This window comes from Daphnia pulicaria, chromosome 8, assembly GCF_021234035.1.
Source record: "Daphnia pulicaria isolate SC F1-1A chromosome 8, SC_F0-13Bv2, whole genome shotgun sequence".
Taxonomy (NCBI): Eukaryota; Metazoa; Arthropoda; class Branchiopoda; order Diplostraca; family Daphniidae; genus Daphnia; species Daphnia pulicaria.
The window spans coordinates 2,824,649-2,965,793 of NC_060920.1; the positions used below are offsets into that span (position 1 = coordinate 2,824,649).

The 141,145-nt window shown below is 38.8% G+C and overlaps 16 protein-coding genes, 2 long non-coding RNA genes and 1 pseudogene across 21 annotated transcripts; 11 read left to right on the forward strand and 8 right to left on the reverse strand.

The window, feature by feature from the left end:
• Positions 1-2,842: 2,842 nt before the first annotated feature.
• Positions 2,843-4,417, forward strand: LOC124312408. The gene is made up of 6 exons (XM_046776914.1): positions 2,843-3,131; positions 3,204-3,451; positions 3,513-3,657; positions 3,713-3,879; positions 3,943-4,156; positions 4,219-4,417. Exons 1-6 carry the CDS (start codon positions 2,927-2,929, stop codon positions 4,335-4,337), a joined length of 1,098 nt encoding a protein of 365 aa, XP_046632870.1. The 5' UTR covers positions 2,843-2,926; the 3' UTR covers positions 4,338-4,417.
• A 5,923-nt stretch (positions 4,418-10,340) lies between these two features.
• LOC124310754 lies at positions 10,341-11,675 on the reverse strand. Its single transcript, XM_046774719.1, has one exon. It carries the CDS (start codon positions 11,673-11,675, stop codon positions 10,341-10,343), a length of 1,335 nt encoding a protein of 444 aa, XP_046630675.1.
• A 5,428-nt stretch (positions 11,676-17,103) lies between these two features.
• LOC124310755 lies at positions 17,104-18,428 on the forward strand. The gene is made up of 6 exons (XM_046774720.1): positions 17,104-17,202; positions 17,260-17,424; positions 17,491-17,667; positions 17,734-17,966; positions 18,031-18,190; positions 18,277-18,428. Exons 2-6 carry the CDS (start codon positions 17,316-17,318, stop codon positions 18,426-18,428), a joined length of 831 nt encoding a protein of 276 aa, XP_046630676.1. The 5' UTR covers positions 17,104-17,202; positions 17,260-17,315.
• Positions 18,429-21,767: 3,339 nt separating this feature from the next.
• On the reverse strand, positions 21,768-22,662 carry LOC124312565. Its single transcript, XR_006910558.1, has 3 exons — positions 22,307-22,662; positions 22,051-22,237; positions 21,768-21,990 (listed from the first exon to the last, which is right to left on the reverse strand). It is a non-coding gene; the product is annotated as an uncharacterized LOC124312565 (long non-coding RNA).
• Positions 22,663-31,755: 9,093 nt separating this feature from the next.
• Positions 31,756-32,081, forward strand: LOC124312540. Its single transcript, XR_006910531.1, has 2 exons — positions 31,756-31,863; positions 31,997-32,081. It is a non-coding gene; the product is annotated as an uncharacterized LOC124312540 (long non-coding RNA).
• Positions 32,082-33,200: 1,119 nt separating this feature from the next.
• On the reverse strand, positions 33,201-34,674 carry LOC124312416. The gene is made up of 4 exons (XM_046776924.1): positions 34,476-34,674; positions 34,269-34,361; positions 33,851-34,184; positions 33,201-33,783 (listed from the first exon to the last, which is right to left on the reverse strand). Exons 1-4 carry the CDS (start codon positions 34,602-34,604, stop codon positions 33,308-33,310), a joined length of 1,032 nt encoding a protein of 343 aa, XP_046632880.1. The 5' UTR covers positions 34,605-34,674; the 3' UTR covers positions 33,201-33,307.
• Positions 33,289-52,094, reverse strand: LOC124312418. Of its 2 annotated transcripts, XM_046776927.1 has the most exons (4): positions 51,835-52,094; positions 51,432-51,762; positions 50,863-51,345; positions 33,289-33,306 (listed from the first exon to the last, which is right to left on the reverse strand). In XM_046776927.1, the coding sequence occupies exons 1-3, from the start codon at positions 52,027-52,029 to the stop codon at positions 50,864-50,866; spliced, it is 1,008 nt and encodes a 335-aa protein (XP_046632883.1). In that variant the 5' UTR covers positions 52,030-52,094; the 3' UTR covers positions 33,289-33,306; position 50,863. The 2 variants fall into 2 exon arrangements, with proteins under 2 accessions (XP_046632883.1, XP_046632882.1); XM_046776926.1 differs by lacking the exon at positions 33,289-33,306 and having other exon boundaries at positions 50,661-51,345.
• Positions 39,199-41,461, forward strand: LOC124312412. The gene is made up of 7 exons (XM_046776918.1): positions 39,199-39,352; positions 39,418-39,576; positions 39,656-39,800; positions 39,920-40,137; positions 40,232-40,360; positions 40,426-40,574; positions 40,658-41,461. The coding sequence occupies exons 2-7, from the start codon at positions 39,427-39,429 to the stop codon at positions 40,926-40,928; spliced, it is 1,062 nt and encodes a 353-aa protein (XP_046632874.1). The 5' UTR covers positions 39,199-39,352; positions 39,418-39,426; the 3' UTR covers positions 40,929-41,461.
• On the forward strand, positions 42,507-43,258 carry LOC124312508 (pro-resilin-like). Its single transcript, XM_046777040.1, has 3 exons — positions 42,507-42,611; positions 42,675-42,776; positions 42,837-43,258. The coding sequence occupies exons 1-3, from the start codon at positions 42,606-42,608 to the stop codon at positions 43,119-43,121; spliced, it is 393 nt and encodes a 130-aa protein (XP_046632996.1). The 5' UTR covers positions 42,507-42,605; the 3' UTR covers positions 43,122-43,258.
• Positions 44,536-47,195, reverse strand: LOC124310756 (annotated as a pseudogene).
• Positions 49,462-60,452, forward strand: LOC124312320 (protein strawberry notch-like). 3 transcript variants are annotated; one of them, XM_046776799.1, is made up of 11 exons: positions 55,892-56,383; positions 56,447-57,547; positions 57,604-58,031; positions 58,093-58,429; positions 58,501-58,635; positions 58,690-58,800; positions 58,858-59,119; positions 59,187-59,611; positions 59,677-59,920; positions 59,986-60,125; positions 60,184-60,452. In XM_046776799.1, the coding sequence occupies exons 3-11, from the start codon at positions 57,967-57,969 to the stop codon at positions 60,325-60,327; spliced, it is 1,863 nt and encodes a 620-aa protein (XP_046632755.1). In that variant the 5' UTR covers positions 55,892-56,383; positions 56,447-57,547; positions 57,604-57,966; the 3' UTR covers positions 60,328-60,452. The 3 variants fall into 3 exon arrangements, 2 of the variants coding, with proteins under 2 accessions (XP_046632755.1, XP_046632754.1); XR_006910468.1 differs by lacking the exons at positions 57,604-58,031; positions 58,093-58,429; positions 58,501-58,635; ... (4 more) ...; positions 59,986-60,125; positions 60,184-60,452 and adding exons at positions 49,462-49,928; positions 54,051-54,145; positions 54,214-54,307; ... (3 more) ...; positions 55,156-55,284; positions 55,349-55,497 and having other exon boundaries at positions 55,573-56,383; positions 56,447-57,140; XM_046776798.1 differs by having other exon boundaries at positions 57,604-58,429.
• Positions 60,453-67,636: 7,184 nt separating this feature from the next.
• On the forward strand, positions 67,637-72,249 carry LOC124312422 (tubulin-specific chaperone D-like). The gene is made up of 14 exons (XM_046776931.1): positions 67,637-67,997; positions 68,057-68,223; positions 68,286-68,424; positions 68,486-68,581; positions 68,720-68,756; positions 69,745-69,754; positions 69,815-69,920; positions 69,989-70,175; positions 70,237-70,767; positions 70,837-70,964; positions 71,032-71,182; positions 71,247-71,433; positions 71,500-71,749; positions 71,815-72,249. Exons 5-11 carry the CDS (start codon positions 68,741-68,743, stop codon positions 71,038-71,040), a joined length of 987 nt encoding a protein of 328 aa, XP_046632887.1. The 5' UTR covers positions 67,637-67,997; positions 68,057-68,223; positions 68,286-68,424; positions 68,486-68,581; positions 68,720-68,740; the 3' UTR covers positions 71,041-71,182; positions 71,247-71,433; positions 71,500-71,749; positions 71,815-72,249.
• Positions 71,102-72,003, forward strand: LOC124310757 (tubulin-specific chaperone D-like). Its single transcript, XM_046774722.1, has 4 exons — positions 71,102-71,106; positions 71,247-71,433; positions 71,500-71,763; positions 71,842-72,003. The coding sequence occupies exons 1-4, from the start codon at positions 71,102-71,104 to the stop codon at positions 72,001-72,003; spliced, it is 618 nt and encodes a 205-aa protein (XP_046630678.1).
• Positions 72,250-72,648: 399 nt separating the features above from the next.
• Positions 72,649-73,502, forward strand: LOC124312499 (histone H3.3-like). Its single transcript, XM_046777029.1, has one exon. The coding sequence runs from the start codon at positions 72,762-72,764 to the stop codon at positions 73,194-73,196; it is 435 nt and encodes a 144-aa protein (XP_046632985.1). The 5' UTR covers positions 72,649-72,761; the 3' UTR covers positions 73,197-73,502.
• A 99-nt stretch (positions 73,503-73,601) lies between these two features.
• LOC124312315 lies at positions 73,602-77,100 on the forward strand. The gene is made up of 7 exons (XM_046776795.1): positions 73,602-74,256; positions 74,441-74,729; positions 74,807-75,521; positions 75,587-76,034; positions 76,113-76,253; positions 76,324-76,576; positions 76,722-77,100. The coding sequence occupies exons 1-7, from the start codon at positions 74,214-74,216 to the stop codon at positions 76,828-76,830; spliced, it is 1,998 nt and encodes a 665-aa protein (XP_046632751.1). The 5' UTR covers positions 73,602-74,213; the 3' UTR covers positions 76,831-77,100.
• Positions 77,101-79,782: 2,682 nt separating this feature from the next.
• LOC124310758 (speckle-type POZ protein-like) lies at positions 79,783-80,571 on the forward strand. Its single transcript, XM_046774723.1, has one exon. It carries the CDS (start codon positions 79,783-79,785, stop codon positions 80,569-80,571), a length of 789 nt encoding a protein of 262 aa, XP_046630679.1.
• Positions 80,572-83,407: 2,836 nt separating this feature from the next.
• On the reverse strand, positions 83,408-88,420 carry LOC124312285. Its single transcript, XM_046776757.1, has 2 exons — positions 84,951-88,420; positions 83,408-83,611 (listed from the first exon to the last, which is right to left on the reverse strand). The coding sequence occupies exons 1-2, from the start codon at positions 88,388-88,390 to the stop codon at positions 83,530-83,532; spliced, it is 3,522 nt and encodes a 1,173-aa protein (XP_046632713.1). The 5' UTR covers positions 88,391-88,420; the 3' UTR covers positions 83,408-83,529.
• A 23,248-nt stretch (positions 88,421-111,668) lies between these two features.
• Positions 111,669-114,257, reverse strand: LOC124310762 (DNA repair protein RAD50-like). Its single transcript, XM_046774732.1, has one exon. It carries the CDS (start codon positions 114,255-114,257, stop codon positions 111,669-111,671), a length of 2,589 nt encoding a protein of 862 aa, XP_046630688.1.
• Positions 114,258-115,643: 1,386 nt separating this feature from the next.
• LOC124310763 (intracellular protein transport protein USO1-like) lies at positions 115,644-118,523 on the reverse strand. Its single transcript, XM_046774733.1, has one exon. The coding sequence runs from the start codon at positions 118,521-118,523 to the stop codon at positions 115,644-115,646; it is 2,880 nt and encodes a 959-aa protein (XP_046630689.1).
• Positions 118,524-141,145: the final 22,622 nt, after the last annotated feature.

A 141,145-nucleotide genomic window follows, 5' to 3' on the forward strand; every position in this document is an offset into this window, starting at 1 on the left:
TATCAAATAGATTTTCCATTTGGATGAGCAGCACACCGCCCTTATTTACTTGCCCAACAATTCTACCCCATTTTTTTTATGTTTGGATCTATTCCCAATTTGTCTATTTCTATGCTTACTTCCTTTTCTTTTTTATTTAGACTAGCTGCTAACGATGTTAACCTTTTCTCGGCAATTGCAGTGAAGCAAAAATATCGCGTAATATTTCCTTGAAGCAGAAACACTAAGGAGAAATATAAGTTTAATCCAGCGGAAAAATGTATACGTTCCAGGCGATTGAGCATGAAGAACTATGCAGCATCCTATAACTTCTGGTCCAGCATCCAGGTATATACTCCTTTTTCATAAAATTTTCCACCTAAGCAAATCGAACATGAATTTTCAACATCTGACAAAAACAAAACGATTGCTGCCTTTTGAAATCTTGGTGATTGAAATATGGCCAAAGCCACTGTTCTTTGGTTTTGGGTGGATTGCACTACTGGATTTGGGTTAAAAGTAAATGTTAATTTGCCGCCTTGAACAGCTTTTCAACTTCTTCATTAACTTAAATGTTTGTTGCATAAATTACGTGAGTGGAAAATACAAAAATTGTGAACATCATATTGTTTAGTCGATATTCCACTCCAGTGTGATAATTAGGAATTGTTAGTTTAAGGGAGCCTGAATTCTGTCACCTAAAAAAAGGAAGATGGTGGAGAATAATTCCAATTTGAGTAAAGTCGATTTGAAATTGTTACAAAATTGTTTGATGCAATAAAAATGTAAAGTTGTTAATCACTTGTCAATAATGAATTTTTTTAGAAACAGAACCAAACTTTTTATTGACATAAAAAATACAAGACTTAAGCTTGGTTAACTGTTTGTGTGCGAATCATCACATTGCTAGGCTGATGTCATACGAATGAATACATTTTTTATTGATGTTTTGTTCTCCTTTTGCATTTATCACAGCCTGAAACCTACGCTGCATTGAATGGACATACTGTTGAAGAACACTTTCGTTATTTATCTCCAAAACTTTGCAAGTTTTTCCCATATGCATCAGTTACACAGACTGGAAAGTGGAGTCCTGCATTTGCTCGTCAAGTGCAATTTTGAATTTTCCGCCAACGTTGTAAACTCGGTTAAAATTGTTGATTTCACTCTACCCCCGTATGCCTTCAGACATATAAGCTACCGTGATATTTGGTTTGATAATTTCAGTCAAATAGTCAGATGATGTGAATGAAAAGGTCACGCGAGTGAACAATAATCGATTGACGGATGGCTTACAGGACGGACTGGGATAGGAAATAAGGTGGAATAGGGGAATAGATGGATGGTGGTTGAGTCTATTTACCTGGAAGAGATAGACATTTCCGAACGCTGTGCTGAGACAAAAGATGAAGTCACGCTGCAGATGCTCAAGTATGGGCTGAATGATGGCCCCGTCGACGATGATGAGATGCTTGGGTGCGGCTTCGACGTGGTGGCCCTCGCGGGAGTCGCACGGGAAGAATGTGAGCGTCGTCCCTTTCAGGCAGACCCAATAGCCGCGCCAGCCGCGCATCCTGGCCAGCTTCACTTGGTGTTTCTTGCGCAGCAGCCATTTCTTCACGCTCAGAAACCTGTTCACAAGGCGGAACGGGATGACTCTAAATCGTAAAAATAAAAAAATAAAATGAGATGATTAGTATGCAAAAGAAAAATGGAAAGGAAAAATTTTCGCCGACATGTCTCTCTCGTCCGTAGTGTACCAATCAAAATGTTTTAGCCGTCGGGGGTTGCCTCGCAATCTATTACTCTCTCCTCTTTCGTCCTTTTGATATGTGGGCCATCATCAATATCTCACGAAACATTTTCTTTTCAAATGGCCGCACACGTTTGTTTTACAGGCTCCCAATTCAATTGCAGAAATATCGACGGCTTCGTAAGGAGCAAAATTTGATGTTGCATGAATACACATGTATTCATTTGACACTTGCACACAGTTGTATCGAAACGGATAATGATTGTAAAAAGATAGCAAAAGGACTGTTGTGATCAGTGGCCGGATATGTAGGACATGAAAAGCAGCTGTCATACAGCAAAATGACTAGAAGTGGAAGAGGGACAACGTAATAGTCTTCATCAATTTATTCAAATACAAATTAGCGCGCCACTACAGTTTCAAAAGATGTTGTGATACAAATAGAGTTAAAAACAAGTCAAGGCAAAATATCAACGTACGGAACTTATGATTAAGGTTAAGCTTACGATTTGTATGTTCTAAAACGCATCATGAACGAGAAAATGGGCCTCCGGAGGCCAAAGAGAACTTTTTTCAGTTGAAAGTCACAAATTAGCATCAAGGCGAAAAAATTGCTATATTACCACAAGCAACGGTGAAATTCATGAATTATTAAGTTTTTATGTGCACCGAAGCACAGTTGCTGCTTTTCCGGAAAAATATTTTATTTTTTCAAGGCGTTTATCTTTTATTAAAAAAATATCTTCCCTTCCCATGCACTTAGTTGAAATTGTCGGTCCTGGCCAGTTAGTTTTGCTATCATTAAATTTAATCAAATGCAAATGTATCGTTATAAAACAAACGCCAATCTTGATTCTAGCCGTTTTGTCCAATTTAATTGACCGGGATTAGTGAATAATTTAATAAATAACTTCAAATGTTAATCTCTCACGTTGTCGATTTCAATACAGGCTATTTATTCACTTTCTTTTGATTATCATCTTACAACTCCATCTATATCAAATTCACAGCTGATTATTGAAAAACCTCGTGATTTATGAGTGCTCAACCCCCCGGTATTAAATTGCACCATGCAATTATTTAATAAAACTTGGCAACCATGCCAATGGCGTTGATCGTTGTCTTGGGTACAGTTGTGGCGTCTTGGCGTCTTTTTTGCGAGTCATTGTCATTGTCACTGATACGCCTCCCACTATGGCTAACAAGCACGCTATCAAATATGTGGCAGTTTTTTGGGAAGTTGAACAAAAGTTTACTGTGCAAAGTGTTTCTTCCGTGAAAAACAAATTGCAGTTGAAAGATGCAAAGCTGGTCGACGACGTTGAACACCAGGGGAAAGAGAAGGATCGTCCAAAAGAAGGCTGGAAAAGCTACCCGGCAAGAGTACTTACCTGTGGAGGTAATTTTTTCTTACTTCTGTGTGCTTATCTTACTGTTGAACTAATTGTTATGTTTTTTTCTTTCTGTACAGCGAAGAAGAAGTCTACCCAGGAACGAGGAAAGACTAAGTTTGAAGAACTAATGAAGTCTTTAACAAAAGAAACCACTCCGGCAAAAAAGAAACCTCCCAAACCTCCTTCTGAGTCACTGGAAAGCGCATCATCTTCATCAGGGTCCTCATGTGAAGAAGACATCCCTCAATCTTTGTTCGATGAAATTAATGGTGAGAGAGGTACAGGTGAACCTCATCAGCAATTCAGGATTCAGCGCATCAATCAGGTTAATTCCCAATGTTAGTCTTAAGTTGTAGTCAGCTAACATTTTTTTTTGTTCGATCCAGAATTCTGATGATTCAGTATCACCTACTTCAATTTCTGAATCCAAACAAGACGTAAAGGATCAACTTGCTCAAGTAATCAGAGAGAGGGACCGCCTCAAATTGGAAAATGAAGAGTTAAAAAGACACAACCTAATCTTACAGAGAGGTAATTTTTTTTAGTATTAGATAGCAAAACACATTTAAATCTAATTCTTTTTTAGACCTTCCATCTATTGTCTCAACTCTGCAAAGGTCTCATCTAATGAGGCAAGCCTTGGATCGACCAGCCAGAACGACTAATTTCAGTGACTCATCTGAAGGGGCATCAAGCCCACCATTAACGAGGCCAGTCACGTTGTCCAGCTCTCCCGATGGATCTAACTCTAAAGTATATTTCTCATACTTTTATCTCTTACAACTGTTCTGTCTAACTATTTTTCTTATTTTGCAGTCTAATGCCGATGATTACAAAACACAAATGCTACAACATATGTCCTCCGAAGATTTAGACTATTGCAACATGATGGCTCGAAATAATTTCACGAAGATGATTTCACTTATGATGGGCAAAGTATTCACAGTAGAAGAATTGACAACAAAATCCCTTACTGGGAAACGAACCACAAAGCCTGCGTTGCCCGTTGACAAAGTGAACGCTGTTGCAAGTAAGGAAATTTAAAGTTTGCATTTCATTCGTTTTTCTGAACATTCCTTATTTCATATTCAGAGTACATCTTAAAACGACATCCTGATAAACACATTGGAGAGTTTAACCAGAAGGTGACGAATTATTTACGCGACCAGGCAGCCAAATCCAAACCCGAAGAACTACCTAAAACTAATTAGACATCACGACATTTTGCGATGTCTTCCTGAAGTTGTGTCATCAACGAAGTTTGATTAGAAATACATGAGATTAACCTTAATTCTCATTCATTTTTTCTTATTGCTTTTGGTGAGATTAACAGCAAAATATCATTTATTTGATGACTTTTGATGAGAATTTGGGACATTTTCAAGTTTAAAATCAGCCGTTAATCATAAATTGTTGTGGTGATTATCAGGTGAAATAGCCATAAATTTAGAGAGATTTACGTGAAAACTGAGCCAGATATCATTATACATTGGTGACTTATAGTTGATATTTAGATGATAATTTTGGGTGAAAAGTGTGAAATTTAGCGAGATTACAGTGAAACCTCAGTCAGAAATCATTATATTTACGCGACTAATCATTTATATTTAGATGAGAAATAACATAATTCTCACTTTGTTCACATGAAATTAATGATTAACGGCTGATTTTAAACTTGAAAATGTCCCAAATTCTCATCAAAAGTCATCAAATAAATGATATTTTGCTGTTAATCTCACCAAAATATCACGACAAAATGAATGAGAATTAAGGTTATTCTCATGTATTTCTTTATGAGTTTTAATGAGATTTTTCCGTAAGGGCCAAACTTTCCCTGGATGAATGCGCCACGACAATGTTGAGTTTTTGAACGACGAGCTCATTAACGAAAGTTCTGGGTTGGAAAAATTGACCGCCGGTATCGAATAAAAACATTCGTAATAGAGAGCCGGAAGAAACAAAAAACTCTCGGGACATATTTCCAACGTAGAAAGCTCGCCGGGTTCGCCAAGAAGCGTGCTGGGGAATCCTTATTGAATTATTATTATATTCGATTTATAAAGCGCCCTTTACATAAATGATCAAAGGCGCTTATTTAGTTTCCAATTTGGAAGATGTGATTAAACACATCACGGTATATTTAACGGGATGATGGCTGGATGAGTCTTTGCGGTGGTTGTTGACGTGCATCTGGACGCAGTTATTCAAGAGAGTGGAGCGGCGCTGGTGTCCATCTTCTGTCAAATGTCCAACTTTTGTACTTTTGGTCGATTTGTCGACGCTGAAGATCTGTGGGTATATGTTTTCCTGCTGTTTGACCGGCTGGACGAGGCGGAATGAGACGGATCAGTTAAACCTAGCGCTCCCACTCGAATCAATTCGCGTCAAAAATCGCAATTCGAGCTGAATTGCTTTTTTGAAAACGAAATTCGAGTTGAATATGAATTGATTCAAATTGCCAAAAACTCAATTCGAATCCATTCGAATGGAATTCGAATCGATTCGAATGAAATCACGAAAAATTCTAAAAATTCATTTTTTTAATTAAACAAGAAATATTACACAAAAACATCCATAATTTTAACTGTTTTAATTAATTGCAGTAGAATACACTTAAATCGACTGGATTTAGTGATAATTCAATAATAATAGAATATTTTTCCATTTGAAAGAACCCTAACAATACCCATCCCCTTCGTTAATCGAAACGAAGAGGTGGCACATCTAGCGGTCGAAATTGAAACTAAAAATATTTTCGAAAATTTTGCCAAATTTGCCACGAATTGACCCAAATATTCGTGAATATTCACAATAAATATTCATGAATCGGGAAATGAATATTTAGGTAAATTTCCATGAATATTTACCCAAAAATATCACAATTCAAATGAATATGAATTTTGATTTTTCCAATTCGAGTTGAACTGAATATTCGAAAAATCTCAAAAAACGCAATTCAAGTTGAATCGATTCGAATCAATTCGAATCGATTCGAATCAAACGCAATTCGGGTGGGAGCGCTAGTTAAACCGTAAGGAGGCGGCCGCCGCCACCTCTGTATACAAATAATGCGTCCAGAAGTTGGACATTTGAACGGCGTCGCCAGCGCCGCTCGACTGAATAACTGTCTGTGATAATCAGCATCTACATAAGCATCTACATTAGCATCTACACAAGTGGATCTTATGAACGGCGTTAACTGACACTCACGGACGGCGTGAACTGATACTCTCATGAACGGCGTGAACAGAGTCAACAGAAGTCTTTCCACAATCCACAATTCCACAGAGTTTCCACCATTTTTCTTGTGGAAACGATTATCAATCGATAATGAATGCAACAATCGGGAAAATCCATTGCGTCGATTGAAACCGCTAGATGGCGCCACGCAGTCGTATATTATTTGAGTGATTTCTAAAATAAATAGCACTAGTCGAGTGCTATTATTTTAGGGAGACATTTGGCGTTCCATAGTTGTTTGGGTTCGGGTTAAACGGGACATAGAAAACGGGATAAAACAGGTATTGCCAGATCAACATTATTTCCAGAAAAACGCCCCCTTGGAACGCCAAATGACTATGGTAATCCACTAGTGTAAATGCTTCTGTATATGCTAATCAAAATATTTATGCCTTAATTTGTTATATTGCAGGTAAAATTAATCCCTCGCCTTTTTATTGGAGAATCCTCACAACCTGTCATGTTTACAGGATGTAAGAACAACCAAAAGGTTAAACGAAGCCAAGTCCTTAAGTTAGTAACTATACAGTAAATGTTTTTACTCTTTTAAGCCATTCAATTCTAAATTGTATTTGTGTTTACAGGAAGCTATGCTGTTACACACATGTGGTGAGTGATGCTCGTCTACTACTTATGCGACAAGTTTCATGCTGGACCAACCATGCCTCATCTGACATGCATGCTGATGTGCATGCACCTTCCTGTTACTTAACATCTCCCCTTTGATTTGCTCAACTTTCCGTCTACATATTTAGGCACAAGTTGTATTTTTTTTAAGGTATGGAACGAAGTATTTCATAATACAGTCTTGATATGCCATCTCAGTTTTTATTTCAATTCTAAGTAGATACAAAAGGGCATTTGCAACTTCAGACAACAATTCAGAAAATATTTGATTTCACATTTTAAAATTAGACTGAGGAATGTTTATTTCTTCACATCTTGGTTAATTTTTCAACGTTTCATAATAAGGATTTTTTTCTTCTCACACGAAAGACAAGGGTCCCAGGGGTCCCACAAGCACTTGGGGTATTAAGTGTGTGGACTTGCGTGTATTATTTGTGTCTTCCGCGCGGGATATAGGAGTCACTCGCATTTGCATAAATCTATTGAATTATTTCGTTTGTGTTTCAACAGCTAACAGGCAACTCTGATCATCTGGATTGAATCTGTGTGTGCCTGAATCCGATATGTAATTTACCGTGATAATGAGCACAATGCATAGCGCAGCTCCAGTCTAGCGCGTGTTTAAGCAATGCGTGCCAGCGGCGTATACAGTGGGTACCGAAAGTATCCGTACGGCTGAGAGGATCAGTAGGGAAAACGCGTTTTTCAAAACGCTCCCAAAAATAGAATTCTCGGTGGAATTCGATAAAAATTTTTTCAAAGGTTAATATTAGGGCGGGGTATCATGTGATTTTTTTTGGGAATTTTTCGACAACGCGATATCTGGTTTTTATCGCGTTGCGTAAGTATCCGTACGGCCGAGAGGCCTAGTAGGGAATGGGCTTACTTTGGAGGCCTGTCATTCGGTATCTACGTAATATTATAGGGTATGAAAGTTCTTAAAAAAAAGAGCTGCATTAGCTCTATGTGTGGTCATAAGATCACATTTTTCAAATTTCATTTATAGTAATGAAATCGAAATTGAAAACACGAATTATAAGTTTTCCGTTTTCTTCCCCTCGATTCCCCATCACCAGTGTTGCCATATCTCAAAATCTCTTTCTTCCCTTGGATGGAAGAGGGAGAAAGAGAAAGGATAAATATTTTTTGATATGGCAACACTGGTGATGGGGAATCGAGGGGAAGAAAACGGAAAACTTATAATTCGTGTTTTCAATTTCGATTTCATTACTATAAATGAAATTTGAAAAATGTGATCTTATGACCACACATAGAGCTAATGCAGCTCTTTTTTTTAAGAACTTTCATACCCTATAATATTACGTAGATACCGAATGACAGGCCTCCAAAGTAAGCCCATTCCCTACTAGGCCTCTCGGCCGTACGGATACTTACGCAACGCGATAAAAACCACATATCGCGTTGTCGAAAAATTCCCAAAAAAAATCACATGATACCCCGCCCTAATATTAACCTTTGAAAAAAATTTTATCGAATTCCACCGAGAATTCTATTTTTGGGAGCGTTTTGAAAAACGCGTTTTCCCTACTGATCCTCTCAGCCGTTCGGATACTTTCGGTACCCACTGTATAGCGCTGGATTGGAGAGAGACAACAAGAAAATTACGGCTGATTCGTTTCGAACACGACAAATCCCACGAAGAACAACAGAATCCAACGGATAAATAATGGACTAGATTGAATAAAATATGATATCTACACCTTATTTATTGTAATTTCTTATTGAAAGAATTTTTTAAAAAGTCAAAAATTCATCCATCAAACGTTGACGGGTCTCTATTCTCTGGATCAGTGGTTGGGCCCCGTTTATAAAGAAACCAATCAAAATTGAAAAATGCTTTTGACGGAATTGCCTTACACACTCGACACACCTGGTAATCTGGCCAAGTTTAATAAGCACCTCAACCCCCGTTCATCCCTCGCACACTCAGGCGGAGTAAAAATGATTGTTTCGTGATGAGTTCCATATCTGCGTTCAACGAACGACACAAAGACAGACATTTTATCTAGCGCGTTATTTACTTTCCTTTCTCTTTTTCACTTTGTTTTCTGTGGTTGTCTTGTTATTCCGTCCTCCTTTGATAACTCGCTCTAAGAGAGGAGGTGTGGGAATTGCCACCTTGTCACAAATTTCATGTGTCGACCACGTCTGAGACTGCACGTCAGAACAATTTGGTCACAATACTCAAAACGCGAATACAAGTAATTATCTGTCAGGGCAAGAGTCACTTCAGTTCAGAAAAATTGGAAAGGACGATATCACAAAGAAGATGACTTTGATTGACAGGGGAAAGGGGGAAATGAGGCTAAACAGTGGTAGGACAAGTGGCGCCATTAAAATTAACGAAAGCTAAACAGCATCCGCCGAACCATTCTCCCCCGAACTGGATCCGGCTTCCGCAGAGAGTGAGCTTGGTTCCAATAAGGCGAGTTGATTAGATTTACGGCGCAATATCCCTGTAGAAAACTCGACGTCTACCGCTCGAACTAGTTAATCTTTTCCCGGATACGTTCTCACAACCTTTCTGGTCCGCCAGCGTCCTCGCGGTGCATCCTTCCAATCGTCGAGCACGAAATCGCCAACCGCTAAGTTCCGGGCTGGTCTTGTCCATTTGCGTCACGAGATCATGGACTGCAGGAATGCTCCATGCCACAGGTCCCAGAAGCGGGCCGCCATCCGTTGAACGTACCGGTAGTGGTCCCGTGGTAAGGCACGAGAGAAATCACCCACCGGTAGATCCGCAATTGGCGCGCGATTCAAAAAATCGTTCGGCGTCAAGGGCCGAATATCGTCCTCATCTGAGCTGACATAAGTCAGTGGGCGGGAATTGAGCAGTCCCGACACCTCAAACAGGAGCGTCAGAAGAATCTCCTCGCTCGGTTTACGCTGACCGTTCAACTCCTTGTCCAGCACGGGGTAGAGCGCTCGCTTGACCGAACGCACCAGTGATTCGTGAGCTCCACCAAAGTGGGGTGTCTGGGCTGGCTGGAACCACCATCGAATCCCGAGAGCTTTGAGCTCCGTCTCCAACGCCGAACTCTACTTTAGTCTCTCCAGCTCTTCACGTAGTAGTCGCTCCACCCCGGTCAAATTAGTTCCGTTGTCGGAGAACATCTCAGCTGGCTTGTGGTAGATAGAAACGAAGTGGCGCAAAACCAGCAAGAAATCGTTGGCTGATAGAGAGATCGCCACGTCGACGTACACGGCACGCGTCACTAAACACGTAAACAGGACGCCCCATCGCTTGGCCGTCCCTCTGTGGTAGGAGATGTCAATGTAGCCAAAATAGTCGACGGAGGTGTAGGTGAACGGAGGCTGGTGAGCACTTAGCCGGCCCTGTGAACGTCCGCCATCATCTGTAGCGCTGCTTTTGGTCGGAAACGCCGACACCCCAGACACTCGTTGCGAGCTCTCTTGACCGCCTTTCTTCTTGCTGTGATCCAGAAATGTTGTCGCACCTGGGCAAGCACCATGTCAGTTTCAGAATGATGAAGCTGCTCATGAAAGGCGCGGATGATTGCTCGCGCTAACAGATGTCGGCCATTCAGAATCGGCGGGTTGAGGACCTCGTACGGTAAATTCGCTCTGCTGAGACGGCCTCCAAGCCGCAACACCTTATCAGCATCCAAAAAGGGGGTCAAGGGCTGCAAGGTTGATGTAGGGCGAATCACTTTTCCACGCTCCAGTCTGCTTATCTCATCGGGATAGGTCTCCCTCTGGCACCGTCGGACGAGATCGAGATAGTCATTCTGTAATCTGATGAGAGTGGGCACGTCGCTGGCAGCTATCTTCACCGTCTTCCAGTCGAATGGCACTATTTTCTCCGACACGACGTCACTCACATGGGCGCGGGCCCCAAACATCTCCGCCTTTTCCAAGGTCCAGGGGAGGTCTTGTGGCCAGGCCGTCTCCTCTTGATACAAAAAGGGTGGTCCGTCCAACCACCACGCTGGGATTGCCCGGTAATCCAGTTGAGAGCGGGTCGCCGCATCCGCTGGGTTTAGGACTCCCGGGACGAAACGCCACTCCGAAGGGTCTGATAGGGTCTGGATTTCGCCGATACGGTTGCTCACATAGACCTGGTAGTCACCAGATAACGCTCGAACCCAATTACGCACCGTACTGCTATCGGTCCAGAAACGACGCGCTGTGATCTTCTGGGTCAATGAAGATTCCACAAAACGGGCCAAACGCGCTCCAAGAAGTCCAGCGTTCAGCTCCAACTTGCACACGGACACTGTTTTCAGCGGAGCCAAATTTGTCACTGCCTTGATGAAGCGCACGATCACTCGGTGGTCACTGTAAACATTGCGGATAAAACATACGGCGGCACAGGCCTCTTCAGAGGCGTCCACGAACGTGTCCAGTTCGGTCCGGCAGCGGGCAAATTCCACCGTCTTTAGCTGCTGCATTGTATCGAAATAGTTCTCCCACCATTCACGGTCTGGTCCAATCACCGCATCCTCCCATTTCAGGCCTTTCACGCCAAGGTGGCAAAGACGTATCTTGGCTTTAACGGTGATTGGGGCTGCGGCGCCGAGGGGATCAAACAATCCGGCAACTTTAGAAAGGAGGCCGGCACGTGTATAGTTGATCTCTGCCAACCGGACACGAAACCCTAAAACATCAGTGGCGGGCCTCCAGGTGACGCCAAGGACCATCTCGGCGTCGTCAGCGCCAAGGTTGACCGTGTTGACGCCACTCTCCTTTGGGTCCGGAATCGAAAGCTGCTCCAGCAGGCGTACATCGTTGGTTCAGGTGGAAGTCGCCACTGCTCAGAGCCTTGTTGACTGCTGTCGCCCGGCGCATCGCCTCGTCAGTGGTCTTGCTGGAATCCAGGTAATCGTCCACGTAGAGATATCTCCGGATGGCGGCTGCCGCCTCACCCTGGTCTACGGCGGCGTCGTCTGCTGATCTTCAGGTCGTTCGGATGGCCGTATAGGGCGAACATGAGACACCAAAGGTCACCCGTGTCATCTCACACGATGCCAATGTTCCGTCTTCTTCCGGCCAGAGGAATCGAAGGTAGCGTCGATCCACGTCGTCTAGTCGGATAGGGCTGAACATGGCTCCTATGTCTGCCGACCACGCCACCTCTCCTTCCCGGAAGTGCAGAATGACCACTGGGGGCGGATTTCGAAGTGCTGGACCAGGTGTGACGTAGTCGTTAAGGCTCCTCCCGTGGTATTTAGCGGCTGCGTCAAAAACCAACCACAGCTCAGGACGGCCGGCAACCTTGGGTACTGTAAAATGGGGTAGCCAATATCGAGTTGGCCGCTCCTCGACCTCTCTGGGAGACAGGTGCCTTGCATAATCTTCGGCAAAGTTCTTGACATCGACTCTCGATAGTGTTTCTCATAGGCTGGATCTCTTGCAAATTTGTTCAAAAGCGGACGAATACGGGAATCAGCTACACTCCGGTTGTCGGGCAGCAATTGAGGCTCTTCATCCTTCCAGAAAATTGGGGCCTGGTAACCCACATCCAGCTTCTTGCCCAGATAGGAATTGGTGTCCCGGGGTAGTTCCAAAGCCGTACCAATGGCACGACTGCGACGGGTTCATCCAAAAGATGTCTAAACCTGAGCCCTTGAAAAAATAATACTTTCCTTTTTACTCCTGTATATCATTGGTGCCCCGTTGATGTCCTTAGCCCGTCCCATTTCTTTTCTTCTGGCTCTCGGTCAAGACTTAGAAAATTTTTTGATCACATGTCTTTGTTTTAACGCGGCGAAATTTTCTTATTCCCTTTTATGACGGTGTTAACGTTCTGCTCACTAGATGGCCAGTTCAATAAATTTTCTATGGAATTTTTTAAAAATAATATATTTTGATTTTCTTTATTTAATGAAAATAATCCTTCAAGCTTTAGATTTCTTATTGTTTATTCATAAATAATGGAACAAACTCTTTTTACTGGAGTGTTCAGTCAGTTTGGCAACGTTCACACTCACGCGGACTTGAAGAACGTCGTCTGTGTTCTGCCTCGTGTGAGAAAACTGGAAAAGACTATCTCTGTGTGTTGCTTCAGTTAATGGATTGTTTTCCTCAACAAGGTATTATTATTACTAAATATCCAAAGCTCTGTTTGTTGATTGAGCTTACAACATTATATTAGAAACAAATTGTGTCTGTATACATGAGTCGCGTGAGTAAAGCAATAACTTAGACTCCAATCTTCAGCGCTAGATGGCGGACGGATGTTTTTAAATTGTGGATGGATGTTTTGACGTTTTACAACTTCAATTTACGCCATAATACGGTATATTACGAAGTAATACGGCCATACGTTTTATTTTGTTCCAATTAATTTTTATTTCTATTTATGAACGGTTTTCGGTAGGGACTTGTAAGATTCAGTGTTGACAATAATGGCTGCCAGTGTTTCTTCAAGACAAAAACGCAGACGCATTCAGCAAATATTGGTTAACGGAAGTGCGTGTTACCAGGAAGATGCCGAGCAATATTCCTCTGCTAACCAAAGTGTGACTGGTGCCAGTGAATCAAACAGTGATCAAAGTGATATATTACATAACAACTCATTACAAGATTATTGCATTGCAGAAGTTGTCGACAGTGACATGAATCATAGTGATACAGAACCTGACAGTGACAGCGATGATGAAATTTATGTAGACTGTGAAGAAGAAACTGAAACGTGTTATGAAGTGGAGGAAGATGACACATTTTTCGACTGTGAGGAACACAATATTAACACATGTGAGTTTCGTGAAAGTCTTGCCTCTTGGGCTGTTCAGTGCCAGATTCCGCAATCGCATGTAGACAAATTACTTGTGCTCCTGAAATCATTCTCAGACTTTGACACATCCAACCTTCCTAAAAGTTGTCGAACACTTCTGAAAACTATTCGTCGCACTGCAACAAAAGTAGTTGGCCCAGGACACTACTATCACTGTGATGTTGAAAAAGGAATCTTGTCAACTCTTCAAAGAATGCAAGTGAAACGCATTCCTTCCAAACGTATCAAATTGCTGATAAATGTTGACGGTGTGCCCATAGCTAAAAGTTCCGGTAGCCAATTTTGGCCGATTCTGGGTAGACTTAGTGGCTTTTCACATTCCAAACCTTTCTTGATAGGTATCTATCATGGGTAGCGCTCCCACTCGAATCAATTCGCGTCAAAAATCGCAATTCGAGCTGAATTGCTTTTTTGAAAACGAAATTCGAGTTGAATATGAATTGATTCAAATTGCCAAAAACTCAATTCGAATCCATTCGAATGGAATTCGAATCGATTCGAATGAAATCACGAAAAATTCTAAAAATTCATTTTTTTAATTAAACAAGAAATATTACACAAAAACATCCATAATTTTAACTGTTTTAATTAATTGCAGTAGAATACACTTAAATCGACTGGATTTAGTGATAATTCAATAATAATAGAATATTTTTCCATTTGAAAGAACCCTAACAATACCCATCCCCTTCGTTAATCGAAACGAAGAGGTGGCACATCTAGCGGTCGAAATTGAAACTAAAAATATTTTCGAAAATTTTGCCAAATTTGCCACGAATTGACCCAAATATTCGTGAATATTCACAATAAATATTCATGAATCGGGAAATGAATATTTAGGTAAATTTCCATGAATATTTACCCAAAAATATCACAATTCAAATGAATATGAATTTTGATTTTTCCAATTCGAGTTGAACTGAATATTCGAAAAATCTCAAAAACGCAATTCAAGTTGAATCGATTCGAATCAAACGCAATTCGGGTGGGAGCGCTAATCATGGGCCTTCCAAGCCATCTGATGCAAATGTTTTCCTTTCTGATTTCACAACAGAAATGTTAGATTTGCTTGAAAAAGGCATATTGTATAACGGTGAGGTCTTGACACTCGTTATATTTGGATTTGTTTGCGATGCGCCGGCAAGGGCTTTCATTGCTTACACAAAAACACACAGCGGTTATTTCAGTTGCTCAAAGTGTACAGAGGAAGGGGATTTTGAAGGTAGAATCGTATTTTTGAACGAGAAAGCCCCATTGCGTACCGATGCAACTTTCCGAAGTCAACGACAAGACGAGCATCACACAGGTCGGTCAATTTTAGAGCAGTTGCCAATTGATATGGTGGCCACCTTTCCCCTAGATTACATGCACCTTTGCTGTTTGGGGGTCATGCGTAAATTGTTGTGGCAATGGATAAAAGGTCCTCTTTCGTGTAGATTAAGCCAAACTCAGAAAAACACAATCTCGAGCTTTTTAATTTTTTTGGCAAGTTACATTCCTTCAGAATTCAGTCGTAAATCGCGGTCGTTAGCGGAATTAGCAAGGTGGAAAGCCACCGAACTAAGAGAATTTTTATTGTATACTGGTCCGATTGTATTGAAAAATGTGCTACCAAAACGCCTTTACGAAGATTTCCTTCTTTTTCATGTTGCGGTCAAACTTTTGGTAGCACAACATTTCTGCAAAGAGTTTAACGACTACGCCAAACAGTTGCTTGTGCTGTTCGTGACGGAGGCAAAAGAAATTTACGGCAAAGAATTTCTCAGCTACAACGTTCATAATTTAATTCACTTGGCAGACGATGTACGTCACTTTGGCAATCTTGATTCTTTCAGCGCTTTTGCTTTCGAAAATTATCTGCAGGACATTAAACATCTTTTGCGAAAACATAATCAACCCTTAGCCCAAGTTATCCGAAGACTTGATGAGATCCAGTTAAATCTAGTACCACGGATAAATTGTGCTGTCTCACCTTTCGTATTGAAAAAGAAACACACTCAAGGGCCGATGATAAATGGCTGTCGTGGCGTTCAGTTCAAGTTTCTCCAATGTCACTCATGGACTTTTCGTACAGATAACGACGCAGATTGTTGCGCAATCCTTCAGGACCAAACGATTGTAAAAATTGCCAATTTATTGAAGAGTAAAGAAGGAATTTTCTTGGTCGGGCATAGTTTTCTTCACAAAACTAGCCACTATTCTTCCCCCTTACCATCTTCCAGACTCGGAATAGTTTGTGCAAGACGACTTTCTCAATTACAACGTTGGCCTATAAAGTCCTTGAAATGCAAAGCAATGCTGCTGCCAACAGCAGTTCATAGTCTTTATGACTTCGCTGTTTTTCCATTACATATGCAAAGCAACGCATAGCTTCAATCTTGCAAGTCGATGTAACTGAAGATTCCATTATTAACATCTCTCGGCTCTTGAAAGGTTATTTACGGATGTTTAAAGTTAATTGGCTTGCAAAAAGAGTATCAAATTTTTTTTTTCAGGATTTCCAAATTTTTTTCCATTAAAAGAAATGCAGCGATTATTTTTTTATTTCCTCTACGATGTTTCCCATTCTCGATTCTTCTTCAAGGGTATTTAAAAGTCATTACATAACGTAATCCTAATATTTATATTTTTTTGGTTAATTCCAGGTGGTCTTTTAAGAAATCTGACAACTCCATTTTGTAGCGTCTGTCTTCTGCTCTGTCGTCTCACCAAGCGTCGTGTCTCGTGTGTCTCGTCTCGTGTGTCCTGGAATTTATTTGCTTTCAATAAAGGGATATTAACATATGCCAGAACGGGGTAAATATTACAACAAAACGTATATAACTTTTAAAAATTTACGATCTTCTTGTTCATGTGAGTTAGTAAAACACTAAAACGTATGCGGTTTCCTTTCACGATGTAGCTACAAATTAGCCTTTTCAATCTTCTAATTGCATTCTTTCGCAGGTGAAATGTTTCTTGTAGTGGAGTATATAATAGGTGAACATGAGACCGAAGTAGAAGTTGTCCCCAGTTCATGGTACTCATCAGGTCAGTGTTGGTGGCCTCCAGGTGCATTTGCTCGTTCAACATTGGAAAAAAAAGTATCGAAGTCAGTGGATTGTGATAAAGCTACATGGGACTGTTATGATGCTCACCTCATTGCTACTTTCAGTAAGTATTTCATGTACTATTCTACCGAGGTTAATTTTTAAAGTAATACTGATTTCTTTCTGCAGAAACGTATGCAGAAGCCAAGGCTAAGTTGCCTCTTGCTATTGCCGGAGAATCAGTTGCTCCCAGCTCGACTGACGTTGATGGACATAAAAAAGGAAAAAGAAAGCGAGAAAAACAGAAAACAAGAAGGTATCTAAGTGAAGATACGAGTGAATCTAGCGACGACGGAAATAGAAAGAACAAGGAGAACTCGTCAAGAAAGAAGAAGAAACGTAGTAAGCACTTTAATTTATTTTTCTCGAAGTTACTTTTTACAGAATTGATGTTTCTAGGTCCAGCAAGACCTTCCCAGAATGCTTCGGTATCAGCAAATTTATCAGACACACATATGACATTGCCACCTGTTCCGAACGGTCTCAACATCAACACGTTTTTTTCTTCTCAATCTTCAAATGAAGTTAGCCACACCAGGCCAAGAATTGAATCTACTGAGAACGGTAAGTACGAGTACAAAAATTAGTGGAAAATTTTGAGTATAACATTTATCTTTTCTATCCATTTAGAAAGATCCAATTCCTTTGACGACAGGAATGGTGTTACGGATGAGATTATGTCCTCTCCTGTTATACCACGACAGCAGCTAGCCGTAGCTAGAAAATCAACTCCATCACCATCAGCTACCATAGCTAGGAAATCAACTCCATCACCATCAGCTCCCACCAACCCGGAAGTGGATGCAAGTAAGATTTTCATGTAGTGTTGATTCCAGGGAATCTATTTTTTTACATGCATTTTCTTTATCTCAGGAAAAATAGGTGTTATCTTGCAACGGGTGGAGGCGTTAGCTAGAGGCATTGAAGTTGTGAAGGCTAATCAGCGGGAGGTGCTAGACCTACTGACGTTGCTGTTGAAAAACAGTGCTCCACCCCAACCAGATTTACCTTCCATTACGGAATTGTTTCAGCTGCCTATGAAGACTATACAGGATGCGAGGAACTTGACAAAGCTACTGAAAGTTCAACATAATGCATCTAAAATGGTAAATTTCAAACATTCCTCTAATAATAATGATCTAAATTTTATATTCATCTTGGTTATTGCAGAAGACGTTCGTCATTGGGATAGGAGGGACTACGAATTCCATGGTTGGAAGGGTCATGAAGTCAATCATGACCTACCGGTGTGGCAGTTGTTTCTGTTATCTAGGCCTGAATGAAGATAAAGTGGCTTTCAAGTCAACCACTATTTGCGAGATTGTAATTGGTGAGTGCTTAGTATTTAGAATACATTTTTATTGTAACATTTCTTCCGTCAATTTTTTAACGTTTTTCATACTTTTACCATTTCAGATGGAGTTCGTGAAGCACACAATTCTTTGACAAGAGATGCAGTTGAAGCGAAGATAAAGAACTGGCTACGTCACTGCCCAAGATATGCGTCGAAACAAACTGACGATGGAAGCCAGAGTGGAGAAGACGAGGAACAAGAAGAAACCTACTAAACTAAAGACTAATTTGTCATTGTCTCTGCGAAGTAATTTGACTATTTTATGTTTCTGTTGTATATGAAGAATTAAAATAAATTTGAGTTTGTTTCCAAAATATTACTGAGTCTCTTGATTTTATAATAAATTGAGCGTGGTTCATTCCTATTCAGCCATGTATGCATCCGCGATGAAATTTAAAAAGAACGAGGATATTATTCGTATAAAAGACGTTTAAAATGCATCTCAATGGTTCCATTTACATCTAAATCCCGTCCAATTCCCGTCCAAGGTCCATCCAATGGGACCGGATAGGAACCGCTATCGGATCTCGTCGAAGCGGACATTGGCCATACGTAAAAGACGTCCAAGGCATGTAAACTTGGGAATCTGCTATGTTCCAAGTACATCTCAGACGTCTCAAAGTGGCGTGTTTGGGACGTCTTTGGGACTGCACTGTGCTATCTGGGTGGTCTCAGCGTCCAGCCTCGCGACTGCCCATCGATCTTCGTTGGATATTCCGGCACCCTGGTACTCGGTACCGAATGATTCGGTGTCGCAGAACCGTCTTAGTTGTTCCACCAGCTCCGCTGTGATGTGTACGTCTGATGAGGCAAAGGCACGGTGGCAGAGGGCTTCCGTCGTCGATCCTGATCCCAGCACACCAAGGATTGTCCATCTTAGCCTAGTCTTGATGGCTGCTGGCTCGTCGTCGGCTCCAAGTCGATAATCTGTCGATGTGATGAGCGTTGTATGGTTTAAACCAATCAGGACATCGATTCTTCCGCCGGAGCTACGTAGCGGCGGCAAGTCGTTAAGGTGGGTCCAACGGTGGCGAAGCTGCTCCCAATTGTACACGGGAACTGGCTGTGTCACGGTCTTTAGGGTCGAGCCCTAAATGGTCACCATGTCGCCGAAGGCCGTCTTCAGCTGAAGGAACAATTCTTCAGAATTAAGATGCGTTGAAGCCGCATCACCTACTCCCTGAACTCGAAGTGTCTGTCGCTCGCCCGAAATCCGAAGAGAACGAACTAATCCCTCGCGGATGAAAGTTGTGTTGCTCCCGGCGTCCAACATGACATTGATGGGCACAAGCTCCCCGTCAGCATTCATGGCGTCGAGGCGGATCACCCTAAAGGCGATGGTACCGGACGTTGTTCTGGCAGAATGTGAGGTGCCCGTTCTCTCTGGAAGTCCCCGGTCAGTGTGGATCAGAGGATGGTGGAACGTCTTGCATCCGTCCTTGCCGCATTCTCTCTTAGAGCTACAGTTGCTTCAAAATTTTTCGAAATTTCTAATGCCTATAGGGGCGACTAGCGCTCCCACTCGAATCAATTCGCGTCAAAAATCGCAATTCGAGCTGAATTGCTTTTTTGAAAACGAAATTCGAGTTGAATATGAATTGATTCAAATTGCCAAAAACTCAATTCGAATCCATTCGAATGGAATTCGAATCGATTCGAATGAAATCACGAAAAATTCTAAAAATTCATTTTTTTAATTAAACAAGAAATATTACACAAAAACATCCATAATTTTAACTGTTTTAATTAATTGCAGTAGAATACACTTAAATCGACTGGATTTAGTGATAATTCAATAATAATAGAATATTTTTCCATTTGAAAGAACCCTAACAATACCCATCCCCTTCGTTAATCGAAACGAAGAGGTGGCACATCTAGCGGTCGAAATTGAAACTAAAAATATTTTCGAAAATTTTGCCAAATTTGCCACGAATTGACCCAAATATTCGTGAATATTCACAATAAATATTCATGAATCGGGAAATGAATATTTAGGTAAATTTCCATGAATATTTACCCAAAAATATCACAATTCAAATGAATATGAATTTTGATTTTTCCAATTCGAGTTGAACTGAATATTCGAAAAATCTCAAAAAACGCAATTCAAGTTGAATCGATTCGAATCAATTCGAATCGATTCGAATCAAACGCAATTCGGGTGGGAGCGCTAGTTAAACCGTAAGGAGGCGGCCGCCGCCACCTCTGTATACAAATAATGCGTCCAGAAGTTGGACATTTGAACGGCGTCGCCAGCGCCGCTCGACTGAATAACTGTCTGTGATAATCAGCATCTACATAAGCATCTACATTAGCATCTACACAAGTGGATCTTATGAACGGCGTTAACTGACACTCACGGACGGCGTGAACTGATACTCTCATGAACGGCGTGAACAGAGTCAACAGAAGTCTTTCCACAATCCACAATTCCACAGAGTTTCCACCATTTTTCTTGTGGAAACGATTATCAATCGATAATGAATGCAACAATCGGGAAAATCCATTGCGTCGATTGAAACCGCTAGATGGCGCCACGCAGTCGTATATTATTTGAGTGATTTCTAAAATAAATAGCACTAGTCGAGTGCTATTATTTTAGGGAGACATTTGGCGTTCCATAGTTGTTTGGGTTCGGGTTAAACGGGACATAGAAAACGGGATAAAACAGGTATTGCCAGATCAACATTATTTCCAGAAAAACGCCCCCTTGGAACGCCAAATGACTATGGTAATCCACTAGTGTAAATGCTTCTGTATATGCTAATCAAAATATTTATGCCTTAATTTGTTATATTGCAGGTAAAATTAATCCCTCGCCTTTTTATTGGAGAATCCTCACAACCTGTCATGTTTACAGGATGTAAGAACAACCAAAAGGTTAAACGAAGCCAAGTCCTTAAGTTAGTAACTATACAGTAAATGTTTTTACTCTTTTAAGCCATTCAATTCTAAATTGTATTTGTGTTTACAGGAAGCTATGCTGTTACACACATGTGGTGAGTGATGCTCGTCTACTACTTATGCGACAAGTTTCATGCTGGACCAACCATGCCTCATCTGACATGCATGCTGATGTGCATGCACCTTCCTGTTACTTAACATCTCCCCTTTGATTTGCTCAACTTTCCGTCTACATATTTAGGCACAAGTTGTATTTTTTTTAAGGTATGGAACGAAGTATTTCATAATACAGTCTTGATATGCCATCTCAGTTTTTATTTCAATTCTAAGTAGATACAAAAGGGCATTTGCAACTTCCAGTTAATCCTACAACAATTTTGTGTGTGTAAAAAATATAGATCATCATTAGATCTACTCAGGAAAAAAAGAAAAAAAATCTAGCCGTTCGGGTAGTATATGCACTTTTTCTAAGACACGTAGTGCCATAAGAATGCACTGAAAAAAGAGGGGTGTACCTAATAGTTTGGTGGGTACTGTATAGATCCGGTTAATAAAATCCCCCCTCCCTTTCTAGTTTATTCGATTTCATTTGTAGCAACGAATGAAGGATGAGATGCGTCTTGAAATGAATCTTGAAATGAAGACGAGTCCGTCTTGAACGACAACAATAGCTTTAGAGGTAACGGCCATCTTTTCCGCTGATCGCATTGCCTTTGTCTTGTTTTTGGCCCCTGGGCCTTGTTACTTCGCTCTTCTTAAACACGAAAGATGAAACCATTCTTTGCAGAGCGCACATTTGATCATGCCTCCTTGGGCTTTGCCTTGGAGAATACAGTAATGAGCAAGGCCTTGATCATCTGGACTTTTTTCTTAAGTTAAAACACAAAAAAATAGTTCACGATAATGGTAAAGTGAATTAGGCTATTTACTTGAATGTTTTGAACTCGGATACGCTTGAAGCTAATAGTTAATGAGTTGTTTTCACTCTCTTTGAAAGCTCCAACGATCAGTCGAGGAACTTCCTTCTTCTCTGCCTCAAATGGGTGATTACCTGAGTCACGTTGATTGGGTTCAAGGGATCTTCTTTGGGTAGACGGCGTCGGAAACGCGATGCAACTAATTTTGAACATTGTCTTAGTAAAACAGAAAAAGTAATCAGGGAATTCTAAATAAAAAAATACATACCTAATACGACGAGTTTCGGGAAAAGGAATTCGATCAGGGATCAATAATATGAGTTCTTTCGTAACAATGTTTTTGCAATTTTCTCGCGCCAAGCGTGGGCTTCTGCGATCTAATTTTCTAGTTCGTCAAGCGGATCCAGTCATATCGCAATCGATTTGGCTTTGGACATCAAGGTTTCAAGCGCCTCAAGATAAGGGCTGTACTCCAACTTCTTTAAAACCTCTAAACAGCTGTTCCAGTCACGAACTTTCTTAGCAGCTCCTTATTTAATAAATAATAAGACGGTGACAGAAGGCAGGTAAGTTGGCAGTAATTCCACTCCTTTAATGATCATGTCAGCAAAAGAAATTGGTAGCCTAGACCTAGATTTATACAGAAAATAATAATTCAAATAATATTGACAGAATATGAAGAGCATCCGCAGATATCAAACTGTAGAACCCCCCTTACAGTAATCTGCAGTCTTGTCATGAATCCCTAAAGACTCTTATAAGTCATGTTCAATTACTCAGCGATTTACCACACCAGGACCCCAAGATCTAAAGAAATGGGCTTTAACGACTTGAAATAATTAAATGTTTCGCTTGAATATACTTAAATATCACATGTTTCGAAGCTAAAGTATATGTTACTTAAAAAATTCTAAAAAATTCAAATATGTCAATTATTACTTGAAACTTGCACAAACGGTAGACGACATAGTCATCTTCATTGAGACAAAGTTTCAAATTTTTTAAAATGAAACGCTGATATTATTGTAAGGTAACAAGAATCAAAAAGGAAAATATGTGTGTTTGGTTGATCAATGGGAACGGTCCAACTCAAAACCTTTTTCACCAATCAGATGGATTGTGAGATTAAAGTGACTCAGAAGACGGGAACGGTCCAACTAAATTCTTCATTCACAGTCCATGACTTCATAATTGTACAAGTACTTTGAATAAGAAATTTATTTGGGCCGTTCCTTTCCATTGAGTTACTTCAACATTCAAACATATTCTCAGATAGAAATTGTCGTTCATATCCGGTCGAATATGCGTGCCAGTGGGATAGCTGAGACGGGCCGTCTCAAATCCATCTTAAAGCTGACCAAGTCCTCAGCACAGCAACCAACTACTTTTATACAGTCCCGTTTTTGCATCTCTGGTCCGTCCTTTTAATAAATTTTGGTTCCAACACGACACTTAGAATATTTCTGAAAAATCGTCTTTGTATTATCGCGAAAAAGTACGATTATGAAATCTAAATATTGCCTTTACTTTCCAATAATAAATCAATACTTCATGGCTTATCCGTATAGAACTGGCTACGCACCAAGAAATTCCGTGTTTGATCCACGGGGATATTGTCCCTTCGCCGTACTTAGGGATGTACAGTATCGTCCAAAAAAATCCGAACGCACCTCTTTTTCAAAAGCCCAGTTTAATGTATCTTTTTTGTTGTTAACTTTCAAGACTTCATATTATGCGTAGAATTAATTTTTTTGCAAAGTTCATTTATTAGAATTAAGAAAAAAATTTCGAAATATTTTAAAAATAAAGAAAGAGACCATGGTGTTCTGATTCTTTTGGACGATACTGAACAGTATCTTCCATAAAAATCCGACAACCCTTTTCAAAAAGAAATGCCGCCTATAGTTTCTGGCGCGGTACTGTGATAAGAAAAGTCAACAAGTGTTTTTACTTTATATCTTCAGAACGGCTTGTCATATATTCTTTAAATTTCCTATATTAGTGCGCATGACAATTATGCACAAATTTTTAAAAGCTAAATTTTTAAAATTGAATACAGAGCTAAATAATTAGAAAAGAGCGACCTGCCCCCAGGCCTTTTAGCCCCATTCTTCCCTACTGGCTCGTTTGAAAAAGGGGTATTACAAAAATAAGATTAAATGAGCCATCAATGGGCTACACGAGACCTTACAACCATTACAAATTTTAAGCTATTTGAATTTCATTATGAAAATTATTTTTCATTTCTTTACGGAAAGGAAAAGGAGTCTGATTGATTTTGAAATTTAACTGACAATTTGATATTAAAACAATTTTGCCGATTGTTTCCTATTTGCGGAATAAGAATGCATCAATAATCAAATTAAACATCCCTAAACCGAGAAAAAAAGTCCATACATTTTTCTTTTAAAATCCTATGATGCAAAGTATCTTCGAAACTTGTAATAATTCGTGTAGCTGAAATATTCAGCGTCAACTAAAAAGAATGAACTAATTAGGTCTCGCAGGTGACACGATCACGCCTAACTGAATAGTTGCTGAGTTAGACGCTGGTTACCGGTGGAAGGGGACAGCGCTATGGCATGACCGTCCAGCTCTCATGAATGGGCTACACGAGACCTTTCAATCATTACAAATTTTAAGCCATTTAAATTTCATTATGAAAATTATTTTTCATTTCTATACGGAAAGGAAAAGGAGTCTGATTGATTTTGAAATTTATAAGACAATTCAAAATTAAAGCAATTCTGTCGATTATTTTCTATTTGCGGAATAAGAATGCTTCAACAAGATTCCTTCGGTAATGCCTTAGGGAATTTTTTTAAACGTTAAAGAGACAGAAAATCAAGATTAAATAGTAGATTAATACAAACTATTATGTTTGGAAAATTCTGTTTCCCTTTATTTTCTTAAATTAATTGATTCTTACCCTGGTAGCACACTCACATCCATCGTCTATCATATAGATGTCTCAATGTCTAAATCAAATCTTATCTAGCTACAACCTAAATTGGATATCACATGGATAATCAATTTAATACGGCCTTATGCTATCTTCGTATAGATGTACTAAAGATGTACGTTTCTCATACGATCATGGACATCCATTTGTACTAGAAAGCAGACGCTTAACAGACAGACGTAACATGACGTCTGTGAGATGTCCAAATTATCTGTCCACAGGATAGATGAGGAAGACAAGAACTTTAAATTTTCATAATTTTAACTGCTAATATTAATATAGAGCCCTTGAACCAAATACAAATAAAATGAATAGAGAGTGGTGAAGTGGGTAGAGCACTGAAGTACCACTCCAAAGAAGGTGGTTTCGCGCCCATGGAGGAACGTTTCTTTATTTCTATTTGCTTAAATTTAAGTCTTTTGAAGACGGCTGTAAGCCGTACCCATTTGGATGTCTTACAGCGCGACATTAGTATAGACATAGGCAATCCTATGGACGTCGGGTTAAGATATCTAACTCGGCTGAAAAGATGGGCGACGTATATCCTATAGATAGAGGCGTGCTACCAGGGTATTAACTAATTAACTAATAATCTGTCAATATTATTAGTGGTGCGACGAGGTGCGACTTACAGTTGCTACCTGAAGTTTGGGAACGCACGCGCGCGAGAGAGAGAAACTTATGGAGTTTTGCTTTTTTTTTCTCTGCGATCCGAAAAATTCAAGGTCCAAAACTGGCACGAAATTCGCCATTTTCTTCAATGAATTCAAACCATTTTTATTTAAGAGTTTTGAATTTTCACTCGTCAACAAGTAATCTCGCAGACGTATGACTCGATGTCTGCATAAACAAATGTCCAAATGCCTTCGGTTGCCAATTCCCCTAGTGAGCGTTGTACGCGACATGGCTCTATTTTCCCCTTCAATGGAAACATAGAAAAAGGCGTGATAATGATGGAGCAACAACTCCGCGTGGGTGGAATTTGGGGGTGAAAAAAAGAGACTAGAAAGAGCCGAAACGAAAAATCTGTTTTCAATTCCCAAATGCGAAGAACTATATGACGCGAAAAATCTGAAAATGAAGTCTTCTGTTGAGCTTGCGAAGCTCATCATTTCAGAGTTTTCTGCGTCTTCTTAGCTCTACCCGTTCTTTACTTCCCTTTAAAGTACCCTACTTTGCATGGAGCACTATAGAGTGTTCCCAAACTTAGGGATCCATTTTAAACCTACCCTCCCCGTTACAGGAAAAATCTGAAAAAAAATCAGCTTAATGCTACCAATAATGGCTACGACCAAAAAAAATTCGTCGTGATGCAACAAAAATTGGATTTTTCGGATGGCAGAGAAAAAAAGCAAAACTCCATAAGTTTCTCTCTCTCGCGCGCGCGCGTTCCCAAACTTCGGGTAGCTACTGTAGTTGTGCCTTCGCCCCGCCACCCCACGTCGCACTTCATGTTTAGATTAAGTTAAAGTAACACTTATTACTATAGTAACAACATAATTATATCATGCGGTCACATGTTGGATTACATGAGTCTTGGCTAATAGATAGCGAGCTACCATCATAACCATTTTTTCCATTCTAATTATATAACATTATAACAATGATGGTCTAATAGTCATCAACCAGGGCTGCCATTCGATGGTTCGAGGTTTGAATCTCGATCAAGTCGCAAAGGAAAACTAAGTTTGTAAATTTTGAAAAATTACTTTTAAAAAGCTTTCGGAGGTAAATGGAAGTGGACGATCGGTGGTAACTCTTCACGACCGCAAGAAGATCTTGATGACCGAGGAGAAGACAGGGGAAGAAGGGAGAGATGACCCAGAGCTTCAAAATGAGTATAATCTAACATTTTTTGTTGTTCCTCAACTTCTTGGTAGATGACTAACTGTTAAAAAAAAATTAGGCATAGAAATTTTACTTGGACAACCAAATTTGTTAAAATCAAGATAAAAAACAGTAAAAAAAAAGGTAATAATAAAACAAAAGAGTTAAAAAAGTAATAGTGGAAAAATACAAAGTAAAAAGAACAATAAAGACAAAATCGAACAAGAACATAAAAACCAAATCAAATCAAATAAAACATACTCTCCACTCCCATAGCAGAAAACTTGTCTTGCTCGGGAAAATAATTTTTTTTTTCTTTTTGTCTACACTGCTGAGCACTCACTGCACTGACAGTTGGAAGGTTACGCAAAAAAAGCAAATTCACTGCCTAGGATTCGGCAACCAGCTAAGTAACAAATACGCAAATTAAATTTTTAAAACAGTAATGAAAACAAATGAAAACCCCACTACGCAATGTATCAAATTTTGACAGAATTATGTACAAAATTTGGTGACGATTTGTCATTCAGGGAAGAAACGTATAAGCAAATACATAATGGACATTAAACCCTCTGAATTTCACTACTAGCTATTACTACCCTACCCCCTATACCCCACACCCTATATTGTTAAGGATCTTCGTATATAAATATACCTCAGGGATAATCAAATTAAACATCCCTTTAAACCAAGAGAAAAAGTCCTTAGGGGAGAGCGGGGCAGTTAGGGTAGTGTGTATGTTGGCACTATCGATATTGAGATATGTTTTAATGAAATCTAAGTGTCGGAAAAATTCATCCTTATGCAACCCGAGAATCTCCATCCTTTAAAAAAATCATTAAAAAGTCCGAAGGGTTCAGTAATAAATGAAACAATAATTTTGGCGCCTTAAAATCGTGTAATCAACTTTGATAGATTTTTTTCAATTTACGGGTTTCAGAAATACAATAAAACTTTCAACAAATAATATTCTTTGAAGAAATTCTTTCCTTTTTCAATCCCATATTTTAGTTTATTATTTCTCCTTAGAGGAGTGACTGAAAAATCAATTTGATTAACGACACCAATTTTTGAGGCAAACTGGCCTGGCAACGGGGGGGGGGCAGATTGCGGGTCTCTGTCGTCAAACGTCAAAATGGTGAGTCTAAAAAATCTGTCAATTTTTGTTAAATGTACGATGGTTAGGCATTATATTAGAAAAACTGAACGTTGTATGTATCCAGATGGTTACATTTTGAAAGCTGTCAAGAAAGTTGTTGCTGAGAAACAAAAAGTATGTGATGTTTCCAAAGAAACCTCCATCCCAAAAATATCTCTACTGAGATATGTTAAAAATTTCTTGGCTGCTGGAATTCAAGATGAAGCTGAAGCAACTACAATCATTGGGGGTTACCAAAAACCTCGTAAGGTATGGGAGAGGGGGGCTAATTGGCAGGGTCACTTTTTGTGAATTTATTCGAATTTTTTGACCACATGTTTTGCAAATTGAATAAATGAATCAGATTCAGATTTCATTCTCTATGAATTGATCGTATTTGTTTACAATGTTCATTTACACGAAATTGTGAAATTGAGAAAAACTGCAAAAAAAAATCTGCCAACTTGCCCCACCTACGGGGTTAGTTGGCAGCTGACGATTCTTCATTGCTCCAAAATTTCTAGGTCGAATTTTGAAAACTTGCAACTCAGCATCTCGTGAGAAATCTGTATGCCAACATGCCCCACCAAATTTCTGCCTACTAACCCCACAGGGTGCTTTTCGAACAAATAAATTGATAACTAAATAACTTTTTAATGTAGAAATGTGGGGTTTCTTTTAAAATCATCTTTTAAACATTAATTCTTTTTTGCTTGGGTTTTCTGACACTCTTAGAGTTTTATACTATGAGAAAAATGAAAAGTGCTAAGAGGCCCAAAAAAACTTTTTGCAGTTTTTTTTTCTTTTTGCTATAACTCCTGTTGGGGAAGTCGGAATCACTACCACAGACATGAGAAGATTGGTTTATCAGTACGCTAACAAAGAAAAATGTATTGTCCCTCCCCGTCTGCCTTGCATAGTATCTGCCACAGGGAAGTCCATTCCACCACTCTTTCCTTCCACGGTAATTTTTTATTCAACTAAAATATGGTCTTTTGCTAAGAAATTTGTCTGTTTCTTTCAGAGTTCATTTTAAGGAATATTTCCTCAATGGTTCCCCTCTCGGTTCGCTGCTGGATCAGCCTACAAGTCTGGCTGGATGTCAGACCAAGATTTTGTTTTGTTCATGAAACACTTACATACAGCTCGTTCGGCCTTCGAAAGAGAACGAAGTTCTTTTGTTACTCGATAACCAGTGCAGTATCTGTGTAAAATGTTGATTATGGCTCATGCAAATTGTGTTGACTTGACAGAGTAGGCGGTTTTGTGTGTTGATTATTCATAGCATGTCTTGATTAATGGCCATTTTTGTTTGTCATTTGTACATTCGTCATGTATCGTCAATATTTACATTTGAATCGTAACGTTCTTTATTCTTTTATAATTTAACTGATGTACCTTCCCTTGACTTTTTACTCCATAAGAATAACATGGGCTTTCATGCCCCCATACATCGAGCGAAGTGCCCCTTCAACGGGGCATCTCGTCTTTTAATTTTTATGTTTTCACATTTACTTGTCGGCCTAATAAAGGGGAGTTTCTGAAAATTAAAAAAAACGAGGCAGATAGCTAATTGTCCCCTCTTTTTTTTAAGATAATCGGGAGTTTCGAAAGTTTATTTTTAAAAGTATGGGGGCCAAAAAACAAAAAATCGCATCAACTAGTACAACTCTCTATCCTTTTAGACTTTACCCGAAATGATTTCTAAATGAGTGTCGTTTCACTTCGGATAATTCTGAAATTGCCAACGTGCCGCCCTTTTAATAACGCATCAGACACCTTGTTCGTACAGTAAATTCTGTTTTACATTTCCACTATAGCAACTGGATTATATCTATCATTCCCTGGTAGCACACTCACATCCATCGTCTATCATATAGATGTCTTAATGTCTAAATCAAATCTTATCTAGCTACAACCTAAATTGGATATCACATGGATAGGGTAGACAGGACCCATATTGGCAGTTCCGGTTTTTTTTTCTATATCTCCAATCCCCTTACCCGAAAGAAAGATTTTTTTGCAAAAACACGCGGAAATAGTTTCCGCACACCCATGATTTTTTTTCAGTTACGTACCTTTAAAATTGTAAAAGTTATAGAGATTTCAATTTTTTGGGTTTTTTTTACCAGACAAGGGTAATATTGGACAGAAGTCTGTACCATGTTAGACAGGTTATTAAAAGAGGGATAGGATAAATAAAAAATTATGAAAAAATCAGGAAATGTAGATGGTAATGTAGTCACACCCCAAACACATTTTGGAAATGATATCTTTAAAACTGAAAAAGTTTTCTGATAGGGAAAGAATTACAACTTTTATATGGGTCATCCACGTCGGCATCTCGAGGCTATTCTGTCCGGTCTACTTGGAACGCAATACGGTTACGGTATATCCTGTTCAACTATTTTGATCGTATTTGGGTTTGGGTTTCTTATTGATTTTTGTTTGTTTTTTTTAAATTAGGGAATCCGTATGATGCGACTGCCGCTTACGGGTATGAAGGATATGGTGCAGAGTACGCTGGATATGGTCCGGGTGAGGAAGGATATTACGGTTAGGGTGGCGGTTACAACGGTGGATATGGCGGAGGCAGTGCGCCCATTTACAATTGAAATCGAAGCCAAATAGAAATTATCATCATTCTCTTGTTGAAAACTTTTTTAAAATTTATTAACTTTAATTTTTTCCCGGTCACGTAACGATATTGATGCAATACACAAAATGCTTAATCATTGACAATTGTTGGAGGAATCGAACATTTTTTCTTGCACAATGAATTCATTTGATTGCAAGTGGATAATTAATGCTCGAGACACCGAATATTTATTATATCCGGTTCGCCAGATTTTGTAAGGGAAAAACTGGAAATATAATACTTGCAGAGAATAAGAAACGATGTTGTTCAATGGTCACCTGTCGTGTCGCGTCAATTAATTTTCTTCCTTTACTGAATTCAATATTCTATTTAGTCAAGTCTTTTACTTTAGACTATTCACGGTCCGTATTAATCAAATTTGAATTTCTAATTTCCCGCTCTTGATGACCGCCCTGAACTTGAACGAAGGCTTTGTAGACACGTACAACCTACATGATTGAAATTTCAAATAGAGTTTAATATAATATAATATTAATTAATATAATAGGCCTATAATATAGCTTTACACTTGAACATCCTTATAGACTTTACCAGAGATGATTTTCAAATGAGTGCCGTTTCACTTTGGATACAATTTCGAAATTGCCAACGTACAGTATCCTGCACGGAAACTGGGACAGCCGCTAGGTGGTTCTTACGAGTATCCTGTGTAAAACCCCTAGCGGCTGTCCCAGTTTCCGTGCAGGATACTGTACCTCGCCATCGATATTTTCGATCAAATACATGTGAGCCAAATACCGTGCCATACGCTAGGCCAATATGGCGCTGTTTTCGTTTACGAGTCTTTTCTTTTTCTTTGCTTGTTTGTTTTCTTTTTCTGTTTCTTTCCCTGTTTGACCAGTCCACAGGGTAACCCCTGCTTCAATAAAGGGAAGATTGTACATAGCCACGTACAAAAACAAATAAAACCATGACATTAAACTGACATTTAAAAATTCTAATCGAACACTTATCTTCTTATTTATAGACACAAAGACCCGTTGTTCTCAATTTATTACTATAACCTTTAAGTTGGACGCAACAACAACAGGTCCAACTGTATAAATTGAAACGCACGTCCAGTTGGAAAACACAGTCTCATTCTAACCAATTCCGAATAACAAAAGAATGGCGCATCTTTCGCCGGTAGTTTCACTCACCCAAGTTGTTTTGCTGTTGGTTTTCATCTGCTGGACGCCGAGTTCGACTGGCGCTGCCTTTTCCTTGGAGGAAGAATTCCTACAACTGAAGGAAAATTATGTAAGAATTTATCAAAATTTATTTTCCACGCGAGGCTTCTGTTGTCAACAGTCATATTCAATCGTATTCAATTTGTTATTTCTATGTCTTATTTTAATCAATATTTTAATCTTATTCAATTTATTGTTAATAGATTCAAATGAAACAAGTCGTGAAAAGCTTGGAAGCCAAAGTTGAACAAGTGAAGAGTTTGGAATCCACAACGATTGAACTGCAGGCCAAAGTTGAACAACAAGATTCGCTTTTGACTTCATTTTTACGAGAGAAAAATGAATGAACACCGGCAGCAGCAACCGACTCGATTCCAATTGGCAATAATCTATCGGCTGTTGCCATCAATGGACTGCCGTCTTCATGCGCGGATCTCAAAATGATTGGCCACATTTGGAGCGGGATTTTATTTCGTTATGGGACTAGCGAAAATGGAATCCGTTTACTGCGATTTCACTAAACTCCCTTAAGATGCGGGTAAATGTTTCACATTTCACGTTAATCAGTTGCAATCAGCAATATTATCTATTTTTTAATTCTATAACTAACGAAAAGGTTTCCAGAAATTGATCGGATACGCCGACGTCAAATCGGCGCCCGTCCATTTCTACGTCAAGAGAGAATCTGATTTAGACACAGAAAACACTCCGATTCCGTTCGATGTGGCGGTGGTGAACGAGGGAAATGCCATGGATTTGACAACGGGGATATTCACGGCACCGTGGCCGGGAATTTATTTTTTCTCATTCGCGGCAGTGGTGCTGCGTCTTTATTCTTCATCTGCTGTTGATTTTTCTTCTCGTATTTATTTGAACGGGAATATAATCGGGTCGAGTCGTGTTTTAGGGAGAAACAACGTTGATCAAGAGAGTCCGTTTAGCTACATAATAATTTATTAAACCGGGTTTTCAATTTTCTTGCCCTTATTTTTACAGATAGAAAAACGAATTTGTGTTCAGTGATTAGAGCACATCAACTCTAATGGACGTGTAACCGTTGAATAATTTTGGAAAAATTCTGATTCTTTTACGAATTAGAAGCGATTGAATTTTCTCCCTTTTCTAGTCCGACGCGCATTCTGTAAATTTCACAATCAAATCGGTTTTTCAATTGTAGCGTTCACAGTTTTACAGTTAGAAACTTAAGAATTTGTTTGTACATTCAAAATGATAATTTTCATCTACTGTTTAATTTTCTTAAAGGAATTCCTAGCCATTATTGAATTAGACTCGAATTTTCTCCCCTCCCCTATTTTTTTCTTCCCTTTCCATCCTGCGTCCGTGAGAAGAAAATAATTAATTTAAAATGTAATTGAATCAAATTGAAATAGTCGAATTTTCTTTAGAGATGTGTGTATTCGCTATTCAGTAAGAGTTATTGCATCCACAGTCAAATTTAGGTAAAAAACCTCAAATTGTCGAAAATGAACGCCGTTCTCCGATGAAGTTGAACCTCAAAGTGACGCCGCAATTTCCTCCTCCAACATGAAACCCGTGAAATGGGTCAAGTGGCGACTGTCGTCATGCAAATACGAAGATGAACCATAATAAGCAATATCCACCCAGAGTTGATCGCCTATTTTCAAGTTTAGAGTCGACTGGAGGGTCACCACACTATATTGTTCAACGGGGCCGTTATTCTCTTTAACAAAACTCGCCCCGATTCGATTCCCGTTCAAATAAAGAGAAGGAAAAAGATAAACAGAAGATGAATATGAAAGATACGCCACTCCCGTGAAAGAGAAAAAATAAATTCCCGGCCGCGGTGCCGTGAATATCCCCGATGTCAAATCCATGGCATTTCCCTCGTTCACCACCGCCACATCGAACGGAATCGGAGTGCCAAGTGTGTCAAAATAAGAATTTCTCTGGACGTAGAAATAGACGGGTGCTGATTTGACGTCGGCGAATCCGATCCATTTCTGAAAACCTATAGAATTAAAAAAAATATTTAGATAATTGTAACTGAATAATTCGTGAGAATTTGAAACATTTACCCGCATCGCCAGGGAGTTTAGTGAAATCGCAGTAAACGGATTCCATTTTCGAAAATCCCATGACGGAATAAAATCCGCTCAGGGTGTGGCCAATCGTGTTTAGATCCTCGCATGAAGACGGTAGTCCGTTGATGGCAACAGCCGATTGATTATTGCCAATTGAAACAGAATAAGTTGCTGCTGCTGTGCGTTCATTTTTCTCTCGTAAAAGGGAAGTTAAAAGCGAATCTTGTTGTTCAACTTTGGCCTCCAGTTTTCCAATTTTGACTTCCAGCTGGACATTTTTGGACTCTAATTGAATTACTTTCAATGCCAAATCTTGTCTTAGTTCATTCTGTCATCGAAAAGGCAAAAGTGTCTTTACCCACACTGAAACTTTGAATTAAACTTGGAATTAAATTAAAAAGTATAGACTTACATTAAGTTCCAGTTGCGCCTCCAGTTGTGTCACTTTTGCCTGCTGTTCAATCGCTGTCGATTCCAAACTTTTCACGACTTGTATCATTTGAATCTATTGGCAAATGGAATAAAATTACAATGAGACATCAAAAATTAACAAATTGAATTGGACGGTCGACAATACAGAAGCATATCGGGTGAAAAAGAAATTTTGATAAATTCTTACATAATTTTCCTTCAGTCGTAGGAATTCTTCCTCCAAGGAAAAGGCAGTGCCAGTCGAACTCGGCGTCCAACAAATCAAAACCAACAACAAAACAACTTGGGCGAGTGAGGCGACAGAAAAATGCGCCATTTTTTTGCTATTCGAAATTGGTTAGAATGAGACAGTGTTTTCGAACTGATGGACGAGTGTTTCAATTTATATAGCTAGATCCGTTCGGATCCGTTAAATGTTAATAGTGATAAATTGAGATACACGAGTTTGAGTGTGTTTATACATGTAATCCCTGTAAATAAGAGGATAAGTTTTCGATTAGAATTTTGAACGTCAGTCTGCATAATCATGGTCTGGTATTATTTGCTTAGTACGTTGCTATGGACAATCTTCTATTTATTCAACAAGGGAATTAACCTGTGGACTGGTCAAACAGGGAGAGAAACAGAAAACCAAAAACAAATGCATATCAATTATTGACACAAATGACCTTCAAGGCTCTAATTAGTTTAGGTACAGTATTTATTTTAAAGAAAATAATAAATGATTCATAGACTAAAACAGCGCCATAGAGTCCTATAGCGTTCATATATAATATGATATGCAGAAGAAATAGCATAATTATAGCTATATAATATAATTTTACTTTTATTTAATTATTATATATAACATAATTTTTGTTAAAAGAGGGGGGAAAAGAACCATCACATGTAGCCTATACAATTTTGTTTACAAAAATTATGTAGGCTACTGGTAATCTCTTACTTTGATCCACAAGGTCGGCATTGATGGGAATTCGTTACATCCACTTCACAATTCAAGGACGCCAGAGTGACACCAACCAATTTAGTTTGAATAATTTTATTCATTTTTCAAGTGGTTACTATAATTTTTTGAGATAAACATTTACAGTGTCTATAGTTATGTTATAGCATAGCAGATACAGTCAATACTTGCCTTGACGTTGATCACGATACTATCTTCGCAGCGGGGAGGGACTTTGGCCGTGAGTCCCGGCTTTGTCTTTGTCCCGGCCTTGTTTTTCTCCTTCCAGCATTGGGTGGAATTAATTGCGCATGTGGCAAATTGCTAATCAGTTAACAATTTCGTTTTCCCAACAGGTCGACATTGGGAAACTGTCCAGCAGCGTCTAAAAATCAACCAAAAATTGTATGCAGTTCCTCCCGCCATTCGATTGTTATTAAAATTCGGCAAAGAACATGTCGAAAAATATGATCTCAGTTCTCTCCTCGCGCACTCTATATATGTGTTCTGATGTGGTATGGTTGCTAATTAAGTGTCTAAATTAAACATAATCATGTTTCAACGGTATGTTGCGCTCTTAGGGTGAACCTATAAACGTGGTGGAGGCTTGGCACTAGTTGGTATAATACCGAAATTGGAAAAGTTGGGTGTCGCGTCCAGAGTTTTAGTTACAGATTGAAACTTGAAAATTTTTTATTGTAGGCTATTCCGCGTAAGTCTATAGTTGCGTACATTGATATACATTTTCGTAAGGAATTTCTTACCTCTACGTGAATAAGAATCGAACGAATTTTCTTCCCTTCCCCCTTAAAATTCCCTATGACGCCGCTTGTTGACGTCAATTTGTGTTTATTCGTTTTTATTATAATATCCCTGTCGAAAGAAAGATAAATTCAGCGATTAGAATTTGAAGGTCAGTCTAATATTATGATCTGATATTTATTGTATAATATTTTTTATTTATCTGTTTTTTTTTTTCTTTCTAGGTGGCTATGGAAATTCTACCATTTATCGAACTGGGGATTAACCTGCGGATTAGTCAAACATATGGGGTGCGGAATGAACACTTTTTCCAAAAAAAATGTTCAATAATCGATTACCATATTTGATGTGAAAACAAATTGATAATCGATTTGAATATTGAAATCAAGTTGAAAATATATTCAAAAATTGAAAATCTTTTGAAAACGATTTCATAAATTGAAAATGATTTTGAAAAATGAAAATGATTTCGAAAAACTAAAATGAATTTGAAAAACTAAAATGATTTCGAAAAATGAAAACGAATTTGAAAAATGAAAATGAACTTGAAAAATGAAAATGAACTTGAATATCCATACAATTTCGGGAGTGCGATATGACACCACCCTACTCTATCCCCAGCTCTCTCCGGATGCTATAGCCACCCCGAGACAACCGACTAGCCATTGATGGCTATGTCGCTGATTCCAGCCAGCTAGGCCGTCAGCGATACTGTCAGCCCTTGCCGGGCGGTGCTGGCCACCGCTGCCGCCACAACGGCAGCCGCTAAAGTCTCTCTCGACCGCAGGCCGAGTATTACCCTACACAAAAATAGATTACACGATCCAACGTGAAAAGTTTCATGTTCCTATACGACTACTTTTATTTGAGGCCGGCCATGAAAAAAAAGCTTTTCTGTTGAAACGGACATGGGCAACATGACCATTTGGATCCTCTTCTTTGGCCTCCACCGCCATGTCCGCTGCCTCCATGATGGTAGAAAAGATAGACGTTGCGCCAATTTTTGGTGTTCAATCCGTCGCTGCAGCTGAGACAGAGCCATCCTTCCAATGAACTCTTCCTTGGAATGGCCCAATTTTATATAAATGCCGTGGAGTATCGGGTAGGTAACACTTCCGGCGCAAGTGGACCACATGGCAAAGACGTAGAGACAATAGAGAAGTCCAGCTCCCCAATCCGCTTAGATAGCGGATAATTTCCAGCAGGGCCAGCACCAACATGAGGATCCACGTCAGCAAGAAGGCGTGTCCGCCTTCTTCTTCTCGTCGGATTGAACGGCAGAGTATCGCAGCAGTACAGGACGCATAGGCCTATCCAGCGAAACGTACCAGAACACTTCTTTCCGGGCAGTTGGCAGTTAGTGGAATGACGAGAACTTCGCGAGAACGTCATACCGAGGCGTGACTGGAACTTTTCTCAGGTGAAAGCCACCCATTCGGCCGTTCCGTTTTCATCGTTGCTGGGTAGGCTGTGTGTCATTTACTGCAGGAACATGAAACTTTTCACGTTGGATCGTGTAATCTATTTTTGTGTAGGGTAATACTCGGCCTGCGGTCGAGAGAGACTTCAGCGGCGGCCGTTATGGCGGTAGCGGTGGCCAGCACCGCCCGGCAAGGGCTGACAGTATCGCGCGCTGACGGCCTAGCTGGCTGGAATCAGCGACATAGCCATCAATGGCTAGTCGGTTGTCTCGGGGTGGCTATAGGAGATGGCTATGGAGAGAGCTGGGGATAGAGTAGGGTGGTGTCATATCGCACTCCCGAAATTGTATGGATATTCAAGTTCATTTTCATTTTTCAAGTTCATTTTCATTTTTCAAATTCGTTTTCATTTTTCGAAATCATTTTAGTTTTTCAAATTCATTTTAGTTTTTCGAAATCATTTTCATTTTTCAAAATCATTTTCAATTTATGAAATCGTTTTCAAAAGATTTTCAATTTTTGAATATATTTTCAACTTGATTTCAATATTCAAATCGATTATCAATTTGTTTTCACATCAAATATGGTAATCGATTATTGAACATTTTTTTTGGAAAAAGTGTTCATTCCGCACCCCATACAAACATCAAGGAAAGGAAAACAAAAACAAATATCGATATAAATTATTGATTGATTTTATTAATCATAGGCTATAAAGCGATTTTCGGGTTGCGTTACTCAGCGTTACTTATTTCATTTTTATTTTTCGTTTCACATAACTTCCAAATTAAAATTTATTTTAAATCCTTCAGCCTTTATTGCACAGTATAAGAATCGTGATTTAAATTTAAATTTCTTATTTCCCGCTGCTCTGACTTGACAAGCTCTGAACTTGAACGAAAGTTTTGTAGAAACGTAATACAACCTAAATGAGATTATTGAACTTTCAAAAGATTGGCCACATTTTACCTTAATATACTTGAACATATGTACAGTATATATACCTTATAGACTTTACCAGAAATGACTTTCAAATGAGTTCCGTTCCGGTTAGAATCATTTTGAAATTGCCAACGTACCGCCCTTTAAATAATGCTTCAGACACATGGTTCGTAGCTACAGTAAATTCTGTTTTACATTTCCACTATACTGTATATACATCACCAACTACAGCACCACCACCAACTACACCAACTACATTATATCTAATATAATTAATACTGAGTGGTTCTCGAATTGTTTAATTCTCCCCCACTGGAACGATCAGCTCGGCGCCCAGCATTGGAATCTCCAAACAGTCAGCCGGATAAAACAGCTGGAGCGTCACCCAATATCCCAGTAAGTACTATATAAATCTATTGTTTCCACTGAGAAGCGGTTCAGTATACGATGCGAGATACTATCTTGCAAAGAGTAGCCTACATACGGCAATTGAACTCTGCAATGTTTTCCATCAAAAGACTGTTTGAATACCCGTCGCTTTGTTACGTAATCATTTTTGGGTTGTCATGTTTTCTGATTATTCCTGTAAGTCTGGAAGAAGAGCACCAAGCGCATTCTAATCACACTCTCTTCAAGCACATTTTAATATCCTCTACAAGGGTAACTTAAATTTTGTGACGAAATAATAACAAATTCAAATTAATATTCATATTTCGTCGATAATTTTCTGATATATGAAAAGAGACCGTTGCTAAATAATCCCGAATTTTCGATCGTCAGCGCCGGAATAATGGAGAAAATTATCCTCGATATTTTGTCGAATCACATGCGCTTTACGTAATCTTGAACTATAATGAACTCCTAAACGATTCAGCTGTAATTATTTCGATCCTATAAATTAGATATGAGATTATTCCTCCGTCGGACATTTTGTCATTCGGTTACCTTCAAAGAAACGGTTCATGGACCGGTACAACCGGGCAGCTCCAACGCCGGGTAAATTTTGATGAATTATTTTTTCTTTTTAATTAAATTAACTTTTTTTTTTTTTTTTATTTAAGGAAGTTGATATGTGCGTGACTTGGGGTGCACCATCGTTAGCCAAAGCTTCGGTTATGGACGTGTCTTACCCAGTGGTCTTTACCGATTCTTCTTTAATGATTCCGTTTCCTCGGCAAAGAAGTAAAATTTGGGTTCAAGAAACAACTTTCGAGGGCTTGGTATGTCAACGATCCGTATTGTCTAAAAATAGATTTTCAACTTCTGTGTATAATGACCGAGTCAAATTCATTTTTAAAGTCGGGGATAATGATCGGAGCGGCTTTTACTTTCATGATCATTGCAACTTGGATCACCCACCGAATTACTTATTCAAGACTGGGACGCACCAGTCCCAGTGTATTTCACTGGGCATTTATCTTTGTCAGCATATGGGCATCTCAAGGTAATAATTATATGATTTGATAATTATTAAATAATAATTATTTTATTTCATATAATTATTTTTTTTTTAATCGACGCAAAAATGCCAGTTTTATTTAGCATTCTCTTCTTTATTTGAAGGACTCACGCTGAGAAATCAAGCCTCGTCATTTCGAATGACTTTCTTCGTTTCCGTCTTCGGAGTTTTCATCATCTCAAATTATTTTACGGCGTCCTACACTTCGGTCATATCCATTCCTATTTTCAAGCCGATCGTCACCTCCATCGAAGATTTGGCAACCAGCGATACAGTCAAGACTCTTCTCATCAAAGGATCTAGCACAGATGAGTACATTATGGTCAGTCCGTTATTATTAGAATTATATACTTATAGGGTCTACTGTCCCTGTGGAATAATAATTGTTTAATACTTTATGACATTCAAAAAAATAGTCTTCAACCGATCCGGCATTAAAGAAGATTGGTGACCAAATGCGACGTTATCCTGAGAGAAGAATCCTCGACGCGTTCACCGTTGAAGACATTTCGACAGTCGTCAAAGAAGATTCTGCTCTCATAATCGTGAATAGATTGGATAAATTTGAGCAGAATAACGCCTTCAGTAGTCTAATTAATTGTTTTAACAGGTCAAATCCAACGGAGAATCCCTGATAGAACAGAGTTATAAAATCAATAAGAAATGTCGAGTAACTTTTGCCGAGAAAACCTTCTTCAGTCGCCAGCAGACATTTTCCTATCCGAAAAACAGTCCCATAGCCAAAGAAATCGATTACGAGTAATATCATTTAGATCAAATTAATACTTATCTTGCCGCATCCAAATTTTATAAATTTGATTTTTCGTTGAATTAATTGATAGGCTTCTGCTGTTACACCAAGCTGGCTTGATTCAATACGCCGAGAAACGAGCTCAGATGGGCCATCACGATCGCTGCCGAATATCCGATATGAAAAAGGCCCAGTCCGAAAAAATTGCTCCGCTCAAACTCAGAAATCAAATGAGCGGAGCCTTCGTCTTCTTGTCCATTGGCTTCGGTTTAGGCGTTTTGGCTTTTATCAGCGAGTTGATTGCGGCGAAAATCAAGAAAAAATCAAGAGTAATTTCAGGTTCAGTAACAGTTATAAACTAGGACGTGAAAGTCGATCTTGAGAATAATTCTATTAAAAAAGACGGAGTGTATCAATGTAATAACGATTTTATTTATTTTTCGGAGAAAATTAATTTGGTTATTTAATGTGATAGAATTTAGCTTTAACTATGTATTGGCCACTAAAAGTACAGCTCGAGGTAATATTCAAAATAACCGTTTCTTATATGATGGTCACCCACCAAATATCTAACTATGGAACGCGATAATGATTGGTAATTATGCGCACTTTTCGTTGTAAAATTGTACACATTACCTTGTAAAGAAGGTGGGATAATATAATCGTCCGTTTGTCAACGCCCAAACCAAACTATCCCCCAATCGACCCGTATTAAATTTGAACCCAAAATAGGATTGGCTTATTTGCATCATTTGTATTTCTTCACGCCCGAAAAGATTTGCAGTTAATACAAATCGATACCCAACCAAAATAATGTAGTACTCCAAAAGTTTAGCTGTGCTCAATGAACCATGTCGAATGTGAAATGAGCTTCTCGGAATTGAATTCTCGTCGCTTTGGGGCTTGGCCAAATTGATTCTAATCAGAATTGATTTCCATTCGACTCTGAAAAGCCAAATCCAGACAATAAATTGAAACGTAAAGCAATTTAACTTGAATAATGAATCTCCCCTTTCCCCATGAACTTAATACACGTCTGGCGCTATACTTTCAAAGTGTTACATAACCAAAGTTAAGGCAAGTTTCACAAACGACAGCGACAGTGTTCGAATTGATGTCGAGGCTTGTGCGACCTTCAATTGCATTTAAACACTTGCAGTCATTATCTGAATTGCTTTTCGTCACGATTCACCGGTGGTTCACAGACAATCAATACCAAATTGATTTCCCGACGGCGACACGTCAAGCGTTTTGCACGAATATTATATTAGCGTAAATTATAGAAGAGAGTCCGCTGCAATTTGCAAATCAATTTATTTATATCGATCGCTTGATTGATTTGATTTGAATCTCTAATTTAAGGGAACTCAATTGGCATTGCTGGAGGTTGGCTAATACGCTCCGCCATCTCTAATTTGTAGGTTTGGATGATTTTTCGCTATATAAGAAACTATAACGAAAAGAAATCTCCGTTTACGTCATAAGGAGTTACACGTAATAAAGAAATTGACAAATGTCCAGAGAGAGTCTTCGTTTTAGTGATAAACTGACCGTTTCACGTCAAACCCCGGCGACGGCAATCAGTTTGTTTCAGGGCTAGTGGACATAAAATTCACGTTGGTCTGAATTTTTGCACAAATGGAGAAGTAACACTCGGCCATTATGCAAAATTATGGGAAAATAAAGATGTGGAACAAGCCCAACAAAGAGTGGAAAAAGGCAAGTACGTTAACATGCAATTCTCTATATGGTTGCCAACACTACCAGGATGAAAGTCTGCTGGTCGTGATAGTAACCGCAAAAGTGAACGTGCAAGAATAATCATCTTCTTTTATCCGCCTCAAGTTTCCCTTTTTTTCCTTTTCTCACAGGGCAGCACAAAATCGTAATAATAACTCACTCATTACTGCCAATCTAACCATAACGGAAATCGCTTTTGTCACCGTGGAAAAAGTGTACCACTATAAAAACGGCCGTGTCGACTGGGTAAAGTCATCAGTCGATTCTCGATTCTCCTACCAAAAGCTTCACCAACAAACATGCAGGTCTTGTTCATTTCATTATTCAAATGATTGCGTCTTTTATTTTAGTTTAATGCTCGTAAACAGGTCCAAACTATCGTCGCCCTTGTTTCGTTGGCTGTCGTTATGACAGTCGGACAGGAACAGTACGCCGGCAATGCCGCCAAGTCATCCTACGAACAACAACAGGTAAATTAAAAATAACGTTCAAGTGTTTAAATCAAAATTTTAACTTAGAATTTTCCATAGTACGCTCCTATGCCGCACTCGTTTGCCTGGGAAGTGAAGGACGAGCCGAGCAAGAACGACTACTCGCACCAACAGGAAAGCGACGGCAAAGTCACGACCGGATCCTACCGCGTTGCCTTGCCCGATGGTCGCATCCAAATCGTCACCTACAGAGCCGACCAAAACGGATACGTCGCTGAAGTCAAATACGAAGGAGAGGCCCAATATCCCGCACCTTCTTCAAACAACAACAAACCATCAGCGAGTTATCCGACCGAACAGGCCAAACCATACCCAAGTGCTTAAATAATCCGAACACTCGACAATCTGCACAGGAACATAATGAACCTATGCGTTTTCTCCGATCCCTAAATGCCTCATTGGTTGTATAAGTTTGTAACTAAATGTTTTGTAATATATGAAAGTAATGTAAAACGTTAAAACATCATTTCACGATTTCAAATTTATCTAAATCTTCAATGGCATCTTGACGGTAACTTGTTTTCGCGGAGCTATTTATAGCTTTTTATAACTTTTGGCGGTTGTTAATGCTGACTGTTATGGGCCATTGGCCATCCAAACTAAACATCAGCTGCAGCAGATAGGAAATAGATTGGAAATCTGCAAAGGGGGAGGAGTTGAAAGGCAATGATGTAACAGAGTGCCTTTATTGTGCTTGAAAAAGCCTTGGCCTGGAAGCAGTTTCCATTTTTTATTAGGTCTAAAGAAGTTGCTTCAGAAAGAGACTATATGCAAATGAATTCCACTTTTAAATTTGGGTCTTGTTTTAACAATAACAAGATATGCTGCTGTTAATTATTTAGAAAAAGGTACAAATTTTATCTTAAGAAAATACTATTGATTAATCCTTTTAGGCCAGCTATACATCATATAGGATACAGGTGATAAATATAATTTCAGAGATTTCATTATTTCAATCGGTGTCTCAATTACTCTTTGGCACTATTTTATGAAAGAGGAAAAATCTAGAGCCAATTTATAAAAGGGAGGCCGAAAAATAAGTCGCCTTCTAGCTGAAAGATAAATAATTAATTTGCAACCATTTAATTATTTTACTTTTTTTTATTAGGCTACTTGGCTATTTTTGGCCGCAAGCCCGCAAGGTTTGTCTTTGTCATGTTTTGTTGCTTAAACAAATAATTTACAAGTTAGTAAAAATGGGTTCCGGACATCTCGTACCCAAAAATTCTCGTACTCATTTTTTCAACCATCTCGTACCAGTACGAGATGGTGGTACGAGGTGGCATCTGGCGGTAGAGAACAGTACCGGCTGGTACGAGGTGGCTGGCATAATCTTCCGGCTGGTACGAGTTGGCTGGCAGAAGTTTCCGGCTGGTACGAGATGACTGGCAGAAATTTCCGGCTGGTACGAGATGGCCGGCAGAAATCTCCATTCTAGAGGGAGCCAAAGGGGAGCGCCGAGCTGGATGTCCGGATGAAGTCCGCCTTGAAGAGCGCCTAGCCGGTGACTGATAACTTAGTACGGCCGCGGCGACCTTATATACTGCGGCTCGAGCATGCGCCACCTTGTGGTCAGTACGAGATGGCAGTACGAGATGGCCGATATAGATATAGATAGCTGATCGTATTCAGTGTACTGCGCGCGTTTCTTTATCGATAAGTATTTCAAACAGAATGCCACCCACAACTTACGTTCTGTGTGTTTGGCTTCAGTTGCCGAATATTTTTGTCTCTTCGACGGGAATTTTGCAAAATTTAACAATCTTATTCATTAGGATATTTTTTCCACCTTTTCTTCCTACCCTCTCGAAAATATGAGATAGTTCACTAGTGTCGTCAAATGTAACAGTGCCCGGATTATTAAGTGTCCACTTCTTAATTCAACATAAATTTTGGTTAGATAAAAAAGGATACCTCGTCCTGCGCGATTGCGAGGCTTATTTAACTGTTTTGTGAGGGGTGTAATATGTGTGATAGAGAAATTTTGTATGTATGTATATGTGAGTGTTTGACTTGAGCAATCATACGGCCTACAGAACGAACAATACACAAGATCAGATATAACAAGGTTGTCAAGAATTTTTATTATTCGTTCAATTTATAGGGTCAGTGGGAGTCCATATACTGAATGCCGGATAAAAGCAATCGGGTTCGAGGTAGTGGTCGAGGCTGAGGTGACAACACCGTAAGCATTTGCCGTTCTAAATCCACGTTATTCCTGTTGTAAATGCATCCTGTTGTAAACACGAAATGTCATAAATAAAATAACATCTGATCTAGGACGTCAAAACTTACACACAAATAAACCCAGTAACGTTGGTCTGAATAATATCATCTTCCCCGGATTCAGCCATACTAATTGAAATCAAATGATGCAATAATTGCTGGCCTGCAATAGAGGGAACGTCAAAAATAAAATTTGTCAGTCTCTAAATTAAATAAAAAATCTATACTTGGCTGAACAGTGACTAATTTCGTAAGTTGATCTTCTGCTTTCATTCCGAGAGGCATTAATGAATCTGGTAAGGCCGGCGCACCAATTTTAAATATTTTAACATCTGAAAATCTCACTTCAAATGAGTGTGGATAAAACTGGGCTGCTAATCCGTAGAAATATTCGCGAATTTTCTGATCTCGAGATTCTACTCTTGCCTGCCGACTCCGTTCCACAACCTAACACAAAAAATAATTCCAGAATTAAGAGTTGTAGCTATGACACAAATAACTAACAAGCATGAAAACATACTCCGCCACTTTTGGGTTGAAATATAACTTTCACGGTTTCAGGTAAATCACGCACTAGTTCGTTGTAAAGTCGCTCTTGGTCAAGGACGATTATTAGATCAACTTCAAACGCTCTGGCTGCGTGAATAAGCATTTGATACCCTTGGCCCTTTACCCAGCCACAGGTGTTGATTATTACTCCACTAACAGCATCTACACAGAAATTTAAATAATTTGAATAATTGAATGAATATTACTTTCTCTCCTACTCTGTCGATTTGCTTCCATTCTCTCTGCAACTGTTTGGGCTAATTTGGTGACAAGTAAATTGTACAGCATTACATTACTCCCAGTTCTTTGTACCCATAGTGGTATATTAGTGGGCATACTTGGGAAAATCCTTCTTCAACATCAGCAGGACGTTCAATTGCCATTGCACCAATAGTGCATGGAATGGAAAGTTGTCCCTGGTCAACATCTAAATCAACATATATAGGCCTATTTAAACATAAACAAATTTGATTCTATTTCTTTAGATATAAAATGTTTTATTGTGTTTTCTTAATTTGTCTACCTTCTACCCATTCTCACTGCATAGTTCAAAAGCAACTTGCCAACTGTTGATTTTCCAACATCTGTTGGACCAATGATTATGGCTATAGGGCCTCTTTTAGTCTTGTCAGCATCAGCTTTCTTCCTTATCTAAGGAAGAAATAAATTAAGAACATACACACAAAACAAAATATTGGAAAACTTTTAAGTAATACAATTCAATCTGCATGTAACTTTACCTGTTCTAATCCAGCATGTGTATTGAGATAAATAATCATTGGAGTTTCTCTTGCCACATAAGCCGCTTCTGTTTTCCCTCTCAGTTCTAAAAGACAACCTTGCCATGTGAAAACAGCGATCTTGGAACCACCACCAAAACTGTACACTTTTCCTTTGACAATTTCTGTTCCAAATACTTCTGCCAGTCCAGATTTCAACTATGAAAGAAATTAGTTAGCTAGTTAGGTTGAATGGAATTCTGACAAATAAAAACAATTTAACACACTTGACACTTCTAATGGTGCCAAAACTAAATTGACAACGAGACCAAATTTTTAGACTGGAGGCAGCCAACGGGGTGTCCCTAAACTATGGACTTGGACAGTCCATTTTGGACTACTAAACTATGGACTTCGATCGAAAACTATGGACTTCACCAGATGGCGCTGCCTGTCCGAAACTATGGACTTAGGGACCTAAAATATGGACTTTAACCTGCAGAAACTATGGACTCCATCAGATGGCGTTATATCCGAAACACTGGACTTGGCGTCTAAAGTATGGACTTTAAATGTATAAACTTGGCTTAGATCCGAATATTTTCGCTTAAGTTTTAAACGGTTAAATGAATATATCTTTTAATTAAATTTAAGCAAACCACAAATTCATTCTGAATGGTGTATTGCGAATATTAATACACGATTTACAAGTTACATTTTGAACATTTCAAAAAAGGTTTTATTATTCTTGATTTTACATTTGAGAAAAGAAATAAAACAAAGTCATTTAACTTTAAATGCAAGATGAGCAATACCAGAGCACTTTTTTGCACTTGATGGCAGATTCGGGTATGTTCTCGCATTCCGGATGGAAATATTCTTTGCAAATGTTGCACTGTACCATAACGTGAAATTTTTTAGGAAGGAGTTTATGAAATCCAAAGTCGGGCATCCGACACACACAGAAGAGGGGAATGGAAATTTGTTTCTTTGGTCTCCAATTTGAACGCGTTCGGAGTCCTTCGGTTGGAAAAGGAATGATTGCGCCGTCGGAAATGCATTTATTCATTAGATGGGAGCGCATTTGTGACCCATCAAACCTCAATTCAGATGGATTAAATGAAAATGCCAAGGCTGTCGCAAATGCGATGGCATATAATCCGCAACTTCCGCTTTCTTTTTGGCTTTCGCATTACCCATTATACCCATTATATTTATCCCTTTATTTTTTTAAGATATGGTAGTGGTTTTGTTAATAATGGAGCTATTGATCTTTTAGGTACACAGTATGAACACATTTCTCAAAAGAGGGAATTAATTTAAAATGTGCTGCAGAACCGCTTATGTCTCTAAAGACTGTTCTTGCCCTATACGTTGTTTTATATAAAAGCAAAAGTCAATTTAAAAAAAATGAGATCTTAAGTATGAATCGAAGATATAAAAAGCATAGCTCATCATCTGATAGAAAGCTTAAACCTATTAATTAAGCAAAAAAGATATGTAGCTCATGCTTCTCTTGCAGTTGGTGCTTTACTTGGACAACCCGAATTTTCAATTTTATCTTTAGAACCGGGTAAACTTAGTGAGAGTAATGTGGATATAGGAGGAAGGAATATTAGTTAAATTCGCAAATAGAAGCTTAAAAATATATAAGAGATTTTGCCTTTAATTAACACGGAAAAACATCTTGTATTTAAACCGTTTTATAGATCGGATAAAGCAAGACAGCGAATAAAAAATAATACTTTAGAAGAAATTAACACAAAAATAGAATATTTTACAAAAATATATCCTACCGCTGACGGAATTCTACCAAGCAGTGTTCTGGCATTTGATACTATTATTATAATAAAAAAACTATGAACCAAACAAATTTTGGCTTTAAAAAAGTAAGTGTCCCGCCAGCTCTAGAAAGCTCGTGGCTTCTTGTAGTTTATTGAACGGACGTTAAATATATAAAACAAAAAAATGATAGAACGATTCGTAGTTTATGTTTTATGTTGAATTTGGATAAAGTCCATACTTTTCAGGAAAAGTCCATAGTTTAGTATGGCCATTGGTGGAGCGTTCAGGTTCTAAAATATGGACTTTGACAGGCAGCGCCATCTGGTGAAGTCCATAGTTTTCGATCGAAGTCCATAGTTTAGTAGTCCAAAATGGACTGTCCAAGTCCATAGTTTAGGGACACCCCAGCCAACGAGTTAACTAATGAAAACCAACAATCCAAGAAAGAGCATGTAGTACAATCAAGGGCAATAATGCCTTTTCTGCTTCTGGCTAGCATTTTCTCAGTCTTTATCTAAACAAAGTAAAAATGAAATGTTAAGAATGCCATAATAAGCTGAAAAATGAGCTTACGTACAATGATTAGGTATTGGAGGAATACCTCCTGGTCTGGTATATACAAGCTTTGAGGCCGTATAACATGAAGCTGATGGATTGGGATGTTGCCTGCTCTGTGAAAAATGTATTGCATTAATGAAAATATTGGTATTCAAATTAAGACCAATCTTTACCTGTTCTATGCAGCACACGAAATGTTTACAAAGCTTCTTAAAACACTTCTTAACGAAACACTTCAAACATTTCTTAACGAAATGTTTACCGATCTTTTTTAGTCTGCTGTGTGGTTCACCCATACAGCAACCATAATTCCTGCATTAAAATAAGTTTGAGGAAAAATATGAAATACACTGCTAACATAATAAAAAAATTTTTAAAAAGTTTATTGAAGGGTGAATAATTACAAGCATAATCATCCTATACCATGGCATAATTGCTGGGATACTTAGCCGGTTGCCTTTCTATCGGCCATCTCGTACTGCCATCTCGTACTGGCCACCAGGTGGCGCATGCTCGAGCCGCAGTATATAAGGTCGCCGCGGCCGTACTAAGTTATCAGTCACCGGCTAGGCGTTCTTCAAGGCGGACTTCATCCGGACATCCAGCTCGGCGCTCCCCTTTGGCTCCCTCTTGAATGGAGATTTCTGCCGGCCATCTCGTACCAGCCGGAAATTTCAACCAGTCATCTCGTACCAGCCGGAAACTTCTGCCAGCCAACTCGTACCAGCCGGAAGATTATGCCAGCCACCTCGTACCAGCCGGTACTGTTCTCTACCGCCAGATGCCACCTCGTACCACCATCTCGGTGGTACGAGGTGGTTGAAAAAATGAGTACGAGAATTTTTGGGTACGAGATGTCCGGAACCCGTAAAAATCGTCATATTGATGTGGTTTTAAAAAAAATATTCATTTTTCGTTCAACTCTAACAACAATCGTTTGAGATATGATTTATGCAACTGAAATCCTAAAAACATTATTGGCTATTATTATATTAATCACCGCCAGGTTAGGTTACTGTTTACAGTTTACTCCATCAATTGGTTTCGTCTGCAGTGCAAACTAGAAGTTCTACGCGTTTAGACTTTATAGAGACTGTGAGATGTGAGGCTGTCAACTCAGTTCACATCTTTAATAAGTGTAAACCATTCAACTGATTGATTATACCAGTGAGATGGACATTGACGTCAACGTAATCAGTGAAATCATCAAGCCCTCAAAAGACCTTGAATGACCGACCCTGGAGATTCATCTCCTGGCAATCTGACATTAAAGACCAACGAGAACGTCATCAAAGTAAGTCGGCATTCGTTTAATTAGCTAACGACATGGTTCAATTCAAATGTTGGTCTCTCAACATTTTGGTCATTCAAAACTGAACGTTTTTGTCATGTTTTGAACCCGGTGGCGTGGCCGTCCATTTCTTGCGAGATTTATCGTGAAATTAACATTTTTCTTATGAATTAAAAACCAAACATTTCGTTGTTTAGTTTTTTTAGGGAATAAAAGTGTTAATTTTTTTGATTTTTTGTTTTCAATCTGCGATTGGCAATCAAATTGAATTTGTTTGTTTGTTTGTTTTTTGAGGGGGAAGGGGTAATCAAATCCAGTACTCTGCCCATGATTTTGCAGATAGACGCGTGAATTTTAGTTCAGCCATGCACAACTATAATGAGCAAGGAACTGGGGAAAAATTTTGAAAAAATTCCATTCTGTTATCGAATTATAGAAGCGAATGAAATTTCTCCCAAGTTTCTAGTCCTGTATTTAGTAAATCTGGCAATCAAAATTGGTTTTAAATTAAAAATTTATTTTTAAAGATAGAAACGTGAAAATTTGTCTGTGCATTAAAAATGCATAGTTGCATACACTGTTCAATTTCGCCGAGAAATTCCCACCTCTTCACGAATTGTAAAGGGGTGATTCCGTGAGAATAGAAAATAATTAAAATTTAGTTGAATCGAATTCGATCGAATTAAAATAATTAAACATATTTTTTAAATAAGATATTTTAGACGGCTAGACGCATCATTTTGCAGATAAAAACGAAAATTGGTGTTTGTATTCAGTAAGTTAAGTTGCATACACAGTTTGATTTTAGTAAAGAAATGCCCGCTCCTTAATGAATTGGAACATGAATGAATTATCTTCCCTTCCCCCTTGAAATTCCCTTCCTAAATGTTCGTGTCGACGATCATTTTGCGCATTTTTGGTTCGTGTAACCCTGAACCTCAAAGGGACGCCCCAATTTCCTCCTCCAACATGAAACCCGTGAAATGGGTGTAGTGGTTGTAACCGCCGTACAAATACGAGGATGAACCAGAATAAGAAATCTGCATCCAGACTTGATCGCCTGTTTTCAAGTTCAGCGTCGACTGGAGGGTCAACGGACTATTTTGATAAACGGGGCCGTTTTCCTCTCCAATTAAACTCGACCCGATTATTTCAAACCCGTTCAAATAAAGAGAAGAAGAAAAATCAGCGATAGATGAAGAAGAAAAAAGACGCGCCACTCCCGCGAAAGAGAAAAAATAAATTCCCGGCCGTGGTGCCGTGAATATCCCCGACGTCAAATCCATGGCGTTTCCCTCGTTCACAGGCGCCACATCGAACGGAATCGGAGTGTTTTCTGTGTCAAAATGAGAATTTCTCTGAACGTAGAAATGGACGGGCGCCGATTTGACGTCGACGTATCCGATCCATTTTTGGAAACCTTTTTTTAAATCATAGAATAATTAAAAAAATAGAAAAAAAATAGATAATTGCTACTGAATAATTCGTGAAATGCCAAACATTTACCCGCATCGTCAGGAAGTTTAGTGAAATCGCAGTAAACAGATTCCATCATCGCCGATCCCATGACGGAATAAAATCCGCTCAGGGTGTGGCCAATCGTGTTTAGATCCGCGCATGAAGACGGCAGTCCGTTGATGGCAACAGCCGATTGATTATTGCCAATTGGAACAAAGTCGGTTGCTGTGCGTTCATTTTTCTCACGTGAAAAATAATTTTGATAAAGTGAATCTTGTTGTTCAACTTTGGCCTCCAGTTTTTCAATTTTGACTTCCAGCTGGACAATTTTGGACTCTAATTGAATTACTTTCAATGCCAAATCTTGTCTTAGTTCATTCTGTCATCGAAAAGGCAAAAGTGTCTTTACCCACACTGAAACTTTGAATTAAATTAAAAAGTATAGACTTACATTTAGTTCCAGTTGCACCTCCAGTTGTGTCACCTTTTCTTCAAGTTGAGCATTTTTAGCCTCAATTTTGGCTTCTAGTCTCACTTCCAATTCTTGCAGTTTACCTTCCAAGGAAAATGGGGTAAGAGCAGATGAACAAATTGTCCCCCAACTTAAAATTAACAGTAAACTCCAAATGACTGTCAAACGAGCCATTTTTACTCGATTTTCTTTGTTACAACAGCGACACGTAACAATCGACAAAATAAAACTTTATAGTTTAAATACCTTTAGTGCGGTTTTATCAATCGCTTGGAATGAGTCCATAACAGATAAACTGTCGACACTTTTGTTTCGAAATTTTTGTTTTTGTTCTTGAACAACATATTTGTTTTGCGATAACTCAAATAGTTACGTCACTATTATAATCCAATTATTCCATTAAGTTTAGTTGAATCTATATGGATCTTTTGAGATAAATTAATTTTTGTTTTGTTTAACGACTATTATTCCGCTTTATCTTCGATGCGTGATGGCTCCTCACTGATTGATTGGTTGTCATGAAGCCGCTTTTCATGACTCACCTGATTAGAACTGCCCATTTTTCGTCAATTTTTAGTCCAACAGATGAAAACCAACAGCAAAACAACTTAAGTGAGTGCGAATATATTATGCCATTATTTAGTTGTTCGGAATTTGTTATATAATGATGTTTCCAATTTTGGACGTGCGTTTCAATTTATGAAGTTTGACTCGTTGTTGCGTTCAACTTAAAGGTTACGCTTGATAGATTGAGAAATTATTGCGGATGTAAATGACGAGTCTTTTTGTGTTTATATAATATATCCCTGTCGAAAGAAGATAAATTTCGTGATGAGAATTTTTAAATGTCATGCAGTCTAATGTCAGCATGACGGTCTGATATTATATCGTATTATTTGTTTTCTACGTGGCTATTATGGACATTGGACAATAATCTACCGTTTATTGAAATGGAGCTTACCCTGCGGACTGGTCTGATTTGGTTTATTACTCATTGCGTTTTACTGGACGTGAAGGAAAATTGAAATTTAATTGAAATTATTCACATTAGCAATCGTTTATTCACTGTTAATTACCTCAATAACAAGTCGACCGGACCATTTTGATTGCCATTAAAGTAGCAGAAAATCATTTATTTTTAATTCTTTATTAACTAGCGATGAATCATAAAACGCTAGCCAAGCATTGCCTTTCACTATCGAAAGACATTAGCGACTAGATATGGTAAAACATGTGCGTCAGCAATTGTGAAATTAAGTAGACTGTTACTCTCGTGGTGTCAGCTGATTGCTTGGTGGAGTTCATTAAATCTATTCACGCGACCGTCGTAAGTTGTTTGAAATTTTCATGCAGACATTTTTGTTGTCGAGTTACACCTTGCCACTTTTATCGTAATCATGGGCTTAGATAGATTCGTCTACAAACTTGATGCGCGTATTCAGTAAGTGTAATTGATGCATCCATTGTCAAATTTTCGTAAAGAAATGATGCACACCCCTCTTAACCAATTAAAGTCGAACCAATTTTATCCCCTTACATTATTTTTTCTCCCATCCCATCCTGCGACCACGAGAAGGAAATAATTAAAATTTAATGAAATCAAATTGAAATAGATCCATCACGATTGTAAATGAGACTATAACTGTTTAAACAACTTTGTAATTCAATGGAGAATGTGAAATGAACCAGCAGTCGAACTCTCCGCATGGATGAATTCAATTTACATGTTATCCCGTTAAATTTAGGTTTCGTCGCTACAAGTCAACAAATGGTAACCAAGAGAGAAAAGCGTAGGTGCTGTCGTCATTTTGGTCTATATATTATGGGTCAATCGGCTCTCTCCATCCGGAGTTGAAGGCGATTCCTTCAGGAGTCAAGTTGCTCTGCACGAAGACTACGCTAGGCTAATTTCCTTAAACTTGATTTCATTACAAAGGCAATTTTCCAACACCATTTTGTCAGAAAGACATAGAATAATAATGTTGAATAAGGCTTCGAATTTTGTCTGTTGGCTTGTCGCTTTGTTACTGGTAAATTCCTTCACGAAGGTCGTCAGTAAAGTTAACAAACATCAACTTGAAAATCATCACCTTCGTTTGAGCTCTTCAAGGGTTTGTCTCTTATCCATCGTCAAATATGAGCATAAAAGTCTTTCCTATAATAATCCTTATAAATTTTTACTTGTCATTTTTCAGAGCCCCTTAGTTAAAGATAAGGAATTAACGACTGTCAGTATGGGCATTTTTGAAGAAATTATTCTCAACATTTTAGCAGATAAAATGAAATTCACGTATCAACTAATTTATATTTCAAATTAATTTTCACGAATTTTCGTAACAAAATTTCGTTGTCGTCTAGGTATGAAATTATTCCTCCAACTGACATTTTAACACTTGGTTTTCTTCAAGCAAACGGATCGTGGACTGGAACAACCGGACAGTTGCAACGCAAGGTAGAGGCTAACTGGATAAAACAAAATAATAATAATTAAAAGGCTAGTTAAGTTGAAGGAGGTAAAAAATAATTTATTTTCATTTAAGGAAGTTGATATGTGTGTCACTACTAGTGCTCCGGCTTCTTCTAAGACACCGGTTCAAGACATATCATATCCGGTGGTGTACGTCGATTCCGCTATTGTAATTCCATTTCCTAAAGAGAAAACTAAGTGGATAGTTACTTCAACCTTTAAGAATAATGAGGTAAAAAAGAAAGAAGAGCGATATTACCCCACATGATTCCATAATTCTATTTTAATTATAAAATACTCTTTAAAAAAAAAGGTTTGGTTAGCCACCGGATCGTTTTTCATATTCATGATCCTGTCTGGATGGATTATCCATCGCATTACCATCTCCAAATCGGATCAAAATAGCCAGAATACATTACCGTTTTGGATATTTTATTTTATGTCCATATGGACATTGTCTCAAGGTTTTCTAATGGTACCTATTTCTTCCGTTGATAAAATTATCCGAAATGTTTTTTTCTTGTATTAGGGGATACACTGAGAAATCGATCGACACCCATTCGACTAGTCTGTATCGTTTCCTTTTTCGGGATTTTCATCATCACGAATTATTTTACGGCCTCGTACACTTCGATTTTGTCCATCCCCAGCTTTAAAACGACTGTCTCTTCCATCGAGGATTTAGCAAACAACAGAGGAGTCATTCCACTTTTTGTTAAAGGCTCCAGTTCGGACGAGTTCATTATGGTAAATTTGTTATTCAAGTAATTTTCCCTTTTCACGTAAAAGTGAAACTTCAAGTAAAAAGTGAAATTAAGAACTTATTGCGCTAGGCTTCAACAAATCCGACCCTGAAGAAAATTGGGGACAGGATGAGAAAACATCCGGAACGAAGAATCCTTAATGCCTTTACTGTTGACGATATTTCGACTATTGTAAAAGAACAAGCCGCCCTAATTTTGGTAAATCCATTGCAAATACTAAACGTACATTTTTATTGAAATAATCTATTTTTTAATTGCACAGGTAAAGTCTACAGCAGAATCCTTCATAGAAGATAGCTATAAAATCAACAAGGAGTGTAAAGTAACTCTGGCCGAAAAGACCTTCTTCAGTCGCCCACAAACTTTCTCCTATCCGAAAAACAGCCCCATAGTCAAATCCGTTGATTACAAGTAGTACAACGTGTTAAGACAAATAATTTCAACAAAATCCCAGTTTTAATGTTCTGTCTTGTGTTTCTACAATAGTCTCCTGTTGATGCAACAAGCGGGATTGATCCAATACGCCGAAAAAAGATCTGCCGTTCCCTACAACCGCTGCTCTATCTCAGAAGCGAAGAAGATTGCAGCTAATAAAGCAGTTCCACTTAAACTTAAAGACGTGGCCGGGGCGTTTGCTATTCTCGCCTTCGGATCCGCATTGAGCTTCATTGTTCTGTTTGTCGAATGTATCTTTAAGAAGATGAACACAAAATGATGTTATATATATATTTTTTTGATTGATTCTTTATTAACCGTTACATCACAATGAGATCGAATGTATCTTTAAGAAGATGAACACAAAATGATGTTGTATATATATTTTTTTGATTGATTCTTTATTAACCGTTACATCACAATGAGTTTCTTGGGAACTAGGGGTAACGTATATAACACACACATGACCTTGGTTTGCAATGACATTTTTACTTAGATTAACTACGTTAAACAAAGCAAATGCAAATCCAAGAAGAAGTGACACATTTTCCCTCCTCTTTTTACTTGTCGTTCGAATTTCGTCGCTCATTTGTTTTTCAATAAATTTACCCGGGGGAAATGTTTCATCACTCAGTTTCACAGAATCCTTCAGCTTGTAAACATGTGTGCACGTCTCTGAATATCTTACGAATTGGCAGCTGTAATAACTTGTTTTATCTTGTATTTGATGTTATCACGTATTATTACTCATTAGCTTATGTAGCAGACGTAGTGCTTGAAATTCTAAATTTGAGAGAATAAAAGAAAATACAGAACTGTAATCGCCTCGTGTCCAAAAAGTGAACGATAATATTTTTTTCTGGTAAGTTTCCCAAGTAAATTATTTAAAACGAAATGCATTCAAGTAAAGTTGTTTTCTCATTAGGCCAAGTGGTTCACTTGTCAACTAGAGTTATTGTCTGGACATGTCTGACTAGCTATCGGAAGCATCTCAGAAAATGGAAAGGCATGTAATTGTCAAAAAAGAAAAGGTGGACTCGTCAAATTCAGTCTCATCAACTACAACCAAATTTGCACCTAAACTCCATAAGTAGTTTGGATAAAACAGGAAATAGTCATATTATTCATTTATTCCTCTGATGAAAGTGATGTCTATGATGGACACCAAAATGTTGGTGGCAGCAAAACTGTACAGTTAGAAAGACAAGTGATTGTTAAACAAGAAAAGGCAGAAATTCCAGCTGTAGAAACTAAATCGAACGAAATGCCTTAGTTCAAAGTTCAACGCGTTCAGAAACATCCAGACCAGATAGTCGAAAACGCTTCACTGGCCAGTGTTTCACTTCCTGATGCCTGGTATAAACTCGTCTTACCTGAAGAAATCATCGACAGTGGAGCTCTATAAGCCGTTCAACTGGAACCCATCATCCATGCCTGTCAAAGGCATAAACATAGGCTACCGGATGGATCTCGAGCTGGATTTCTTGTCGGAGATGGAGCCGGAGTGGGCAAAGGCCGGATTGCAGCCGGAATTGTCGTGGAAAACTACAGTGAGGGACGTAAGAAATCTGTTTGGATCTCCGATTCAAACGATCTCAAATACGACGTGGAACGAGATTTTCACGACATTGGAGCCGAGTTCATCCCCGTCTGTTCCTTGAACCAATTAGACCCCAGTTCCAGGATGTTGGATTGCGAGCAAGGTATTCTATTCACCCTTATTCGGCATTAGTCGAACAAGTCCGATCGTCAATCGGAATATACCAGACGGGTCTGAAACAATTGTTGAAGTGGTGCGGAGTACATTTCGATGGCGTCATCATCCTGGACGAATGCCACCAAGTCAAGGACCTGTTTTACAGAGGTTCCAAGAGTGAATCTTTAATAGAATTGCCAATTTGCGATTTACAGAACGAGTTGCCAAACGCCAGGATCGTTTACATTTGCGCCACTGGAGTTTCAGAGCCCCGGATTATGAGCTACATGAACCGCCTGGGACTTTGGGGTCGAGGGACTTCATTCAAAGGTAATTTTATTGTCCATTTGATGCAGTATATTAAAATTAATGTTTCGTCCTTGCAGTATCTAGAACTTTCATCGATACAGTTGAGTCTTCAGGTGTCATGGAAATCGTTGGAATGGAGATGACGCAAATCGGAATGTAATGGTCAGACAAATGTCTTTCAAAGACGTATCCTTCGAAGCTGTCGAGGCCTCTCTCACCTTGAAATTCATCAAAGTTTTCGACAATTCCGTCAAACTGTGGGATCAGTTACGTCAATCGCTTACCAAAGCGACAGAAATTGTGAATTCCGCTCAAAATATGCGAAGACCTTTGTGGTGTCAATACTGGTCGTCCCATAACAAATATTTCAAGGACCTGTCCATCTCTGCCAAAGTAATGCACACCGTCAGGATAGCTAAAGAGGCGGTGAAAAACGGAAAATGTGTCGTGATTGGAGTTCAATCGACGGGCGAAGCCTAAACCTTGGAGCAGATGGAAAAAGAAGGTGGTGGACTGTCGGATTTTGTTTCGCCCACCAAAAACATTCTGCTATCTCTTGTCAACAGGCACTTTTCTGTTTCCGGTTATTACGACGGAACCGTCGGAGGGAAACGGAAGCCTTACTACGAAGTTGATGGCAAATTCAAAAGGAAGAAATCCGAGTCAACTGAATATTACGACGCATCCGATTTGGAGTCGGAAGAATGGAATGAAGATGCGAAAAATGACCGTGAAAGTTTGCCATCGATAAGAAATCAACTCTTTATTGCGCTAATCGAGAAGCTCGGGGCTTTACTTCCACGTAATTGGATGGATTTTTTAATTAACGAATTGGGAGGCCCTCAAAATGTGGCCGAAATTTCGAATCGGGAAGGCCGTGTCGTCCAGAAAGACAACGGGCAGGTGAGTTCTACCTTAAAATTTAGTCTTTGTAAATTATCTAATGACTGATGACACTTTTTAAATTATGATAGATCTTATACGAATCTCGTTCAGAGTCGAATGTTCCTCTGGAGATGATCAATGTCCGTGAAAGGGAACGGTTTGTGGATGGAGAGAAAAATATTGCCATCGTCTCTCGAGCTGCTACCAACGGAATTTCACTTCACGTATATAGCTCATGTTAATTATGTGTGAATTAGGTTTAATTTTTAATTTTATAGGCTGATCGGCGTGTGATAAATCAACGCCGTCGTGTTTACATTTTACTGCAGTGTCCGTCAAGTGCTGATTTAGCCATTCATCAGTTTGGATGTGTCCATAGGAGCAATCAAGTATAAGCTATTTCAATCAAGTTATAAATTGATCGAATTTCATTTCTTCTGTCATAGGTTACGGCACCTGAATTCATCATCTTGTTCTCGGAATTAGCGGGTGAAAGGAGATTCGCTTCGATTGTTGCCAAACATCTTGAACATTTTGGGGCAACTAACTCTGGTGATCGCCATGTCATCGAACCAGTTGATCCCAGCGAATTCAGCATAGACGACCAGCACGGATGGCTGGCCCTCGAGTCTACGATGCGATCCATTTTAGGGTACAAAGAACCAGTTGTCCCACCACCAGCTGACTACCTAGGAGACTTTTGCAAAGGTTTGCACTACAATAGTTTATTGAGACTAACCTTAATATTCTAACTGAATTTTGTTTAAATTATTAGACATAAGTGAAGCTCTATTTTCAGTTGGACTAATTAAGAATTGTGCATTTGGCTCGGATTGGGCTCCTAACGCGTTTCCACCGCCTTACAACACTCATCTTCCTAAATTTCTTAATCGGATCCTGGGCGTTCCGGTGGAGCTCCAAACAAGGCTGTACAAATACTTCACCGACACTCTGTCAATGACCATCCACTACGCCAAAACGAGGTCCGATTTCAGCGCTATGGGAATTGTTGACATTGGCGAAGGTATATATATCCACCGGACTAAACTGCAAACATTCACCACCGACATCGCAACGGGGTCAGCGGCCAAAATCGAACTGCATCGATTTGAATTCGACTGGGGAATGAGCTGGGAAACGGCTCAAGAGAAATGGAATTCTATTACTGGAGCCAACGAAGGATTTTATCTTTCAAATGAAGTAAAAATGTTGAAAATTTTGGTTTAATTTTCTTATTTTTAATTATTCCATTTATTATTCTCCAGTTTCTTAATGGGAAATGCGGAGTCTCGCTCATTGAGAAAAGTGACATCCCCGTCAGTGCTGACAGATGCGACCAAAAGGAATTCTTGTACAAGGTCTTCCGACCCAACACGGGTCTGCAAATGATGTCACAGTCTTTAGCTGACAGGAAAAAGAAATTACGTAAAGTCACTCCTGTTGAAGCTCGACAGTATTGGGATGATTTATATTTCGCTTCTCAAACCGATTGCATCATCATTCCTACTGGTTCGTTATTTTATTATTTAATTCCGTTTAAAAATGCTAACCAATGTTATTTCCTGAAATGTTAGGTATGGACGATGTGCTAAAAAGGCAATGGTACTCGAATGTCGGAAAGGATTGCGGTTGCAGACACACAACATTTTGTGTGGGCCTTTCTATCTGGAAAGATGTCGAAACGATTGTACTCAATGCCAATGGGACTATGCAGGTAACTAGTTTCTGTCGATTGAGATCTCCTTTTAATGCAAGTCAAATATATTTATTAGGTTGCCTGTGTACACGTCGGGGGCAAAAGGACTGTTGGTTTAATTATCCCGACGATCTGTGAGTCCAGCATTTCTAACCTTCTTACCAAGCATTGCGGAAGAGGAAAATTCCAAACTGTGACTTCCGTTTCGCTGCTAAGGTAGATTGTCTTATGGAAAACGAAGCGCATGACATAGACATTTTCTAAAATGCTTAAGCTTTTTTGTTCCAAAATTTCTGTAATCCAATTCAATCCTGTCGTTTTCATACAAGAATTTGTTACATTGTATTTGTTTAGGATAAGGTAGGACCACTTCATAAGTCGGTAAAAACTTTAATGTTGCTAACAAAATCACAAATTCTTGTGATATTTTTCTCGTTTGAATTTGAAAAGTAGCACTGTGGCTGTTGAAAGTCGTCTATTTCATGAACTTGAATTGACAAAGACTTGTCAGGTTCGATGTGTACTAAAACTAGCGCTGTGTTTTAAGCATTGTTAAATAGGTTCTTTTCAACAAAGCATGGTGTATAGCAATAATGAATTAAAGGGGGTGTTCATATTAAAGCAAAACAGAACTTTTCTGGTGTGTTAGAAGAAAACAAAGCTCTTCAAGACAAACAGTGGCTGTATGGTACCTTAAGGCTATGATTGGAATCAATCAAATGTCAGTGATTTCCCAAAGTGGTCTCCTCATGGACATGCCAGCCGATTCCTGTAAGTATCACATTCTCTTTGTTGTTTTCGTTTAATTTTCCAATTAATTTGACTTCTACAAATTTCAAATCAATCTCGTGTCTTCATTTCGTTAAAGTTTAAAACTTAGTAGGTAATAATTAGAAAATGTTATTTTTTCCGGGTGTGGGTACGATTAATTGGAGTTTTCTTATGAGGGCAACGTACACAAGATTTATATTAATCTCTGTCTTTGTCTCTTTAAATTATTAAAAAGTTTGCGATTTGATGTGGGTGGACTCTGGTTGGACGTGGCGATCCGGCTGTAAAAGAACCAACACACACATGCATGCACACACGCAAAGTTTCAGCCCGCAGACAAAGGGACAGAGCTATAGAAGAGCGGACGAGAACAAATGTTCCAGTTTTGTTCTGTTGCCAGTAGGGTTATTACTTATTATCGAGCTTCCGTGTGTTGACAGGCGACAGGGTAGAGTATCGCGGATGTATGTAGATGTAGACTAGGGCGGATGAGTCAAAAGCGGTAAAGGTTAGAATGTCATAATCCACTGAGAATTTTCTATTCTGTCTACATCACAGCTTGATTTTATTCGACAATATTTACCGAGAAATCGAACCGGAGAGCGAGTATGCAAAACTTCTCGTTTTATTTTGGTAAATTAATTCGTAAAATATTAAGAGATTTTGATGCTTTTGAAATATTTATATTTCCCGAAAAAGTTTTGTTCATTAATATGAACAAAGTTCACGGCTTCACGCATCATTTCTTCGTCCAATTAGACATTGTTTTCTTTTTTTTTTACAACTAGTCGAGGTTAATTTCCCGAAGGGATTTAGGGTGAGGCATTTTGGGGTTGGTGGGGTTGGAGGAAAAAATTCATGAAATTCGCCTGCTAAGCTCAATAGATGGCTTTGGAGATGAATGAAATTCGCCTGCCAAGCGCAATAGATGAATTTTGAGTTTTCTTAAGTTACAAAGAACTAATTCGGGAAAGAATTTTAAGGATTAAAATTACGGATAAAAATGTTCTGTTAACGTTTTCATGCCATAGCATTCCATTTTTCGTAATTATTAAATTATTTAAAAAATGAAAAAGAAATAAACGGCAGCCACAATTCCAACTTGGTAAATAAAAACAAAGCAGACGACTTAATCTCGTACCTTCTTCTTCTTTGACAACTTTTTTGAGCGAGTCCTGTCGCGACCACGGTAGAAGCTAGACGTGCCTTATTCTCTCTCCGAGTTTTCTTTGTGCTATCTCCAACAGTCCGGCGCGAAATTTCATCTCCGCTCCTCTATTATTTCAAAAGCTAAGTCCATCGTAACCCTTTCCCCCAGCTCACTCCCCCAGAAATGAATCAAGTTTTCTCTTTCGGGTCCAGCCCACCAAACAAAAGACCTTTTGTAAAGTCAACACCTGATTTCCCAGTTCTAGGTTCCCGCTCTCCTCCTCCCAGTACTCCGCCTATCCCCCCAGTCATTATTTCGATCTCTGGTAACTCCCCCAATTTTAAAAATATGAAAACCGCGGAACGTGATGCTTTCCATCTCGCCCTCAAATCCCTCGTTGGTGAGGTAGCCCATTCCAACGTTATGTATGGTGGCGACCTTTGCGTCTTCCCAAACTCAATGGATCAACAAAAAATCCTCCTTTCCACCTCCCAGCTAGCAGACAGAAACTTTACTTGCTCCCTCCCTTCGTCTTCCTCCTCCATGAGCAAAGGAGTCATTTTTGATGTCCCAGTTGATGACAAGGAAGAAGACATTCTCGCAGCGCTCTCCAACCAAAACGTCATCGCAGTTAAAAGGCTACCCATGAAAGGCCACCCTGAAATACACTCCAAAACCGTCCTCCTCTCTTTCTCGTCCACCCTCCCAGATAAAGTCAACATGGCCGCACTCATGTACAAGGTCCACTTGTCCATCCCGAACCCATTTCGTTGCAAAAAATGTTGGCGTCTCGGCCACACCTCCTCAAAATGCAGCTCTAATCTTACTAAATGCAAAAAATGTGGGTCCCTTCACGCACCAGATTTTCTCTGCGTCACCAAATGCGTCAATTGCAGTAGTCCTTCCCATGAGTCCGACAGTGAAAACTGTCCCGAATTCCTCGAGCTCAAAGCCATCCTAAAATTCGCCGCATTAAACGGGATCTCTGTTCAGGAAGCGCGTTCTAAACATAAGAGCTTATACAGCCAAACCATCCTCAGAGCTAAACGTAGCTCGCCTCACTCGGACCCAAGTAACTCGAATCCCACCATCCCTGATCTTTTGAGCTCCCAAATATCCTCTCTTCAAGACGAAATCAAACAAGTGAGAGAGATCACTCTCCCCGGCCTAAATGCATCCATTGCCGCCTTAACTAAAGACCTCGATAACACCAAAAAGAAAGTAGCTAATTTTGACCAGCGCTTTGACAATTTCGCCCAAAAACAAGACTCTCGATTCGACTCTATCGAATCATTATTGAAACAACTCACCGCTGCCATCTCTCCACTGACTTCTTGCCAGTCCCCTTCCGTCATTACGGGCAAAGACGTTAACCTCAACCCTGCTCTCCCCACCTCCTCTTTTAACAATAGCCCAATTGAGCCTATGACCAATCCCCCCCTAAGCAGTGTCAATGAATACTTTTCAGAAAACCACCTCGCTTTCTCAAATAACTTGTCTAATGATTAAGAACCTTTCTTGCCTCCAATGGAACGCCCGTGGTTTAACCAAATCCAAGCTCGAGGAGTTCCGTATCCTCCTTAATCAATTTAATCCCGACCTCGTTTTTTTGAGTGAAACTCACTGGTCCCACCATTTTTGCGTTAAATTTAAAAATTATCATACCCTTAAGAAGGATCGCCATATGCGACGAGGAGGTGGCGTAGCCCTCCTTATTAAGAAATCTCTACAATATTCAGTTGCCAACCCCCCGATTCAAAGCTCCCTAGAAATCATCAGCGCGAGCATTTTCACTCAATCAGGAGAAATCGAATGTTTTTCAGTTTATTGTCCCAAAGGTAACTGCTCCCAAGAAGAAATTAACCTTCTCATTTCAAGACCAAACCACTTTATCCTGGCAGGCGACTTTAACGCCCACCATCAACTTTGGGAATCCTCTCCCACTGTCAACATAGCTGGTCACTCAATCAGTAACGCCATCATCGATCACCCCAACGCTTCTCTCATTACCCCCCTCGACTTAGGCACCCGAATCGACCCTAGCTCTGGTAAACCCTCCACTATCGACCTCTTTATCACGTCATCTCAATTCGTCTTAAATTCTAACATCAGCCTTGGCCCCTTCTGCGGGAGCGATCATCTACCGATCTTTACTACACTGAACGCGGACCCCATCCGCCTATCCTCCAAACCTCCTTCATGGATTTTCTTAAAAGATAAATGGCCCAAATGGAACGCTGATCTCGAGAACTGTCTTACTTCATCCTCCTTTCACGCTCTATCTGACCCCAATCAAATGTACGACTCTTTCAAAAACTCCATCCTATCAGCTAGTCACATGAACTTCTCTATAACAAAACCCTCCCCAGAGTCTCTTAGGGAACCCCGTCGGCCATGGTGGTCAAACGAATGTCAAGCCGCCGTCGCATCAACTAAAAGAGCCGAAAAGGCCTGGCGTAAATCCCCACTCTCATCCGAGAAAAGACTAGATTGGAAGAAAGCAGAAGCAATCAAGAAACGAATTATTATCTCAGCCAAAAAATCAGCCTGGTCAACATTTATCAATAACCTCAACCCCCAATCCAACAACAACCATGTATGGCCCTTTATGAGAGCCATGATCGGCCAAGGAAATAACTGTATACCCATAGCTCCTGTAATTAAGAAACCAAACGGCGTCTCTCTTACTTCTCCAATAGATATTGCAGAATCCTTCCTCGATTTTTTCAGCAACCCTCCTGACTCCCTATCCGACTACTCGATCGATGAAGCCACCCTCTCTCCTATCATCAATTCACGTATAGCTGACAACTCCCCTAATCAACTAAATCTTCTCTTCACATCTTATGAATTAGAATCCGCCCTAGTTAAAATCAAAAGTAGATCTACCGGCCCAGACAACATACATAATGAAATGCTAGCCAACTTATCAACCAACAATAAACGCAGCTTACTCCTCTTGTTCAACTCCCTTTATCAACTCTCATTCGTCCCAGAAGACTGGAAGAAGGCAACTGTAATTCCCCTCCCCAAACCAAACAAACCACCAGATGTAGCCAGCTCCTATCGCCCAATTAGCCTAACCTCCTGCTTATGCAAACTTTTCGAACGTATCATCACAAACCGCATCTCCTGGTATGTTGAAAGCAAAAATTTGATCTGTCCAAACCAGGCCGGCTTTAGAAAACGGCGTTGTACCACTGACCACCTTGTCCAGCTAGACCTCGACATTAAAAGGAGCTTTAAAGAAAAACAGTCTACGGTGGCTGTCTTTCTCGACATTGACAAAGCATACGATTCGGTATGGATAATTGGCCTCCTCTATAAACTGTCGAAAATCGGCATTCACGGCTCTTGTCTCGCTTGGCTATCCAATTTTCTCCAAAATCGTTCCATTTGTATCCGCCTTGGTAGTCACTCTTCAGCTTTCAAACTCTTAAAAAATGGTGTTCCCCAAGGCGCCGTAATCAGTCCTCTACTGTTCAATATCATGCTCTTTGATTTCCCTCTCCCTCCTATTAACTCCAAGCTCCTACTCTTCGCCGACGACGTCACCGTCTACTCAAAAGTTAAACGCCCCATCGATGCCGAAGTTACTCTCCAACCCTACTTAGATAAAGTCGCAAAATGGGGAAAAAAATGGAAGTTTAAATTCTCAGCCGCCAAATCGTCCGCCGTATCCTTCACCCGTTCATATAAACCCGGGGACGACCCGCTTTTATTCATCAATGGCCGCCGCATCCCAAACGTATCAAAAGTGAAATTTCTAGGCCTTACGCTCGACTCAAAGCTCCTATGGATAGACCACATAGCCCAAGTAGTAAACAAATGCATCAAAATTAAAAACGCCTTTTCGATCATCTGCAAAGCCTCCTATGCCCCCTCCCTCCGTTCCTTGTCATCGTTATTCAAGAGCCTAGTGCGTAGCCGCATTGACTACGGCTTAATTGTATACGGCTCAGCCAGCAAGTCCCATCTTAATAAAATCGACGTCGCCGCTAGATCTATCCTCCGCATCATCCTCGGTTCAAAACCCTCTTCTCCTACGGAAGTCATTTACGCCGAATCAAATACTGAGCCCGTCGCCTACAGAAGAGAATGGCTCGCCTCCAAATATGTGATTAACCTCAGCTCAAACCCCAGAAATTTAACGTTCAACTCAATAAAAGCTTTGTTCTCATCCTCCGACCAATGGCCAACTAGATGCACCCCATGTCTGCTCTCAATCTGCTCCAATCTTAAATTAAAGAATCACAACCTGTTTAGCCTCTCCTCTGACATCATCTACCCGTCTTCCATCCCCCCTCCCCCTTGGTCTCCCCCTCTCTTCGAATCCAAATGGTTCCCTCTCAAAAAATCAGCCGCCTCAATTAATCCACAGCTCACCTCTATCATCTTCAACTCCCTCGTGGAAAATATACCCCAGCCCGACATCATCATCTTCACCGACGGCTCTGTTAAATCAAGCCCTCCTCGCTCTACATGCGCCATCTTCATTCCCGCTCTTAACTGCTCTAAATCCTGGCTCCTCTCCCAAGGCTCAGGTATATTCACCGCCGAACTCTACGGAATTCTAAAAGCACTCGAAACAATCTACGCTCTAGACCAACTTCCCCCCTGCATTCACATTTTTTCAGATTCCAGCTCCGCCATCAAGGCCCTCTCGTCCCCCATACCCCCAATTCATTGTTGCATCTCGGAGATCAAAAATCTCCTAAATTGTCTCCTCTCTTGTGGCACCAAAACAATTATCTACTGGATTCCCAGTCACTCCGGTATTACCGGTAATGAAATAGCGGATAACCTCGCTTCCGACGACAGCGACCCCCCCTCCAGAAGCCTAATCGAAAATTCCCTATCAACAGGGGAACTCATCTCGTCATCGAAACATTCTTGGGAAAAATCGCTTCTAGCTCACCTTCTCAAATGCAAAAAGCCCTGCGTCCAAATGAAAACCAAGCCTGGCTTCATCCCATGGCACCACTCCAAAGACAGAGCAACATCAACTTGCCTTCACCGCCTGAGAAACGACCACAATCATCTAAACGCTTTCGCTCACCGCATTGACAAAGATGCTGACCCGAGCTGCCGATTTGGCTGCCCAGCCATCGAATCTACAAAACATGTCTTAATCGATTGTCCCACCCACCACGCTCATCGCCTTAATATCGTCCGTTTCCTCAACTTAAATTGTCTCCCCTTGAATCCTCAAACGCTCCTGGGCCTCGACCCCTCAATCAGCCCAAAAACTCAATTTAAACTCAACAATCTCCTGTCAGCTTACCTAAGCAAAACGGGCCTCCGATTTATCGCATAATTCTCAAACCTACCTCATCTCCTCCCCCTCCCTCTTCATCTCCTTTTAAAATCAAATCCAAAAGCTCCGAAACACAGTATTCATCCCCGCCGGTGCATGAGGGTCCTCCAATAATTTATTCGGAAGACCAGATGTCAGCCTTAAATCTGGCTCCCCTGGATCCTAGATGCCAAGGCAGACGCACCTAAATTCTCACCAACCAACCAACAACTTTTTTGAGAAATCAAAAGGTTAAATCTATTGCCACGAAATCCTTTTCGCAAAATGACTCTTGAAGTTGCAGAAGAGTGCACCGAAAAAGAAATCGATGTCATTTGACTTGGGTGCTCAAAAGAATCATTTACTGAGCACTCGGAGGTTGAAAAACTCATTGACGAACTGAGGACGTCAGCCGTCAGCCCAACATCAGACAAACCAAACGGATATTCGTTTAGTGGAGAGAAACTGGCAAAGGTTTTCGTTCATTCTAGATCAATACCAAGAGCAACTACATTTGATCGATTCACACCTCGATGGACTACTCACTAAAATCATCAACATCATTCGAGAGGAAGTGCTGGATTATGAGGTGAAACATGTGGCCTTCCGATGCCTCTACTTTATATCGAAAGTCAGGGGCTACAAAGTTGTAGCAAGACATCTTCCTCATGAGGTAATGTACTATATAGATTTTCCCTGTGATCTAATCGTCTAAATCAAAATTCTTTCTAGACTGCCGATCTGGAGCCTTTGCTACATTACTTGGAAAACCAAGACCATGGTGTGCAACTAAAATGGGAGACTCATTACAGCTTGTTTCTCTGGCTCAGCATTGTAGTTAAAATCCCATTCCACCTTCAGCGATTTGACACCAGCACTTCAGAGCCAATCATGGAAAGGTAAGAACAAAATTAAACAATATTGATGTCTTTTGAATTAAGATGATTAAAATTTCTTTCAGAATTCTGAATGTCTGTAAGAAATACCTGGCTGGGACAACAAAAGCTCAGGACATGGCCTTTTATGTATCGGCAATCTATCTTACAAGGCCTGATGTCAAAGATTCCTATCTACCAGGATTCATCAATTGCGCTCATGAGGTTTGCCCTTTTTTTTTAACTTGAAAATAACTGTCAAGCTTACTGTTTTCATTTCCATCAGGTTCTTACCAAAGATAGTGCTCAGTTCAAAAAAGGAGTTCTTTCAACGTTGGCCGGCGTATTCAAACATGGGCAAAGAGAACAAATGATGGAGCATGCACATGCTGTGCTGCGTACAATCCTGACGATTAAATTCCAACCGTCAGAATTGCTTATACAGTTAAGAAACCGTTGGTGAAGCTGACGCAGCGAATAGGTGAGCCCCTTTTTCGATTCATTTAGCTGGAAGTAATTAAAACGTTTCATGTATTTCTGAATGGCAGGTTTGATATTCTTGAAACCTCGAGTTGCCTCTTGGAGATACCAGCGGGGCAGCAGATCATTAGCTGCCAATCTGCAACAGAGCCAACCCGTTGAGACTAAAGCAGCTATTTCGGTGAATGATGAAGATGACCACGATTACGACGTGCCGGAAGAAATCGAAGAAGTACTTAACGAGATCCTGCAAGCCCTCCGAGACAAGAACCGTGAAGTCCAGTACTGAATTTAAATCGATTTCATTTTTTAAAGCATTCCTTTGTCATGAAAATCTTATTTTTTACAGGTACTCTGCAGCAAAAGGCATTGGGCGGCTGACCAGTCGCTTATCAAAGAACTTTGCCGACCAGGTTAGCTTAATATTAATATGAAGACGTAATAATAATCAGCCTTATTCATTGTTGTTGTGTGGCTTACATTCAGTAATTCATGTATCTCTATAGAAAACACTGAACAATACTATTATTATTACAACGAATTAATTATTAATCGGGTAATTGAATCGATCATGGAACTTTTTTCGTCTTTTTTAGTCGGATATGGCCTGGCACGGAGGATGTTTGGCTTTGGCCGAATTAGGTTAAAATTGTCTTGAATGTTCAAGCTTATATCTGATTGTTAAAAAACAAATTGTCTCCCTCTTCTTCATTTTTAGCCCGTCATGGATTGCTGTTGCCCCAGCGATTGTCTTCTGTCTTGCCTTTTATGGAGCAGGCCATGCTGTACGATGAGTTACGCGGTAACTTTTCCGTTGGCTCGGCTGTACGTGATGCCGCTTGTTACCTCTGCTGGGCCCGATCCTACGACCCGTCTCTGCTCCAGCCATTCGTCCATCAGTTGGCTAAAGCCCTAGTCATCACCACCGTGTTCGATCGTGAGGTCAACTGCTGACGGGCTGCCGCTTCTGCCTTCCAGGAACACGTCGGTCGACAGGGCACTTTTCCTCACGGCATCGACATTCTGACCACCTGCGATTAGTTCGCTTACGTAAAAATGCCTATCTCCAACTCAGGTGAGTTTCATTCTGTTTCAAATTCATTTCATTCTGAAAACAATTCTCTTCTCTCTCCAGTCTTTTCGTGGCGCAATACGAAGAGTACCGGCCGCATCTCATCCAGCATTTAGTGGATCGTAAAGTCATCCATTGGGACACGGTTATTCGACAGCTAACATCTCAGGTATGGCATGGTGGTGCAATTGAACTTTGCTCATTTAACTTCAGTTGTTAATCAGAATTTTTGTTCAGGCCTTGCATCAAATGACGTTCCTCGATCCGGAGAGTATGAAACTGATTCTTTCTACTCAGATCCTTCCTCGCTGCACAAATCCTGAACTTTATTTACGGCACGGAAGCATTTTGGCCAGTGGCAAAGTCATCAGCGCTCTTTGTCAAGTGGCAAAAGACCATCAACGTCGTCTGCCAGATGAACTTGGTCAGTTACCGCTGGTCATTTCTTACTGAATTATTTCTACAATGTTTTCACGATCCTTTAGGTGATGCCGCGATGGAATCCATTACCCAAACTTGTATCGACATCCTGGAGGAGCGTTTCTGGCGGAGTTACGGCGGCGATCCAATGCGCATAGCCGTTTGCCATTTCATCCAAGATCTAATTTCGGGGGGTTTCCCGTTGCCAGACGCTGTAGTCGACCGTTGGTTGAAGGCGTTACGAGAGTGTCTCGCTTCAGCCGATTCAAATGTCCAGCAATCGGCCATCAGCGCCGTCACCGCTTTGATTGGCGAATACTTCCGGCATCAGCCAGTGGAGAAACTCACTGCCTTGTTGAACCATTTCCTACCCGAGGTGACGAGCAACAACCAACAGGCGAGAGTAGGAAACGCACTAGCCCTGGGCTCAATGCCTCGCTTCCTCCTCACCGTTTCCTTGCAGAAAGTCATCCAACTTTTGTGCACCTGCGCTCTCATCACCGACAAGACTCTCCAATGGGCCGAATCTCGAAAAAATGCTCTGACAGCTCTTTCGCTCGTCTGCACAACCGTTGGGATCGCCCCATCCAGCCCAGGTAAAATGACAGACGGCCTCATTTTCATTTATTTTGAGATAAGTCTCAATTTTATTTATTATTACACAGGTGGGGTTGATCAAGTGACACTGGCCGGAATATTCCGCACATTCATCGATGGCTTTGAAGATTACACGGTGGATAGCCGTGGAGATATTGGAGCTATCGTCCGTGAATCGGCAATGTATTCTATTCAGGTTCGGTTTAGAATTCTTTTATTTCAAATAAAATAAATCGAAAGAAAACATTTGAATATTTCTACAGGTTGTTTAGGTATTGACCAACACCTCGCAACCAGACCTACTTGAAGCTGACCTGATCCGCTCCGTATTGCATGCGGTGGCTAAACAATCGACGGAACAAATCCGTCGTAACCGGTTGTTGGCCCCCAACGTTTTTCTTCTCTCGTCTACTGGTACTTACAGAAAACAACTTAATTCTTAACTATAATACCTTTAACGAATTGATGTTTGTTTTAGTGATCCCACCATTCCTCACATTGAGCAGTTGGAAGAATTGCGTTCCATCATTCCACCGCCTCCGCTGGACATTTCGACCGAGAAGGAATGTTTCGATTTGTGGATGAAGGTGATGCGACTCGACACTTACCGCAAAGCCGTCATCACCGGACTTGTTTCCAGCATCGGCAGTCTCACGGATAGTTTGGTATGCATTTGCATTTATTAAGCAACACCTCGAGTATTGCTTATAACCTAACTTGTTGTCTCGCAGGTTAAAAGTTACAGCGCTCCATTCATGAGTTACCTCCGCCAGTTGGTGGCCGAGAACAAATTGGATGAACTGAATTTGGTCACCCGGGATATTCTAAACGTGTTTCAAGAGAATTTGAATAGTGTCCGACTGATGCCGTACATTTTCAACTTCCTGGACCATCTCTTGTCGTCCGGATGTTTGGATTCCGTTTTCAAATCCATGTCACGGTCGCTGTTGACCTTGATTCGTACTGAGATGACCAATGGCGGTAAACCGTTAAAAGTATTCATTTAAATTAAATTACGAATTTAAATATTTAGAAATCTTATTTAGACTGTTGATTATCATCTTTTTTTACAGTTGTTGATATCGTCGGTGGATTTGTACTGTCACCTACTCAGAGGTGATCAAGTGACGTTCGATAAATCAATCATTCACCTGTTAAATCTGCTAGTGAATCGGTTCCCTCGCGTTCGTAAAATCACGGCCGTACGAGACGCTGCTGACTCTGACAGATATTAGCCCGTCGTTGGCCAATCACCAAGACGACATCTTGGCCATTCCCAGCGACACTGACTGGGACGAAGACGTCGAAGCTTTGAAGCCCGTCAAGACTCAGCTTCGCTCACTTTTCATTCCACCGACTTTGAATCCTTGAAATTCTTAGCCTTTCATTCAAATTATTTGCTTATTTAAAATTAAATAACCACCTAAAATTGTGTCATTCATTTATGGGAAATACAATTTCGATTGTTTGGCTGCACTAAAGCTGCCTTTTTTGGTGAATCGCAAGTCTTGCCGAGCGGGGCTTTGGGCTTACTGATCAAGCGTGATAGCGGTTTCCTCCGAACACCCAGCAATTAAACATTTCAGGTTTTGAAACCAAGGACAGCAACTCCCGATGAAATTATGCGACCTCTATCGGGAAACTCGCGCGCACAGCAAGAGATCGGAATTACTAACACAACCATACAACAATATATACAAATGACATTTTACTTCAAATCCACAATGAATGAAAATATCTGCCCTTCGGGAACCTCTCCAAGGAGACTAGGCGCATTGGTAGCAGTTATTGTTTTCTTTTTTTTTACAACTAGTCGAGGGTAATTATTGCCGCATCTTCAAACGCCATCTAGCGATAGCATTTTAAAGCCTTTAGCCAAAAATAAGTAAATAAATAAAGAGAAAACGTTGAGGTGACTGCTCGCCCTTTAAGAAAGGAAAACAACTGTCAGCAACTCAGAAACTTTTTGCAAATAAGAACTCATTCGATTAAAATGGTACGAGAAAAGCAAACTGCTCGTAAATCTACTGGTGGTGCTGGCCAACTTGCTGCCCTTGCCGCACAGAAGAAAATCAAAGGAAGGCACTCCCAACGTATCGCCAATCAAAGTGGCTTGAAAGCTGAACTTTTGAAGAAAAAGAAGCATCACTATCGTCCTGGTGCCCTGGCTCTCAAGGAGATTCGTCGCTACCAAAACTCGACCAATCTTCTCATACCGAGAGTGCGTTTCCAACGACTTGTTCGCGAAATCTCGAAGGACTTCAAACTGAACTTGAGATTCCAGAGTGGAGCCATTGGCACCTTGCAGGAGGCCAGCGAGGCATTTTTGGTGGGCCTATTTGAAGACACCAATCTGTGTGCTCTTCATGCCAGTCGTGTCACCATCATGCCCAAGGATATTCAGCTAGCACGTCGCATACGAGGATAGAAATTCAAAAGCTTGTCCAATTACAAATTCAAGAAGATGATTCAAGAAAAGCAGACTATCCCCAACATTTTATTAACCAAGAAGTAAATTCATCTGATTCACCCTAGTTTGTATTATAATTTTAACTCCCATTTTTGTTTATCAATGGAAGCACATTTCTGACATTAGAAAGCACTGTTATGGCTGTTTGATAGCAGACAAACCTTTTATTGTGTTGAACTTGTTCCTCAATTTTGTATGCGACTGAAACAAATGAATTGAACAATCCAATGTTTTGGTAGGCAATAAATAAGTTCAGTAAAATAATATGTAGTCAAAATCTAGTCTATTATAGTCTATTGTAACTAAAACTTCTAATAATTCATTTTCTTCTTTTCTCAAACATTCTTGCTTTGCACTCATCAGAGCGTATTATTAAATCACAAAGATAAGCTGGAACATCCACAAAAATGGCATTCAATCCCCCATGAACTCCTTTTGTGAAAGAATCATTTAGATTTATAATTCTACTCATATTTAACGATAGTTTCTCATCGTTGTCTGCGTCGTCTTTTACCATTTAGTATTGTCAACTTCACGTTCCTTAAATCATCGTCAACATAATAGATTGAAAAAAAAGTGTAGTAGATTTCGTGACTGCTGAGTGCTGACGACGACAAAATTGTCTAGGGGTATCAAATATCATTTAGTTATTATGAGCCGTTCTGTCGTTCCCTTTCGTTAGTGTCGCCGGGACTCTGAAACCGCTTAGTTTTATTTCCTTATCTCGTGAACTCGACTAATGCAATGCAGCCATAGGTCGAGAAGAATCTGATGGTCAACGGATATTTATCGAGATAGCGGTTCTCATATCGTTGGATTTTTCAAAATTTTATTGCGTCGTTATCAGTCGTTATGTTCCCTCCTTCTTTTGGCCGAACATCCGTCTAGTAGGCGTCTACACATTGAACTAGTTCTAGTCATCATAAGTTAAGTTTCTGTTTCAGTGCTCCTTAAACAGCTATCAAACGAAACTAAATGGCCGAGGAAACTGAGAATGAACGAAGGCAACCACCAGCAGGTATAACAATTACAAATGTTCTAATCTAATCTAAACTCGTGGCGTATTCAAATGTATACATTTGAATACGTGTCGTCAACCACATTCGACACGTGTGTGGAATGTGGTTGCCACTCACACACACACACATAAGTAAGCATTTCCCCAGTATAGTTTCTTAATCTGATTTTCTTTTTTGTTTAAGGGTGCACGCTGAAAGAAATCGAACCGAATCATCGAGTCAAACTTAAATGTTGCCCATATCATATGCAAAGTAATAAAAACGGCGAAAATGATTCGACCAAATTTAGTAGCATTTCACATGGCACTTTTGAAAGTGAGACGCTGAAGGTCTTTATCCGAAAATCTGAAAGAGCAAGGATGAGGGATGGAGATCTTGAAGTCATTCGGGATCTCGCGGCTCTTCGACAGCGACCGAATTTGCAAGAAAATTTCATCCGCTACTTCGCAATGGAAGAAGACAGAGACTTTATGTAATATGTCGCAATACGTCCCATTAATATATTCAAAGAGTAATCTAAAATTCAAATTAATTTTCAATGCTATACAGTTACGTCATCACAGAATGGTGCATTTGTTCCGTGGAAGATCTGTACGGTACCAGAAGTAATGAGGGAACCAATTGGATTGGAGAACAGATTTTTGTGGAAAAAATCAAGAAATCACTAGGACCAAAACAGATCTTATGGCAAGCCACAAAAGGACTGGAATATCTGCATCATTTGAAATATGTCCACCGAAACCTGAAGCCGAGTAACTTTTTGATCGCTAAAATTAGCGACACGGATCAGCCCGACGAGTACAAGGTGAAGCTGTCGGATTTCTCTTATAGTAAACAACCAAAGGAGAGTCCAATAGTTTCTGGCCCAAGAGGATCGAACGGATGGATCGCTCCCATTTCGGAAACAGGAACGATAAAAGCGCCAGAGGATTATGTTGCAGATGACGTGTTTGTCCTCGGATGTTTTTTTTACTACGTTTTGACCAACGGACTTCATCCTTTCGGTAACAACTCGCAAAGAATCAACAGTAATTCTGATCCGGTGTATTGTGCTGCGTGGAATCCATCTCTGCAAAAGCAAAACGAACAAGCAAACTTTCTTTTGAAGCAAATGATCAAGTTCGATCCCAATGAAAGGTGCAGCCTCATCCATGTCTTGAATTCCCATTATTTTCTGCCGGATAATTATTACAAACTTTACGACATACCCGGCGGAGTCAAACCGGGAATCTGCGTCATCTTTAACCAAGAAATTTTTGATGATGTAAATAATTTTAGTGGTTACACTATAAGTAAAATTTATAATAATTAATTTTTTTTTTATTTCAGCCAACAAGCAATCGAGACGGAACTGAACGTGATAAAACAAGATTGACAAGGGTATTCAAGGCTTTGGGATTTGACGTGGAAATTTTCGAAAACTTGAAGAAACAAGATCTGTTATATTATATTGAAGGTTTAAGATCACGGGATTTCTCCGCATACGCCAGTCTCATTGTTTGCATGCTCTCCCATGGAGATGAGAATGTCGTGGAAGGAACCGATAGAAAAAGTTTGAATATCAACGAACTTAAATATAAGTTCAACAGTAACGATTGTCCTTCATTGAACGGAAAACCCAAAATTTGGATCATACAAGCTTGCCAGGGAACTGAAAATCAACCACCTTTGAGGCAGTCTTCTCACAGAAGGTCCGCATCACGATCGAATTTTAGTACCGACGATAATCACCCATCAGGACCGATTCTAGGATTTCAGATTAGCTACGAGCAAAAAAGTATTTGATTCATGACTACATTTTAAACTTAATTGCTCAAGATTTCACTCGATAACTTCTAAAATCCTTATTACATAGTAACCTTTGAAAGAACATCCACAACAAAGACAGAGGGAAATGGATCAGCACAAGAGAATTTGAACAATCGAGCGCCTTTTATGGATTTCCTTGACATCAGAGCCTCTATTCCTGGTTTCCATGCTTACCGATCTGAAGATGGTTGGTCTGAATATCTTATTTTATTTTTATTATAAAAAATTAACAGATATTTATGGATATGATGTAAAAGGATCTATTCTGATTAAATACCTTTGCGATGAAATGAAGAAGGAATATTTATGCGAGAAAACGTCGCCGAATAAAGAATCCAAGGACTTAGAAGGCATCCTGAATAGTGTGCAAGATATTATAAGTAAGGAAACATTGACATCCAAGACAGAATTTGTAAAACAAACTATTGTGAGAAATGTTTCTCTAAATCGCCGGATAAAATTTAAAAAGAGCCATTTACCAGGAAAAGTGACTTTACGTCAAAATGACAGGTATGAATGCCCATTCGACAACTTCTAACAATAATAATAGGCTTTTAAGCGTCCTTGATATTTTCTAATTTTACTATTATTTTTTCCTTGGTCATGCATATTTATACTTACGGTACGGCTCCCGCACATCGTTGCCTAACCGCAGTCGGGACGAAGTACTCGACAGAGAAGTCCATCAATATCGTCATTGGCCAAACATTTTTGATTTACTTACTATTTGGTGGGATTACGTTGCCCGCATTGTCTACCGATAACTATATTTTATCTGTTTATAACCGTATGCCAGTGATTCAGTTTATTTACTTTTTCTTGTTATTTCAGTTCAGTTTAATTTTACTAAAAACTTTTAAAAATTTGTGCGTTTTACTCGATGATGGATGGCTTGAGAAAAAAAATTCCTTAGCTATGACATTATGTTGAAGTAGCTAATATTTACGTTTATAGCACATAATCCATGTAATTCCGTCGTAAACGCAAACGTGCGGGAAATCTAATCGATCTAATTAAACTCTATGTATGTTCAAGTTTTACAGTGTGTACATCTCAATGGTAGAGCTTCCGACTGCAGATGTGGTTGTCCCTGGTTCAAACCTGTGTGCCCCCACTGCCCCCTATCTGTTGATTCGAACCTGTCACGACAATCTTAAACCATTCATTTTAATTGCACTATGCGCTGCGGTGCTCTGACACTATACGTTACAAGTAATAACTTGGTCGATGACCGGAGATGGGAAACTATCTCTCCTCACACACATTTCTCATCTAACCTCACAGAATCCCAAAGGCCTTTATTTCAAACAGCCGGTATTCAGGTTTAGGCGTACATAAGGAATAGGTTACACATTTACCCACATTTTTAATCCTTAACATAGCTATATTTTCCGTAGCCTGCAATACCGAAGACAAAACGAGACCGTTTATTCCATGTTGCATCACGACAATCCTATAAGCTGCTTGTCTCGACAACCATTCTGGCTATTAAAAATATTGTCGCCAGGCTGAATAAAACACCCCCTCGATCTATAATCTATAATGTTCGTGATATTCAGGTCGAATATAACAATATAAATTCTAAGGAAAGAGGAAGGTTTATCAACACGCAGGGACTATCCAATTGAATAGGGGTAATAGTCTACAATGATTGTTTTAATTTGTTTTTGTTTTGTTTTTCTAAAAGAAATAAAATAGCGGACGTCTGTGAGTCTGCAATGCTGTAGTCTCACAGACGCCTATGGAATAAATGAGCGAAGCTGTAGCCAATAATATAGTATAAAAAGTGTTCAAAATACACTTTGCTCTTCGACAAATATAATCGACAAGCTATGTAGGTGCCGGTAACCCGACCAACAGGCCCCATGCATGCAGTCGACTTATGCAAGAGGGACGACAGAACAACTACAGTGCAAAAATTATTATACCATGCGAGCCTTTATTTGCTTTCATTCGTGAGATCTGAGATGTAATAGTGCTGGGAATCGTCCCTGACAGTCCACAAAAACACGACCACTTAGATTTTTACAAAAGATATATTTGACCAGTATTTGACACTAGAATTGGGAAATGTAAGCAGCCAATTAGGCATGCAGGTTGCAGAAACCAAATGTTTGCTTTCGGAATAAAAATATTGTGCCCTACTTCCATTTTCCACAGCCTGACTGAACTGCCCGTGCCCTTATACTCTTTTTTTTTTTCCTTTTTCATCGCTTGCCCTTCTCCGCCCCTTTTATTTCCGTTTACACATTATATCTATTATGTAATAGTATGCCAGCCTATGTTAACCAATTAATTTTGGTAACCGAGAAGCTCCCATTATTCTTTTTATTTTCTTCTTAACCGAAATCCAACACATAGAAGCTCTTGTTGAGCTTCAGATATAGACTCGGATCAGCGTCAAAAGCGTGTTGCAATTAACCTACCATGGGGTGTCGATCCTTCAAAAAACAATAAAAAAAAAAAAAAAAAAAAAAACACGAACATTTTAGGAGGATAGTTTCGGATAGTTTCCATCTGCGAGTGTCAATCTTGGTGTCAATGCCCGGAATAAATCGTCGATCAAGTTCCAGGAATCATCAAGGGGCAGCATATCATCAAGGGACTGAGATCTGGCCGGCCGGTTGCAAATCAAGCCTATATCTACCGGAAATAATTTCAATTGCCATATTCTCGAGATAAAATCTAAATTAATATTTATTTTTAAAATTATTATTGTCGATTATTGTTGCCCAAATTATTACTTAAGAGTTCGGACTGTAGAGTGTAAGTGTAACCGGGTGTAAGAGAAAAGGCAACCCCATTTTCTGGCCGTACATCCAGTTTTATCTGCTTATAAATTAAATTCGTACGTAAGTACCCAACTTAACAATTTTTTTAACTCGTTTTAACTCGAAAGTATTGAACAGTTTTAATTTACAGTATGGCGTAAGTAAAAACCGCTCTTGAAACGCAATGAGTAGGCTAATTATAGTCATCAGCCTACAATTGGGATTACATTTCCAAAAATAAAAACTGTTTAATGGTTTTTAATAACTTGACAGACGTTTCAAATCTCGGTGCAGCTCATCACCCCTTTATGGTGAAATAAAGCGAGATTATTATTTTCCCGTCTAAATTAGGTTAAAAAAATGCAGCTTAAGTATTCCCCCCCCCTCCCAGATGTCATAAATATCAATAGGTGACGATTTCTTACCCCTCAAAACGTCATCAGCCATGACTTGCACAGCACTAGACTTCTATCTTCCTATCCCTCGCGCTCTAGGCTTCCAATCAAAATATTGCCCAAAACAATCTCTGAAACGTTAGGGCTACGTAATGTCATGATCGTTTGGACTACGTTAAGATTTGCTTTCTTTCTTCATTATTCAACGGAAATCAGTCAGTCTTTTCCACTCGTTAATACAAACGTGACGTGTATCGACGTATCCTGTTTGTGTAATATTCTACTTTATTAGACTAGTTCTACTCAATAAGTAATCGTAATATACGATAACGTATCATGTCATTCACATGTTTTTCTCCGCACGTGGCACAAACTGGAAAGGCATCGTTTATAATATCCTGGATTGACGAAAACCCCGCAAATCAAGATTCCCATCGCGAGAAATACGGCACTTCTACCTCAATCAAAACTTATTTTGGACAAGTAAACCTAAATTTTTTTTTTTTTAAATTTCGTGAATGAGTGCTGCGTTCTTGTAATGGAAATGAAAATGGATGTAAGAGATAAAACGTCTAACCTTAACAAGCTGTTAGTGAGCGTTATGGCCACAAATGACGGCGTTGAAAAGAAAATGAAATTCCAAGAAGGAAAGTGGACAGTGTCTTGGGACACTCCATTACCTGCTAAGTGCAGAAAGTGCGATGAGTGGCCAATGTATAGAAAGCTCGATGGGGTGCTTTTTGATATTTGTATTGATTTCAACCCTTTACGTCATTTACAAACATCAACGAAAACAAGATCAACGCAGCATCTTTTGAATCTTTTAAAAAACCCGGAAGGCGCTGATGTCACTTTCAATTTCGGAAATCAAACTCCTCATCAAACTTTGAAGGGACATTCACTAGTTCTCGCTGCCGGTAGCCCCGTACTGGCAGCTATGTTCCAGCATAATTTTAAAGAGATGAATGCGGGAAAAGTCGTGGAAATTGCGGATATCAATTCGGAAGTATTTGCGGTTGTTCTCCAATTCTTATACACTGGAGAGGTTGACTTGAAGAATGCGGATGCAGCTGAAGTGATGGTGGCAGCGGACAAGTACGCCATCGATCCGTTGAAGGAAGAATGCGCTTCCTGTATGTCGGAGAATTTAACGCTGGAAAATGTTACTTCCCATCTGGTGTTGGCCCATCTCCACAATGTACCGACGCTCCAAGAAGCCACCTCGGATTTAATTGCACGAAACGCGAAATCTATTTGTTCAACAGAAGATTGGATGGGAGTAATCAAGGATTATCCTGAACTGGCCTTTGCTGTCGTTCAGCGCATAGCAAATTTCTAAACGAACATCGTTGAATCGATTTGACACGAATAATGTGAGATTTAAATTCTAAACATTTGATGTATCACTATCATTTATTATTGACCTAGATATTTTGTTTTCCTTTTTCCATTTTGATTATTTTTTGATTCAGTATCATTCATATCGTAAAATTTGTGTTATAATAAACCAAGCTGTTATATGCTGTATCTATATTCTCATTCACGTTTACTTTGTCTTCTGAACGCACATTTATTTCCTCTTCATTTCGATTCGAAATACGGTGAGACCAGCGACCTGTTTTTCGTTTTGGGTAAAAAAAAGGACCATTTACTTACTTACGCTAGCACTATCTTGCTTTAGCCACACGCAGTAATTAATTCAATACCGGATTTCTTATACTCCTTAAAGACCTATCGTTCCTAATATTACCGTACGAGGACTCATGCGACTTGTGCACATTTGACGGTAAGGTGATTTTCCTCCAGTAAAGTAGCCCCACAAACTTTACGCTGTTATCATTCTGTTCAGTATTGAAGATGGTGTAAACCAAAATGAAGTTGGATAATTCAAAATGGAAAGTTTCCTTCAGTATAACGTAAAACACCAGTGTTACAAAACATCTCATTCTACGATTGTGGTGAAAAGAGAATCGAAGCATGTCCTCGATAACCTTCGGAATCTTTTTATTGAAAAGACACTGGCTGACGTTACATTTAAGTTTAAAGAACACGAAAGAACAAGTATACCCCGTATTAGACCTAATCAAAGCTCGCACATTGCTCGTCGCATTCGGAAGCCTCGTCCTTGCACCATGTTCTAAAAAAATGATTTTAGAGATAAGTTGGAAAAAATTTGGAAAAAATATGGAGATCAAAATATCCAGCCCAAACGTTTTCGAACATCTTATTCGCCACTTTTATAACATAGATGATGGCTAAACTGCTAGCCGCTCCGAGAATGGATTCTTTGAAAGAGGAGTGCTCGTTGCGTCTCTCACGAACTCTCAACGTTGGAAATGTCGTACAAAATCTCGTCTTGGCTCACCTTCACAAAGCTCCTCGATGCTACACCATCTAGCTAGTACTTCGCATTTCACGTCGAAGACTGCAAAGCCTCGGATTTTTGGTTGGGCGATGGAGTGAGGTACTATCTTTCGCTCTATGAAATTGGTTCCTTTACGGTCCCTTCTTTACATCGTTAAATGTAATGCGAAAAAGTTAAACGGAAATCGGATGCCAGAAGAAATACAGAAATTTTATTCTTTTAGCTTAAAATTTTGAATTTTCGTCACAGAATTTAAATTTTATCGAAAGAAAAGTTTTCTTATATGTACAATATACTCAGCTAAACTGTAAAAATTACACAGGCTGTTTCTGTCTCTGTTTCTTAAATTAAATATGCACGTAAATAGTAGGTACCCACCTAAGAGTATAATCGAGCGAAAATATTGAACAGTTTTAATGTCCTAAATGGCGTAAGTAAATGGCTAAGTAATTAGTCAAATGATAAATCCGAGTGAAATGTTTGTATTTTCCGTTTAAAAAAAAGTTAGCTAATAAGGAAAAAAGTAAACATTGCGAGAGAAAATTTCTTTTTTTCAGTTTTGAATTTCCCTTTGCAGTTGTCTCTTGATGGTCGGTAAATCACGAAAATAATTTGGGGGAATTTCAGGACAGGGTTTGAGGCCGTATTTTTGTGCGATATATTCGTTGTACTTGGCCAGAATGTACTCGCGCAAGGGCAATTCTTCGTTGATCCGAGGATCTTTCCATCCGTTAACCACTTTGGCATAGTCTCTGAATTTATGAATGACGTTTTCGTCTTCGTTGGGAAGACGAAACGTCTCGTTTTGTTCATAAGATTGACTACACGTTGTTGATGACAGTTCAAGGCTTTTCGAACAATGAACGCCAGCAATACCTGCTGGTTGATGGATCGCATCGTGGGGCGTAAGTTTGGTGTCGTGATTGGCCGCTTCGATGCACAAGCTATTACACATTGTGCAATAGGCATCACATCGTGGAAGGGCTGCCGGATCGTTCAAGTCTTTCATGTACTGGACGACTTTTGGGCCCAATCTCTTGGCGAATTCTCTCTGTTTTGGAGGAAACTTTTGCTTTTCGATAACTTGTATCAATTTGGAAGTGCATGCTTCCAGAAATTCCTTCTTTTCTTCTTTGTCACAGTCTTGATATTCATCTCTGCAATCAATCAAAAATGCCGAAGCTAATAGTTCACTCTGCAAGTAACCATGTAGAAACTCGGTTCGCAGTTGACCGACAAAATCCTGTGCCCTTCCGCTGTCGACTTCCAGAGTTGCTAGGGCCGCTTTCTCGATGGCTTGTGTCACGTGACTTGCGAAACTTCTCCATTCTTCATCGGATCTGGGGACCTTTTCAGCGATCAGTCTCTGGAGCACGGTTTGGTACAGCCGCTTAGGTTGATCTATGTAATCAAGCACTTTATCAACTTCCTTCTTCTGGAGCAAGTCAATCAAATAGAGGTCCATGTGCTTTTGCATAAATCGGGCGTCGTACAACCAACGCTCATTGCGGATTGCTCTGAACGTTTTCAGCACCATTTCCTCTCTGAATGCTAAAGATTGAAACAGATATGAATTGATAATTATAAAACTAATTTCTTTATTTTAAAAATCGAAATCAATAATATCACTAATATCGTCGCTATTAAAATATAAAAAATGATTACCTGAAACAGCGACCTTCTCCAAGGTTCTTTCCATGGTGGCGACAAAAAGCTTCGAATTTTCCAAACCTTGTGAAACCATCACGAAGTATTCACGCATGCATTCTTTGTCAGCTTTGAGTTTAGCGAACACGGAATTTTCAGCTTCCCACTCTTTTTCAATATATTGCATCAATTCGACTATGAGCGTTTGGCCGTAATTGTGCATCGCTAGTACCTCGGAATAGGAGGAAATGTTTTTTGAAGTAATTACCGCGTCCACATCGCTGATTACGTTGTAGACGATGCTGTCGTCATAGCACATTTTGCCAGCCGCAATTCTGTTAACATTGCGTAGACAGATTCGTAACACTCTCTAAGAAACGCTGTGTTCTAAAAGGAAACTAATGTTTTGCTATATCTAAACATGACTTGTTTGTCACCTCCTCCGACACACGATGTTTAGAAATTTTTTTCGAAACAAAAATGATTCCCCCCAACCAAACACATTTGTTTTCTTTTTGTTTTTAACCTAACCGCCCCGAAAGAACCCCAGGCTATGCTGGAAGCCATGGCCTTGTTATCCCTCCTCTTATTTGCATATTTCTCGAAATTCTTAAAAAATTTTATTTACATAAAGAAATGAATTAACTTCAAAGTTGAATACCTTAATTTGCAGCTAATGCATTTATACCTAATTTGGTAAAAATCTAATCTTCTGCATCCTCTATATATTCATTTTATTAGAAAAACAAAATCATTGAGGGGACAATTCCAAACATAGTTTCAAGAAAGCCATAAATAACTTTTTCAAATAACTACGATTCAAGAGATTAAGTACTTAAAGTCCCAAAAGTACTATCAGTCAACATACTTTAATACAATTTGTTTAAAAAAGCTTTTCATTACATACTGTTTCTTTCTTATGCTATATGTATGCGTATTGCCTAAACATACGTAACGTGCATAGGCACGGTGCGTGAAATGGCCTATACATCTAGTTTGTCCGTCGATATAGTTGACTAAGCATATCTATGCATCGAGTGTGTCGCCAAATGGCTCACATAATGTTTTTTAATTCATTTGTGTGGTGTGTGTGATGGGTGCTACAAATCGAATTGGAAGTGATGTTTGGATATTCGGAAAAATTTTCAAAGGTCCCAACGCCCATCGTCTAATATGCCATGATTGTGAACGATTTAAATATATCTAGAATGGCACAGTGGATCAGCATCGAACTGGGACCCAGAAGTCCCGAGTTCAATACCCATCGCAGTCATATTTTTTATTTCATAAATTGTGTGAAATTTGGACGAAACAAGCCGTTGATAATTGTCTGCTAGGATCGCTAGGATGTATACAAACTAAAGATAAGGTTTGCAATAAACTTGATTATCAAACCAATTCACGCGATATATACTTATTTCATTTGTTGATGTTTCAAAATGTTTGTTTTTTACCTCCCGCCAAAGAGATGCAAAAAGTTAACATTTTTACCTTTTCTTAACGCAATGTTTAGTTAAATCATGTGTCGTTTAATGAGGGGCGTTTATTAGGTTTAATGTCAAAAGTGGCGCGAAGGTAAAAATGAGAAAAAGAAATTTACTCCATTTTTTAAACTTTGTGTTTCCGTTTTGAAAACATAGAATTTAGAATATTTTCAAAGCATGGTCATGTTTCCCTTTTTCAACACAGCGTTTCTTAGAGAGCATGAATCAATGGCGTTTCTCGTTATTTTTTTTTCTGTTGGTTTTAAATTAAGTAACTGGGAAAATTTCATTCCCATTTTTTCCAAAAGTGTTGGATTACCATCGCAAGTCCGACCATCTACGTGGGATTGTCCATCACCAGCAACCGCCATCATTTCAATTTGCCTCGTTTTGATCACGTTGCTGTTTTGATAGACCTTCTTGATTTCTTCTGGTATGTCTTTTGGAGGGAAATGTTGCTGAACCTCAAGCAAAATTCGAGCGAACATCTCATCGAATTTTTTATTTTTGTCCTTTTCTGTCCATTCGGAAACGTTTAAATTCGTCGACTTGAAGAGCTCGTTGATTTCCTCGCGCATTTTCTTCTTGTAGCTTTCCACGTGATGCTCGTAATTAAACAGCGTATTGAAACTCGTTTTCAAACTAAATTTCCAATTCCGCTCCTGGCCTAATTTATTCATTTTCCACAATTCTTTAAATTGAAGACTCCACTTTTCACGGCCTTTTCCTTTCAGAATCTCTTTCACTTCAACGTCCAAACGTTGTTCGGTTGGCATCACTTGGTCACGCAGTTTGGCCTCGAACGACGCTAAACGAATTGCGTTGCTCATTTCGTCTACCGGCGCTGAGCGGATAGTTTTACCTTTTTCTTCGATCATGCTCCTCTTGATACTTGCGAACGATTCAAGATAGGCTTCTGCTAATTTTTGCTCAGCTTTCTTGTACTCGGATTCCAATTTATCGAACGTGATGCGCTCGACCACCGTGGCGAAATTGAAATTGAAATTGGCAGAGCCGATGCACTTCCAAACTTCTTCGATGTAGCCGGAAAACTCTTCAATTGACCTGCTTTTCCAGGATTGTCCACTCTCGTTGTTGACGACTCGCCGATGGATGTGTTCCCGGAACTGGATGAGAGCCTCACCATACGCAGCATCTGGGACGTCTCCGGGGGGTTCGTATTCTTTCTTGACGTTTCCAAGAATGCAAACGTCACTGCAACCAGATGAACTGGACGTGTCAAGATTGAAATTTCCGAACGGACTCTCTGATTTCAGATTAGTCAAATTTCCAGTCAATTTCTGGACTTGACTAAAGGCCTCGTGAAGGGAAGTTCCCAATGTTTGAATGATATTGTTCAATTTGTTCTTCTGCTTTGTGTCGATCCTGTTGTAAACGAAGCACATCCTAGAACTGAGTCGACCGCCATTATCTTCTGCCAGCTTCGAACCCTGGTAGGCCAGCAGAACAATCGGCAGTATTTCTTTGATGGCCGCATCGTTCTCACCCGGCGTGACTACGATGGTGGCGTCAGCTAGTAAAATACTCAAAGTGGCCATTTGATTGTCACGTTTTTCGCTACCGGGCAGGCCGTGATACTCTGGTGCCCGAGTCCCCTCCGTGTCCAGCAACAAGATGTAGTCGTACTCCGGACGACCGTCGACGGCCAGCAGCTGCATGTTGACGCCTCGGGTGCATTGGCCGACGCTTGTTCTCATCTGGATGCCGAACATGGTGTTGAGAAGGGTCGACTTGCCGCTGCTCTGGACGCCCATAACGGACAAGACAAAGATGCGCTTCCGACTAGCCTCTCCGATTAACGAGCTCAATTCGTATAAAACCTCCGTCACCCATTCCATGTGGATCATGTTGGAATCACCGTCGAGCAGCTCAAGGCAGAATCCGTCCAGTAAATGTTGAGCGGCTAGACGGGGTATGTCCTGGATCGTCTCCGATCGCCTTTCTGGTTCCATGGCCGTGTAAAGGTGACTCAGTTCACGCCACAAATGCTCGATATTGAGAATGCTCTCAATTAAATCGATTTTAGCAGAATATAGTTCGCGTTTTAATGACTCTAGAGCATTTTCGTTGTTTTCGCGAGCCAATTCCTCGGCGGATCGATTCAAATTAGAAACTTTGTTCGAAAGAGGAACGAGTTCCCGCTCACCGCGTTCGGCCAGTTCCTTCTCCAAGACACGCAGGGACAAAACCCTAGAGCATGAATCTTTGTTGCTAAGAAGACCAAGAAAAAGTTGCAGTAACGAATTATTTTGAACGTGATAAGTGTCGGCACGGCGCTTGTCAATGCAATTTTTGATCTTGGCATCTTCGCGTAACTTTTCTTTGGTCGTGTGGTGCTCCATTTTTGCCTCTTCGTGTTTTGCCTGTTGCCGGAAGTTTTTCTGAAGCACAAATTCCGTCATCTTAATTTGTCCAAGGTTTTGAACGGCGATACTCGATTGGATTTCTAAAGGAGAAACGCATTCCAGTGCGCTGAATCCATTATCTTTTAAAATGGGAATTTCGTGCAACGTTGGTCGGTTTTCGTCGGTGCATTGATCTTTTACTGCTTTGATCACACTCGCTCTTAACATGTTAAGGGTTTTGCCTGGCAGCTGGCCGTCGATGCGCAAGTGATGATGGGATCCATTTACTTTTTGCATTTTGTAGCGCATCTCTCCGACCGACGGTTTCCAAACGCAGACGAAAGGGACCGCATCCAGTCCAGGGACAGAATTTTCGGCTCCGGTGGTCGTCTCTGCGTTATTTGCCGTTAAAAACTCTTGTAAAAACGTTTCGCAAAAGCTTCCCTGCTTTACGGTGGAATCTTCAATCAACAAGTAATCGGCAAAACGTTGCAGGAATGGCCAAAGCGCAAGGAAATCTCCGATGACGTGAATGACTATGACGTGCTGTATTTTTCCAGAGTTGGCACCTTCCACCAACAGGCATCCGTAGCCGATCTCGGCTAACATTAAGTTTTGGGAGACACTGCCGTTCGACAAATCGTGGCGATGGAAACTTTCAATGTTGAAAAGATTTTTGAGGATCTCGCTGGTCTGGCTTTCGCATCGCTGCCGGCAGGAAATGACAGCAACACGCAACAAGGTCTTATCCTCACCCAGACGGACGTTATCGACACCGGGAAGGGAGACGTGCCTCAGTAAATTTAAATGGTGCTGCTTGGAATCGGGGATGAACAAAGGGATGGCCGTCCTCCTCTCCAGTAAAAGTCGGAAAATCTCGACGGCACCAGTTGCGTCGAATTCGTCAATCAGCTGCAATAGAGTATCGTACATGCTCCGACAAGAATCCATTTCTGAAATTTGATTGGGCATTGCGAAGTCTTCTTCTTCCAACATGCTATCAAAAATATTTTCATTGTTCAGTTCGGTATCGTTCAAATTCAGTGCAAAATGAAGGCGATAACGCAAACAGTTCATTAAGGCGACCGTAGCTTCCTCTTCCTCCTGCGCTTGGTTACTGTCAAAAGGCCTGTCGATCAGGAAGGTGGCGTAAGGTTTTTTCTTCTCGGGCGTAATAATTACGACCTGCTGTTGTTCGTTAGGCTCAACCGCTACTTCTTTTTTTATCTTTCTTCGTCCTCCTCTACGTCTCGTTCTCCTTTTCTTTTGTCTCTCCGGGTTGGAAGCTTCTTCCATTTCCACAAGTCGATTCTCTGCCGGCAGAAATTCTGGACCTCCAATAAGTGCCAGATTCCGATGCTGAAAAATCAAAAATGAGAGATTTCCAAATGTAAGTTTTGAACTACAGAACTACAGCAAAAAATGAGGCGTTACATAGTTGAACGTTGGACACTTAAAAACCTCACTAAAAAAAGAAATTGATAATGCACATACCTTTTTACAATTGACGAGTATTCACTCTTTATTTTACTGTATAGAACCGATTATTGAACGACGAGTCTCAATTAAACGTGAAAAAACCAAAGTGGCTCTGAGAGAGAATCAAAGAAATGCACTTCCACTGTAATGGTGTAGCGCAACCGAGAGGAAATGAAGCAGATGTCCGATCCGTAAGAGAATCAAAAATCGACTGCTGGCCTTCCGATGACCATCTTTTGTTTTTTTTTAGCAATGAAAGAGAAAGTTTGGATTCTGGGAATAAATACGTATTAAAACGTATAGTATTGGCAGAATCCGTTGAAAAATCAAGGACACATCAATACACAGAACTAATCAATTAAGAACCCCATTAAGCGACAAACAACTGCGTAGAATGACCACTAATACGTAGAAACAATTAGGAGTGATCACTGATGTGCCAATGTGTTCTGGGGTTCATTTGCGTCATAATTACTGTTTATTCGGGCCGTCCATAATTCTCGCAATTTTGGCATCGTCTTAGAATTTTTAGGTTCGGCTTCCGCATATCGCTGGACGAATTCTTCGACAGAGAATTCCATCGAAGTCCATCAATGATACCACTTACCAAACCTTTTTACAGTTTTGTGAGGGTTACGTTGTCGGTTGTCCACGTTTTTTTTTTGTTTTTTTACCGAGAATTGCTGTTCTCTCAAATGTTTGTTATCCAGACTTTTCAGAGTTGTTATCCCACGCCAGTCATTTGCTATTTTTATTTCTCCTGTTATTTGAATTTAAAAGTCGACGTCAATTACTCAAGAAATAAATTTTTGTTTATTAACACGACCAACACGATAGCACACCTAACATCACCTACTATTCCGTCGCAATCTGTTACCAACTAGGAAGCTCGTTATACAACCTCATTATAAAACAGTAGCTCTGAAACGTGTTGCTGGGCGATTTAAATGAAATAGCCTAAGATAGGCCTACTTCCATATATAACTTCTCCATTAATTTATTTCCAATTTTCCCCCCAAGAAGCAAAGAGGAAAAAAAAGTACCAATTCGGCACTGAAAAAGTGTGTAAAATGGTTTTCAATTTCACATCTGTTTTATATAAATCAGTGGGTATAGCTCAGTGGTAGAGCTTCCGACTGAAGATCGGGTTGTCTCCGGTTCAAACCGGTGCCGAATGATAAACAAACTAAGTATTTTGACAAATATTCCCGTAAAGATTCAAATCCGCATTTCCACATTTCTCTTATACGCACTGTGACCGGCCTACGTGCTGCGATGCCCTCACACTCTTACATATAAAAGAATCTGGGGAGGATGAAACCAACTACAATAGCAGCCAAGGGTAAATTTTTGATAGCCAAGTAAACGTTTAAGTAGATAATGGGTTAACACGGCATAGCAAACACACGCACCCGCCGTTTGCCCAGTCAGCAATGATGGAAGTAAGATGCATGCATCAACACATATATATATTCTATAGGCTGAAGTTCAACCGATATACTGCTGCTTCACAACTCTCTTCGTATATGCTAGATCAAACTCCAAAGTTGAGAAAGTATAGGAGCTATAATCAAACAGATCTTTGCGATTCAGTGCGTATATTTTTTAGTTTTATTCTGACAATAAAATTTGAACTGGTACTATCTGACACAGGTGGAGCGCCGATAGCAAAAAGCTGAACGTAACCCATAGGCCTACACTTTTCTTTTGTTTGCGTGACTGTGTCGGAATGCGATATTTGCGATGGAAGAAAACAAAATAGCTTTGTACGCAATCGTCAGTCAGTTTCGCTTCTTCCCTGTCCGTGAAACACCAGTATTTAATTTAACCAAAGGGAAAAAGAAATGATCAGTATTTTTATGACAAAAATGTCTTCCTAAAATCAGAAAACTGAATTTGAACGACGACGACAAATTTTTCTAGAAATTTCAAATAATATAATTAGAATGAGTCATTATTTTTTTCATTCAATTTCCTATCTTCAGTTTTGTCGGGGCCCTGAAATCCCATAGGTATTTACAATTTTTTTTCTCTGCTGTACTTACACCTTTTCAGTTGGCGAGGACCATAAATTCGTGGATTGTTTTGGCTTTATTTCCTTATTTATTTCCTTATCTCGTTAACTCGACTGATGCAGCCATTTGTCGATAAGAAATAAAATATTTGGTGGTCAGCGGACATTGATCAAGATAGTGGTTCGGATATCGTTTGAATTTTAAAAATTTAAGTGCGTCATTTTCTTCCCTACTTATTTTGGCCGAACATCCGTCTATTATAGTCTACAGTACACATTAAACAAGTCTGCTCGTTTCTATTCCACTCCACTATCCCAGTTGTTTTTTCGCATATGTTCCATTTGACTGAAAATGGAGCATTACCGGGTCCCAAAAAATGGGAACTATTTACTTCCAATAATATGCAAACTTACCGCGTAATGCAGAAGTATCTGTTTTTTTTTTCACGTCAAATTTTCTAAAACATTGCAGTTCAATGGAATTAAATCACGTGTTAAGTACCGGACTATTTACTTCAGCAGTCGTTTGGGGTCTGCTATATATGGCGTAGGTTATTATAAATTACTTTATTTGACACAACTAAAAAAATATAACAAAATTAGCCGTTGATGAAAATGTTGGTCAGGCGATATTGACAATCGAGACAGAACTGCGTACCTAATAGAAATAGGAAATTAAATCGCACCCGATCGCACCATGATGATAGTCTGGTATATTTACACTTTTATATCGACACACAGAAAAATATTCGAATAAAAATTTCATATGAAATCCTCCGTATGTTGTGAAAATAATACGTGGCCCTTGGTGATCTACATCATTCAGTTGACGTGCTTGATAAATATAGGCGCGCATGTGTACGGTAGTACAAGTGAAGACTAACCATCAATACCAGCGAAGCAAATTTTATATTTTACCAAAACATTCACGGTATATTCTCTTTCATGCTTTTTGTTGTGCTTTTTATTCTGTTTCGATATTTCCATAATGATGCACGAACGTGGATAAATCGATCGATTTTCCTTCACTTTACTAGTTTTTTTAAGAAGAGGAATAAATATTTTTTTAAGGGAAAATAGAAAATGCCATACATTATAGATGCTGTTTCAAGTTCAGTTGGCGTGGCAGGGATTGAAGACGGTCTTGGTCAAAGTGCTGCGACTTCTCGGACGGGCACCAGCAGGGGCGACGACGCCGGGACGAAAATTAATTGAAAACACCGGAACTGAAATTAAAATGTTCGGGACATTTTAATTACATAATTTTGAGTGTCAAATTCAGAAAAGAAGAATTTGTCCCCGATGATTTTGAAAAAGTACTGCGCACTTAATTAAGTTTATCTTCTTCTAAACCTCATGGAAAATGTATGTGGAATTTTTCAAAGGGAAACCAAGTGTTGTTCCAACAAAGAGCTGTGACTAAAAAACTAAACTAATAAAAAAAGTAAATAATAATAACGCAAACCCCCTTTAAAAAGACATTTTTTAATTTACAGCTAATTGATTGGTCCATATCTAATTGTTGTTAACATTTTCCATTGTTGGGAATGTCTGGAGTTTACAAATAAAGTTTGATAATTATTTTATGGTTTAGGAAATAATTTTAACGAATTTAATCGAGAGTTGACAAAAGACAAATGCAGTCTATTTTTAGGCAAGTTATTCCACGTTTTTTTTTCTTTAAACCTTTCTCTCACACACGCTCTCCTGTCTCCTCACATCATATCACAGGGTCAAGGCGACCTTTATTACTGACGACCGGTACTCAGGTATACATCATAGTATCAGCTTTGCTACGAAAAAGTATATGCCTATTTGCTGTAGGATTAAAAATTTTTATAAATGTGGAACCAACCTATTCCCTATTTAGTATGCATGCCTATAAAAGCCGTCGTGATTCTGCGAGTTGAGTGAGCATGCTGTGTGTCAGAAGAGTGTAAATAAATTTACATGAAAAAAAAAAATCTAGATGCCCTGAATTAAAACGAATCCGAACGAATCGGTTTGTTTGTTTCTCCAAAAAGATTTTTTAAAGTTACGAGTTTCGGCGATATGGTTGATGTATGCATGCGTTGCACGCATTAAATTATGATGAAATCCGATTAAAACCCTTGTATTGAACTGACAGCCACCGAAAAAATTATCATAGAATCTGATTCAAAATTTTCTTCTATTCAATACCTTTTGTACTGCTGTAAAGCTGATACGTGATAGGCATTTTTCTTGCTTACTGCATCATTTTTCTTGTTGTATATAAGAAAGCGATCGATCGCTATTGAATGTTTCCAGCCTAACCGTGACCGTGGCAACGAATATATTATATGTAGCCTATGTGGCTATATGCTTCTATTTCTTTTTTCTCCCGTCTCAGAATAAGCTGTGAAATAATTTAACAAGACTGATTTCAAATTCTCTAGAGCCATAATTTCCCGCTCAATCTTGCGGACATAGCTGAGAATTCTAGGGGAAAAAAATTGGATACATCAGCAGGAAACATGATATTGTGTGTTTCTCCAAATTTTGTGTTTAGTTCAATTGATTCTATTTTATGAATGGTTATGCTCGTACATCTGGGCAGTTTAAATAACTTGGCTACTTTTTTTATACACCGCTAGTGTTCAAATCTGAACTCAAACTCGGCACAGCCAGACTCTATGATTGCTACAGCAGTGACTTCCTTTAGGACGACATGAAATGATGGCAATGAAAAAAGAATGACAAACGACAAATAAAGTCAATTTCAAAATTGTGCAACTGCAGTTGGCCAAAGGATGACTTTATTTTTTCAAGAGTGCATCCTCCTGCTGAATAAAGAGAATAGGTGGGCGAAAAAAATAAATTCGTATTTCCATGGCGACTAATAATAAGCTCTAAAATAAATAAAAATTTCATATTGTAAATTTTTGTTGCTGTGCCTTTTTTAAAAGTACAAATCAATGCAGTATAAGGTATATAGGACCTATACAATAAAAAGACTTGCTGAACGCAACATCAGTCACAAAGCAACGATACGATGGGGCGATTATCGTTCGTCTGTTTTACTTTCATTTGCTGTGCTGCCAATGCAGAACAGGTCGCCATACTCGCCAAGGTTCGTCCGCGTGAAGCGTTGCAACAACAGGAGTCAAATTCCCTAAAGGGAAACATTTTCGCTTAATCGCTTCACCGGTAAAATTTTTTCAATATTACAAATGCTTGCTGTTTGATGACTTATTTTAGCGAGTATTTTAGTATTTTGGAACACATGAAGCTCCCAGGAATTTATAACGTGAAAAGAAATTCGACCGGTTATGTCGTCCAGTCTGCGGGACCCGTTCCTCTTGCACTCGAGTGGCTTTCTCTTCGCTACAATTTCACGTAATCATAGCGAATGTGTTCTTCATAAGGAAGAAATTAGCGGAAATTAGACTAGGTTTTGAATTTGTTTTCGTTTTAAATTATTCCTTATAGATACTCATACATTCCTATGACTGAACCTAATATGGTCGTAGATGACTTGCCAAATCAACAAGGAGGGATGACATTCTTACGTCAAAAGGTTAACTCCATACTTTAACATAAAAAAAACATGAGTTTTTATTAATAGCGAAAGCAATATCACGGCTGAGTTGTACCTCGGGGCTTTGGTGGTAACATCAGAACGATTTAAAGATGCAGATTTTCCATCTCCGTGGATGTCTAGTTCTTTTAGTATCCTCATACCCATCCCCAATTCTTCTACTAACATTGGCGCTTTGATTCAGCCCATGAGCACCGAAGTAGCAGATAAAAATATATAAAATAATAGCCAATTCAATTCACAATGCAATATTTGTGCTATATTTTAACCACATTTTTTCAGGTGTGGATTTGGATTTGTCTATCAGTACCGGCAGTCATGGCAAGTCTGTTTGGTTTGGGCAAATGTATTGTCGCCCTGAACAAACGAATGATGCAGGGATCAAAGCCATCAGATGTAAATGTAAGAGACAGCAGTTTTCAAATAACTAACTACGTCATCTGCGTTCTTCTGTCCCAAGGTGCATAATTTATCTTACGATTCAGACCACAATAAAACATAACGACACTTATTGTAATAAGGTGCATATTGCGTTAAAAGACAATTAGCGATTCGTTTAGCAGCGGCTGCCTGGTGTCTGGCTTGCTTCGTTCTTGTTCAAGCTTGCTTACAGTTCAACGCTGATCGCTTTCATTACGTTACCCAATAACCAGTCTGCCAATAACAAACCCATAATCAATTCAGTGTACGACATTCCAAATGTTCCTGGTCTAAAAATCACAGTCAATAGAAACTTCGCAGTGGATGTAATGCTAAGGGCAAGTTGCTTTCTGAAATTAAACAACATTCAACATTCAATTTACAACATTCATTATCTTCTGGTGAATAGCAAACTAATTTCAGTATTTTCAAGAAACTTGGTGATTCATTGAGAGAAGCCTTCGTTGCAACAAAACGGAACTTTGCCTTGATAAAATGCAATCTGGAAACTATGTTTACATTCACGTAAGTTGGCAAAATTATTGTTTTATGTTCGCGCTATTGCAAATTATTTTCAGTTCCCCACATTACGAAAGTGAATTTTGTTTCATTTCTGTTTCGTCCAACAGAGAAAACCGGTCATCCAGAAAATTATTGCCATGGATCGAGAGCAGACAGGATCGTGTCACTTAACTATGGCTTCAAAATCCTTTTGGTCGGGCCATCTTTATTTCTTTTTGCCAAAGAAAAGTCCCTATACGGAAACTATTAATCGAGGGTATAAAATAGTAGGCCTACCGTAGCAATATAATACAAACTCTAAATAATTAACTGTATAAATTTTATTGTATTTTTACCTTCCATCAGCATATTAAGGATGCAGGAAAATGGTCTATTTGGAAAATGGGTGACAGCATTCCACCCTGAAGCGACGGAATGCTTGAAGAACAACATAAAAAAAAACGGAAAACCTCAAATTAGTCTAAAAAATCTGACAAGCGCTTTTACTCTTTTGATATTTGGAATATGTGTTTCGTTACTTGTCTTTTTGGTCGAATTGATTTATCGCGTTCGTCGCTTCAATTCTTCTCTTTAGATATTATCGCGCGCGTGTATAGCCTCTGATGCGTGTCGTACGTGCCTATAAGTTATAGGTATTAGTTAGTTATAGGCTATAACTGATGATTATGGGGGAGGGGGACTGGCGGTTTGCTTTCGTCTTATTATCTCATTAATTTTATCTCAATTAAAGAGTACAGAAGAGTGGGGTCAAATGGGACATTTTGTTTTTAGGCTCTAATAAGTAATAACTCACACATAAATTAACCGATTTGATTTCTTTTCTGGTTTTATGTTTTTTTTTGCCTTTCTCCATTCCCAGTAACTTTTTGGTAATTTAGTAGAAACGGTTTACCCTGTACCAATTTTCAAAGTTTTGAAAAAATTGGGGGAGGAGCCTATGATATTGGGTGAATTGGGACACTAGGTTGGGTGATGTGGGACCAGGACAGCTCTGTTTAGTCTACTAAAACACCGGAATAATAAAACAAAAAATAATATCTGCATTAATGAATTCTACGTGTTAGAAAAGTTTTCATTTGAATAAATCTATATAAAAAAAAGTTGTCTTATAGCAAAAGAAATTGCTTATTTCAGATAGGGGAAAAAATCGAAAAATCAAGGGGGCTTGGTTTCGGGTTATCGATTACTTTAAAAATCGGTTATCGGTTAATAAAAGTCCCACAAGAAATATTAATGGCATGGAAATCTACCTCCCCAAGCCCCGCCCACTGCTCTCCAATGTTGGACACATCAGCTGTCCCAACCCACTCAAAACAACCGTCTTTCAAAATGCAGTTTTAGAACTTTTTCCTTAAATAGGAACTATCCATATCCATTTGAGGTAACTTTTTGATAATTATTAAATTACATTTACTATTTTTCCTCCCGCTGTTCCGTTTGACACGTGTCCCATTTGATCCCACTCTCCCCTATATCTATACGCTATAGTTACAGTACCTATCTAACTAAAGTTTGGGAACGCGCTAGAGAACCTGTTATGGAAAAAAGGCGTTTTTCTCGGCGTTCCCAAAAATCCAATTTTCGTCGAATTGCGACGATTTTTTTTGCCGTAGCCATTATGGGTAGCATTAAGCTGATTTTTGTTTTCAGATTTTTCCTATCAAGAGAACGGTAGATTTTTAATCGAACCCTAAGTTTGGGAACGCTCCATAGAGCTGTATGTATGAGGAGGATAGGGAATCAAGGGCCATCAGCGACGCGAGCGACTGGATGTTGGATCGCGCAATATTCAGGAAATTACAGATCGTATGGCCGACCGAGATCGACTTATTCAGCTCATTTTGGAACGCCCAGTTGCCCGCTTACGTTTCGTGGCGACCACAACCCAAATCAACGGCGATAAATGCTTTCTCTATTAATTGGTCGGGAAGGATGGGGTACGCGTTCCCCCCATTTGCCTTGCTTTCTAAATGTCTTGAAAAAATTAGAAAGGAAGCAGCTAATATCGTTATGGTTTGTCCAGTCTGGCCAGCGCAACCTTGGTTCCCGGTTCTACTAGAACTAGCGTGCGACGTCCCAGTCCTCCTACAACCAGCCCCCAGTCTTTTGACGTCAGCGAAGGGAGAGCCACACCCCCTATTGGAGACAGGCGCACTTCAGTTAGCCGCCTGGATGTTATCTGGCGAGAGTTCCGCCGGAAGGGATTTTCGGAACCACTGGTCGATTTACTCGTGGCCGGCAACCGAGCTACAACACATTCGACATACGAGTCGGCATGGCGAGGTTGGAATAATTGGTGTGTTTGACGGGGTGAGAATTCCTTGTCGAACTCTTTAAATTCCGTATTAGAATATTTGGCCGGATTGCATAGAGCGGGTAAATCTTTTAGTTCCATCTGTAGAGAGCTTACGCCATGTATTCTTCCGGTGAACATATAGCACACATAGCACACATACAAGTACACAATAGAAAGTATGAGAAGGGTGATCTTACTTCTGGAGCTGGAGCTTGAAGGAGAGCTGAGAGAACTCTGCCTTACTGCTACAGATTGGGGAGTATTTATACGGATTGTGCACGGCATGATCATGGGTCTGATGAGTGACAAGCGCGGGTGTGTAACATAATTATAATCGTGAATGACAGATAACTAATGAGCTCGGCTCTTGCTGTCAATCTTCCCGCTGTCAGTTCGCGCTCCGTCCCCGGGCTATTTTGGCTCATTACATTCCTTCCCCTTTTCTGAGGGAAAGAATTAGTCCTCTAATTGTTGATTAAGGCATATTCCATCACCAAAGGATAATTGTATAAATTGAAAGCATAACTTTATGGATAAATATAAATGTCTTTTTATCCATTAATTCGTCATTCTTTTCCAAAGGGCTGATAAAATCAGAGATCGGAAATAAAGAAAGAACATTGGATCAGATCATTGAAATAGAGTGTCCAACAAGCAGCTACGATCAATAACAATAATAGAGAAAAAAAAAAAAAAAAAAAAAACAGCCAAAGGGCTGAGGGAACTAAAATAAAACAAAGCAAGCCTAAAAGGCTATATTGTATCGAAGAAAAGATTAAAATCCTAGAATGCGAGACACAACTAAAAGCCTGAATGCTTTTAGACTCAAGAAATTAGAATGGGAATGAGAATTGCGAAGAATGTTGAAGATCAACATGTAATAATTAAGTGCTCCAAGATTAGAGATTTACTTAGGCCCAGTGACGGTGCCAACAACTCGGAATATGTACCAGGTATTCAACGAGGTCTTTTGGGTTGATACTTGGAGGGAGTGAGAGTTTTTACCGACCTAAAAGTCCATCTGAGCTGGAAGACAAGCATGGATTGAATATTGTCGATACTTGTAGTTTTGCCCAAAAAAAAATTTTTTTTAGTGTCTCCACTTCCTTCGGCAAGATGAGTCACCAATTAAAATTTGAAGCCGTTGTTCAAAATTTAGACAGAGTAATAAAAACTCTGCGTCTTATTCTAACTGCGTTTGCCGCTCCGTCGATGGCTGAGGTGGTAACCCAGTGGCTCCCTTTGTGTCCCCATCAACGTGCATTTTTCCTCTACTTGTTTTTCGTTTAGGCGATTTTACTTGATGTTGACGTGGGGCATCTTCCTGATTGTGTTTTTCAATGTGTCGATTTATTCGCCTTTTATTACGAGTAAGCCAAAAAAAAAATTTATGATTGTTGATTTTTTCTTAAGTAGTCTTTAAGTAGACATCGTGATTTTTCCAAATTTTTTTTTTAAATATTTGTTGTTTTGTTCAGCCATTATCCCGGCTACGCGAAGTATCGTGATCTCCTTTCCTTCCATCAGGCCCGATTCCTGTGGAATGCGGAATCCGGCACTGACTTTTGCTATCCTGTGCCGGGCCTAGGCAACTAAGATATTCGCTGCACCATCTAAAGTCCGCTTGTCGATCCGCGACGTCCGGTGGCAGATGAAAGAGTTGATGAATTTATGCGGGTTGAATTTAGCCGCGTCGTCTTTTGAGGGCACAGCTTATCCGTTATTATTTAATGAGGGACGAATCATCCCGGAGTCGCCACCGGGCGATATGAGCTGTCATGATGGTATTTCATTAACCAATCAAATTGCGGAGACTGAAGCGGTCTTCATGGCTTTGTAAATACTTTTATTTTATTTTTTTTTGTATATGTATTTTTTTCTCTGACGAATTTTTTCGTGGATTAATAAAAAGGTTATGCATATTTTCTTTACTACGTTATGTTATTACTATATTTTTTTTTGTTTTGTTTTGTCTTATTTCTCTTGTGCCTTTACTTCTTTGACGCGAGGTTTAAGGCCGCGGGTAGTGTAAAACGTAACGTAACGGTATCATTTTGTAACTCCGTGATTGTTACAATTTCTTCTTCGATTTGCTGTGATTTGCAAGCCGTTTGGGCTGCGTATGCTTTTAGCATACAGTTTAAGCAAGATTTTTGAGTTGGTTCTGTACATACATTATTTGATGTCTCGGCTGCTGTTTTCTTCGGGCAATTTACGGTGAAAGGTTGATGATGTTTGGCCGTCCTGGGCGTCTCGGGTGTGTCAGCGCTATCCTTTGGTAGCGCATCGTCGTCATCTCTCACGCTTTCGTCGATTATTAGGGTACTGCTTTCATACTGGTCTGGTGAACTAATTTCTTCTGGGTTGATTTGCACAAATAACTGTGCTGTCGTAGCACTACTTGATCTTGATTCCGATAAATCGGGATTTAAACTTGGTGGAGTTGGTACTGGGTCCATCGCGCACTTTTTGAGATGTGTGTCTGGTGAATCGTAATACTGTACTGATTATTCTCCGCGGTGTTTGCTGCTTTCTAAGTTGGTACGTTACGTTTCTTGATTTCGATTCTTTTTTGTTGAAGACACTCCCCCCTCCCATTTGATTTGCCCCTAGCTACAAAGTTAAGTAGCTGTAGTAGTAAATAAAAAAAATTTTGTACCGTAAATAGAAAATATATAGGGATCCTTCAGCCCTTTGATTTGATTTGCATTTTAAGAACACTGAAAGTGATTGACGTGTCTAATTTATTTTTCGTAAGGTGAGTTGTTTTTTACATGTGCTGTCAACTTAACTGGGTTCGGAGGCTTATTATAATTTGTTCGTTTCGCTAAAATTTTTTTTTTTAGATTTTTTCCATTTTAAAATGTTTCCCGTGCTATAATTTTATTTTACTTTTTTTTTTTAAAATTTAAGTGCGTTTAAGTGCGCCCTTTTTTTTTAAGTGGGAGTTTTTTCAAATTTTAAGTGCGTTTTTTTTTCTCTACGGTTTTTTGTAGTGTTCTTTGTTTCTGTTTTAAATGGGGTATTTTTTAATTTAAGTGGGTTATTCTTTTTAAGTGGGTTATTTTTTTTAAGTGTGTTGTTGTCTTTTAAATTTTTTATGGGTTTTTACTTTTTAGGTGTTTTTTTTTTAAGTTGGTATTTTCTTTTTAAGGGTTTTTTTTTTTTTTTTTTTTTGGTAGGTTTTAGAAAGTTAGTAAAATTATTATTTTTTTTTTTGTTAGTATAATGTGTTGTTAGTTTTTTTATTGAAAATTTTTTTTTGTTAATTGTTTTCCTAAATGCAATGTTAATTATTATTATTATTATTTGTTGTGTTATTTTAATACTTGGTTGCCATTGCTCCGTGTTTTACTCTAATTTACATTTGCATAAATCCTCTCATGCCATGCTATAGCCAGCTACTTAGCTATATGTGGTGTGGGATCCAGTGCATTCTGGCTTCCCCGTATTTATTAATTTTGATTAAATGTCAGGTGAGGGGTGAAGTTTGCAATTTTTGTGGTTAGTGAGGGATAGATTTCTTTGTTTTTACTTATTACTCGTTTTTTTTTTGTTTGTTTGTTGGGTACTTGCTTTTTCCCTTGATTCCAATTGCAGTGGGGTGTATTTTCGTACCGCCGTGGGCTCCATGAATGATTGACGTTGGTTGTAGAAAGGCTCTTGGTTGCTAGGTGGATGTAATATTGGAGCTAATTTCTTCCGCTTATTCTTTTATCTGGGAATCCCGTTTTTACATTTTTCGTCTTGCGCATTTTACGGCGCAATTGAGTTTGTAGTGTTGTAGTGCAAAATCTAAATTTTTTGTTTTAAAGAAGTATTGATGGATCGTCTCTCTGCTAAGGTATGGCTATACCTAAATTTCCGTAACCTGTGATCGTGGTTTTCCTCTTAAAAATTTCCTTCACTTTAACAAGTGGTACTGTCGTATTATGTCAATTATTTCTCCGTTTTCGTTATATCTATATCGCTTATTTCTCGTTTGAACCTCTCCTATCGTCGGCCTCTTATCAAATTTCTTATATCATTATTTCCGTCTTCTACGTTTTTCGACTTGTATCTATTCTTTCTTTCCTCTTTATTTATCTCGGTTTGTAGCTATTGTGATGATGTGTCACAGGAGTCAAACACGAGAGGTGCGGTTAAAGGTGTATTGAGAACCAACCAAGACAACTGTAACACGATTACAAGCACAAGCGAGTGACCGTACAAGCGAGACTCCAAATGAATCGAATGTCCGGTTTATATACGGGACGACGGGCGATGGCTTGTCTGATGGTAGCCATGCCTGTTAAAGTAATTAAGAAGATGCGTATGGTAAACGCATCAACAAGTGTGAGAACTTGTCAATGGCTTTGCCATATGCTGTGAATTAACATTACACTCCTCCCCCGCTTGGAGATGTTCCAAACTGGGAAGGGGCGTGATCTTTAAACATTGGCAAAGCACAGCATCACTACATGTAAGATTAAAAGCACAACATTGCTACATAATAGGTCACTGAACAGGCAAAAATGGTAAAAATCACTAAACAGGCAAGAGTGGCAAAAATCTGCATAAAGGCAACTGTCAAAGACATTGATAATATATTTTTTTTTCAAGTAGCTAAGATGAATAAATTCTTTTTCGTGCTCGCTTCAGTTGCTGGGCCTGGGAGTAAAAACGTCGATATAGTTCACGGCTGTCGCGGTTGTATTGGTTGATGAGGTCCTTCCTGTTTTGCTGATACTCCTCCTCGCTTCGGAGAAGAATTGGGGGAGCGTACATCTGCTCAGCTTCCCAGCTGCATTCGTTGTTGGGGAGTCCTGGTGGAAGGGGGGAAACTGCTTTTTCGTCCGAGGCGAAGTTTAGTGGTAGATCAGGGTTCGGCTCCGTCGATCCGCTATCGATTGAACTTATGTCATCGTAGTAAAGATCGTCGCTGTGTAGTGGATCTTCATCTTCCGGATCCGCTTCGTGAAGTGTTATTAGTGAATCTGCTTCAAGGTCGATTTGTTCTTTGTTGTTAATAAATCTCCTTTCTGTTTGAAACACTACTGTTTCGCTGCTGCTGATAATCACTTTCGCTGGTATTCTCCTTACTCTTGCTTCTACGTCCAGGAGTACCACGGTCTTTTCTTTTCTATCAGCTACTAACGCGAACGTTCTCTTTAGCACCTTTGCGTTGGCGTCCATGTAAGCTGCTTGGGTAAAATCGATTCATTAGTGACGCTATGTCAAGGCAATGACTAAAAAATCGGTAACTACGATTTATTGGCTAATTAACATCTTTCTTTCTTTATTTTTTTTTTTAGCATTAAATGTTATTGGCTTCTTTTTTTTTTTTTTTCTTTTTTTTTTAGGTTTTTCTTTTTGTTGTTTGTAAACAACTATTAGCTGCTACTGGTGATTACTACAACGCTTTGCTACCATTGTATCTTTTTATTATTATTATTATTATTTTTAATTCCTTTATTCTAATTCGTTTAGATCGTCGTCATCTTCATTCTCGGAAGGCGTTATTTTGTTGTCGGCAATAATGTTTTTCTCGATGTCGCTATCTGATTCGCTTGTTATCAAAGAATAGTCCCGTCGGTATCCAGGTGGTGGGGGTAGTTTCGATTTGGCTTTGTCTATTAGGCGTTTAAAATTCCGTAATTTGAGACTTGGTGCACCGTCGTCTAGGCGTGACATTTCGGTTCTTGCAGGGTAGATGTTCTCGTTGACCTTTCGTGGCGGAATAGGGATGTGCTTATTTGCCGGTATTTCTTCCAAGTCTGGCATATCCTCGTAGTTTCCTTTTTGGGAGGTCTCGTCCGACATTATGTTCATGGCTGCTATCGCTTTCTCGATTCTGTCAGAATTATTGTAATAAAATCTAGTGTCGAGTGTTTTATAAACCTTTTTCCTATTTTCATGGTTGTAGAGGCGTAAATATTGATAGACGGCATTCCTGCCATCTTTTTCTGCGGCCATGATTGGAGTTTCGTTGTTACGATTTCCAAGTTCCAGGCGGGCTCCGTGAGAAATCAATACCCTTAACGTAGGTATATCGTTCACGAAGTGTGCGGGCGTGTTTCCATTATTGTCCTGTAGATTTACGTGTGCTCCGTGGTATAGTAGAATGTCGGCAATTTCATGGCGGTTTTTTTTCACTGCTAGATGGATATAAGAAAGAGATTTATGCACTTTTGTGTTGACAATGTGCTGGAATCTGTCTAGCTCTACTAGAGCCCTTATGGTTTCGATGTCGTTTCTTCTTATAGCCACTGAAATGGGGCAGCTGAATTTTCTGTTGATTAGAAATGACTCGACTTTTGGGTTTTGGCTGAGGATGTAATCGATACAATTCCTAGCCTGATGGCTTATTGCCAAAGTCAAAGGAAATTCCTGATTAACCAGATCGTGCTCAAAAAGGTTTTTCTTGTAAATATGGACGAACCGTATACTATTTACGTCATCCCGTGAGATGAGTATTTCCGTGATTGTTCTAGCCATTCGATCTCCGCTGTAGATTGTGGCGCCCTTGTAGATCAAGTCTTCGATCATGTTAATTCGGTGTAATCGTACCGCGGTCACTAGCGCCGTTTCATTCTTCGAGTTACTTTTTTCGACGTCTGCATCGTGCTCTAGGAGAATCTTGAAACATTTATACGAATTATGTTTGATAGCTACCAGGAGAGGCGTTTTTTGTCGATAGCTGTTCTCAATGTCCTCTGGGTGTCGCGTTAGCCAATATTTCAACTCGGTGTGACTGTCCATCAAAACCAATTCGTGAATCTTCGGGGTGGTTTTTTCAATTCCATGTTTCTGGTTGGGAGGAAAAGCATTTCTCCTACTCATGTGGGTAGTGCTAAAGGTCCAAATCCGTTGACGTTCCGATGGGGTCGTTGCAAAATCCTCTTGGTTCATTTTTTCTTTTCTTTTCTATGATGATATGGTGTTTTGGATATTAGAAGGTGGTTTTTTTTTTTTAAACATATTTTTGTATATAGTTATTCAAAGCATTTCTACTCTACTCCATGCGGTGATAAGTATGTTGTCAATTGTCAGCAGTTACAGATGAATTTGATTAAGGAAACTATTTGCTCGGCTTATTGATTCGATAGGCGCACTTGGTGGCATAACATATGGATACATATTTCCTGGCATTATAACTGGATGGTTTGTGGCATATGCCATGTGATGACTCTGCTCTATTGGTATTTCTACTGCTGCACGGCGATTTCGGCGTTGTTGAAACGAATCTATCATGGCTGGTATAGGGTTGACTCGTGCAAAAATATACGCGACTAGGATAAACATTATAAATCCTATCGTAGTAAAAACGATAATTTTTAGATAATCTGTCCAAGAATACATGTCTCCAATTTTCGTATCCTGTTTCTCTGACATTATCATTCCAGCTAACGAATTGTCGTGCGTTTCCTCTATCCTACCTATTAATTCGTTTAAAACGTTGAGTCGTTCTAAGTCTGTTACGGAATGAGCTGGGTGTCCTTTTAAAGCGTAGTTAAAATCGTTAAGGGAGAGCTCTTCAAACTGCGATACAAGATTCAAATTTGGTGTGTGTATATTCGGCGTTTGCTCCGTCCAATCGGCGTGGGTTGTATTGTGTTCCCAGTGAAATGTTTTTCCGTTTAGATTGACAAGGTTTGTTTTCCAAAAACAATTGGAAAACGGGTGGATTGACCATCCATCTGTTCCAATTGTATAGTTGTTATTTTTGTAAACCGTGTATGGCTGGAATCCACATTTCGTTTCTATTGCTCCGACTGTAACTTGTTTCTTCTCGCATTCCTGTAGAAGTAGAGATTGTCCGAGTCCTTGAAGTCGTGAACAAGTTGGTAGTTCCAATGCTGCTGCGGCTAGAATTCCATTTGTTTGAGACAGTGTCATGGCTTGCAATCTTCTCAACACAGACACCTGGCAGTATATTTGTCGTATCTCTCTTGCCAGCTCATTTTCGTGTTGAATCTCGATGTTCTGCTTATATTGCTCGTGGAAGGATTGGATGATGGGCTTGATGATCTCGCTGAGTTCTTCTTTGTTTGCTGTTGCTGGTTTATTTTGTGTGGTGTTTTTGCTTTTGTCGGTTGAGTCGTTCAGGTAAGGTAATGTGGCTTTTGTTGGTATAGGTATAGTTTTGGAATCGTTTTGGTGAGGTATGATGGTTCTGGTGGGATGAGGTAAGGGTAAGGGTTGTTTTGTAACTTTTTGGTTGGGACCTGTTGTTTTTGTTTGGGGTGGGATGTTGCTATGTGTAGAATTACGTGGGCGTGGTACAGGTGGTTTTGTTGGTTCGGTTAAAGGTATGGGTTTTGAAGTTGAAGTTGTTGTCGATGTCGTTGTTGTTGTGGTTGTTGTTGTTGATGTCACTTTTGGTGCAGGTTTTGTCGGTGCAGGTACTGGAGGATCTGTAGGTCTTGTTGGGTTCATTGTTGGCGGGTTGCTTGAATTATTATTGATTCCTGCATCTGGTCTCGCTATTTCGCCTGCGAAAACTGTTGTTAGATTTTTCTGTTGATTATTCCCTAGAATTTGTTGTTTGATTTGTGACGCTGCTGCAACTTTAGTTTCATTTATGATCGGTGTTTCTACGGCTTTTATCTCCAATATTTCAGGGTACTCTTCTTTGTTGGTCTCTGTTTTTGTATCTGGAACTGGCGTTGTTTCTTCTTTGTTGGTCTCCGTTGTTGTATCTGGAACTGGCGTTTTTTCTGGTAACGTTTCATCTTCAATGAGGCTCATGTTATTTCGATTCTGGAAGATTGGCGGCATCGTCGGGAATGGCATATCATGAATGGAAAAGTTTTTATGCCACTCAAGAATCCTGGAAGGTATTAAGCTGGGATGCTCTTCGGAATTTATTAGATTAGGGTTGTATGCTTCGAATTTCCATTTCTGATGTCTGGGTTTCTGGTCATCGTTGCATAATCCTAATCTTAACTTTCCTTGGTGAAATTCAATGCATTTGATTGAGTTCACATCCATTAATTGTCCAGTTATCTCGTTGGCTCCCCATCTCATACTATCTGGGTTGCATTGCTCGAGAACTGCGTTCTTTTCGTTTATTCTTAAACAATGATTGGTATCGAACTTCCTGATGGTATAGTCGATGTCGTATTCAAACAGTTGATCTGGAAACTGCATCGGATCTCCTGGTGATTGACATGGCTCCATAGAGATGTTTAATTTTCCGTGTATATTGTTCATACACATCGGCGTTTTTCCATTTTTGTTTTTGTTCATAAGTTGTCCCCAATTAAATATATGGTCTATATTTAATAGGTTTTCTGCAGGGCTGCTTCTGAATTCTTCGTGGACGAATTCCCATTCTTCTATTGTGATGTTTGGATATGCTTGACGTAGGTTGTAGTCCGTATTACGTTGATCAAATCTCCACATCTGCTTGATTGAATGGGGCTCCATTTCACAAGGTTCAAGTGACACCTGGTCCTTGACTGCTGTAAGACATCCTTTCGATTGCGTTTCCATGATGTACATTCGGTAGTCATCATAGATCCAAGTCGAGTGGGGGATTGAACAATCTTTGAAAAGCAGGTGGTTTGGGTTGTTTACTGTCAGACAGTAACTGGTTCCATTTGTTGTAAAACGAATGGAATAGTCCGTGGAAAATTCGAAGAGCTGCTGCGTTTTCGGCCAAATTCCTAGCTCGCTCCATGTAGTTTTGTTGATTGGAACTCGAGGCATCAGGAACAGATGATTTTCGATGTCGGAAGTTGTTACCACGTAACTTTTGTCTTCATATTTCTCGTCGAACTCGGTGGGTGGAAATGATGCAAGGGGGTTGAGGTGTCCCCATGCAAACACGTGGCTATTTTCGTTGTTAATTTGTTGAAGCTGTCTTGTGTGTCGAGTTTTTGACGTTGGGTTTGTTAAGAAGAATTTTTCGATCTCATCTTCAAAAACTATGTGGGTATCCGGTATGCCAATTATTTTGTAAGAATTAGACATACCGGCGCAAAGGTTGACTTTTTCGGGACCAAATAAAATTTCAACTTGTTTTTCTGTATCTAATATTCTACCTGTTTTTATCTGTTTTAATCTTGGATTTCTGTCTATTTTAATGAGAGATATTTTACCTGTTCCCTTAAATTGTTTCTTTTCTTGACATTTTACCTCCTCTGCTGTAGGAACGTTTGGTATGCGCCACACGATAGTATTGTGGTTAACGATAAGGTGTTCGTTTTTCAACGATACGTTATGCGATCCAAATGGTGATAGAAGTGGTCCATCGGTGGACTCTTGTCTAATCTCAATGTCTTGGGCTAAACAATTCACTACTGAATATTCTTTTATTGACATCCATTTTCCTTCACCTACTGGTTTTTGTCTATAACTATATGTTTTGCCGTTAACTATATTCTTATTTCCTGCGCAGTTTAATAGCGATTTCATTTCCCAACATTCTTGGGGACTGACCTCTTTCGTCGTGTGAAAATGCTCTGTGTCATATGATCCTACCCAAAATGATCCTGTGATCTTTTTCGTTTCTATCCATTGCGAGCATACGAGTCCTTCTACTCGCAGGTCTGTTTGTATTTTAGTAGCCACATAATAGGTTACTAATTTGCTCATAACTTTCTGTTCATCCTCTTTATCAGTGTGATTTTTGAAACAATAATCTGGGTCTGTAAGGTCAAGCAGACCTCTCGTGACTGGTTTCGAGCAGTCGCAAATTTGTATATTAAGCGTCAAAATAGGCGTAAAGACAATCGACAAGTAGCATGCTGTGATAAGAACAGCGTTGTTTCCCATCTAATTTGGAAAAACAAAATACGATTACTGTTTGTTAAGCGTTAATTTCTATTTCTAAGTGGGTATCTATGTGACACACGTATTTGTGTCGGTGGAATTACCGGGTTGTTATTAGGTAAATTCTGATCTGTAAATCTTGGTTGTTTTGGGGGTCTACCTCCACGTTTTGGTTGCGGGGGAATTACAACCCCTGTTATCTTCGGAGGTCTACCTCTTCTTTTTATCGCTGTTACGGTTTCTTTTACTTTTGGAGGCCTACCTCTTTTCTTTCCTACTTTAGTTTGCATTTTCTTAATTGTTTTACGTCTTTTCTTAATAATTATTGGGTTAGGGCTAGTTATATTATTGGGAGTGCTGGTTACTAATTTTAACCTATTTACATGTACTATATATTTCCCTTCGTCCTCAGTGTTATTTATTTCGTCTGTTATTTTGATAATTTCATAGTTAAGGTCCGATATTTTTCTATTTATTTTATACGGTCCTAACCATCTATTATTAAATTTTCCTGGGGTAGAATGGGCTTTTAAGAGTACGTGATCATTTACGTTATACTTAACTAATTTACTACCTTTGTCATATAGCCGTTTTTGCTTTGATTGAACTTTCTCTAATCGCTCTTTCGAACGTTTTAGAGCTCTTTTCCATTGTTTATCGTATTCATCTGCATCATCTTCAAAAACGTCTATATCATCATTGACAGAAATATCGCTTGGCACTACTGCTTCGCGTTTAAAAAATAGATAGAAAGGGCAACAGTCTGTACTAGTTTGCTTTGCAGTGTTATATGCGAAAGTTACAAAGTCGAGATATTTATCCCATGACTCTGGTTCATCGTTCACATAACATGCGAGCATATCGCACAGAGTCCTGTTGAATCTTTCCACTAGTCCATCCGTTTGCGGGTGGTAACTTGTAGTTTTAATTTGCTTAATTTTAAAAAGAATGCATATTTTTGAAATGAGTTTTGAAAGAAAATTAGTTCCTTTATCTGTCAATACTCTTGCTGGGGGACCGAATTTTGTATAGACTTTTTTGACTAAATGTTCTGCTATCGTATGCGCTTTCTGGTCTTTCATTGGTATGGTCATTACATATCTACTTGCGTAATCAGACAAAACTAAAATATATTTGTTTCCTTCACTACTTTCCGTAACCGGCCCTACTATGTCCATTGCGACTTGTTCCCAAATGTTTGCTACTAAAGGCAATGGTTTAAGTGGGGCTTTAGTCGACCCATAGGCCTTACGTTTTGCACATGCAATACAATTGTTTACATATTCAGTAACGTCTTTGCCTAGTCCGGGCCAAACGAATTGGCGTTTTACTCTCGCTAGCGTCTTTGCTATCCCTAAATGCCCTGCTAAAATATGATCATGATTCAATTCTAAAATTTCATTAATTTTCTCTTTTGGCACAACTATTTTTCCTTCATTTGTTATTAAAATGCCTTCATTATTGAAACGGAATTCATTATATTCTTTCTTATTGCTTTCTTCTAGTTTCTGTATTATTTCTTTACAATAATTATCATTTCTCTGTGCTAATATTATATCATTTTGAACCTTTTCTTCTTTTACTAATATTATCGATCCTATTGATGGTAATGGAGTCCTACTTAATGCATCGGCATTTTGATTTTCCTGGCCAGGACGATGTAGGACTATCATATCGTATGATTGCATTTCATACGACCAACGAGCTAATCTGCCATGCGGATCTTTCTTCTTCATTAATGTCTCCAATGGTTTGTGATCTGTGTATACTTTAAAACTTCTTCCGTATAAGTATGGTCTAAACTGCTCTAATGCATAAACAATCGCTAAACATTCTTTTTCTGATACATTCCAATTTCGTTCTCTTTCATTTAAATGTCTTGACGCATAAGCTATAACTACTTCCTGTTCTCCGTGGGCCTGTGTTGGATCTGATTCTGAGGGGGGTATGTTCTGTATCTGTGCTAACACAGCTCCAATCCCGTATCCTGAGGCATCTGTGTATACTAAAAATTCCCTGGTGAAATCTGGATACCTTAAGAGTGGATTGTTGGTTAGCGAATTCTTGATACGTCGAAAGGCGTCCCTTTCGTTTTCTTCCCAAATCCAAGTCGATGATTTCTTTGTCAGTTCTGTTAAATAATGCGCTATCTCTGCGTAACTTCGAACGAATTTCCGATAATAATTAACTAATCCTAAAAACGAGAGTAGTTGCTTTACGTTTTGTGGTTCGGGGTAGTTTAGAATTGAAGTAATCTTCTTATTGTCTGGATGAAAACCATTTACTGTAATCACGTGACCTAAGTATTTAATTTTTGTTTTGAAAAAATCGCACTTACTTAATTTTAATTTTAATCCTTCATTTGCCAGAAGCTTAAAAATAATTTTCAAATGTTTTATGTGGTCATCAAGCGTTTTACTGAAAACGATGATGTCGTCAAGGTAAACAAGTGTAAATTCGTACAGCACGTCCTTTAATACATTGTTCATCTCCCTTTGGAATGTGCCTGGTGCATTGCACAAACCAAATGGCATACAGTTAAATTCATACAAGCCATACTCACAAATAAAAGCTGTTTTATATTTATGTTTTTCTTCGATCTCGATTTGCCAGTATCCACTGAGCAAATCCAGAGTCGAGAAATACCTGGCACCGTGTAGACTATCAATAATTAGCTGAATGTTTGGTATGGGGTACCTGTCTTTTATGGTTACACTGTTTAACTCACGATAATCCACGCAAAATCTCATCTGTCCTTCTTCTTTTTTAGCTACTAAAAGAATAGGTGATGCAAAAGGGCTTGTACTGGGCCTAATTATATTATGTTTTAACATGTCTTCTATTTGTTTTTTTACAACAAGTCGTAGCCTTTCAGGCGTTCTCCTCATAGGCATAACGTTCGGAAGCTTGGTTGTACGTATAAGGTGCTTGACTGATTTTGCTTTTCCTAGCTCATTTAAATTCTCAGTAAAAAGCGAAAAATTTGAAATTAAAAGGTTCTTTAAATTTTCTCTGTGTGTTGTTGGTATGCCTTCTAAATTAAATTGGGGTGGATCAACTATGCTAATTGAGTTAATCTGTAATGGCGGTATTATAAGTTTCTTTAACTCGTTGTCTTGTTTATAGCTAATCGATCGTTCGCTAGGGTTTATTATTATTTCGTTAGCTGCTAAAAAATCGTAACCTAAAATACATCCTTCTTCTAACTCTGACATTACATAAAATGGATGTTTAAACGAGTGTCTACGAGCTAGTCTAATATTTAGCTCGTAGCATCCTCGTGGTTTTACTAACTCTCCTGATACTGTTCTAAAAAGCTGTGTGCTATCGTTGGCGGTATTTATTTCTTTAACTTCTCCATAGGGTACATTTATAAGTAGTCGATGTGCAAGGAAACTAGCTGAGGCACCTGTATCTACTAAAGCTTGTGTCTTTAGACCAGAAAAACTCACTGGTATACGCATTAACTGCGTAACGCTACATATTACGGGTATATTTATATTTACAACACTGTTACTCGATAAACCTACTGCTGTTCTGTTGACGGGGGCGGGGGCACGCTGCGACATTCTCGCGCGTAGTGGCCTCGCTTTCCACAAGCATAACACTCTATATGTCTCTTATTTCTAAATCCTTGGGCTGGGTTATACCAAGCGTTATGCTGTGGCCTAGCTCCAGGGGGACCTGAGGTAACGAAGTTATTCTGGCGCGGTACCTGATGGGCACGAAACGTTTGGTTTCGAAAATGCTGGGGATATTCACTTAAATTCTGAAATCTACGACGAGGATTAAACATAGGATTAAAATTTTGGGGACGCTGAAATTGTCCTTGTGATCTGTTTGAATAATTTTGTGGTGGTGGAGTTGGCTCTCTTCTCGGACGGTTATCTAGTGTATCATTATATCTGTTACCACTAGAACTACGTGATCTATGGTGTTGATTATTCGTACCTCTAGATCGAGGAATATTTCTATCCGCGCTGTGTTGGCGGCTTGGGGGGTGCTGAAAACGGATCCGATTTTCCGAATTGGACCGTCTACGATCGCCGGAAGGTGATCTGTGTCTGTTAAAGGCGTCGGCAACTGCTATTGAGGGAAAATCAATCTCGTTGTTTTCCTGTGGAGCATTTTTACCGATAGTTAGACCGGCTAACTGTTTCTCTAAATGAACAATCTTTGTTTTCTGCCGCAAGATCTCTATATCTTGCTCGTTATCGTGTGCAGAGATACCTGCTATAGTGGCCTTTAAACTCTTATCTTCATTCTGTTCCATTCTATTAACTAAAGTTTCTGCGGCGTAGGCGATTTCGCATACGTCTTCGTAAGCACTATCAACATCCATGCGGCTCCAAACTACTTTCAATATTTTAGGCAAGAGACCCTTTAAAAGAATTTTTTGTTTAGCTTCGCCTCTCATTTGACTCAGAGATATTGCTAATGCCCTAGCTTCGTTCGTCGCTTTGTCACCTAATGTAATTTCTTTTCCGTGAATGATGTCATATAACTGATTAATTCTACTAACTAAAGTCTGTGTGCTTTGATCGGGGGTCTGCCGAAGCTCGTTTAATTGTTTCCTTAAATTTTCTAACTCTGTTTCTGTAAGAAATCTATTTATTAAAGCTTTTTCCCATGCATCGTAATCTTCCTCATCTTGTGCTCTTTCCATATAATCACTATGCCAATCCGCAGCATCTCCTCTTAGTCTATCTGAAAAATATTTAATTTTATCTTTCTTCTCCCACCCTGCGCTTTGTGCGACTCTTTCCGCATCTTTTAACCAATTATTAACTAACTGCTCTCCTCTTTTGCCTTTAAAAATCGGGATAGATTTACGTTCGTCCTGTGAATATAATTCACGTAAATGGCTCTTAGTTATTGGTGCATCTTCGTTTCCATTGCCTAATGTCATGGTTATAATATTAGTTCTTTGGGTGGGCTTTGAATGGGTTTGCGTATCTGCTACTAGAGTTGAGTTCAAATGTTTTTGAATGTATAAATCTTTAGCTTTAAGTTCTTGTTCGAGGTCAGAGATTTTATTGGACAAGTCTCGTTTGGTTGTTTTCAAAAGTTTTATGCTTGCTTCTTTGGAGTTGGCTTCAATTTGCAATGTGTCTAGCTTCTGAGATAGTTCTTGGTTTTTATTTGTAAGTGCTGTTACGTCGTCTTCTGTTAATTTACTTGCGTTCTTCAAAGCTTCGTGTGCGTTGTCTAATAGATTGTAGCTATGGTTTAGTTGTTTTATTTTATCTTCAGTATCTTCCTTAAGTTGTGATAGAGAATCCTTTAAATCATTTATGCAGTCGTTTTGTCCTATGATTTCGCTCTTAGCTTTTTCTAGATCGGTTTTAGCTGTCTCGTATTCTGTCAAAAATGTTTTACTCTCATCGCTTGCCTGACTTTCTTTGGGTCTATTATTAAAATCTGCTATTAGAATTGCTTGTTTAAAATTTGTTCGGGTTAATGTTTCTACTTCTGCTGTTAAACGGGTGTTTTCTAGATAAGAATCGGCTACTTTCTTTGAAAATTCTCTCCTTACTTTATCTACCTCTTTTTCAGTCTTTTTCGTTTCGTTCGCTACGTCTTGTTCAAGATTCTTTGCATACTCATCTAATGCTAATTGTTTGAAAAGAAGTTCCCTCTTAAATATTTTAAATGCTTTATTCCGAAAATCTACTTCTCGATTATGAGCTTCTCTAACATTTTGTAACAAAGGGTTAAATTTATTGGGGTCTGCTTTTAATTCTACGAAATATGTCCCTAATTTTTCTAAAACTTTTTCTTTAGCCTCACCGGTAAGATAAACTGAAGTTCCAAACTCCTTCTTATGCAATTCAAATGTATACTGTTTCAAAAAATGATAAACTTGACCTGTGACTTCCTTTCTTTTTGCAATATAACTACTACGTGTTAAGCGTTTATCTGAGGTTTCATCTATATTACTTTTACAAAGACTTATTAAATTTGACCAATGGGTAACAAAATTGTTTCTAACTTTTAGTACACTATCAGCTAAGGAATTTACGTACGCGTCTTCTTCAAGGTCTATCTCATCAATTAAAGACTCATTAATAGCAGTAAACGAAGTGTCGCTAATTGTTGTTTGAGGATTCGTCATTCACTTACAGTTTAGAGAAAATTGATGTTGCCTTCCTCGATGTAGATGATCTCGTTGTGGGTTGTCTGGTCGTCTGGTCGTTCTGTCGTCTGGTCCTAGGTGGTGTGGCAGCTGGGGGCGATGTTCCTTCTCGTTGACTCACGGCAGGTCTTGAAGTCCAAACTGGCACGTTCACCAATTTGTGATGATGTGTCACAGGAGTCAAACACGAGAGGTGCGGTTAAAGGTGTATTGAGAACCAACCAAGACAACTGTAACACGATTACAAGCACAAGCGAGTGACCGTACAAGCGAGACTCCAAATGAATCGAATGTCCGGTTTATATACGGGACGACGGGCGATGGCTTGTCTGATGGTAGCCATGCCTGTTAAAGTAATTAAGAAGATGCGTATGGTAAACGCATCAACAAGTGTGAGAACTTGTCAATGGCTTTGCCATATGCTGTGAATTAACATTACACTATTTTCTTCTTTCTTTGTTTCATCTTTCTATTTCTTTTACGTTATCTTGGCTTGTATCTTATATGTATCCGTATCTATTTTTCCTAATATTGTTTTACAATATTTATCTGCTCTTTGTAACCTAGCCCATTCACCATTCACAGTGTATGGCTTGTTTTTTATCTGATTCTTTTATTAATTACTTGTCTTTCTTTAACTACTTGTCGATCGTTCTGCTTCTTTTTTTTCGAGTTATACGCTATTATGAATTATTTTCTTGTCTATCTCTTGGGTGCTCGCTTCGTCGGTCCCATCTGTATTCTCTGAGGGGGAAAAGGTTGTATTTGTGCCGACACCGTCTCCATGCCATATCCTGATGCATCAGTTTAGATGATAAATTCGCGCGTGAAATCTGGATAGCTCAGGACAGGCCTAGACACGTTGTTTAATACAATGAAGGGGCCCCTTGCCTCTTCCTCTCATTTCTATTTTGCTGTCTTTTTCTGGAGTGCCGTTAGGGGTTGTTATTTCTGTAAATGTACGGACGAATTTTCGGTAGTAGCCTGCGAAGCCTAAAATGATCATATTCTTTTTGGTTAAAACGGTTCCGGATAATTTTTTTTTTTTTTTTTTTTTTTACGCAATTGATTTTATTATTATTTTGGGTTATGCCCTCTCTTGTGCAAGTGTATGTTAAACGCCCTTTTTGTTTTTGTTTTTGCTTACTGGAGTTTTTTAAGTAAAATTTTTTTTTTCTCGGAGTCGAAATAAGACTTCCGAAGAAAAATAGACTGGCGGCAGCGCCAGGTGACTATAAATCATTTTGCTGGAATATAAAATATTAAAATGGGGATTTTAAGGAGTGGGGTTTATGGTTGGGACAGGCGGGGTCAGATTATGGAGGGCTAAAAAAAAAGAGTTTATTGCTATATTTTCCTAATTAACTAATTGTGACGTGACGGGTCGTTGACACGAGCCATATCCGTCCAACATTCTCGAGCGATATGCCCTCTTTTATTACAGTTATAGCACACAATATCCCTCGGGGCTGATTGCTGGTTAGGGGGTGCTGATCTATTATTATATGCGTTATTGTTTTGTACTGTGGGCCAGGGTTGTGGTGCGTTGTTGTACCTATTTCGTTGGTTGCCGTAATTAGGGTTTGGTCGATTGAATCTCGGGTTATAATTATTAGGTCTGCGGGGGTCAATGTAGCTGTTATCTTGGTATCTCTGTTCGTATCTTCCCGAGCCGGCTGGACTCTGTTCCCTGCTACGGTAGTAGTTTTTTTCTCTATCTCGGGTATATTCTTGATTTTGATTTTCTTGGTTTCCCTGTGGGGGTCTATTGAAGTGTACTTGAGAGTCACCCTGTCTCGGACGTCGTTCCGCGGATTCTGCTCGTCTAGCACCGTAGTGGTCCACTGCGCCAATAGTGGCAATATTTTCTTGTGAGGATTGTCGTCTTTTAGTTATATTTCCTAACTCTGTCAATTCTTTCTTAATTATTTCGAGATCCAATTTTTGTTGTGTTATTTCGTCGTCCTGTTGTTTTTCGTGATGCGTAATACCAGCGATAACTGCCGTTATTTCTTTATCCTCGTTAGTTTCTTTATTTTGTAAAATTTGTTCCGAAATAAATAATTGTTTACATAACTGGTCAAAATCATTAAAATCTTCTGGCATTCGCAAATACAATTCGGCTTTTACTTTGGGCAATATTCCTTGGAGTAAAGTTTTGATTTTAATATTGTCTCGCATTTTCTTAACTGTACTGAGGAGTGCATCTTCTACCTCTGTTTTGTTCTTCTCATCCAGTTTATCTAATTTTCCTTCTAAGCTGTCGTAAAGGCTAGTTAGCCTGGAAACAAATGTCCTACAATTCTCTTCAGGTTTCTGCTTCATTCTATTGAATTTCTTTCTAAGGGCTGCTAGGTCGTATGAATCTTGAAATCTTTCGATTATTTCGCATTTCCAATCGATATAATTAATTAGGTCGCCTTGCTCTTCCGCATAATTATCGTGCCATTCTAAAGCCTCTCCTTTTAGACGATCTGAAAAGAAACGTATCTTTTGGTCGTCGTCCCAGTCATTATTTCTCGCTACGTGTTCTGCTGTTTTTAACCATTCGGTGATTAATTTGTCGGTACTTTTTCCTTTAAAAGTTGGAATTGATTTTTTGTCTTCTCGTGAGAAGAGTTCGCCTAATACTTTTACTATAGGTTTTGTTACATTATCTAATATAGTGGTATCCTGTGGGGGTGTAGGTGTTGTTTTGTTTGCATCATCGTCTCCATTTTGACTTGCTCCTGCACCTGCTCCCATGTTTGAAATACTGACTCTGCGGTTCTTTTTTAGTATCGTGTTACGTTTCTGCAGTTTAAAGATTGCTGTCGCCTGGCTATTATTTTGTGCTGTAAGGTTATCTATGATTTCTTGTAGATTCTTAATTATGTCTGCTTTCTCTGTATCGAGTTCGGCGAATAATGATTTATCTACTGAGTCTCGTCCTGTGAAACTTTGTAATTCGTCTATAAATTTTGTTGTTTCGAAGGTTTTTTCTACGATCTCCTGAAAATTTCTTTCGTACTGATCTTCGGCCTCGTGATAAGCTTTTTCCCTGTCTTTTAAATCCTTATTGCGTTCTTCGAGATTGGATATCCTATTTTCTAGATGCTTTTTATCGTCCTTTAGGTCTAATATTTCTTCTTCGTATTTTCTAATTTTTGATGTGGCGGTAACGTAGTTACTATGGGTTTTATCTTTTGTTTGCGTAATCTGAATAATTAGTGGTTTTCCTAATTCGTTTTCAAGTTTGAGTGCGGTGATTTGACTGTTGAGGGTTTCTATCTGTTTTTGACCTGCAGTCAAATTGTTTCTTAACTCTTCCTTTTCGGATTCGAGTGTATTATTTGCTTCTAAGCTATTTGCTTCTACTAAAGAAATGTGTTTCTCTTTTATATCTAATGCTTTCTTAAGTTGAGATTCGTTATCTTTTGCAGTCGTGCTTTCTAATACTAATATTTTTAATTTTTCCTCGAGGTCTTTTACTATTTGATTGCCGTCGGCGTTATAATTTTCCGCTTCTCTAAGTTGCTGTTGTAACGTCTCTACGTGATTTTGGGAATCGTCTAAAAGTTTTAAATTAGTTACGTTATCTTTTTTAAGTTGGTCTAATTTATTGATATCCTCTCGTTGCTCTTTAAGTTTTTCTTCAGCGGCTTTCCACTTTTTATCTACTTTCTCTTTTTCTTTAATTAATTCAGTATGGGTTTTTCGGAGTCCTGCTTGTTGTAAGAGGGCTTCTTTGGTCAGTACCGTAATTAATTCTGTGTTGAATTCGCGCTGTTTTCCGTGAACGATTTGTAATTGTTGCACCAGGGGGTTTACACTGTTACTGTCTCCTTTCAAGAAGACTATGTAGTTTCTTAATTTTCTAGTGGTTTCTCTTATGGTGTCTGGAGTTACTGTGGATTCAAGTTTGTCCCTAACGATAATATAGACGTATTGATTTAAAATGTTATTAGTAGCCTTGTGTGTTTTCTTTTTCTCTTCTTCCAACTGTAAAATTAGCTTGCGTACGGATGATGTGTGGTGGGGTCTACTTATTTCGGTTAAGTACGAAGATTCGATTTCTACTGATGCCTTCCAATTTGTTAGGAAATTGTCTCGGGCTGTATTAACCGCAGGGTCTGATATTGGAGTACTTGGGGAATGTTCTAATGGAGAATATGTGGAAGGTAGGTTTTCGTCTGACAGATTAGGGTATAGGGTGGTAAAGAAAGAGTTGAGAGAAGTCTCAGGATTGCTCAAAGAATCAGGCATCCGCTTACCTTAAAGATGTTTAGGCGTTCCACTCGTTGAACACAAGTTCACAAATGCACTGAAAAAAAAATACAGGCGAAAGTCTCTACGGTTAGCTTCAGAGTCTCGTTGGGACCTCCAATTGTAGAGAGCTTACGCCATGTATTCTTCCGGTGAACATATAGCACACATAGCACACATACAAGTACACAATAGAAAGTATGAGAAGGGTGATCTTACTTCTGGAGCTGGAGCTTGAAGGAGAGCTGAGAGAACTCTGCCTTACTGCTACAGATTGGGGAGTATTTATACGGATTGTGCACGGCATGATCATGGGTCTGATGAGTGACAAGCGCGGGTGTGTAACATAATTATAATCGTGAATGACAGATAACTAATGAGCTCGGCTCTTGCTGTCAATCTTCCCGCTGTCAGTTCGCGCTCCGTCCCCGGGCTATTTTGGCTCATTACACATCCAAAACCCTCCCGTCTGTCGACGGTCATCCAGTAGGAACCCATCCTTTAGTAAAAAAGCTCCTCAATGGTTGCTACAACCTCAATCCCCCGCGTCCTAAGTACAATAGCGTTTGGGATCCGGATGTCGTAATTAAATATGTCTCAACTTTAAGCGAAAATCGCTATATCCCACTCCAGGCTCTAGCTCGCAAGACAGCGGTTTTGTTGGCACTAGCTTCTCTCCTAAGGGTTTCGGAACTATCGTCAATTGATATGCAGTCAGTAGCATTTTCAAGCAACGGAATTAAATTCACGTTGCTTAAACCCAAGAAAGCGCAGCATAGTGGACCTTTGAAATCCATCGTTATTCCCAGCATTCTGGACGCCGCATGTTGCTCTGTGGAAGCGATCAGAACGTATATCGACCGTACATCTACCCTTCGAAAAAACACAAACATTAACTCTCTTTTTATCTCCCTTATCGCGCCGTATAGAAGCATCACGGCCAACACAATGAGCGGTTGGATCCGTTCGTCTCTTAAAGCGGCCGGAATCGACACAGCGGTGTTTAAAGCTCACTCTACTAGAGGAGCAGTGGCCTCAAAAGCCCTAGCGTCCGGTTTATCGTTAGATAGCATTCTGAAAGCGGGGCAGTGGAGTAGGGAGTCTACATTTAGTAAATTCTACCAAAGGGACATATTGCCGTCGGTAGCATCGATCCTACCTCCAAATAGCGCTCGATCAGCTTTGAAGTCACCCTTAGGGTCGAAAGAGTTACTTTCGTAGGTATAATTGAAAATTACCAGAGGGATCGCTCAGCGATCCCGAAAGGTAATTATGATTATACAAGAAATAACGAAAGAAGACCCTAAGGGTCCTTATTCCCTCCCGCACCACCCTATTTCGTTATTTTGGGATCGCGCCTTCAATGTTCTTTCATAATTTTTTGAACTCTGTTCCATCCAGGCGAGGAGCAAGCAACAAACAAGAATGATGGCATCCCCCTTTTTTCCTCCAACTCAACTTATAGTCGTGAACGGATTGGGAGCCTTTTTTTCCGGTACCGCCGGTTTTTTTGCCCAAACAGCAGTGTTCCAATTTTTTCAGTTTCTGTACACCGTTCAAGCTATGTTGTAGCCCACTTGTTAAATGTCACGCTTGTTTCATTGATTATTTTGTTTTCTCACCCCAATATGCATTGCAACATTCATTTGCCCAACTTTATTTTATTCTTCGAATCAGCCACCAAAAAAGTCTGATCGGAAAGGGGCGTTGCAAGGGGTGAAGTAACCTCAAAACTTTAAAGAGCTTAAATAAATATCGTCTACACCCTTAGGGTCTTCTTTCGTTATTTCTTGTATAATCATAATTACCTTTGGTAATTTTCAATTTTTTTTGCCGTAGCCATTATGGGTAGCATTAAGCTGATTTTTGTTTTCAGATTTTTCCTATCAAGAGAAGGGTAGATTTTTAATCGAACCCTAAGTTTGGGAACGCTCCATAGAGCTGTATGTAAATTAGGGTACTTTGAAGGGGGATAACTACAGAACGGGTTAAGGTAGGAAGACGCGGAAAACTCTGAAATGAAGAGCTTCACAAGCTGAAAAAAGTCTTAATTTTCAGATTTTTCGCGTCATATTTAATGTTGTCAAGTGTAAATTGAAAACAGTTTTTTTGGCCCGTTCTAGTCCCTTTCTCCCCCCATTTCCACCCCGCGCGCCTTTTTCTCTGTTAAAAAGAGAAAACGCACTCTTATGAGGGGGCGACAACCCGACGTGGTTTCATCTAGCGCTAGATGCTCGTTTTCGCCAAGTGCAGTGTTGTGATCGCGATTGTTCAATCGCGCGATCACGACCGTGGTCATTTTTTAGCGATAGCAACCGCGATCAAAATTGAAAAAAAAGCACGACCTGGATCAGGTCCACAGGCTGAAAATTGCGCGATCAGATTTGCAATCAGTGCTTTCTTTAATTAATATTTTTTTTTAAATTAGCACCACTGCCAATACATTAAAGTTTATATTTTATTTTTTCAAAGTGATTATTATAAATTGAAGTTTCCAAAGTTTCTGTGATAAAATGCATTTTCTTGTTTGTTTTGAAAACGGTAGTACTCCACCCCCTTTGCCATCTAGCGGCGATCGCATAAGAGATCGCAATAACGATCTTCAAGGGAAATCATGATTGCGACAGTGATTGTTTTTTGTTGTTGATCGGGACCCATGAGCATGCTGGGTATTCATGGACACTGGCCGAATGATGCAATGTAAGTAAAGACTTGATTAGTAACCCAGATGCTGCCATAGGCCTTCTTTGATCGCAGAGGGTTCAAATGGTAGCATCACTTTAGAAGTTTATACTTTATAGTGACCAATGGATGTTCTACTGCGAATTCCTCGATTTAAGCTAATGTTTTTGATAACCCTGTTTTCCGCTCTTTTCAAATATCGGAGTCCGTGTGTTTAAAGGAGCTTGTCCCAACATTAGATTCAACCCAGATTTCCAATATTTTTCCACAACATCTACAGGGGAGAACTCATGATGGACACGGGTCATATTGGGCAAATGTAATTATTCCCTCAGTTCAGAAGATAAAATTATTTAAACTTTTTTGTGTGGAATTTGGTGTTTTACATCACGGATCAATCTTTTATTGAGATCGCGTGATTATTTTTGATGTTACCGCAAATTAAAAATAATAGGGGCGTTTGATTCAATTTTTTTTCCATTTCAGTAGCTATAAAATAACTAAAAACGTGATACCTTAATAAACAAATAAATGATGTAACTGGAGTATTAATTCCTTTATGTTTACCGTAAAAATTACATTTTAATGTCAAGTACCTTAAAAGATATTTAAGCAAAATACAAAAAAGTGTAGGGTTCGGTCAGATTATACAGCAGTATTGGGGATGTTTTTGTACAACGCTAACTATAGCAGTCTGAGGAGCTTAGTAGCCTTAGGGCCCAAATTTTCGTAAAATGTCCAATCTACCCCCTTTTTACAGAAACACTCGTAACTCTTAAGTTTTTAACACGACTTTATCCATTTTAACGTGGATGACTAAAGAATGGATGGAGAATTCGAAAATATATATTTTTTTAAATTTTAATCATGGATCATTGTGCCTTTAACTAGCACTGTACAATCTCATTCATAACCTGTCCAGTCTTGACCCACGTTTTTTCGCGAAGGTACAACAAATTTACATAAAAACCGTTACAACTCCTTTATTTTCAAACGGAAAATAAATAAAAAATATGGTAGGTAGAGAAGAGGATACTTTACAATTTAAGTAAAATATTACATAAAAAGTAAATACAGAAAGAAATAATTGAAAAACAAAGATTTTGTCCAAGATGACTCCGTTCCCCCCTAACTTCGAATCCAGGCTGATCTTTATCACGTCCCAATATTGGTTTCAATCCTGTTTTTCTTCATTTTTACGACAATCTTAAACTTGTAATCTGGGCTGTTGCTGTATCATGCCCCAATAATGGATTTAATCCGGTTTTCGGATGTTTTAACAAAATTACAAGTTTGGAATCCGGGAAGTGCGGTATCACGCCCTGATGTTGCATTCAACCTTTATTTTAAGTTTATAGGGTGTTTTTCTCAAAACCTGAAATTTGGAATCCGTTTTGGGTCGTATCATTCCAAATTAGATTTACCCCGATTTTGATATATTGTCAGGCTTGGCCAAGTCATTGCTCGGTGATCAACCCGACACCGGTAGTATCGTCTAGTCGGTTGTGTGAGACGTAGCTGAATCCCATCGTTCCGATGTTATTTATTCATTCTCTTTAAGCCAAGTTTAAGAACATACAGAGGTCGGTACACAAGTCAATATATATCGAGAGAGATCGGAGGCATACACACGGAGCTGCTCCGGACCAAGACAGCTTCCGTATAGCCAGCGTCAACCTCTACTTGGACGCAGCAAGATAAGTTTACAAGAGAATGAGCTCTTTACCACTGAGCTGCAGAATGCAAGTTCGCAATAGGTATTATACCAGATTCGAAGGCCAAATGGGGTCGTACAGCTTTTTCAAAGATAGAGTGGGCTATTCCTTACAGCAACATCCTGCCATTCATGTGAGACAAGTTTTCCTGTACAATGTTCCCATTGTGTGGCTACATAAGGGGGAGCCAACAGTATTCTCAGGGAGTCAGTCTTGAGTAATTTTGTCTAAGATCTAGTTGCCAATACACTTATTTAATCCAAATCCTCAACTTGGAATCCAGGCTGTACCGTATCACGGCTTGACATTGCATTAACCCGATTTTATAAAATTATTAAAAAAATTCCAAACTTGGAATGCGGGCTGTGCTGTATCTCATGCCCCAATATTGGCGTTTAATCTAAATACACTTTAGCTTTGATAAATAGCTGTTGTATACTAGAGACGTGGCCATAGTTCTTTTTTATGCCAATGGATAGTTTATTTTTATTTCATTATCATATTTTTGGATCACTACTACTTAAGACCCTGAGACGAGAAGTCTACTGTAAAATACTACGGATTCAAATATGTGTCTTCCACCAGTCTTATAGTCCATTCAACTGGAATACACGTAACTAATAACGACGACTCGAACGATGAAACAACAGACGTCAGAAATGAAAAATGAGTTAGGAGAAAGCTGTTCATGTTCAAGGACACCTGGACACCTAGTTCTTGAAAATGGGGAAATTTAACGTAAATGAAAGCAGTCCTGTCCCGCATACCAAAGAGGAAATATGCAACGAATGGCTATTCACAAGAGGGCCTGTCAATAAGTGCTCTTGGTGGAGTTACGAAACTCCTTAAAGGTTTGGGCCACAACGTCCCAACCAATCCAAGAACAATACTGAAAACCACAAAAATAAAAGTCGGTGACAAGTCTATTCATCATTTTTCACTGTCTGTTGAAATCATAAGAAAATTCAAAAATCAAATCATAAGAAAAAGGGAATTAAAGACCCAGGCGAAAATGTGGTTGCTATTCATATCGACATTGACGGTATTCCCGTTTTCCCGAAACTAACACGATCGAGATGTGGCCAATCTGAGGTCTTAATTGTGCTGGTTAGTGCGGTCGACAGCGAGTCCTTTGTTGTCAGCATTTCTGCTGGAAAGGGAAAACCGAACAATATTGAAAACTTCTGGGTCTGTTTCTGGAAGACATGATACAGCTGAAAAAAGAAGGTTACATAACAGACTCCGGTACACAATCAAGATTGGAGCGATAATTGGCGATGCCCCTGCTAGGCAATTTGTTAAGGTCACCAAGGGCCATAACGGATATGGTGGCTGTGAGAGACTTACTCAAAAGGAAATGCACATTACAATGCATAAATGTATGGTACCTTCTTAGTAATGTCCATAATTTTTTTTCCTCCTTACCGACATCTCCTTCCGTAACAAAACCTCTAAAAACCATCTCGTTGGAACCATTCTTAAAATTATATTTCGATATGATTTCCTCATTCCCGTTGCATTATATGCACCTAGTCTTTCTCGGTGTTTTCAAAATACTAATATTAATTTGCACTGGCCAATGGCATAAAATAATTGAAACATAAGCTTAGAATTCGAGAAAGAGCGTGCATCGATTGAAGACTTCGTAATATTTAGACATCGTACCCGAGTGATTTTCACAGAATACCAACATCAATTGAGCACTTAAAGAAATGAAAAACATTTGAACTGAGATCATTCCTTCTCTATTCTGGCCCAGAAATTTTATAAGGCATCTTGCCATTAGAAAAGTACGAACACTTTCTTTACCTTCATTTTGTTATACGCATTATAGTATCACCAACTTTATGCAGCAAGTATTCAGCTATGGGCGGCGACTTCTTGAATTACTTTATATTCTAATTCAGGAAAATTTATGGTGTGCGTAATTTGATCTACAATATTCATTCATTGATACATTTGAGCAATGAATGCGTGAATAATGGTCCTCTTGATCGATTTTATGCCTTCCCGTTCGAAAACTACCTCGTAAAATTTAAAAAGTTAACAAAGTTAACAAAAAAACCTTTGGCACAAATCATTAAAAGAATTTCGGAGCTGGATTGCATATTAACATTCGACAAAGACGTTTCATCGTCGGTTTTCAACACTTAAGGCAATCAACACTATATCTGAAAGGGATGAGGGCAAAAACAATTTTGGATTCTTTTTATTTATGCAACAACGGCTCAGTAATTCAATTGAATGGGATTTACAAAACGCACATCACTGGTAGAGTTTGCCTGGCTCTCAAGAGGTTTTACAAGAAGCCAATGCCATTAAATTACATCAATATTTTGCAATCAACGGGAATTGCGCGTACTTGAAACATATGTGAAACCAGCAAATTGCGGCTTTCTACGAAATGCTGGGATATGCCATACGCCATATGGGTTGCATAATCTTCCCAATAATACATCATACTATAGGTACGAATATGTTTACCTAAATGTTTTATATGGACAGATAGAAACATGTTAAGTTAAATTTTTTCTCGAATTAGGCGAGCAGACTCATTTTACCTGTAGGGTATTAATTAAAAAGAACCATCGAAGGCAATTTCAATCACTCTAACCAAATAGACAGACAATTTGTCTACACAGACCTATGATATCTGCGTTGTCTAGTATTTTTCTTTCTTATATTTGGTTCAATGTTTGACTCATCTTTCAAAATAAAAATGGCAATGAAATCGACGTTTGGCTTGTGCCTTTGTTAACGTCTGCTTTTTCCTTGTGAGTAAAATTCGAACAGAAATATTGGATAAGAAAATTAATATTTTTTTTCATGGTTTATTTGTTAATGGTTCGCCAATTTCTTCAATCTTATTTAAAGCATTTTAAATGATATTTGATTATGTTGTATTAACTTATAATTATTTTCATTCTGTTGGCTAAGGCAGCATCATGAGTAAAGAGGAACTTGCCGTTGATATAAGAGAAAGTGAAAAATCAGTATTGAAAAACCGGAAAAAACAACACAAGAAGTTCAAACGGCTAGGGTTCAACGGTTTGACTTCTGATTCGCAGCAAAAGGAAAGAGCTGATCCAATTCCAATTCTTCAGCACATGAACCTTCCTGCAACAGCCAAAGGTAACTTATACTCTGTTTCCAAGTTGGCTGGGACGTGACCCACGTACGCATTCAATATTGGGATAATATTGGGCTGGAACTGGCCATCCAATAACATTAACACAAAATTGACATATCTAAATCAGAATAAAAGAATCGGGTTGTAAATTCAATTATCAAAGCGATGAATTTGTAACAAAGAATTTATTGACTTTTTTCTGTGTCCGGTTCCACCCCACTAAGAAGCAGGTTATGTTTATAAGCAGAAGAATAAGATTTATAAGGCAAATACAGGGATTGTTTAACTATCCAATTTTCAGCTACAGTATGCAACTAACTCCCTTTTAATGGTGGGTTCTCAGGAATTCTATGAGTAAATGGGATATTTGCAAGGAAGTGTCATCAACTTTTACTTTAGTCTATAACTTTACAACAGTTAGAACTGCCTTAGGGTCCAGCCTTACTATTAGCGTCCAATATAGAGACACAGATTTCTGTCAATAACTTCAGTTGCCAGTTTTCTGGGATAAATTTATTTTTGAATGGTTAATAACTATTACGCAAATTAAAAGAAATGACAAAAATGAATATAATCTGGCCAAATATTACTGATCAATTAAATATAACGTCTGACGAAGACGGGAAAAATACGTCTGAACAAGTAAATATAATGTCTGACAAAGTTGAGGGAGAATATTTTACGAACTGAGCCTGTTCATTTCGTGGAAATATTCATAGCGTAGCCAGTGAAAAAATTCTGACGATTTGGTCATATTTTAGTGATGTTGTTGGGGTTTGTAATGCATCTAACGGGGATAACAACAGCATTTGAATTGCAGATCCAGTAGAGAAAGCTGACGAGGAATCAGATACTTTAAACACGTACGATCGGAAATATTTTACTGGTTGGGATTTTAACCTTAAATGTGTGGATGAGGAACTCAGTGTTGAAGAAAGGCAACGAATTTTCAGAAAAAATATTGCTCAATGAGCCACGTGGACCTTTTTGAGCGCTCGAAAAAAACAGGTGAAGCTACTTTTCGCGAAAATTCGTTCCAGTGGGTGCTAAAGTGTCGCCCAAAATTCTCGAGCGTCCAGTCGCGCCATTCCACTGGGACGGAATTCGCTCAAACTTGGAGCAAAAATCACAATCTGGATTCACTTTTCGACTCCGGGGTCAAGGGCCGGAGTCAATAAGCATATAAAGATTCGAAATTTTTTGCAGCAAGTAGAAGCAGGCGATGTTGTTTTTTCTTTACAGACGTTTGGATCATCTGACATTCTGTTCCACTGGTCGAGCAAAATAATTGTTCTTTTCCAGATTTCGAGGCGCTCCAAGTGGGATTTTCAGGAATCCAGCTCCGAGCTTGATCATTTTTCAGAGCGCCACACGTGAAACGCCATAAGAAGTGTATTTTACCTTTGTAGCGAGGAAGACGCGAGACCAGACCGATTCCCCGTCGTCTGCTCCTCGCTACTAGCGCTTCTGGTCGCGAAGTTAACATAAGTAGATAAAAAAGACCTGACCCTTAAATATGACTTTGTCAAAAGTTTGTTTCCTGTAGGGATCGGTGTTTTTACCATTCAAGGTATAGGAAAGTTAACGTGACGGTTGACTAAAGGAATAATATATAGTTTTACCTATTTACCCTTAGTAAAGTCGGTGATACTGGACATGGCCATTGAAAATAAAATTGTTTTTCGAATTTTATTTCGGGTTTCACATTTCGATGTTTGATTTGACGTTAGGATAATTTTCATCAGTTGCTAACTTCGCCAAACCTTACATGGGACTATAGAAACTTTAGCTTAAAAATATCCTAAATCCAGCTTATTCGATTTCATTGATTCTTATTGGTAGGGAAAAATCCCATTAAAGGTTTTTGGGTGCCTACTGTATAAGTTGTGCTGCATTAAAGATCCCTAAACCTTGTGTCACATCAGCTCTTTCGCCGGAAGCCTCTGAATTTTCCCATTCATCATAAACGAAAATTGATTTCGCTAAATTGTCGGTTGTTGCAACATTTGCCTCTTGTAAAAGGATCGAGAACAAGAAGTTAATTTGCCCAATAAGTGGCGCGCTTTATAACGGCATCGGCGTTGTGAATTTCCAACAGTTGGTCTCGCAGGAAATAACACAATTCACTATAAAACAAAATAAGAAATTATGTAATAATATGTAAAATAATAACTACACAATACAACAAATAAAAGCATACTTACTGGAATATTCCCCGTAATAAAATCTTCTACTCCAGTAGCTTTTAGAATAGACCAATTACTTTGTTCAAAGCACTTCAATTTTTCTTTCCTGTCCTTTGACTTATTAGCTAGAAATAATAGCTTCGAAAATAAGCAATTACAATACGTTGCCGATTTCTAAACTTGATTAAAAACTCACACCATATGGGCATGAGCCGTGACACCGCCGTTTGAGACCGAACGTCCATTGCGAGCATAGAAATTTTTTTCCAAAGAATTGGTAATTTGGAGGTTATTTTTTTTTAGCAGTCAAGGAAGGGAAGAATACAGGGAAGGAAAGGGTTAATCCACATTTTTTCACTCTCCTTTTTCTTGATATTCGTACCCCTTTCTTCCCTTTGCTTACGGAAAAAAACAAAATATGTTTTGGCTGCACCAAAAATGAGAAAATGCCAATCCAAAATGGCAACCACAACCACTCTATATTTTTGTGAGGTCGTGGAGGACTTGTATTTATATGTCCCTCCGACATTCCCCTTCACCCAAACGGAGTGGATCCTAAAAGCGAATATAGCCTTTCGAATGCCAATGAATAACTAAATCAATGTGTAACGAAGAAAAATTTGATGATTCATCATATAATGGAAGAGGAGAAACACGAATCATTGCACAATGAGAAGAAGTGTCTGTTTCAGCTTTCTGTCTGATATCTAAATAACTTTTTTAAGAACCATTGTGTGATAAGTTAAAATTTCGATCACTGACCATTTTGCTATTAAAGAAGCTCCTTTTGCCTATTTTTACTCCACATTTCATGTGCATTGTTGGATAAAAACAAAGGAAATTTTTGCTACCTATTGCAAACCATATGTATTTATCATCTGCATCTCTACCAAGTAATAAATAATTGAAACACAATTCTTTCTTGGGGTTTCTAACATAATAAGGCCATCCCATCATTTGGAAAGTAATTGTTTCTTCACAGAATGATCTTGCATAAATTCATATAATCTATCGCCATTAGAATTTGTACCATCAACTGAATTCTTACCAGTTACTAATTTGATAAATTGAGGGAAATTTCTTCTTAATGAATTGGTTTTCTAAGCACTTTGAGCTTGGCCAACACAAACTTTCTGTTTTTTTTTATCGGTTTCTGATAAGAATGAGATTACAGTTAAAGCTTCTGAATCCATTCCAATGCCTTGATCTAAAAATGTAGCTCAATTATGTGCATAACAAATCCAGTTGTTGTAATATCTTTCCTTGTCGCACATTTTCCACATAAATTTACTATCAAAGTTGTTTAAGCCCGGACCACCGTCACAAGTCGAGATCCTGCGTCTAAAAGTGTAATTTTTATAAATTATTTCTTATGTGTTTAAATACAATTAATGAAAAATTAAATTACCTTCTGACATTCCTGTAACATAACCCTCCACTGTAGGTTCAGTGGTAAAGGGGAAATCCAAGAATCGTTTTCCAGATGTGGTTTCGTTGTCTCGATTAGACCCGTGAACCTTGTAAAATCCATCACGACACCTTTCCCTTGTACAACATTTACTCCATTAGCCATAAAAACTACCGACGACGGTTTAATTCCTCCTTTTTCTAGATATTTCAGATTGTGATACTGTAAGAAAAAAATTAGTTAAATTTTAAATGTCGTAAAATATAATGGCCAAAAAAATAATTTATTTGATGTTACATGATTTGCAATCTTCCCAGTTAGATCTCCGGGAGAATTTGTCATGTTACACACCATCGAGGTGGAAGTCGACGTATCTTAGGTCAGGAATATGACTCGCCGGAATGCGTTCTTCTTCGTTCTTTTTGCGCACATGTGTGTCGCCATCATTTAGTAGAGAAAAGATGGATCCATTATGGCCAACTTTCGCGATAATATGAATGTCAAAATTCTGTCCGGTTTTCAGTTTGGGGAAATAACAAATTTGTCTACAAAACACAAATTAGGAAACATTTAAAATTTCAATCATTTATTCGAATTAGTTGTAGATCTCATAAAAAAATCTTCTTTTCCTTCTGGTAGGTTGCTGGGCTACTAAGTTAAATGCTTGGCTATTAAAATTTAATTCCCCATGTTTTTCGACATTCGGAAAGAGAAGTTGGAAAAAAAGTTGACGACGTTTCATCTATTTATTATTCGATTGACGCTTGTCCTCTTGCAAAATGGCGTGGCGAATGACCTCACTCTGTGTCATGATAGCCGCGCCATCAATAAACACGACATTATAGCTCTGTTCTTACTACAATTTTTATTAATTTCCCTGATTGATTCCATGGGGTTTATTGAGCTGGACTAGCTTTTTAGAGAGAGGATTTCTTACCCAAATTTTATTGGACTTGCTGTTTACTAGTTTCCTCCATTTTTTTCTCGATTCAAGATTCATAGCGTATCCACTTAATATTAGGGAACAGACGACCTCTACGGTATTACCAGTGGATACTGTAAAGCACGTAAAATCCATGTCATCGTCACCATGGCGACAGGGAGCTCAGTAGCGATTCCCTTTCTCTCTCTCTGCGCTACTCAGTCTTGTATTTCTTAGGGTTATTGATCCCGTGAATGTCTGCATGTTCCAGCACACGCTCCCGTCTTGTTTTCTCTCTTTTAGCATTTCAATGGGACACAACATCAAGAAAAGAGATGCCAGATATGGGTCTATTGTTGAAACTGACCTGATGCCGCATGCCAACAATGCTGACGTGCCGCACATCACGACCAAATCTGATCCATTCGATTACACAGTTGTCAGCAAATAAGCGCAGCGGCTCCTCTATTTTTTAAAATTGTTTACAAGGGGTAACGCAAAAAAGAAAAGAGAATGCAAAAAGAATGCCATCGTTTCCCACAACACTGTCTTATCCCCGTTTCACTGGATATTTGTAGATAAAAAGAAAAATGAAATTACAGCGATAATTTATCCCAATCAAATTTTTTGTTCGCGTGTTTTGCGGTAGGCTATATTAATTTATATTCATTAGCCCCTTATCCATCTCTACCCTGGTCTGATGAATTACATTTTCTGCGTGCAATGACCAAAATATTCTGTCATCATTTTATCTTTAATGTACAATGAAAACGATTGGGGGAATTTCTGTCGCTACCACGTTAATGACATAATAAAATGCTATTCTATTGTCGTAATAGTAGCACATATCACATATATTTAAAAAATTAAGGAAACATACCTTAGCTGAGTAACAATTGTCTGCCTCAGGTTGTTATAAAGCGACCGTGGAATTTTTGTCCGCTTGATGATCGAGACCCAAGAACAACCATGAAGATCGGTCTGGTAAAAATAATGGGTAATAATGGCGGAAGACTCCATTGATTTTTCCCTTATGTTGTTGGTGGGCCAGAGCGATGACAGATGTCACAGAAATGGGTTTCCATTCTTAGACTGGAAGCAGATCACAGTTCATGCAAACCAATCCATGATTTTCTGCATTGACGTTAACTTGTTTCATGAAACAGCCCTTAATTGTTTTGAAATAACTTTTCTTCGGAGGTAAACGGTTGCGTTGTCGCCTTGGACTGTTAATTAAAAATTTTTTAATAAGCCAAACGAGTCTGAATTATAGTTTGATTTTCTTTATTTCTTGGAGCATGCATGGCTATAATACGCCCCCCCCCCAAAAAAAATTTACATTTATTCCGGGGCATATTGTCTTTATCATAACTTGCTTTGTTATCTTAACACACAGATGGAATATCTAGTGGAATACACTGTGCTGCATCTCTTTTCTCATATAAAAATCTATGTAATTGATTTTACGTTGCATTTGCCGTAGTGTCTGCTATCCCTAGTCGTTTTTCCCATTGACTTTCACATACAGAATCACCATATGAAAAATCAAGTAAATGGAAGTCACGAATAATCACATCACAAGTAAACTGTTGTTTCAAAAAAGAAATTAGTGATGGTGGTGGTCCAATATCAAGGGAAACTCCACCAATAAGTTGCATTTCTTTACTTGCTTTTAATGTAGATTTGGCTTCTTGAATTGCTGAATTGGTCCCAAAAGAAGAACTAGAAGAATTATTTTGATTGATTTTGGGTGACATATTGATTTTTTATCTCGGAGAATTCCTTGCTCCTGCAAGAGCATGCTTTCCAACACTTTTGGCTATGTCAGTACTTTGCAGGACGAATAACATCATCCTCTTCAGGAGTGCACATTACTCCATCTGGATCTTAAATTTCCACATATTCAAACTTTTGATTTTGATTTTCATATTCTTCTTCAGTACCGTCTGTCATGGAACGCTTTTTTGCCAGGTTGTTTTTCAGGTTGTCTTGTTATTAATTGTTTGGCTGGGACATCCGCTTCTTATTTTTAAAATTCTCATAAATTTTTCTATGCTCTAGTGTGGGATTATCTAACTGTCTTGATGGATCTTCCAGGGTAGACCAGAAAGAATGAATAGGTTCTCATGTTATGCCCTATATTTTGTGATATTCTCGTGATTCGTAACTTTAATGTATAGCATAGGGAACATCAGCTTGGGCTAAATCAGAGCACATAAAAGTGTTTGGGTTTAGACTCCATGACCATAATAAACATATCAGATACTCTTGCGTCATGTACGAAATAAATTGGCCAAACTTTTTTTTACTTCTCTGTCATAGATCGTTCATTATAAAGGTATCTGCTGATTATATGTTGACTTTTCAACTCCTTCATATTTTGTAAATTCTGAAAACGCTAAATGTCTAACATCTTCGTGTTTTGTAGATTGTTCATCCATCACATTTTAACATATTAAATTTCTAAATTACATTATTTAGGGCCAGGTTTCGTCTAAAGTCATTACGATTTTATTGAACTTGCGCAAACGAATTATCTGTCATGGTTTTAAGATATTAATGGCCATTGAGCACATTTTAAGTTTTCAGTTAAAAAAAAAATATGGATCTTGAATAAAATCATTATAATCTATAAATAAATCTCTCAATACAGATGGCAGGGATGCCTTTTTGTAAGGACTTTCGCTTCCCACGGCGTCTTTTAAAGCAAAAATGTCTTTAATCAGTGGTATAATTTTCTGTTTCTCAAAATAACTTAGGCCTGTCCAGCCATTACCTGTGTTAGCTTTAGACCAATAATCCAGCATTAGCACAAATTCTTTGTCGCCATCTTTTTCTAATAAGTGTGGTCTATGTAAATTAACTAAATCGTGACATTGACATAATGTATCCAACATAGTTGTTAGAACACAATCTAAACTATTTTGGGGGCCACAGAAATTGTAACCCAGTATTGTGTCGTATCATTTCAGAATGATGTACCATGAGATGGACAAACAGGTTATCAGAAGTTTGAAGACTGGACAAACAAATGGCATCAATGCTATTTTGTTGTGGGATAGAAATGTCACAGCATTTGGTTAAGTGTGCTGAAGTTGATAAGTTTTTTGGCTACATCCATCACGTAGCCAACATTTACACGATATACTTTTTGTTCCAACTTCATCTTCTAAACAAAATCTGCCCTCTTTTCTTCTTATTTGGTGTTTCAATTGGCATGTAAACTGTTGTTGGTAACGGCATCCCGATAAAAATTAAAAATTAATCATTTTTATATTTCAAAGCAAATGAAAAGCTATAATACCACCAAGAGGCAAATCTTCTAAGGCTTTATTTGGCATAGATTCGTTACCCAATAATAGCACTTGCTGATTAACAATCGCAAGATTGACTGAATTTTCGATAACACCATTATTTTAAAACGACTGGTGGTATGCATTAAGTTCTTAAACAATCTGTTGTAAGACTTATTTGTGTAAGTGACACTGAACTGTGCGAACTAGTACTGGTGGCATTTCTATCCTCTAGATGCACTTACAGTCTTACACTAAAGTAACTAACAATTTTTTTGACAATTTTGCAACAAATTATTGTTAAATAATGAAGAATGCATCATGCCTAAATAATTGATCTCATTTCAAATTGGCGTTGCTGGGAGATTAACTAGAAATGAACCTGTTTTTGGAAGTGTATTTTTGGTGAAATAATTGACGATTGTTGTGGATATCTTCCATATAAAATTTTCATTCATAATTTCATTCCCCGAGGTAAACTAGACATTGAATTGGTGATGGTAGCCATGGCATTGTAGGGAAAATTGTTAAGTCAGTCTTTCTTAAAACTTGGTCACACTTTCCCCATTGAAAGTGAATTTGAAGTCGTCAAATATTTTTTACTGCAATGATTCATTTAAAGATGATTCGGCGTTGCGTTTAGTTTTGCACTAATTTGGATAACTCTACTACTCTTCCGATTCTAGATTTTGTGCTACTCTTTGTTCCTAACACACCTAGCCCGTGTGACAAAAGATCGTTAAATGGTGTTTGCGTCGGTAATGGTAAAACTCGTTCGGTGATTGGCTTTTCAGAAAAAATTTACCGGTCGCATAAATCGCATAAAGTTCCTATCGTGTACTCTGTAACAGTATCCCGAAGAAAATTGATGGTGGCCAACCCGATGATGGTGATGTATTACATACACCAACAACTTTTCCACTAGATGCACTCTGTGACTTGGTATATCTTTAAGTCCGTTGAGTTTCATCCATCTCTGTCTCTGTTCATGGAAAACTCTGGTAGATTACCCTGTGGCAATAGATAGGCACAGTTTCGAGTTCGTCCACACATTGATTCTTCTTTAATGTTGTTTGTCTCCATTACACATCTGAGAGAAATTGTTTTTAGTCAAACCTATAGATATGAAACAAGTCGATGAATGACTATACCTCGTTTACTCTTTATCTGTAATAACAGCCATATGTGTAGTGAAAGCCTTTACAACTTGTTGTTCGTCATCTTAGGAGAAAGTCTCGTCAATTTCATCGTGAAAGTAGACAATCCCATCCGTCAAAGAGGTAGAAAGTGGGTGAATCGAGTAACAGTTACAACTGTATTAATACAACTTTCCATTGTATTGGAATTGTGATGCTGAACATTAAAAGGGATCATCTGGAATTTTCGTTTTCCACACTATTCAGTCTTGTTTGACTCGCTGATAAAAAACAACAGATAGGGTATTAGAATGAATCTTTGAAATCAATCTTTGATGACATCCGTAGAGCAACTTAATGTACACACAGTTACCGATGAACAACTTATACCTTATACTTAACTTATAATGTATGTGCTGTACCCTAAGTTTTCCATAGTGATATTTTCTGATCTTCTTTTGACTTTAAAACCAACAGTTACTGAATTGTGAATTAAATTTTTATCCCATGATTTTCTAATAATGTCACATTCTAATCTAATTTTTATCGCTCATCATTTCAAAGTTACCCCATTTCCTTGATATTCTTTTTTTCATCCGTGCTATTAAAGGTTAGTTTCAGTTAAATAACTAATTGTACATGCAAGTTTAATTGTTTAAAGCTTTAAATGACTTTCTTATATTTTATACGAGAATCTTTATCGGCGTTTATATTGAGCTTTTTTACTGTGAATCGATTGGTAAAAACTAAAATTTTTTTTCCATGACTATGTAGCAATAAAGTCTTAATGCTAATTTGATAACTTAACAAATTTGAGTCTAATACCGCCTCTTATTGTACCTCTATTTCTGTTTATTGGTTTTCTTGCTGTTGACTTTTTTTTTACCTTGGTCTTATGATAGACGTCTGCTTCATCAAGAACCTTCCTTTCTTGGCATCCCACGTCCAATCTTTAATTGGGTGTTCCTTTAGCGCAATTGAGCAAAATTAATGGAGAGCTGTTGAATATAAATTTGTTGATTCACTCCCCCCCCCCCCCCTGACATAGCAGATTGCGAATTGTATCTCGAAATGACATTTCGTGAGACTTATTGGTGTAGACTTCATATATTTAGCTTTTTAAAGAAAATAAAGGTGAGCTACCTCTTTCCTCATGCCTGTACATAAGTCTGTTTCCTTCAACAGTTATTTTTTTCGAAATTTATTACGTCACTTTGGATTGCGGTAAGGATTGTGGCAATAATAAAATTCTAAATTTTGTCTTGTCTGAAATGGAGTTTTGTAACCTCCGCCAAATTTTTTACGTCGAAATCCGCGGTTTTTTACGTGCTTAGTCCCTTATTTTTATTTTTTTATCTTCTTCACTTAAACAACTTGTAAGGGAAATCAAGAGTAACATTTGAGTTAAAAATTATCTCATTAAGTGTTGATTTACTATCCCCGCCATGCATTGAACTTCAGCTATGTGTTAGCTGTTATGAGTGTTTTGGTTGAAATAGAAATCCTAGAAGGTGCAGAATCAAAAATATCCACTGAATTTGTTGTTGATGTTCATTAAATCCTACAAAAAATACAATATAATAGAATTCATAAAACGATAATTTATCAAAAAAAGTTTTAGAGCTCCTACTAGTGGTATTGGGAAAAGAAGGGCAATTTGCCAACATAAGAAATGAATCTAGCTGCTCGTCAAAAGAATCATTATTGTCGTTTTTTAAGATGAATGACAATGCCTTGCAGGTGTTCATTTATGTCTTTTCCCTGTCTATGTGTAGCACCTTCTTCCTCATTCGAAAAGTCAGTTGGTGGCGATCAACAGCCAAAGCAAGCTGCCGTCTCGCAGAGTTGAAGTTAACTAAAATAAGTATATGCAATCAAATATCAATACAAATTTTAAACTTCAAAAGTTCTGCTCCATAAAATGGTGAGTCCTGATTATTACTGTAAAATTCTTTGTTTTATGGTAAAATGTTCACAATTTTGATTGTTTTTTTTGGCTTGATATTTCTATTAAAAATATCAACCAAGTTGAATCGCTGCAGAGGATAATTCTATAAGCATGACATAAAATGTCATTATACGTAAGTCCACAAAATCAGCCGGCCCGCAATATACCAGCCAAGTTTTTGGATGTACTTCTCTTTTTTGGAAATTTGCAGTTGTGAATGTTGTTTGATGTATGAATATATGGAGTGAAGTCGATAGGCTCGTTGCCCCCTTCTCTCACACAACGATTTAGTTGAGAGCTGGGTAAATGAGTATCATAATCTAAAATGTATTAACTGCACATGCTAAAACCAAATTGGTTTTCTTTTCAGATGTGTCGAGTGTAAAATATGAGAAATTGGCAAACATGCCATCAACCAATTCTAGATGGCAGCTCTATAGTATATCTCTGATATAAACCGAGACTTGACTCCTAGTTCTGGAACTGTCAAGTGTTCAACTGTTTAGCCCCACTTCTATATTTTTCTCTTGACGCCTGTTCCACTCAAGACTGACACTTTTCGTCAGTTCTAAACATCTTAGTTTCATCTTTTCTCATTTCGAAATCATCTTTATTTGGTTTCCTTGAATGCAGGCATTCAGGTTAAATTGTGTACCACATATAGTAACATTTTTGTATGATGATTGTATTTCTTATTTATTGTATGATTGTTTAAAACAAAATCCTGTTAATACAGAAGCCTCGTGGTTGATTCCACTATTTTTGTATTTCTTACACAAAAGCCTTTTTTACATTCCTACATATCCATGTAAGTTAACTTGTGTAAATGAGCTATTACATCATTTTTTACAATTCATACTACAGAATTTGATGTGTTCAATTTTAAGAGCCATACCCGTTCTCCGTAATCTTTCAACGAAAGGATTTTCAACTATTCAGGGTAGCTTACAAGGTTTATGTACGGAGTAATACCTCGCATCGACATCTTTTTCAGGTTACTTGTTATAATTTAGAGGGTTTAAAATCGAATAACCAATAATACTTTTTTTAGATAGTTAGAAACATTGCAAACAAAGAAAAATTAGAACAGGGTAAGAAAGTAGGAAAAAAATAAAAACCCAGAGAAAACAGGGAGAATGGATAAAAAAAAGTCCAGCGTGAAATCAAGACAAGTAGGAAAGAAAATCCACCAAAGCCATTCTAAAACCCTAGCGGCGAATCCTTTATACAACATTTCCACCATTACTAGGCATTGTCCAAAAAATACTTTGATCGTTGGCAGGTTTGTAGGCTGGGTTGGTATACTTGCACTGCTCATGGCTTTACTTCTTCATAACGTAAATTGCCAAGCTCTTGCTTCTTAGCCACAACTTGTCATACTACCTCCTGCGTTTGAAGCATCTTCTCCTACTCAATTTGGGTATAGAATGTACAAACCAACTACTACACAGCAGCTGGAACCTCCAACCAATGCTAAAGAAAACATAATTTGAATGGGCTTCTAAAAGGAATGGATGATACCAGTCTAACAAAAAAATATATTGACCACTGTTGGGTCACCAATTTTTACTTCTGCAGTGTTCATCAAATCAAAACAAATGTTGAATATGAAAGTACCAACTATGCCATGTTAAGTGAAGAGGACACTTTTTCCTTAAAATTTCAACCAGCGTTCACCATATTACAAGCGAGGAAACTTAATTCTCCCCTCCTCTCTAACAAGTCAAACAAAAGTACGAGTCACAAAGCAACAACACAACACAAAAACCACAGACCAAAACAAGCATTTACTTACCAACTGGTATCTGCGCTTAGCCACAAGGAAATCTTATTAGTATCTACTAAAATGAAGAAGCAGTAAAGCGTACGTACAATTTTTAAACAGGTGTTAAAATTTATTTTTTATGTAAAGGCAATTCAGTGGCTGAAACGAATCGTTCGAAGACTATTTCAGAGACGTAACAATCATTACTTACAGACTTTTTTGTAGGAATCAAGCTTATACAGCCTCATCGTTATTATAGTCGAAGAAAAAGAATATCTGTTGAGGAATGCCTTGTGAATACGTTAATATTCGACAGATTATTATTTTCATTAGTAGCTATTCAGACAGATCATACATTCACGACATCAAGCCAAGGCAGTCCTGTCAAAAGAAAAACAGTAAAGGAATGTGTCGTTGAGGTATGCTTTATGCGTTTCCTTTTTATATCAACAGACTGCAATAAATTCAAGATCTGTGTAGCAGTTCGACGGACTATTGAAAAAGCCAATCTATTACGCATTACTCGAAAGTCACGGTAGTACGCAGTATCTTTCAAATTTTTTTGTGCCATCTCACCTGGTGATAATGCAACTACATCCGGTATTGCGTTACAATCTGTAGTGATGGGGCAATCCCTCCTTGTCCCCTGTCTATAAAAGCCTGGTGCTCTGTTCATCCAGCAGAGTCGTACTCAGCATTGTACCCACCAACACCCAAAATACAAAGCTACAAGAATTCCTTGTTTTCCTTGTTTTCGACTCTATTGTGAATCGTTAAAAATTGAAGGAACAGATTTGTAAAAATTTCTTAAAACGCGTGAATCTACCATGTGTAGTGCCAAGTGCCAAGTTAGCAGTAGCCAGTATCAAACAAGATCAGGTTTTATTGAGAAATGTTCCCAAAAAAGTCACAATCAAACATATTGCTGATCAGTTCCGCGACGCAATTTCCTTCACCCTTTATAACACGACCTTCCCTGGGTCCAACTCTTGCCACGTTGCTCTTTGTCTTAAAAAACAACAAGCAACCTACCAAAATTTTAAAGATGACAGATGTGAATTTTGTCGGAAAGAAAGTCTAAACCTTCCCCGTATGAAGTTCTTACACGACTTCCCCAAGGGTGAACCTGAGGCAGTTATTGAAGAAACAGGAAATGGAGCCAAATTCAAAGAAGAACCCCTAAGTAAATAGAGGAAAGTAGATGTTAAACAAGAAGATGGCAAAGAAAAGGGCTCTAGAGGAGAAAGGTTTAGAGTAGGTAATCCTGCAGGAGACAGAGGTGGGCGTGGAAGATGTGACAATGGCACTGGAGGACTATCTTCTGGTGACCGAGGAAGAGGAGTTGTAGTACTTACCAGAATGCTTCGCGGGCGTGTAGAATTAAAGCGCTCTGAATCAAATTTTGCTTGAAATTACACATCACTTTCAATGATAATCCAAGTGTCGAAGAACTGGCAAAACTGCCAGGATTTAATTCAATGACAACAACTTTCAGCGAAAAGGAAATTTTGAGGATAATTTTGTTCAGAAATGTGGACTCACTTGAAGCATTCAGAAAAACCCTTGATACCCATGAAAAAGTTAAATCCTCAGATAAAATGAAATGAAATCAAGATACAGGGTGGTTCCTTAGAGAGCACTGAGCAGACAAGTTTACCTGGTGTTTGCCAAACCTTATGTTGAAAATTATGTTAAACAACTCGATGTTAAAATTGACGAGATTATTCCTCTGAAAAAACAGCTCTAAGATATAATCGGCAACTGTTCAAGAGTATGAAGTGGCGTTTGAAAGATGAAGGGAAAAGATAAGTCAAAATTACGATTTAGGGGCAGGTAAGAGAACCCAGTGTTCTGTATTTGTCAAATAAAATAAAATAAAATACTAATAAAATACAAAAAAAATATATATTTTTTATTTTATTTTCAGCGTTTATTTTTGTTTAATTTTCCCTGTATTTTATTTGGTATTTTCTGCTTTTTTATTAAAATACTCAAATAAAATACTCAAAATACTCGACGATTTAAAAAAAAATTATGTCAATTTTCGACCTTTTCTACTTCCTTTTCATACTGTTTAGTTGGGGAGACCGGGGCTATATGGGACACTTTTTTTCTTTACGCTGCCAATTTTTTAAATAGCAGAATTAAATTAAAACAAAAATATAGGAGTGATTCCAATGCATTTCTCTACATTAGGTTATTTTTTCATATTTTTTCGATAAACTATGTAATAGTTATTTAATTAAATGTAAAGATGAAAAAATTTAGGAAAAACAAATTTTTAGGGTTAAACGGAACAGAGCCAGGGGTAAAACGGAACACCATTTTTCTCTGCAACGGACGGATTAAATATATTGAAAGACGCACTAATGAAAAGGAAATTCATTTCTCTTTCAGAATTACTGTAATTTTATTCATTCTTTTGAGTTTAAGTGGA

Coding starts and splice junctions, on each gene's coding strand:
- LOC124312408 (XM_046776914.1), top strand. CDS start 2,927: ATGGCTAACAAGCACGCTATCAAATATGTGGCAGTTTTTTGGGAAGTT. Junction 3,132..3,203: donor AAGAGTACTTACCTGTGGAG/GTAATTTTTTCT, acceptor CTTTCTGTACAG/CGAAGAAGAAGTCTACCCAG. Junction 3,452..3,512: donor GGATTCAGCGCATCAATCAG/GTTAATTCCCAA, acceptor TGTTCGATCCAG/AATTCTGATGATTCAGTATC.
- LOC124310754 (XM_046774719.1), bottom strand. CDS start 11,675: ATGGTCCTTGGCGTCACCTGGAGGCCCGCCACTGATGTTTTAGGGTTT.
- LOC124310755 (XM_046774720.1), top strand. CDS start 17,316: ATGACATTGCCACCTGTTCCGAACGGTCTCAACATCAACACGTTTTTT. Junction 17,425..17,490: donor AATTGAATCTACTGAGAACG/GTAAGTACGAGT, acceptor CTATCCATTTAG/AAAGATCCAATTCCTTTGAC. Junction 17,967..18,030: donor AACATAATGCATCTAAAATG/GTAAATTTCAAA, acceptor TGGTTATTGCAG/AAGACGTTCGTCATTGGGAT.
- LOC124312416 (XM_046776924.1), bottom strand. CDS start 34,604: ATGGCGCATTTTTCTGTCGCCTCACTCGCCCAAGTTGTTTTGTTGTTG. Junction 34,362..34,475: donor TACGACTGAAGGAAAATTAT/GTAAGAATTTAT, acceptor ATTTGCCAATAG/ATTCAAATGATACAAGTCGT. Junction 34,185..34,268: donor AGGCGCAACTGGAACTTAAT/GTAAGTCTATAC, acceptor TTTCGATGACAG/AATGAACTAAGACAAGATTT.
- LOC124312412 (XM_046776918.1), top strand. CDS start 39,427: ATGTGCGTGACTTGGGGTGCACCATCGTTAGCCAAAGCTTCGGTTATG. Junction 39,801..39,919: donor CAGCATATGGGCATCTCAAG/GTAATAATTATA, acceptor CTTTATTTGAAG/GACTCACGCTGAGAAATCAA. Junction 40,361..40,425: donor AAGATTCTGCTCTCATAATC/GTGAATAGATTG, acceptor TTGTTTTAACAG/GTCAAATCCAACGGAGAATC.
- LOC124312508 (XM_046777040.1), top strand. Junction 42,777..42,836: donor CATCCTACGAACAACAACAG/GTAAATTAAAAA, acceptor AATTTTCCATAG/TACGCTCCTATGCCGCACTC.
- LOC124312418 (XM_046776927.1), bottom strand. CDS start 52,029: ATGGCTCGTTTGACAGTCATTTGGAGTTTACTGTTAATTTTAAGTTGG. Junction 51,763..51,834: donor AGGTGCAACTGGAACTAAAT/GTAAGTCTATAC, acceptor TTTCGATGACAG/AATGAACTAAGACAAGATTT. Junction 51,346..51,431: donor TAAACTTCCTGACGATGCGG/GTAAATGTTTGG, acceptor ATTTAAAAAAAG/GTTTCCAAAAATGGATCGGA.
- LOC124312320 (XM_046776798.1), top strand. CDS start 58,019: ATGGAAAAAGAAGGTGGTGGACTGTCGGATTTTGTTTCGCCCACCAAA. Junction 58,636..58,689: donor CCAACGGAATTTCACTTCAC/GTATATAGCTCA, acceptor TTAATTTTATAG/GCTGATCGGCGTGTGATAAA. Junction 59,612..59,676: donor GATTTTATCTTTCAAATGAA/GTAAAAATGTTG, acceptor ATTATTCTCCAG/TTTCTTAATGGGAAATGCGG.
- LOC124312422 (XM_046776931.1), top strand. Junction 70,176..70,236: donor TCGTCTGCCAGATGAACTTG/GTCAGTTACCGC, acceptor ACGATCCTTTAG/GTGATGCCGCGATGGAATCC. Junction 70,768..70,836: donor GATCGCCCCATCCAGCCCAG/GTAAAATGACAG, acceptor ATTATTACACAG/GTGGGGTTGATCAAGTGACA.
- LOC124310757 (XM_046774722.1), top strand. Junction 71,434..71,499: donor GCAGTCTCACGGATAGTTTG/GTATGCATTTGC, acceptor GTTGTCTCGCAG/GTTAAAAGTTACAGCGCTCC. Junction 71,764..71,841: donor ATGGCGGTAAACCGTTAAAA/GTATTCATTTAA, acceptor CTTTTTTTACAG/TTGTTGATATCGTCGGTGGA.
- LOC124312499 (XM_046777029.1), top strand. CDS start 72,762: ATGGTACGAGAAAAGCAAACTGCTCGTAAATCTACTGGTGGTGCTGGC.
- LOC124312315 (XM_046776795.1), top strand. CDS start 74,214: ATGGCCGAGGAAACTGAGAATGAACGAAGGCAACCACCAGCAG. Junction 74,730..74,806: donor GAAGAAGACAGAGACTTTAT/GTAATATGTCGC, acceptor AATGCTATACAG/TTACGTCATCACAGAATGGT. Junction 76,577..76,721: donor ACTTTACGTCAAAATGACAG/GTATGAATGCCC, acceptor GCCTAACCGCAG/TCGGGACGAAGTACTCGACA.
- LOC124310758 (XM_046774723.1), top strand. CDS start 79,783: ATGGATGTAAGAGATAAAACGTCTAACCTTAACAAGCTGTTAGTGAGC.
- LOC124312285 (XM_046776757.1), bottom strand. CDS start 88,390: ATGGAAGAAGCTTCCAACCCGGAGAGACAAAAGAAAAGGAGAACGAGA. Junction 83,612..84,950: donor ACGAGAAACGCCATTGATTC/ATGCTCTCTAAG, acceptor GTTTCTTAGAGA/GTGTTACGAATCTGTCTACG.
- LOC124310762 (XM_046774732.1), bottom strand. CDS start 114,257: ATGACGAATCCTCAAACAACAATTAGCGACACTTCGTTTACTGCTATT.
- LOC124310763 (XM_046774733.1), bottom strand. CDS start 118,523: ATGCCTGATTCTTTGAGCAATCCTGAGACTTCTCTCAACTCTTTCTTT.